Source organism: Loxodonta africana, chromosome 15 (assembly GCF_030014295.1).
Source record: "Loxodonta africana isolate mLoxAfr1 chromosome 15, mLoxAfr1.hap2, whole genome shotgun sequence".
Lineage (NCBI taxonomy): Eukaryota > Metazoa > Chordata > Mammalia > Proboscidea > Elephantidae > Loxodonta > Loxodonta africana.
In genome coordinates, this window is record NC_087356.1 from 18,092,927 (window position 1) to 18,233,746 (window position 140,820).

A 140,820-nucleotide genomic window follows, 5' to 3' on the forward strand; every position below is an offset into this window, starting at 1 on the left:
CAGCTACTTACATCTTGTGCAGAATGACGATGTCAAGACCATGGCAGAGCCTGAATAATCAAAGACAGGCTCTTAGTCTTTGTTCTTATGAATCAAGAGTCATCAAAAGCCGACTTGAAACAATATAGGCTTTCTGGGTAGCCTTTGACTAGTAAAATGAATACTATAAAGATTAAACATATTCATTCATTTATAGGTATTTTATTTAGTGTTATAAATGCTAAGCTCTGTAGTAATAATAATGATTGCAAGGGTAATAATAACCAACATTTATTGAGCGCTTACAACGTGCCAGAACTGTTCTGAGATCTTTGAATTACTCTGGCAACAGGGCTGATAACAGATAGGAGAAAGTCAAGGGTAAAAGCAGAAGGCCAGTTAGGAGGCTACTGCAGAAGTCCAGACGTGAGATGATGGTGGTGATAGCTGAGAAGGTAGAAAGCATGCTGCTAACTTACCGATGCCCAGACCAGAAAGGCCTCTCTCAGCCACCAAGTAGTCCACACCAGAGCAGCTGTTCAATTCACTACCACAGGGCTGGAAATGGAAGGAGAATTTTTGTTTATAAAGCTCCTACTCTATGACCAGTACCGTGTTGTACAATAATAGGGAGGGCAGTGGTAATTCACTGGCAGAATTCTCACCTTCCACGTGGGAGACTCGCGTTCAATTGCTGGCCGATACACCTCAAGCGCAGCCACCACTCATCTTTTAGCGGGGGCTCGCGTGTTGCTATGATTCTGAATAGTTTTCATGGGAGGTTCCATGTTAAGATGGACTAGGAAGAAAGGCCTGGTGACCTACTTTTGAAAATCAGCTAAACAAAAAGCCTATGAATTACAATGGTCCGATCCTATTGTGCATGGGGTTCCCATGAGATGGAGTTGACTTGATGGCAGTTAACAGCAATAATAATAGCCACGTATTTTTGAGTGCCTTAGGACCTCTTGGAAACCCTGGTGGTGTAGTGGTTAAGTGCTACGGCTGCTAACCAAAGGGTTGGCAGTTTGAATCTGCCAGGCGCTCCTTGGAAACTCTATGGGGCAGTTCTACTCTGTCCTGTAGGGTCTATGAGTTGGAATCGACTTGACGGCACTGGGTTTGGTTTTTTTTTTTTTTTTTTGGCATGACCTCTTACAAAGCTATACAACTAACAGAAGAAAATACAGAAAATCTTTGTGACTTTGGGATGGGAAAGGACAACTTAAATCAGACTCAAAAAGTATAAACTGTAAGATAACATTTTGACAGATTTGACTGTGCCCAAGTTGAAGGTTTTTGTTCAACGAAGGCCATCATAGACAAACTTCTGCAGGTAGAGGACAGACTGGAAGAAAATATTTAGAAGCTATTTCAAACCACATTGTGGTATATACATATCACAAACACCCAGAAATTTATTTAAAAAAAAAACGCAGGCATATGTTCAATAAAACAAATTATTAATCTTATATGTTGTTATTTGCATGTGAATTTTATGCCTTTGACCACTATCGACTAGATTTACCCTTGGAGCTATTTTCTTGAGAATGGAAGTGAACGTCTGGTTTGTCACATTCTCTCTCCCTCTGGCTGGCAGCTGGGTTTGGCCAGTGGGGAGCCCTTGGGGAGTGAGAAGAGAGAAGTCAACGTATTCATTCCCCTGGCTTTTTCTCAGGAGGTTGCCTCTGGCTGGCTGTGTCCTTTGAGTAAAAGTCACTGCTTCTCTCAAGGTAGTCTGCTCCAATGACTCTCCCTTTCCAGGTTCTAATAACCCGCCTGCCTCTTGGCCCTTAGAGCCTACAGGTGTTGATTGCTCCGTGGCTTCTAACCCCAAGTTCCTAGAACATACCTTGTGATTCCATCACACATTCCCCATCCACCCCTCATTTCCCTTGTAAATAGTTCCTTTGAAAATAAACCCTCCTCAAATTATCTTTATATGAGTGTTCCATCTGTTTCCTGTTGAGACCCTGACTGAACAAAAATCAATCAAAAGTCAGAGCGCATAGCAACACTTGAGGCTTAAAAAATCCGGAGGTCTATCCTTTTCTCAGACTAACTCACCTCGTGAAAGTCACTCGTAAAATCATTTCCCCACGACCACAACTACTACAGATAAAACTACCAGTTGTAAAGTTGATTTCAGCTCATGGGAACCTCCCTGTGTGCAGAGTACAACTGCTCCATAGGGTTTTCATGGCTGTGACCTTTCGGAAGCAGACCTCCAGGCCTTTCTTCCTGATGCCACCTGCTCCTTTTGGTTAGTAGCCTAGGACTTAACTCTTTGGGTCACCCAGAGACTCCTCTATAACCCCACCTGTTGCTGCTGACTTCAACTCAGAGCGACCCCATAGGACAGAGTAGAACTGCCCCCGTAGGGTTTCCTAGGCTGAAATCTTTATGGGAGTGTTGTGCAGGGGTGTAAAAAGGTATGGTAGGTAGGGCATGTGCCCCCGGTGCCTCTTGAAGAGGGACGCTAATGAGCAGTTTCTACTGGCCATCACCAGAGATCATTCAGCAATTTAAAACTAAAGGCCATAGGCGCTATCTTCTGTAGCTAGACTGCCATGTTCCCTTGAGGAGGGCCACTAACGAGCAGTTTCCATTGGCCATTGCCAGCTTCCATTGCCAGATATCATTCAGCAATTTAAAACTAATTGCCGTGGGCTCTATTTTCCACAGATAGACAGGAGCATCTTTCTCCCACGGAGTGGCTGGTGGGTTTGAAACACTGACCTTTGGGTTAAACCAGAGTTGTACTCAAGGTTCAGAAAAGCCAGAGTTGGTACTTCCAGCCTCCCCGACGCACCTCTGTCTTCTCTTTTCAGGGCTCTCTCGTCGCCAATTTCTCCACCTGGGAGGAACAGGGGTCTTCATGAATTTGCCTAATATATTTCCAGGAATATATGCATTTTAAAAGAGGATTCCCGGATAAAAAAAATGAACCTCGAATAGCGGAGACATCAGACCCTGTAACACCTCATCTATTCTAAGAGGAGACCCCGTTTCCCCCCACCTTTGTTCTAAAGCACGTCACCCAGAGCAGAGTTTTAAAGCCCCTGCTTTGGTGTTTGTGCAACTGTTCAGAACTTTCCCACGTATCAGTTATTTAAATTTCTTAGCACACATCAAGGGACAGCTTCGTTTTTCAGTCTCAAAAATACAAGAAATACCTAAAGGCAGTTGGTGGTTGTTTGATAGTGTGCCTGAAAGATCGTTAATGGTGCCCCGCTTTTCACCGCTTGCCTCTGATCAGCCCGGCCCCCTCAGCCTCATTTAAAACGAAAGAAATCAAGTAAACAAGCTTGAGCAATCAAGGGGCCTGAAAACCGCGGATGATCCACAGCAGGTAAAGCACACAAACACGCATGCAGATTGTTCAAATTTTATACCTGGCAAGTGAGGTCGACGATTCATGCTTTGATCTGACTTGATTATTTGATAAAGCTTCATTTCTGCGGCATTGATGTAGATTCTAGGCCCATCTTTCAGCCAAGTTTCTCGCCAGAAAGCCCCATTGATTATATGATTCCTTTGTATAGAAACTGGCAGGATTGCATGATTTTTTCTCAATGGTGAGTTAGTAAAATGGTATCCATTTAGTGCTTGTTGAGTTGAAAAAAAAAAAATATTACCTTGCTCGCTTTTCCCCTCTGCTCGAAATTGGTTTCAGTCTACAGATATCTATTGAGTGCTTACTATGTGCCAGTCAGTTGCCATTGAGTTGACTCTGACTCATGGCACCCTCATGGGTATCAGAATAGAATTATGCTCCATAGGGTTTTCAATGGCTGATTTTTCAGAAGTAGATTGCCAGGCCTTTCTTCTGAGGCACCCCCCTCTGAGGGGATTAGAACCTCCGACCTTTCAGTTAGCAGCCCAACACATTAGCCATTTATACTACCCAGGTACACCAAGTGAGGGGAAGGTTGGCAATAAACGTGTAAACCCACAAACACACAATATACTTTTCAGGAACTAAGGGCTAGGAAGGGTAATAGAGTAATACGATAAATGGTACCTGAGCCCTGATAGTGCAGTGGTTAAGAGCTTGATTGCTAACCAAAAGGCCTGCAGTTCGAATCCACCAGCTACTCCTTGGAAACCCTATGGGGCAATTCTACTCTGTCATCTAGGGTTGCTATGAGTCGGAATCGACTCGCTGGCAATAAGTTTGGGTTTTTGGGGGGTGTAGTGTGGCTGCTTAGAAAGGCTGGTGACATCTGATTTGAGACCAGAAGGCTGAGAAGGAGGCAGTAGTGTGACAGGCTGAGGAAGAGCTCTCTAAGCAGAGAAACGGTACATGCAAAGGGCCTGGGGTAGAAATGAATCTGGTGTGTTTGAGGGCAGAAAGAAAGGCAGTGCAGCTGGAACAGGGTAAGATGGAAGACTTAGAAGGAAATAAGACAAGGCTAAAGAGGAAGGCAAAGCCAGGTCAAAGAATGATGGGAAGCTATGGGAAGATCCAAAGCCAGGAAGCAGGGAAGTGATATGATTTAATTTATATTTCAAAAGATAATTATGTCTGCTTAGTGTTAATGGACTGTAGGAAGCCAAGCAGAGTTGAGGGGACCAGGGACGAGGCTGTGGCAGAAGTCCAGGGGATGCATTGGTAGCTTGGCCTAGGATTTCAGAGCAAGGCTGCTGCCCATACAGTGCCTTTATGAAAATTAGAACAATGCTCCCCTTCACTTTGGTGGCCCTGAATAGCAGGTGGATTTAAACGCAGGATATGAAGAAACGGGAGGAATCCAGAATGACTCAGGTTTGTGCCTGAATAATTGGGTGCATAGTGGTACAATCAGTAGTTCTGTTTTGCCTAGACTAGGTTCTGTCTGAGGACCATGAAGTTTTCACATGCAGTGGGTGTACCCAAGTCACAACGTGAAAACTCAATATCATTCACCACACTGACGCTGGCTTCTCTTCAGCTGGCACTGGAAACCTTACGCTGATGTAATGGAGATAACATTTGTGAGATATTAAGCCAACATATTTTCGTTCCCAGCCAACCCTCATTGTCCACGTGGCTCCCCCACCTATTGAGTCAATGGCATGCATTGAGTCACTGGGGGGAAAAAAAGAATAAAACTCAGCCTAGAATGGGTAAGTCATTGGCTAGAGTTTCAAAATAGAACTTGAAAAATTCATAGCAAGACAATAGTGTGAAAGCAAGTACTTTTGATTAGCAAAAGCTAGACTTGCTAAAAGAAAAAAATGTATTTATAAGCTAATGAGGCAGAGCTTGGAGGACTGCCCCTGAACAGATCATAGATAGAGTGGGGAAGAACACAGGATATGACGTCAGAGCTGTTTTCCCATGACTGAAAAAGGAGGTGAAGTTTAAGCAGCAGGCTGTAAGTGAGGAGATTCAGAGGGTCTGAGCACAGGATCATCCCAGATGAGTGGACGGGGAGTCCTAAAGCAGAAGATACGTTTGCCCTTCTTTCCATTTGGGACTGGGGCAACTACAGAGAAGGGAGCCTGCTGTGGAGTTAAAGAGAAACCTTGAGCTGGTCCTTCAGCTCCCCCTGGTGTGTACAAGGTGTGTGAGAGAACCAGTGGGGACCGAGGAAAGCTGACAGGATGAAGGCTGGCTGGAAGAGGACTGGGCTTGGGCCAAGAAATTCAGGGCTTGTGATCTTCGCCACTGAGGGCTATGGCAGGGACAGTGGCTGTATGTCTTGTGTGTATTGTTACAGAATGACGAAAATTCAGCTTGATGTACCTCTGCCTGTAATAAGAATGGGGAAGGAAGGGAGAGAGAAGACAGGAGAGGACAGGAAAGGGGAGAAGAGGAAAAGGACATGGAAAGATGAGAAGGAAGAACAGGAGAAGGACTGAGTCTGTCAACAGGTGTTGCCTCCAGGGAGGGGGATGGGGTAGTTGTTGGGGGACAAAGGAAGGAAGACATTTTTCATTGTACACCTTTTGAGTTTGTATCACATACATGTGTCAACTATTCAAAAAAACAAAATGGAAAAAAAGGTTTCCTGAAATAAAAGCAATGCAGATGTACCCAAATCTGACATTCAATGCTTGACAGTTAACATCAGATACTTTTCACCTCACCAGGAATCTTTGAGCCACTTCATCCTCCTCAGTGCACCTGGTGGCTATTCTTTTCACTTGGGCTAATGTCATTTTTATAAATAAGCTGTCTTCCCTGCCCAGGGAGCCCATGCCCCATCTGTGTTTTATACCCTAAACACAGCACGGCACATTCTGTCAATGTGCCATCCCTGCGACAGGGGAAAACAATCCTACTGACCCAGTCGGTTTTGCCTGTGGTCCTGGACTGAAGCACAGGAAGGACTGATGGGGAGTATTTGTGTCCACTGGGGTTATTGCCATCATGTGGCAATGGGGAAGCTGTGGAAAGAACTTGAGCACTGGAGTCAAACTCTCTAGGGTTTACCTCCACCAGCTACTAGCTTTGGATCCTTGGGTGAGTCTTGGGCTTCTTTCTCTACACTTTGAAATTAATACCAACCTCGCTGGGTTATTTCAAAGATTAAATAAGAACGTTGGTAAAAAGTACCTAGCCTAATGCTGAAACTGTTCTGATTACCCCCAACCCCAGTCCAAGAGAACAGAGACTAACTTTTATAAAATCGTGCACCCAAGCTCACCATACCTCTTCTGGGTTTTCCTCAGTTGCTACCCAAGGTGTAAGCCTCTCCACTCATCTATGGTATGCCTTCCTTTCATCTGCATGCTTCTCAATATGTTCACTCCCTTGACCCAACCTCCCTCTGCTCTGCACATTTATTAATTAGTATGTTTTCGCTCACAAGTAACTGGAATCTCAAGTCTAACTGGTTTAAACATTAAGGGAATTTATTGGCTCAAGTAACTGAAAACTCAGCAGTAGAGAGGTCATTGGGGTTGGTTGCTCTGGAAGATCAGTTACCAAGGACACTGTTTCTTTCTGTCTCTCCTCCCCTTGTCAGCTTCTTTCAGTGTCAGCTTCTTTCCAGGGCTGGCTCACCTAGTAGTTACAGATTTGGTACCAATGGCAATTGGGCCTACATACTTCCTCATTACGTCCAGAGAGACTGAGAAGGAGTGAGCCTTCAATCATCAAACAAAAATCCTGTCCTTCCATTCATCGGAAAAGACTGAGCCAATCATGGTGACTAGGGGGAATGCCATGTGCTGATTTGCTTAGCCCTGGATTGTTGCTCACCCTTGAGCCAATCGCTAGGGAGGCGGGACTTGTTGTTGTTGTTCTTATTAGGTGTCCTCAAGTCAGTATCCATGTATAGTGACCCCATGTACAACAGAAAGAAACAGTGCCTGGTCCTGCACCAACCTCACAATTGTCGCTGTGTTTGAGCCCATTGTTGCAGCCACTGTGTCACTCCATCTCATTAAGGGTCTTTCTCTCTTTCACTGACCCTCTACTTTAGAAAGCATGATGTCCTTCTCCAGGGACTTGTCCCTCCTGATAACATGTCTGTGGTGGTTAAGGTTGTGTGTTGTCTTAGTCATCTAGTGCAGCTATAACAGAAATACCACAAGTGGATGGTTTCAACAAAGAGAAATTTATTCTCTCACAGTCCATTAGGTTAGAAGTCCGAATTCAGGGTGCCAGCTCCAGGGGAAGGGTTTTTCTGTCAGCTCTGGAGGAAGGTCCTTGTCATCAGTCTACCCTTGGTCTAGAAGCATCTCAGTGCAGGAACTTCAGGTCCAAAGGACACGCTCTGCTCCCGGCACTGCCTTCTTGGTGGTATGAGGTCCCCAACTCTCCGCTTACTTTCCTTTCCTTTTACCTCTTAAGAGATAAAAGGTGGTGCAGACCACACCCCAGGAAAACTCCCTTTATATTGGATCAGGGATGTGACCTGGTAAGGGTGTTACAATCCCACCCTAATCCTCTTTAACATAAAATTACAATCACAAAATGGAGGACAGCCACAGAATACTGGGAATCATGATCTAACCAAGTTAATACACGCGACATAATTCAATCCATGACGTGTCAACTTTTCTGGGTGATATTTTTCAATGGTTTGGCAGTTATGTAATGATATAATTTGGAAGCTGTGTAATGTAGTTATCCTCCATTTTGTGATACAATGTAATCACCTCCATTATGTGATCTGATGTGATCAGCCAATCAGCTGTAAGGGGAGTTTCCTTAGGAGTGTGACCTGCATCCAATATATATGGATGTTCTGGCAAAGCTCACTGGCTTTTACTTGCTCTGGGTCCTGCATTTGGATAGTCTTCATCTAACCTCGGGTTCTTGGGACTTAAGCCAGTGGCTTGCCGTATTGCCTGCCGATGCTGGAATTTATCAGCCTCTGCAGCCTGTGAGCCAGCAGCCTGCCATCTTACCTGCTGATCTTGGATTTGTCTACCCCTGCAGCTACATGAGTCAGGAGAAGCCTCCAGCCTGATGCCTGACCCATGGACTTGGAATTTACCAGCCTTGACAACCGTGTGAGCCATTTCCTTGAGATAAATCTCTCTATATATATGCTTCGTTGGTTTTGCTGCTCTAGAGAACCCAGCCTAAGACAATGTCCAAAGTAAGTGAGACTAAGTCTCACCATCTTCAATTCTAAGGAGCATTCTGGCTATACTTCTTCCAGGACAGATTTATTCATTCTTCCAGCATTCCATGGTATATTCAGTATTCTTTGTCCATGCCATAATTCAAATATATCAATTCTTTTTCAGTTTTCCTTATTTATTATCCAGCTTTCGTGTGTATATGAGGCAACTGAAAATACCATGGCTTGGGTCAGGTGCACCCAGATCTTTTGTAGCAGATTTGCCCAATGCAATCCAGCATTTGATTTCTTGACTGCTGCTTCCATGGGCATTGATTGTGGATCCAAGTAAAATGAAATCCTTGACAGCTTCAGTCTTTTCTCCATTTATCATGATGTTGCTTACCGGTCCAGTAGTGAGGATTTTTGCTTTCTTTATGTTGAAGTGTCATCCATACTGAAGGCTGTTGTCTTTGATCTTCATCAGTAAGTGTTTCAAGTCCTCTTTGCTTTTAGTAAGCAAAGTTTTGCCATCTGCATATCACAGGTTGTTAATGAGTCTTCCTCCAATCCTGATGCTCCGTTCTTCTTCATATAGTCCAATTTCATGGATTATTTGCTCAGCATACAGATTGGATAAATATGGTGAAAGGATACAACCCTGATGTACACATTTCCTGACTTTAAACCACACAGTATCCCCTTGTTCTGTTCAAACAACTGCCTCTTGGTCTATGTACAGGCCCTGCATGAACACAATTAAGAGTTCTGGAATTCACGTTCTTCACAATGTTATCCATAATTTGTTATGATACACACAGTTGAATGCCTTTGCATAGTCAATAAAGCGCAGGTAAACATCTTTCTGGTATTCTCTGCTTTCAGCCAAGAGTCATCTGACCTCAGCAATGATAGCCCTCATTCTGTGTTCTCTTCTGAATCTGACTTGAATGTCTGGCAGTTCCCTGTCCATGTACTGCTGCAAATGCTTTGAATGATCTTCAGCAAAATTTTACTTGCATGTGATATTAATGATATCGCTAGATAATTTCCACATTCTGTTAGATCACCTTTCTTTGGAATGGGCGTGTATATGGATCTCTTCCGGTCGGTTGGCCAGGTAGTTGTCTTCCAAATTTCTTGGCTTCCAGCATTGCATCAGTTTGTTGAAACATCTCAACTAGTATCCCATCAATTTCTGGAGCCTTGTTTTCAGTCAACACATTCAGTGCAGCTTGGACTTTCTCCCTCAGTACCATTGGTTCTTGATCATATGCTAACTCCTGAAATGGTTGAATGTCGACCAATTCTTCTTGGTTCAGTTACTACCATGATTAATTTAGACCAGTTATTCTCAGGTAGGAGTAATACTGCCCCCTTAGGAGTACCTGGAAATGTTGCCATGACTGGGAGTGTCACTGGCATTTAGTGAGGGCTGAGATGTTAATGTCCTGCAGTGCACAGGACAGTCTTGTGCAATGAAGAATCGGCCTGCCCAAAATGCCAGTAGTGCCTCTGCAAAGAAGCAATAGCTTAGACCATCACGAACACCCCTGAAGGTGGGGGCTCAGTTTCCCCTGAAGTACATAGGCCACATGTGGGCGGGATGGTTACCTGAATGAAAATAACCAAACACTCAGCTCCTTCCTAATCTTTATTGGCTCCCTCCTGTATTAAATCCCTACTCAGATCTATTACTTTAACTACACTTTTGACAATATAATTTATTTCCTAACATCATTATCATTCTCTTGTACGTACCTAGTGAAATCCTGGTAGTGACAGTGACTTTCAGCACCTCCCAAGGTCTGGGCTTCTCTTATATCTTGAAAATAAAGTATCTTGAAAATAGGACCTCAATAATTTAGCTGGGCACGTGGCCATATATAATAAAGACTATATTTGTCAGCCTCCCTTGCAGATAGATGTGCCATTGGACTCAAATGTGGTCCAATGGGCTATAAGTAAAAGTGGCATATGCCCTTCTCCTGGTCCTCAGTCATCTTACTGGCTAGAATACAAACAAGATGGATGGAGATGGAGAAACTACATTAGACCATGACATGGAAGTCAAATTTTGAGGAAGGCAAAGCAAGGAGCTAGAAAGAATCTGAATTCCTGACACCACAGATTTCTATTCCAGCATTATTCATCTACCTACACTTTTAGTTAAGAGAGCAATCAACTTTCTAGTTGAAGCAACTATTATTTGAGCTTTTCTGTCACTTGCAGCCCAACATAACTAATATAACAAAACTAGATTAATATATCGATAGTGTGGGTTCTAAATGCTAATGGTCAAATCACCTGACTAAGCAGTGCCAACGTAAAGTATGTTCTCCAACTTCAACTGGACCCTCAGTGCTGCCTGGTGGTTTCTTCAATTCTCTCAGTAGCCATTCCAAATTCTTTATCCTCCTCAAACTTTACGCTTCTCCTTCTTCCACTTCCCTCCTAGCAGTTGATCTCACTGCTTATTTCAAAGAAAAAAAAAATACAAGAAACTATTAGATAAGAACTTCCCCTCAACTGCCCATCTCTCCAGTTACTCTGTCTACACCCATTCATTTTTCTTTTCCTCCAGTTACAATAAAAATGTGTCTCTTCTCCTGCTTAAGTCAAATTCCTTCCCTGTGCTCTAGATCCTATTCCCTCTATCCAACTCAAGGACTCCTCTCTATATATCATCTTCCTTCCCCACTCTACTAGCTCTTTCCTTTTGAATGTCCTTGAGTCGTTCTCATCTGTGAAACAAAGGAAAAAAACAAACTTTCTTTCAACCCTGCATCCCGTTCTAGCTCTCTGTTTCTCTCTCTTCTTCTCACCCTCCCTTCTCTCCTCTTCATAGCCAAAGTGCTTGATTTTTCTGGGTTTCCACTTCTTCATTCCTTGGGATCTTTCAGACCTTTGGAGTATGGTGTCTCAGACCTATGGAGTATGATACTGTCAAGGTCACTGACACTTTCCTTGTTGTTAAATCCAATGAACATTTCTCAGCCCTCAACTTACTCCAGATATGGAGACCCTAAGACCATATGAGGTGCCTGGCCAGAGTTAGGGACGATAAGATAGAGTCTAGGCCTAGAATCCATTTTGTCTGGAAAACCTGTGGAACCAGAAAACTGAGCTGGCTAATAATTATAAAGAGTAAGGGCAGTTTTGCCTATTATCCTGTATCTAAGGGAATGTTTTCTTTGTAACCAAGTCAAGAATGAATGTTGTGAGTTTGTTTCCAAGGAGCCTTTATGTAACCTCTGTGTTTCCAGAAATCAGTGTCTGGCAAGTGTCCTGTAACCACCACCCTCCCCGCCCCCCCTAGTCACTGGATAGTAACTAATGGACAAAGCACGTATCACCAAGTGGTAGCTAGTCAACAAAAATTCTTTAAACCAATCATTGTAAAAATCACGTTTTACTTTGTCCCACCCTTGACTGACCTCAATCACTATAAACCAATCAAAATATTGAAGCCCCCATTCTTTATTTCAGACCTACAAAAATATCTTTGTAATTGTTGTTCCTTGGACTTTGTGGTTGCATTTTCACAGGCTATGGAGATTCCTGGTTTAAACTGCCTTAAACCTTTAATACACATCTTTATTTTAACTCAATTTAGACCACGAGTTTCTTTTCATGCTGCAACACTCCTTAGTAATTTAACACTGTAGACCGTCTCTCCTTAAAGCATTCTCCTCCGTTAGCTACCATGCCATTGATCTCTTCTGGTTTTCTGCATCTTTCTTTCCCTGACATCTCTTTCTCAGTCTTTGGTATGGGTTTCTTTTCTTCCACTCTTTTCCTTAAATGTTAATCTCCCTCAGGAGTCTGTCAAGGTCACAGCTTCCTGGGAGAGCTCATTCACCTGAAAGGACTTCAGACTGATGATACCTAAATCTATATCTCTAAGGCACATCTCTCTGGGATTTCAGACTCACATATCCAACTGCCAACACAATGGCATCATGGATATTTTATAGTAATCTGAAACTATACTCTTCCTCCTCTCTTCCCCTATAAACCTGCCCTGTGTTACTCCAGTAAAGTGAATGAACTACCATCCACCTAGCTGGTCAAGACGGACCCACGTTGTTGCTGTGGCTCCCCTTTTATTCCATCAGCCATGAAGTCCTGCCAATTATACTCTTGAATATGGCTCAGATCTAGCCACCTCTTTCTACTCCCACTGCTATTATTCATATGGCATTCCCATTATTTTTCAGTGGGACTATTCTACAACTTTCCAGCTAGGCTCCCTGCCTCCAGTCTTATACACCCTAGCCCATTCTCCATAATATAGCCAGAATGATCTTTTACAAGTATAAATCTGATCTTGTCATTCCCCAATTTACTAACGCCGTTTAGATAAAGCTCAACACATAACCTGGCTTATAAAAGCCCTGTCTGATGTATCCTCTCTTTGGTGTCTTCCCTTGCCATTCCCCTCCTTTAATTCTCTGCTCAATTTGAGTACCTCAGATATGCTGTACTCTCTGTTGATGCTGAGCCTCTGCACAAGCTAGGCCCTCTGCTGGGAATTCTTTTCCTAATGTCCCCATCTGCCAGCCTGCTCCCATCCTTGGCTAACTCCCCTTTCCTTCAGGTCCCTGATTGATGTCACTTCCATCTAGACAGCCTTCTCTGACCTCCCAAGTCTGCGTCAGTGCCCCTCCTGTGTGCTCTCAAACTATTTTTACTTCTGTCATAGCACTTGCCATGCCATACCGTAATTGCTTGTTTATTTACTTGCTTCCTTCTACTAGATTTTAAGCATTGTGAGAGTAGGGACCAGGCTTATTCAACTCTTCTTTACATCTTCAGTGCCTGTCACTTAGTAGATGCTCAATATATTTTTATCAAATAAAATGAATCCAAAGTAGGTAGTTGGTATTCAATACATTCTTCTCTCTCAAGTGGATAAACACGTCTGACTAGTCAGACAATTAAGAGGCGTTCAGTGTAGCAAAACATTCTCACAGTGAGAGAAAGGAAAGAATCCCTCTCTCCAAGCCTCTTTATTTAATGTTTAAAAAAAAAAATCACTAAGTTTAACAGAATACTGTAAATTGTGATGCTCATGCCGAGAAAAAGATCAATTTAAAATCAGACAATTTAAGTTGTCAACAGGTCTCCTCTGAGGTTTCCACAGGTTGAGGAGGAGAAAGGCAGATCACACTGTCAGCAAAGATCCTCATTACTCTCCTAACTCCACTCAAGAGTGGAGGTCCTCTCTCTTATCCTGTGATATCAAGGTTGCTAGGAAATTAAAAGTAGCTCTTCAACACATAAGGATGAAGGGTCCAGTCCTAATCTACTCAAATATTCAATGAATATTTAACTGAAGGCTGACTATATGCAAGAAATTCTGTTTTTCACAATCTCCTCAGGTTTTCTGAAAGGTCAAATCTTTGTCTCCTGCAAGTATTTTACTCTGTTGCACAGAGCTCCCTCCAAGAGGGGCATAGGGGACCCTTGCCCTATTGTCAAAGGACCTTTAGCCTTTAAGAAGCAGAATCAAATCAGATAGTTCCAGTCACAGTCATATAGTTCCAAATGACATCACGAATTTAAGACCCCAAAATAATCTTGCTGTTTGCTGTTTCTCTTATCATATCGATCATGATGTGTTGCACTGCACACACTTGCCTACCGGTTCATTCCAGTCTATATTGATCACTGGTACACATTTGACAGACTGCCAACATAAGAATAGCTTTTCTCCATGAGAAGATCATTGGCCCAGAATAGGGATTAACGTTTAGATTTATTAATGAACCAACCACACTACCTCCAGATCCACTTGAAAGGGAACTGATCCCTTGGAATCCCACAAAAACATGGCATTATCTTATTGGCACCATAGACGTTTAGTTTGCTTAGGCACAGCACCAGAAAACCCAAGCAAATGCAGGCATTTCAGAAATGCTGTGTTAGCTGGAAATGAACCATGCAAACGAGCAAATGAAAGGACTTAAGAACCAATGTGTTCTTTCCAGGCAGAAGATGATGTTGTCACTGCATAAAGTTCCATTTTGTTTAATTATTCCTTAGCTCTCTAAATAAATAAAGACTTCTATCACCTTTCCACATAAAGAGAAACTTTAAAGAAACAAAGTCACATAATAGGTTTTCTGAAAATGTTCTCACTCAGCTGGGTGCGAGCTTCTTGTTTGTGTGGAAATCTTCTCCAGGAAATGCTGGGTTAGCAGGCAAATAAACAAGCAATTACAATGTGGTATAACAGAAGTACAGGTTTACTTATAGATCAGACCAAGAGCATTTGGGAACCCAAAGTGTCAGCTGCAATAAGCAACAATAATGACAAAAGTCAAATTAGTGGTCTCGAAGTAAAAATGTCGATTGCTATTTTGTCAATTCTTTCTTCCATATCTCTGCCATTTTACACACACTTTGTTGGTAAGCAGGCTTAATTCATCATAATGAAGGCAGGCATGGAAAGGTTAAGATTAACTTTCTATGTAAATTCCCATTACCACAAAACATTTTTGCAGATTGAGATGTTCAAACTGGTGTTGATGACCACTGCTCCACTGCTCCATGTCACAGGTCTACATATAATTAAATTTCAATACAATTAGAGACAGTCCTTGGAATTTGACACATTGAATCACTGCGCTGTCCCCAGACTATACCCTTTTAGAGTTTTTCAGCTGTGAATAATTTGGGTTGTCCTTTCCATTAGCCATTGAATGACAAAAAGGGCTTTGGCTGGAAGACAACTTTATAAGTAAGATGCTCTGCCTTTGTTGTATATCAAAGAGGCTACTGAACTCCCCAAGTGAAGAGGCTGTAGATTTATTAGTCTGGGACCATTCGCTGTTACCAAAGTTTAATTCCACACATAGGACCAGTACCAAAAGCCTAAGGAATTAAGATGAGGTAGAATTTTTTTTTTTTAGAATGAGTATAAATTCATTGATGCCAAAGGGTTGAATTATTTTGTTCCCATAAAATGGCAGGTAATAAGATTCATGACCACAGAGCCAAGGAGTTAAACATAAAAATATGTTATAAAATTACAGGAAATGCTGGCTTTAGTACAACTGAATCCTCTCAGAAGGGTAGACTGCTTATCTTGATCTTTTCTAACTCCCCTTATTCACTTAGTTTCTTGTTTATTTACAATGAATAAGTGCCCATTGTTACCTACCTTGACAAAGGAACATCTAAGGACTGGTATCTGAGGCCAGACTGGATTCAGGCTTGGACACATGCCTGGTCTGAAGAATTCCTTGTGTTTGTGAAACTCCACCCAGACAACATTTTCAATGGTGCTTTTGTATTTAAAGAGGAATTAAAACACTTTGGAAAATAAATATGGCCATATTTGAAGTCAGTAGCAGTAGCGAAGCCATAAAAGCACTTTCAACAAACTCTTGATTGTTAACTCTCAAACTTTAAAAATAGTATGCCATACTCCAAAGCAGTGAAATGTTTGTTTAATGCTTCTCTGCAAAAGGCGCTATCCCAAGAGTGGTATCATTGACTTTCATTTCATCACATGACAAGTACCATTTAACAGTTGTATTATGTTACCTTTTATTATGTTACCTTTGCAACAAGATCACCAAATTTGCATAATACAATTGATTCAAGGATCTTTGCTATGGTTTTCTTTGAGTGAAATCAATAAAAAATAGAATCAACATCTGTATTCATGCACCCATGCCATATGACCAATGTAGAAGTGATACTGATTAACAAACTACAATTTACACACTCAAGTGAACACTGTTTATTTCAAATTTAGTCTTGAGAAGTTGTTATTGTTAGCTGCCATAGTTGATTTCAATTCATGGCGACCCCACGCATGCAGAGTAGAACTGCTTCATAGGGTTTCCCAGGCTGTGACCCTTCAGAAGCAGATCACCAGGCCTGTCTTCTGAGGTACCTCTGGGTAGGTTCGAACCCACATTTTGGCTAATGGTTGAGTGCTTAACTGTCTATGCCACTCAGGTGGCCTGAGAAGCTATAGTTATTTTAAAATTAAGAGCAGCTGTCTGCAATGTGTGTGTGTGTGGCTGAAAGAGAGAGACATCTGAGAAACTACCTGACTCTAGATGATCTGATTCCTTTCTATAATTTTCATACTTGGAAACTTGGAGAACTACTATGGCTTCCCTGGTGGGGGCAACAATAACATCTATAGCACCTGACCTGGTGCAAATTACTTTGGAAGTAATTATTTTAGGAGTCCTGCTATGTTACCACGACCCACCGTAATACCCCACCAGCTGCCACCTGAGCCTATCCTAGCCTCTTTGGGAGCTCCTAGCTATTAAAGATCTCTGATAGCCTATGGAAACGTCCCATTCTCTTGTCCCTTGACATCTGGCCCAATTCAACTCCTGCCTCTCCACCTAGGGATCTGACCCCCATAATTCAAGATTTAAACAACTTTATGGGACTTCGGGTTCAGGTTGCCATTATTAGTCCACTATACTGTGGGTTAAGAAAGATTTGAAGTTGTTTAGCAATACAGTAAGTTAGGATTTTTATGAAACATTACAATATCCATTGCAATGAACTCATTCTTGAAAGGTCATTTGACTAAGCGGCCAGTCGACAATTGAAGAGTGTCTGAATGTGTTGCATTTCTGCAGAGGTGTGGCATGCAGAACAATTGTCCTAACTTTTGAATGAATCGAAAAGTAAAATAAGGGCCTTGCTGTTTAGCGAGCGCTCATGTTTGCTGAACGATTTATGTGGCATTATCAAAGGGCAGTCAGTGAGACTACCGGACAACTCTGGATTCTCAATCCCTACCCTTGTCTTTCATTTCCAAGCTAGGCAGCTGTTCATTCAAATGAATTCTGAAACAGATCATTCCCAACATTTGGGAACCACTGTTTGTATGACAATGAAAGTTGGTTTTGACTCTGTTGACATTTTCCATTCAACATAAAAACTTTTAAAATGCAATATACTTACTTCTGCTTCAACAAACAAAACATGGGAATGGCACCAAGTCTTGGTGACTCAGCTCATGACAATCAAGGGCACTAGGATAGACACAGGGGACCTAGGTTGTAGGAAACATTTTGCCTGACTAGGCCTTAGTTTTCTCATCTGTAACTTGATCTAGTTTACATTCATTCCTTTATTAATACTTTATATATATATTTTTATATATATAATATAGGAATATGACATAGTAACAACTTTTAGACTTTCAAGATGGGTAGCTCCTTAATTTCCCTTTCAGTCTTGGCTGCCTTTTCTGCCTTTCCTGGCCAAAAATAGGTTCTCAAAAACATGAATATCGGAATGACATACTTTTTTGGCTATAATTGATATTTCTTCTCTTTAACACCAGTGAAACCTTTTTGTTATCTTCTGGCATTGCCCATTGGTTTCTTGTTGCCCTGTCAACCTTAGTTACTGCCACTTTTTGCTAGTATCTCCACCTATTCCCTTTTTGTTTTTCGGCCAATGAAAACACATTTTCTATCAAATAAACAGATTCTGTACCTTCCATTCTTTTGGCTATTTTTGCTAATCCTATTATTCAGAGGCTGTTTCGGTAACTTAAAGCCTCAGAGTTCTGTTTTCTACAATCATCTAAGAAATAAGTTTTTTAGCATTGCTATGTGGTATGGAAACCATGGTGGCGTAGTGGTTAAGCACTACGGCTGCTAAGAAAAAGGTCAACAGTTCGAATCCACCAGGCGCTCCTTGGAAACTCTATGGGGCAGTTCTACTCTGTCCTATAGGATCGCTATGAGTTGGAATTGACTTGACGGCAATGGGTTTTTTGGGTTTTGATGTGCTAAGCACTGTCACACTTCTTTATCAACTTGGGAAAGAATTTTTCCAACGTATGTTCCGTCATTAAAATGGGGAAGCAGCACAACATGGTGGCTGCATAAGCAGGTATGGAGACAGACTTCCGAGGCTCCAGTTCTGATCCCTCCAGTTACAAGTCATGTAAACCTCGGGCCAGTTACTCAGCATTGCTGTGCCTGGTTTCCACTAGAAAATGGAGATAACAGTTCCTATCTCACAGGGTTGTTTTGCACCTTAATACCAGTAACATGCTTAACATGGTGCGTTTAGAAGAATGGGTGACACACAGCAAACACTCAAGTATTAACTCTGAGGAATTTATTTTATGCTGCGGCTTGCCTTTGAGACACAAGGCTGGGCTTACAATTTCATGTCAACCTAAAGAAGCCAGCATCCCCATCACATCATCTCCACAAGGTTGGGACATGATACTTTACAATGATTGCTAGGAACTATTTTTACCTTATTTATTCCATTTTTGCTGACAAGTATTGTCAAATACAGGCAAATCTCCTTCAGGGAAGCTGGGTATTAACATCTGGACTTAGAAAAGAGGTTCAAGAATTCTTTGTTTTCCATAAGCATTAGAATATTAAAAATTAAAAAAAAAAAAAAAAAACCAACAAAACGTTGCCAAAAAGGATTTGAAGCAACAAAAATTTAAGATTCAATAAAACTTTTTTTAATGGCAAGTGCCAAGCAAAAAGGAGGAAGAAAAGCTGTATTTGAACACGTTGGCTAAAGGAAGTCACCGCAGTTGGAAAGGGAACTTTATTTCCTCAAAGGGCAGCCAAAGCAAAGAGGGAAATATGAGAGGCGTCTCAACTCTCAATTTCAATTAAAGGAAGTTCACCATCAATTAGGAGGATTATTTTATTTCTAAGCTACAATGGGGTATATGGAGAACACTGATCATAATGGCTGAGAAATTTGACAGCTGCTTTTATTTTTAAAAAGCAGAGACATCTTACTTTGGCAACTATCTTGTCTCACAGGAGTCTCAATTGTAAGTACAAGACTTGAGTTTGAGATTCTACGGGCGACCTCCCACCTCATAACCTGTTCCTTCCGTAATCTTGCCCACATCAGTCAATGGCAATTTCATCTTTCCAGTTGCTGAGGCCAGCTGAGCTGAGTCATCCTTGACTCCTCTCCTTCTTCACACCCCATATTTGATCTGCCAGCAAACACTGTCAGCTTAGCCTTCAAAACATATCCAGAATCTGATCACTACCCACTGCCTCCAGGACTACTGCCATCAATAGCCTTCTAACTGGCCTCCCTGCTCCCACTTCAGTCTATTTGGATCCTGTTAAAATATAAGTCAGATCATGTCACTCCCCTGCTCAAACCCTCCAAATGGCTCCCCATCTCTCCTAGAATAAAGGCCAAGGTTCTCACTGGCCCTCCGCTGTCTAGTTTCATCCGCATTCTCCACGTTACCTCTTCGACCTTACTCACTACTCTTCCACTTTTCATACCACTTAGCCACGCCGGCCCGTCTGCTCTTCTACAAACATTCCATGCAGCCTTCTACTTCAGGGCCTTGGCAATTGCTGTTCCCTCTGCCTGCAATGCTCTCCTAAGCAGCCGCTCCCTTCAGGTCTTTACTGAATTATCACCTTCACCACGAGGCCTTCCCAGGCACTATTGCCACCCGCTCCCTGCACATAGCATTTTGTAACACCCTTTCCTACTCTGTTTGAACCTCAGCATCGTGCACTAACATGTTGTGCCTATTATTTTTCTTGCTCATTTCTCTCTTCCCCACTAGACCACATGCCCCTTGAGACAGGGATTTTCTTCCCGACTAAATACACCTAATGTTTAGAACGGGGCCTGGTGCATAGTGGGTATTCAAATACCTGTTTTAAGAATGAGCAGAAAAATTTGAGAGCGTGGCATTAAAACAAACTTGGATTGGTTTTTTGCTGTAAGAGTAGTTCTGAAGTGAGGCTAGGGGGTAGGTAGAATAATATAGTTCACATGTAGTATTTCAGTGCTGATTTGCTAGAGGGTTAATGCTGAGAGCATGAGAGCATAAAGAGAAAGGAATGCATTACAGGTCTTTCAACCAGTAATCTCTAAAATTGGAGCAGCACAAGATGAGCCAGGGATGAGGGACAAAAGTGTTAGAATTATATTCATCTTATGAAGAATACTGGGTGTGTTTCCACTGGTACCCTCACTCAGACCGTGTCAGGTGGCCATGCATCACCCATGGCTCTTGCAGTTATCCTGAGGGTGAGTGGAATGGGAACACTAAAATGTTAGATGTAAGAATTTATTTACATTGTTAGTATTTATTCCTATCCTGCTTTGTATTCCATTGGGTGGTGCAAAAACGATTAAGTGCTTGGCTGCTAACCAAAAGGTCAGCACTTCGAGTCCACCCAGAGGCACCTTGGAAGAAAAGCGTGGTGTTCTATTGCAAAAAATCAGCCATTGAAAACCTTATGGAGCACAGTTCTACCCTACACATGGGGTGGCCATGAGTCAGAATTGACTTGACAGCAATTGGTTTTACCCTGCCTATGTCTACAGCCTAGGAACCCTATGAAAAAGTTCTACTCTGTCCTATAGGGTCACTATGAGTGGAATCGACTCGATGGCACCTAACAACAATATGTACTAGAAGACTCTTTTATTATGAAGGAAGCAAGCAGTTACAGCTTCAAGATAACGTGGTCATGGACTCCTAGTTCTGGGTTATCTGCCCTGTCTTGCCTCATGACCCTAAAATTTTAGATGCAGGGAAATTTAATTCCTTTGTTCAAATTAAGGAACATTTAAACATTAAGATCTTTTTGATAAAAGAGTTAAGCCATAAAAATTATCTTCCTTGAGATCGGTGCTTTTAGGGGACCAAAATTCAACCTTTTCTCCTGCTGGGCCAGCATAGTGACATTCCCTTAATACAACCAAATAAGCAAGTGTCCCTTCTGTTAGGCATTGGCAAAAGGGCAAATGTAATATTCAAAAAGCTTGAACAGAAAAACACCTGATTAATATTTAAATTGCCTGAGTTTTCAAAACTTGAATTTGATAGAAAATGAACCAGATTTTCCCCAGCTTGTAGGAAGAAATTCAGGCACCTTGGGAAGTGCGCGAACCTTTTACGGCACTACTTAGTCTAGTACGTAACGTACGAAGAGCCAATTCTCTAGCAGGACTTAGCTTAGAAAAGGCCTCAGCTCCCTAGCCACGAACAAAGTCCGTATATGACTAAGTTAAGAGATGCTTTCCCAAGAGAACCAGAGACTTTAAAGTGTTACATTAAATGCAAGTTCTTCATTTATTTCAATTGAATATTTTTGGAGTGTGGGGTAGATTTGTTGACAAGTTTTCACTTCTGGTTTCCCACTCTGGGTTATGCAAAAATGAACTCACAGAGGCAAATTCAAATATCTATTTTGAAAACTATTTACTTAGTTTGAATAAATTAATTGCAAATAAAAATTAGCTACAATATAGAGCCTGAATAGAAATGATTAGAACAAATACAACACGGGGCTGGATTTCCTTGCGTGAGTCACAAGGCATGTGACAATCTAGAAAATTTCAAAATCAATTAGATTTCTTTGAAAAAGGGGTAACAGCAGTTACTGATACATAACAACTAGTAAACTTATCATACAAGTTTCCTGACATGCATTTCCTGAGTGAACCCAAATGATCATTTTCATAAACAAGGAAATTCTGACAGTTGAAGTAAAAGAAAATAGCTCATGGCTTCTAAGCAACAAGGTGTTTTTTTTTTTAAACCAAAAGAAAATTCTGAAGAGCATTGTAATAGGATCAATTAAAGCTATGCTACCGCATACAGAAATTGGCTACTGTCAGCGAAGTATTCTACAACATTTCGAACTAAAGGAAAACAAATTAAAGGATTAAAAAAACGATTCTGCCTAATCTAAAAGTATATTGATTTCTACAAGTGTCACAGAAGGGTTTGATGTAGTGCAACTGTCTATGGTTTTCTTGTGGTGCATTAAAAAAAAAAAAAAAAGGTGGGGATGGAGGGAAAAGAGCCTTTCTCTTGCTTCTGAAAGCAAAGAACTTACTGGAATTAGAGAATAAACAGACCATGCAAGTTATGTCCCTTCACTCTGCTGTTACTGGTGTTCATTTGCCAGCCAAACGTCCACCTGAGTCACACTATGGCAACTCTCCTTGGGATTCACACCCACAGTTAAGGCAGGTCTGCTGGGTTAAAAAAGGGGCGGGGGGGGCACTGTTATCACTCAACCATATGTATCGATAGATTTCCTAATGCCCAGATAAGGCCAAATACAGAATAATTAATTAGGCATCTCTTTTTCTAAAAGCAAATCAAATCACTCTTCTTTGATGTGTCAATTTATGCTTTTTCTCATGGGAGTGATTTTTTTTTTCTAGAAACAGTGAACAGATGAACCACAGTTTTATCTACAAAATAAGCTTGCCAAATGTTGCTGATACTAAAAAGAGATTAGTAATCATGGGAGAAAAATAGATCATCTAGATTACATTACATATTCAAAGGAGCATATAAAATGTCTCTTAGCATTAAGTTTTTGTTATAGTACTACACTCAAGAGAAACACTAAGAAAAAAAAAAACCTTTCCTGATTATCTTCAACGTGGTTAAAAACAAACACATCTTACACAGCGGTAATTAATACGAATTTGGTTTTACCAAGTATCTAATCTACCAAATTCCGTATTTAGATGGGGTGGTGGTAGGGAGAGGCTCTCTTGCCCTTCTTAACCTTGCAAATCCTTGAGCTCCGTTCGCTAAACCACCATTCACATCAAGGATGTGACACCATCGCCATCGCACTACTCCATCTAGAACGTTCTAAGGTATTTTCTATAATAAAGATAAATAGAAAAGAAGTTAATATACATTTTGCTGTATTTTACAATGTTTGCAACAAACTGTAAACTAACATAGTTTGAACCAGCAGTACCCTCAGTTATACAAAACAAGTTTCCAAGACTGAGGATGGGTGATTCAAAACCACTGAAACGAAAGGCATCGAATTAGGCTATGTCTTTTTCTCCTTAAAATATATTTTCAAAACTCAGAATTCAGAAGTCTGGTACTTCCAGAAATTCCCCTACTGAGTTCCCCAGATTTTTGCTCAGAAATTGCTATTATTTCTTATAAACGTTTAGAAAAAAATTCTTCATCTTAATGCAAATGATCAGAGCAGAGAAACTGTAACGTGGACAACAGGCTGGAAATCCCAAATCTCTTAGCTTATACATTTATAATGTAGTCCTGAGGACAACTGTCTGTTAGTCTAGAGGTCCTTGGAAAATAAGTCTGATGTAGCCTTGTTCACCAGCCAGCTGATGTGCACAGAAGGGACAGGCTGCATGAAAAGTATGAGTACCATGAGGAAGCGGGATCTGGGACCAATAGGCAGTTGTCTTTTCTGAACACACATGCCCACATGGGCTAAATGCATGGGTTGGAGGGCCGGCGTCCACATAAAATCCAGCTTCACAGCCAAGCCACAGAGGGACATAAGGACCAACGGACCTACACATAGGACATTCACGATCTTTTCCATCACGTTCTTCTTTGTTTCCCCAGTTATGATAGCCATGTACATGGCCACAGTTTAGATATACCCAGGGTTGTTTTTCATCTACGACATCTTTCCTCTTCATACTAGGAAATGCTAGTGTGTTGAACCCCACAGGGCACTGAGGTCGGGCTGCATTGATCTCCTGTCTTAAAGCTTCTAAATGCTTCACGGTGGGAGTGTGGGAAAGGCCTTCTGCAGTACGCCACAGCAACGTCGCGCCACAGAGGTCAATTAATGAGCCATCTTCTAACTGATTGGTTTCAATATCCACCTAGAGGAGAAAAAAAAGAAAAATTCACTATAGTGTTTCGGATTTTTACAGAAGAGTTTTGGTTTTAAGTGCTGCTTACTCAAGAGACTGGATTTCCTATGACCATTACCAAATATTTAAGAAACTGATGGCAGCCATGAAAAAGGTAAGTTTGAGAATCAAGATTATAATGAGTGGTAACTTATCTCTTCTCAGCCTTACAGTAGAGATAAATTTACAATTAGAACATCTGGCTAATCAGTAATTCTGGTATTTTCAGTTAGGTAAACATCACGGCCAAAGATATACAGACATGTGGGGAAAAAGAGTGCTGTTTAATTTAGGAAGGCTTAGATTTTAAATGTATTAATATAAATATGACAGAAAAATAAACCTTTAAGTGTCCTAATTGGAAAATTAAAATATAAACTATCCTCCAGAATAGCATTTGATAGTCAGATTTAGTACTCTGTCAACAATAGATTTGAGTTTTTTGGGATACGTAATGCACTCCGACTCACTGTATGTGTTGTAGCTAACTGAGAAGCTACGTCTCAGTACTTACCATTTTCCCTCTCTGCTGGGCTGATCTGGTTTCACGCAGGCTGAACACATTCCCACACACTGATATTTCTCTCCATATTCCTGGCTTGGAGTCTTCTGTGAAGCCACTGCGTGGATGCATAACAAGAACACCGTTGGTGGTCAAGCCATCCATCTGACCATCTGATGTCTTCCATTTGGCTGCCTTCTCCTAGAAGGAGTAACATTGGTAAAAAAAAAAAAAAAAAAAAAGCTTCCATTTATTTGTAAATTGTAATTAGAAGCTGGTATAAAATAATACAGCATTTAGGAAAAAAAGCTTTTTACCCCAAGGAAGATGTTTTTTGATGAGTCAAATCCTGCAGCATAAATCCGGGCTGTAAAAGGGGGGTTCCGTTCACATATGATTCTACAGGCAAATCTTGATATGGTGCTTTGCACTGACTGTGTATCAGAATTACTTTGACTTCCAGGAACTGTGTCAGTTACTACAAAATCGATGGGGCTTTCAGTTGACCGACCAATCTAAGGGAGAAAGAAATATCTATAAGCCTACTCAAAGGAACAAAGTGGAAAACCCATTCAAGAAAGGCATAATAAGGTAAGAACATAAGCCTTGAAATTTCTATAGCTCAAACTTATCAAACTTAACGTTGGGGGCATCTATACCTTTGAAAACGAACCTGTCAGACTGTCTCTGATATAGTAATCAACCCAGAGCACAGAATTAAATGGAACTTATGACTCAGAATACATGAAACCCTCAGGGAATGAATAGTTCAGGATAGCTGAGATTACTACATGACTGCAGATTTTAATTTTAACCCTTTTGGAAAGAACTATTTCTACCATGTATTACTCTATCCTCTTTAACAGAACATATGGACCATCCATGTACTTCTTTCTTCATGACTCTAGAACATTACACAATGAACAGCATGTAAATGAAACTGAAATGCAGTGATGTCTTCAGGTGCTATAAAGGTGTACAAGATGGCCGATCCTCAGATGAAGAGTTTACATAGCCAGGCTCTGAGTTTCATGTACACTTCACAGATTTTCTGTCAGGCTGCCACTATCACTTCCTGCTTTGGGGCATGCTTGTCCCTGGCAGCACACCCCTCCTCTTCCTAGCTACTCTTCTAATTCTGCTGTGGGTGGCGAAATACAGTAACAAACTTAAAAAAAGAGCATTCCAGAAGGTTCTTGGTAGAGCCTAAGGCATTCTCCAGGGAGCACAGAAAGAGTTTCAGGGCCTGGGCATTGTGGTATTTATTTTATACGCTCAGATGTCCTTTTTCATTTCCTTCCTGATTCTTGACCATATTTCAGAGCAACAAACCCAAATAAGAGCTCTACCTGGGTGAGGTGTCAGTGAGTTCAAAATATTTTCAGCGGTAGTAGCTAGTAAATAAATTCATTTTGAAAAATGCAAGGTGAAAAGAAAAAAGGAAAGCAGTGAGATAGAAGACCACAGAATTACAGCGTTTTAAAGTAAAAATTAAACAAATTTCAGTTCATTAATGTATTTACGATCAAGTAGTATCAGAAAACTGCAAAATGTGGGTATTGAGAAAAAATAATGACCTTCCTCAAAAATGATGACTCTCCAGAAGCCATAGTTGAGTCTCGAGAGTTCCTTTTATCAGCACACTTTTAGATAAAATCCTTCAGTGTTTTTATCCTTCCATCAAGCATAAACTATTTACTTTTAGATAGTTTCAGGTAGAAATTGGCTGGTTAACAAATGTACCTAGATTGGGTGTCCCTTTTATATATTTTTAGGATAATGGTATCAAAAGAAAAGTGTCTTAGACCTAAATAATCTAAAAATATTTCCTAAAATAAAAGGCTGGTTTAGAGTCAAAAAATGTAGGCCAAGGATTGGACTGAGGATTAATATTTAGAATCAAGGGGCAGAATTCCAAAGGGGGAGGTATTCGGGAAGAGAGGTTGTTCCAGCAGGTTGACATCTGATTTGGGCCTTAGAGGAGAAGATTTAAGCCATCAAAATGATACTGATAATGACAGGTGAGAAGAAATCATAAGTATCTATAAAGAGAGAAATATCTATAGATTATGATCAGACAGCAAGAAATGACTGTGTTAAGATATACTTTAGTAACTCTTCTTCTTTCTAATTGTTATTATTAGCTCTAATTATGTCCTAAGACATAAAATACAGATCTTATAATGTCATTCTTCCCCACCTCCATGAAAAATTTCAGTGGCTCCTTATAGCCTATACGAACTTCTTAGTTTCATATTTCTCATGTCATGATTTCCTATCTATCAATCTCACCTAATTTCCTATTATTTCTGATTACACAGAAAGTATATTCCAGCTATCAGTAGCTTATTCATCGATCTTCTTTGCCATCTCTTATCCCAGAATGACCTTCTACTCATTCGGCTGGCAAAATCCTACTCAACCTTCAAGGTCCAGATGAAAGGGCACTATGATAAGGTCTTTTCCCCATCCTTCTCCAACCCAATCTGGTATCTGTACTTCATTTAGACCACCAGGGTAGTGCCTAGACATGGAATCACTTATGAAGGCGCCCTTATTTACTTCATAGTGCTGAACATTCAAATACAACAAAGAGTGTTGGAATACTTGTTGGATTGAATAATGAATGTTCAGTTTAGAAGGCAGGCAATCCTAGTACGTTTATAAAACCAGCTCCTCGCGGACTACTTTCTATTATATGTCAGATTTTTTTTTTTTGATGTACAAATGTTTGCATTTTCCATAGGTATACTGCCTGTGAAAGGGCATAATCAGTTTATAACATTGGAAAAAACTTTCTACTATTTCATGAAATGGAGGACACAAAAAATGCTACAGTGTATTTAAGGACCTTCATAAAACGGTGAAGACACTGCTTCACACAATGCAGGATGCTTGGTTTAATCCCAATTTTATCCCCGACTAGCTCTGTAATCTTTAACTGTCAGGATTTCAGTAATTTCATCAACAAAAGGGATAGACTAAATAATATAAGGTACTTTCTGAAACTAACTGGTTGTCAGTGAAATAAAATGTGGAAAATCATCCTAAAGGTTTGTGGTAGGTTTTTTTTAAGATCCAAACCTCTACCTTCATTGAGGATGTTATTTGTTTATCTTTTTGATAAAAGCAACCCTGGCGTAAGCTGTGAACTACACGTAATTAGAAACTGCCTGTACTTTCTGTTGCACAGAGAGAAAGGTGCGAAGTAGTGACAAAAAAATAAAACCATCAAAATATATAGAGTACTTCTTGGTTCCTTTTTGGGGATAATAACAGCTAACATTTACTGAGTGTTTACTAGGCGGTAGGCACAGCTGGGCACTTTACATGTACTAACTCACTGAAATCACTTAAGAGTCATCCAATGGAGGTTCTATTACTTGCACTTTACGCAGAGGAGGGAACGGAGGGACAGCTTGGTAACTACTGTTTACCAGGAATTCTGTTTCCAGAGCCCATCTCTTAACTTCTATATATGGAGTTTAGAAATCAATATATATATTTAATAAAATACTTTATTAAAATATAATAATCTCTAATCCAATACAGAAGTCCCTGACCACAGATTTTCAACTTTGTTTTTTAAAGAAAAACAAAACAAAAATTCAGATGTTATGATACCTGAAACATATCAGTGTTGCTGTCATGAGTATATTCAACCACCACTGTCTGGGCCCGAGACAAGGTATAGGATATGCTATGCTGGTCCTTATTGCTTATTGCCTAAGAAAGAAAAGGTTAATAGCAAAAATTAGCATATACATCATTCAAATCAGAGAATCTTTTCATTTAAAAAAGGTAGGTGTATTTATGACATATTTATATATTTTTACCCTGAAATTTACAATGGGGATTAATAACTTTTGTATAACATCAGCAGTGACATTGTAGATATTCGGACTGAGTGCTGTATAGAAGAATACTTTGAAGCAGTTATAGGGTAAGAACATACCTTCATTTTATAAAAAAACACTATAAAATCTGGGTCTCCCTTATAAGTATTTAAAATTATAAAGTGATCAAATCAAACCCCATGTAGAAATGAAAACAATATTCAGTACTGCTCTGGTAGAGAGAAAACACAAAATCTTGAAAGATAAATCTTATTTTTAAAGTCATTCAGAGTTATGAACTTAACTAATTAGAGCTTACTGTTTTCTTAGCTATTTTGTGATTCTACAGATGACAAGTGTTTGCCATGTGCTGGGCTAGACACAAAAACATTCACAGAATGACTATTACAAAAGGAAATGGATATAATGCTTATGACTGTACTTCTGATGTATCCCAAACTAAAAACATTGCTAAAAAGAACTTTTCAGTTTTGTTTTCAGACGTCTTCTATGTATATAGATGAGCTGAAGATAATATCGTGGGGGAAAACCTAGTCATTGCACAAAGGATGTGGAAACAGGTTGCGTAAAAGGAAACCAGATACAAAGACACAAGAGAGTGTATTATACACAGCAAAGAGGCTAAACGAAAAATGTTTTTAAATTAGAATTGAGGCATTATAAAATTTTACTTGGTCTTAGTTTATAGCTAATCTTAGTTTATAGCTAATAAAGCCTTGAACAACAGCTTTAATAATTAAGACTGTGAAAATTTCAAATATATAAAGAGAATAAATGAGCACCCGAGTTATCAATCACTCAGTTTTATCACACTTTAACAATGTCATTTTTTGTTTCTAATTGTCGTTTTTTTTCAAGAAATTAAATTCTACAGATACAATCGAGGTTGTCCAGGTAGCTGTCCCTATTTTCCTTCCTCCACAGAGGTGTCCACTCTCTAGAATGCAGTACTGATCACTCCCATGTCTCCTGCTAATATTTTTAGTACTTATTTTTCTTTTTTTATGTATGCATAACAATCATAATTGTTTTGCAGGTTTTAAAACCTACAATTACTTTGTTAACTCAGTATTAAGTAACCAACTTTTCAAATAACTGCTCAGTATTTTTTTAATGTTAATTCTTAATGATCTTACATACAGATCTTTAAAAAACCAATTTGGAGTATTTGAGATTGTTCTGGTTTTTAATCTAGTAAACCTACTCTTAGATTGAAAACAAGAACTGTGCCAAGGTAAACTTAGGTTTCAATGGCTTAGAAGGCAGAATTTAACTAGTCGTCCCGGAGGACTGCCAGACTAAACCATCACTTTTCTTCATGACCTCACTAATAATTTTCTCCAAAATTGGAGGAGGAAACAATGGAAATAAGAGGAGTGTGACAGAGTAAAAATGGGAGGAAAAGCACAGAATGGGATATTACAGAGGCAGCGATTAGAAACATTCGCCCTAGAATAGGAGGTCTCCACCAGAGGCAGTATCAGCTGTCTACGGGGCATCTGGAAATACAGGCGCATTTTTGGGCTGTCACAATGACTTGAGGGCTCAAATGGCATTTAGTGGATGAGGACCCAGATTATCAGATGTCCTGCAATATGTGGGACAGTCTTACAAAATGAATTGTCATAGCCAAAATGCCAAGAGCACTCCTGCGGGGAAATGTTACAAGAAGCTGCTCAGGTTGGATCAACAAGCCGTTCATTTCCACCGACTGCTTAGCACACATCTGTGCAGAGGAGCAGCAGGAATCACCTAGAAGAACCGTCCTTTTTCTACACTTTCTGGCTCCCCACTAGTAATAGCGGAGACTTAGTCAAGACTTGAGGACTCTGTTTTAGACACCAAACTGGATAGAAAACAAAGCCAAAGATCCAATGAACTTCAGGGACTGGAGCTGTGACCTAAAACACAACCCTATATGCCAATTTTACTGTCTCTGGTTTATTTAATTTATAAAGACATACCTCAGATGGTATACTAATAATGTACACCATGGGACTGTTTAGCTAAGGATATAGGTACTTAGGTACTGCCAGAAGCCAAAGGGCTCTGTAATTTTTCTTATTTGCTCACCATAGTATCAATTCAGTCTGTGTTATAAAACTGGAAATAGAGGAAATCGCAGGAAACACAAAGACTCGAAACTCCTCCTACCTGCCTACCCTTCTAGGGAAAGCCCAAATGTTCTGAAATGGTGGCCCATCTCTTCTGAAGATTTTGATAGGAAAAGGAGGAGGGGCTAGAGGCATTAAGTTGGCCAGGGGATTGAGAAGTTACATTGTAGATAAAGTTGGGTAGTAGCTTTTGTAGCTTTTATTCAATTCAATAATTACTGAGGTCTACTTTACAAGATACCACACTAAAAGCCAGGAGGGTCGTAAAGCAAACAAAAAAATAAATAAAAACAAGCGCACCCACAAAATAGACCTTCAGTTTAAAAAAGTACCTGATCCAAGCATGCTTCTGAGAGCTGAATACAGATATTATGCACCGCGTTCTCTGGACAGCCCAGGCGAGGCCCTCCAGGACCACAGTGGCAACTCCCTCTGTCTCAGGACAGAGGGCTGAACAATTCGAAAGACCAGATAAAGCTCCTGCCCCACCGCCACTTTTTTTTTTTTTTTAAATAAGGAAAAGGGATATTTCCTTCTAATTTCCATCCACTGACTGTGGTCTGCCATATAGAGAAGAGCTTGACTCCCCTTCCATATGTCAGCCCTTCAATCATCATGTCTCAGAAATCTCTTCTCAAACCTAAATAAAAGTGAATTTCTGAAACAGAAATGTGAAGGGAATGCTAGAGAATATAAACAACATACACAAGCCTTTCAATTCTGCCAAGGTCATTTGTTCAGTTTTTGTTCTTTTTACCTTTGCAGCCTGAGGAGTACAAGCAATGTGCACCGTGCTGGGCTTCACCCCATTTGCCTTAGGTCTTTTAAACAAAGCAAACCTACTTTTCCTCCTTCCTCTGTCGCCATTTGGGAGAGACCCATTATACCTGATGGGAGAAGAAAAGTTTAGGTCATCTCTTGTAAGAACTACAAAATTATAAAACAATGTTTTACTTTGCCTGCCAGAATGAATCCCCAATTAATTATCTATTAGCGCATTATAATTATCTCAAATTCCTTTTAGCAACTGCTGATCCCAGACCAGATGCCTGGGTGTGAAACAAAATGAGATTCTTTCCGGCTATGTTCCACAGTCACACAGAAGTACCTTTTATTATACATAGCTTTGAGTTAACTATATTTTTTTCTTCCTTCTGTTACCGAAGATAATCAAGAGCTGATTAATGGGATAGCTGACTCTTTATGACTCATTCTATTTCTTAAAGTGAATGTTTGCATGTGCTAATATAACCTTTAAGAGTACAATGTGTATTGTTCAAAATAGAATCTGTTTTAATTGTGAACCAAAATCTGAACCTTTGAAATAAGGAGTTTTTAGACTTGTTTGTTAAGCCTCAGCTACCTGGATGTCCACATACACATTCATTCTGCTGGCAGGACCTGTACAGCTGAGCTGTCTGCTATGTGGTAGCTAAACACGTTTCTGTTGTTCAGACCTTATGACCATTCTCCATGATAACATGTGCATGCCCTAAAGATAAGCAAGTAAGCAAGGACTGAACAAATAAGGAAAAAGGAAAAAAAAATTTTGTTTCTGAGTGTCTATTATGCACCAGGCACTACTGGGTTCTAGTCATGTATCGTTTCACTTAATCCTCGTATAGAGACTCTGCAAGACTGGCATCACTGGCCTCATTTTTACAAGTTAGGAAACAGAGGAATGAAGTTATTTTCCACAAATCACACCTATGACGCTGGCAAAGCCAGAATCTGAACCCAGGTCTGTCTGTCGTGCTCCACCATCTGACTGTGGCACACACAGTGTGTTAACAATAAGCTCTCTCACTCCCTGGCCTCCCCATAATCCTCCCCCAACAAAATCTCTGGCTGACTGTCTCCCACAGAGTTGGTTAATCTGGGGGGAAATGAGGCAAGGAATAGGGACAGTTTTGAGGCTGAAAGAGAATGGGACTATAAAATGGTCTAAATTAGTGGCTGACAAGGAAGAATCCTGTCCTAAAGCTGAGGAAAGAATTTTTCCAATGACTGCCATATATAGACTTTACGCTGACCCTTTATAAAAAAATAAAGCACTGATTCCTGTTGGAGAAAACCTTGCTAATCTTGCTAACTCTTACTAAAAGGTCAGAGTAGAGCCCTTAGCTAATACATTAATTATGTTATTCTAGGATGTATGTTGCCAACAGCCCCACTGCGGCGGGTTTCTCACTACCATCCTCCAAGCTGTATGACTCATTCCTCTGTCTTCTGGATCTATGCTCTCTATTCCCACATTGTGTTCCTGTAGCTCAAAGCTCTTTTTATTAAATCTTGACTTTTTTGTAGTAAAATAAATATAATGAAATTTACCATTTTAACCATTTTTAACCAGACAATTCAGTGGCATTAATTACAGTCACGAGGTTGTACAATCATCACCACTATTTCCAAAATGTTTTCATTTCTCCAAACTTAAAGCTCTTTTCTGAGTAGAAACAGAAGGAAACGGACAACTTTGTCCAGCTTCACGTATCCTTCTGGAAGGTTGGAAAGAAGATTACTTGCAATTAAGACACCAAGTGCCAGATACAGAAACAATTACTATTGCTAAGGATCAACTAAGAAACTGCTATGTGAAGAGAGGCGGTTTAAAACCATATACAGAATGATCTTAAAACCATATACAGAAGATGATGTTGTCTAGTCGCCATTTTACAGAAGAGAAAGCTAAAGTCCGCAATGGTTAAGTGACTTGCCCTTGGTCACAGAGCTGACAGTGCGGGAATAGGCACTGGAATCTGGGACTCCTGACTTCTAGTCCAGCTTGACGACACCCTGTGATCTCCCTACTTTCTCTTATTCTTTCATCTCAAACAATTAACACATTTTCACTTAAACAAGAACTTGTACCAACCTGACTTTAAAACGTGTTGCAATGTCTAACACTGCTTCTTTAGGCAGAAGGGGAGAAATCGCAGGGGGAAAGTAAATTCTACAACTTCTAGTTTCTGAGATCATCAGTTAACAGAAACTAACATTGTGTCTCTGTTTTGACAGTTACAGCAGCTGAGATTGAATGAGTGGAAACAATGGAATCATTTATTCCTCAATCTCCAGACTGTGTCTCTGGGAGATATGTATGTGGATGAAATTACTTTTGAAGCAAACAAGTAGCAAGGTTCTGGGCTTCAGAGTGATCGTATCATTACCATGTATCTATAAAATCCCTTACCGTAAGCACAAATCAACAGCTTCCTCAGAGGTGCAACAGAACAAGTAAATACTAACTGCCATGAAATAACCTAAAGCAGGGGGAGGAATTTTTGGTAAAGTCTGCTGAGGCAAATTTTTCTGGAAGATGAGATAGGGAGGATGAATGGACTAGCTATGTGACATTAGACAAACAACCTTTTCATTTCATCTTTAGGAAACGGCCCTTTTTTCTAGGAGGTTAGAGTGAGGCAGAGTTTATGCAGCATTTAAGTACTTACGAGACATGGCATAAATATGAGAATTTTAAAGTTTCTTGATTTGGTAACACTACCTTGTAATCTTAGTCCTTTCTGGAAGTAGGTAGACTATAAATTCTAAAAAAATACTTTCAACCTAGACATCAAAGTTAATACATATTATTCGGTTTTATGTCTCATCAGATGGAGAACCCTTACCCTAAGACAATGAGTTCACCATATTTTACTGGCGCTTTGGATGGATGATTTTCTTGATCAGGAGAAAACATGAGCTTGGTTGTCTTTCTCAAATCTTTGTTCACTGCTCAGGAGGCTTGGGACACCTTCTGCATTATTCCCTAGAAGGGGAAAGTTTTCATTAATAATGTGAACAATGAATTGCAGTTCAAATAAAAATGTTACTTTACAGCAGTCCTCTTGAGTATAATATTATGCACAGTATACAAAGTATGTGACATTTTTCCCAATAATGGCTACGTATTTAACACAATTGTTTAAACAAACAATGTAAATTTGGGGACTTCCAGTTGTAGGAAGATAAAGTAGATGTACTTTTCCCTCGTCTTCCTTCTAAATACAACTAAAAACCTTGGTTATTAGATATAAAGCATAAAGCGCTGAAAAGGAAAGAGAAGGCAGACTGGCTAGGGACCCTGGGGTCAAGGAATGACACGACATGGTGGTGAGTTCCTGGCTTTTCTTTGCGCCTCATATATCCCAGACTTGGAGCTAAAGAAGCCAGCAACCTGGAAATGCCAACGGGAGCAGGAAAAAAAGAAGCCTCAACAAAAGCCTGCTCCCTCTAGCCAAAGGAACAGGAAGGGGACGGCCTAGCAAGATACAAAGCTTTTGACAATAACTGCCATATTCCAGCCAAACACCACAGAAAACATGGCGGCCCCACCTTCACCCGTACCAGCCAACGCCGAGGGGGAAGTCTAGACTTCTGCCTCACAAGGCTGTAACAAGGTGTCCCACACCCTGCCTGCGTGGTATGAGCAAAAACAAACTTTAGATAATACCCAGAGTCTCAAAGTATAATTGGAAAATTCCAGGTTTTAATAGAAAATTGCTTATCATATCAAGAATCTGAAAGATCCAAAACTGAATGAAAATGGACGAGCAATAGATGCCCAAACTGAAATGACAGAGATGTTAGCCTCATCTGACAAAGACTTTAAAAGCAGCCATGACGACAATGCTTCTGTGAACAATGATGAACTCCTTGATATAAAAACCAGGAAGTCTCAGGAAAGAAATTCTCAGCGAGAAATAGGAGACATAAAGAAGAACCAAATGGAAACTTCAGAACTAAAAAATACACTAACCAAAACAGCTCAGTAGACGGGTTCAGCAGTAGAATGGAAGGACCACATGGAAATCAGTAAACTGGAAGATAGAATAATTGAAATTACTCCATTTGAACAATAAAGAGAAAAGAGATTAGGGGACAAAAAGAACAGAACCTTAGGGACCTGTGAGACTGTAACAGAAGATCTAACATTTGTGTCACTGAAATTACAAAGGAGAGGCTGAAAAAATACTTGAAGAAATAATAGCTGAAAATGTCCCATATTTGGAAAGAGACATAAAATTACAGATTCAAGAAGCTGAACAAACCCCAAACAGAATAAATCCAAAGAAGTCCATGCCAAAACGTATCATAACTAAACTTCTGAAAACTAAAGACAGAGAAAATATCTTGAAAGCAGCCAGAAATAAACAATAACTTTACTTATGGGGGAAAACAATTACAATGACTGGATTTCTCACCAGAAACCAAAAAATATTTTTCAGGAATAAAGGGAAAAATCAGGACATTCTCAGATAAAGGAAAACCAAAAGCTTTTTTCTTAATAGCCCCAAACTAGAAATAACCCAGGTTTCATTCATCAGGTAAATGGTTACAGTACAGCACATCCACACTACTCAGACAAGGAGCACCAAAACCAAAAACCAAACCCAGTACCATCGAGTTGATTCCGACTCATAGTGACCCTATAGATAGAGCAGAACTGCCCCAGAGTTTCCAAGGAGCGCCTGGCGGATTCAAACTGCCAACCCTTTGGTTAGCACCCATAGCACTTAACCACTACGCCACCAGGGTTTCCAGCAAAGGAGTAGTGGAATACTAACCAGAAATAAAAGGAACAAACTACTGATTTACGCAACAGCCTGGATGAATCTTCAGATTATTATGCTGAGTAATAAAAAGCCAATCTCAAAAGGTTACATACTATAAGATTCCATTATCAAACATTCTTGAAATGACAAAATTAATAGAAATGGAGAACAAATTAGTAGTTGCCAGGGGTGTAAGAGGCGGTGGGAATGGAAAAACAGTGCATGTGGCTATAAAAGGGCAACGTGAGGGACCCTCGTGGTGACGCAAATGTTCTGTATCTTGGCTGTATCAATGTCAATATCCTGATTATATTTTACTATAGTTTTGCAAGATGTTTTCATTGGGGTAAACTGGGTAAAGGGTATACAGGGTCTCTGTGTTATTTCTTACAACTGCATGTAAATGTACAATGATCTCAAAACAGAAAGTTTAATTAGAAAAATGTAAATATGACTCAAGTGTGAAAAATAAAAGACAATCCAGCACTCCTGATAAGCCAGAAAATCACTGTAACAAATAACCCCCAAATATTATCCTATTTCATCAGCAGTCTAATGGGACCAGGCATTTTTTATATTTATTTCTCTTCCTGGTCTTCCCGGTAGACCTGTTTGTTACAAAAGCTTCACAATAAAATTCTTACTAGGTAACCCATAAAGATCTCCTGTTTTATACCTCTACCGATAGGTTTCATAGGAAACTCATGAATGAAAATGCCTACTTGGCTTTTTCTACAGCACAGTGAAATATACCCTGTATACCACCACTTTCAGAGGGAGGGCAACACAGAAAATTTGTTGCCCAATGAGTAACAAGAAAAGGAGGAGAAGGCTTAGCCATTTCTATCCCTTGGAATTGATGTACACATTTAGACCAGCAATTCAGGCAGACACACTTAACTTACTGCTGGTAAATTAAAAAATACTAATTTATTTATTTTTAAAAATAACATGCTTACAAACTATTTTAAGAAAGACATTTTCTCCATTTAAAAACACTATGAAAACCTCTCATCTCCCCAGACAAATTTCCTTTTGCTGACCAGATTTTAATTCATTGTTGTTGTTAGGTGCCAGTGAGTTGGTTTTGACTCATTGTGACCCTATATACAACAGAATGAAACACTGCCTAGTCCTACACCATTCTTACAGTTGTGGCCATGCTTGATCCCATTGGTGCAGCCACTTTGTCACTCTATCTCATTGGGGGTCTTCCGCTCTTTCGCTGACCCTCTACCTTACCAACCATGATATCCTTCCTCCAGGGATTGGTCCCTCCTGATAACATGTCCAAAGTCTTGCTATCCTCACTTCTAAGGAGCATTCAGATTGCACTTCTTCCAAGACAAATTTGTTCGTTCTTCTGGCAGTCCATGGTTCAATATTCCTCGCCAACACCATAATTCAAAAGGATCAATTCTTTGGTTTTTCATAATCCAGCTTTCGCATGTATGTGAGGCGACTGAAAATACCATGGTTTGGATCAGGCACAACTTAGTCCTCAAAATGACATCTTTGTTTTTTAATACGGAGATACATGACCACAGTTGTGAGACATGAGAATTGTGTGGAAATGTTTTATTTAAATCAACATAAACTATGCTGATAAAATTCTCTATAAGAAACTAATGCTATGCTAACTAAAACCTTCAAGGTAAAAAGATCTGGAGTTTTAAGTAAAATTAATTCAAATTAACCAAAGAACAATTTTGGTTCCATGTAACAAAACCTTCTAAAATGCTATGCTAACTAAAACCTTCAAGGTAAAAAGATTTGGAGTTTTAAGTAAAATTAATTCAAATTAACCAAAGAACAATTTTGGTTCCATGTAACAAAACCTTCTACTATACATTAAATTATACTTTAACATATGAACATATATTTCTATCCTCTCATTTCCCCGCTAAGTAGCATTTCTTTAAAAAAATTTAAGCAAAAGCTTACCTGGAGGCTTTACTGTGCTTTTCTTATTAGACAATTAAAGTTACTGCGGTCAAACATAAAAACATTGCTTTCATACACTTCTAGCCAGTAACAGCAAGGATTAAAATTTAATAATGTGAATTAATTAAATTTTAGTATCATTGCTTTGTTTTTATTTGTATTTCTATTTTGAGTTATTTTCTATTTATAGGAAGTGATGCTGATTTTCCATTTGTAGTAGTAAAAAATTTTCCTTTTAAAAATAAGTTTATTTAAAGAAGTCAATGTAAATAGTACTAGTAAATACAGATATTACATAGATACGGCAAAAATTTCAAAGTGATATGTGAATGCCCAGATTTGGCTGACACCAGCGTATCCCATGGCTAGCCTGTGTTCTAGCTCTACCTCTCTTTGAACAAAGTAATTTGTTTCCTCATCTCTAAAAATGAAGGGATTAAAGTAGAATGGAGAGAAATTTGAACCTGGAAACAATATAAGAGACCATCTGGTCCTAACATAAGAATTTATAAGTCTTGTGTATGCAGGGTTGGCATATATTCATCATTCTATATTTTCTAGAGCCCTCTGTCAAATTACCCAAGAAAAACAATACATTCCCAATCAGACATATTCTTATTTTATTTAGGTGCCTTAGAAGGTCTGATTTTGGGATATTCTATCAGTGACATCAAAGTTTGTCACAGGACCACATTAAACATGGCTTCTATCTCTATATCTAAATGATCTAAAACTATAAAAATAAACAGTTTTCTCAAATTTGAAATGGCATATATTCAATTGATAACTGGCATCCTTAAACCATGAATAAAATGTACTATGATAATTGTCTTTCATTACGATACTGACACATGTTGATAAGTGTTTGTTGTAAAGAAACTGTTGGAATCTTTATGTGAGTTCCAAAGAAAGATTCATGATCTTCATGATGGTTTAGCATCTTTTCATGCTTGCTCTCTTTATACGTATTTTTCATATATTTTAAAATCTGGGTAAGATATAGAATTCTTCAAAATGAATTCCTGAAGCCACGCGCTTGAGAACTTGAAATGGGTATGTGCATAAAGTATACTCTAATGCCTCAATTACTATTGGCCCCACCTGTTGGTCTTTAATTAAGTTAGCTGGTCTAACCCCATGTATTCACATTCAGCCCTATCCCAATGTGATCTAACACCAAGCACTTAAAATGGCACCAAGAAGTCTACCCACGACTGGGTAAAAATGTTAGAGAAAATCCTGCGAAGATAATAAGGCTGTTTTCTAAAATATCTGTTACTCTCTGCTTGATCCTTAAAAATTAAGCATGTTGCTCTCATTGGCAGGAACTAACCTTTCCAAGTTAAAAAAAATATATAATAAATATATATATTCTAGAATAGTGTTATTTTCTGTGTGGGTTGGAAAAACATGAAATGTTAGGCATAAAATACATAATTCTTAGGAACAGCCTTATTAATTTAACTGATTTAACATTCTAATCATTTGCTTTTTAAAGGCTCAAACCAAAACCAAACCCATTGCTGTCAAGTCGATTCTGACTCATAGAGACCCTATAGGACAGAGTAGAACTGCCCACAGGGTTTCAAGGAGCGCTTGCTTGGTGGATTCGAACTGACTTTTTGACTAGCAGCTGAACTCTTAACCACTACGCTATCAGGGTTTCCTTTTAAAGGAAGGCCAGCAAAGTACAATTATTTTCATACCAGTTCTTCCCAAGGGAAGACTTTATAAAATATATGTCAGTTTCACCTTAAGAAGGAAAACTGGGAAATCAATCTTTATTCAAATTGCTCCCTCAATAAAACACATTTTTTCCTTTTACTATTTACACTGCACATACAGCCCTTTGCTTACCACCTGCTGAAGACAAGTACAAAATTCTTGCCCTGAAAAATAAAAAGCAGCGAAACAAGTACTAAGCAAGGGACAGAACAAATCTTATGTAGATGTTTACACAATCTTTTGAACACTTATTTTGGTGGCTGGGTTGGTGGGCCTAAGAAGGGTGCTACGGAAAAAAAAAAAAAAGGAAAATGTTTTCAAACATAAAAATGTTATAATGCTTCTTTATGGTGGAAAAATATAATGCTGGATTGCATATATTATCTCTGATGAAACAGATTTCCATCTACAGTAGTGTTTCCCTGTGGTTGATTTTAAAAGGATGACTCAAACAGAAAGAACTGTTTCGATATATTTGTGGTGGAGCCATTTTATGAAGCCAATTCAGCTCATGACTGAAGAGAGGTTAATTTATAGCAGTTTCTTGATAAGAGTAAAAATTTACTCATTTTCTTCCTTCTTTCACAATCAGCAGGATTAATAAACAGCACTTTTACATAAAAGGAGCAAAAGGCCAGGAGAAACAACAGTGTCTTCGGCAGTAATATGAAGTATTTGTGTTCCCCTTTCCAAGACAGCGAGTATCGAATGGGAAAGGGCAGCCAAATGACGTGCTGACATTCTATCACCTACAGGGATAACTTATTTTCATCCTGACAGGAAAGCAATGAACATCCTTCCCAAGGACAGTCTTTGTTTCTCTGAACCAGGGCTTCTCAACCTCAACACTGTTGACATTTTGGCATTGTAGGGGGCTGCCTTGTGCGTTGTAGGAGATGTACACAGCATTGCTGGCCCTTACCCCCTAGGTGCCAATAGTACTCCCCAGCTGTGATCACAAAAAAATGTACCCTCCAACATGTACCCCGTGAATATCATTGTTCTAATCTTGAATTGGGGAATAATAGGATTTGTTTTTAGAAGAATTTCCCCTATTTTTGGCATAGTACTTGGCATATAGTAAAGCACTTAATAAATGTTATTAATATTGTTGTTGTTGGGTACCATCAAGTCGATTTTTGATTCACAACAACCCCATGTAACACAGCAGAACTGCCTCACAGGGTTTTCTAGGCTGTAATCTTTATGGAAGCAGATGGCCAGGTCTTTCTCTCCTGGAGTCTTAAGAAGTTAATCAGCCTGGTGCTAGTAGAGGCAATAATGGCCTTGAATATGGCTGCAGTTTCCGTATTTTACTAGAATTGGCAAGAGTGGCTGGGAGTGAGAATGGGAGAACTATCATTTTGCCTTTGTGACAATTATGTATCATTCATTGCATTTGAAATATTTTAATATTGTAACAACTTCTCTCAAGTGGTTGAAGGAAAAGGGCTGAAGCTGGGGTGGCCACAGTAGGCCAGGTAAGGCCAGAGTAGTCTCACATATGCAATCTGGCCTCTTTGGAGACCAAATAAGGAACTATCTTCTTGACGTAGGGAACTCTAACCTACAAGGGAAAAAAAAGGCTTTGGAAAGCACCGGGAAATCCTTTTAAGTCAAAAGTGGTGTCAATCTGAATCAGTCTTGGATTAAAGTCCATATTACATTAGGGTCACTATGAGTCGGGATCGATATCGATGGCACTGGGTACTGGGTATTACAGTTGCACAGAATGTTAATTAGCAAAATGCTTTTACATAAGATTGTTTTACTTGACTCCGGCAATAGCCTATAAATTAGGTACAAGCATCATTAGCTCCATTTTACAGATAAGGGAACTGAGAGGATCAGAAAGGTCCAATGACTAGTTCAAGGCCAAACAGATAACAGCCAGCAGAGCTAGGGCTGCAACCCATATATTAACTCAAGATACATTAACTCTTCCAATTTCTATCACAACTATGCCACGAACAACTATTTATCCCCCTTTTATAAATGAGGAACCTGCGACTCCAAGAGGTTAAGCAAGTAGTCCAGGTTTTTTGATACCATTAACCCATAACCCAGACAAGGCTGAGTGGGGTTCATTTATAACAAGAATAAGAGATTCTATTATGGGACAATTGAGGAGAGACTACAAGTACACCTGTACAAGATAAACCCTAAACCAGTTACACTTCGTGTGGAGCAGTGACAAACTCTGCAGCTATGACCAGTGCTTTCTGAGATTTATCTGGAACTCTGTCACTTCCTCAGTGCTCATTATATCTGGCAACCTTGTTTCCTGGTAATGACCAACAATAAAAACCAAGGTGGGGAGAAAGGAACAGAAGGGTAGAAAAACAGCTACCACACAAAGGCAATTTCCTGGTATCCTCAGGAAGAAAAATGTATTAGAACTTGAGTCCAGACGGTTTACAGACGGAAGGCTTCATGAAAAGTTACAGCCAAGAAAAAACTGCAGGGCAGGATTCCGGGGGAAGGAGATTGTTTAAATACAGCCTCTCTAGCCTGCCTCGAAATAATCACTTCATTTCTCATACCATTAGAAGAGACACAAGTAAAGACCCAAACATTTTTACTGTCCCTGTCCATACTTGGGCTATATTCCATCATTTTAGATGACAAAAGTTCCTAAAATAATCATATCCTTTCCAGAAACTAAAACTAGAAATTCCCCTAGGTTTAACGATAAATCCCAAATAAAATTCTGTAGAGCTAGCAAATTCGGTGGAATCAGACAGTTATTTGGAACAAAAAACAGGATAAAAGTATATTCATGGGAAATTTTATAATTTTTTCAAGTCAGCACCCAACATTGGCCGGCAATGCATGCTTATGCCACCGTTTTAATAACACCTAACACTTTTTTTTTTTTTTTTTAACACTTATTAGGTTCTTTCCATGTATTAACTGACTTAATCCCTGGAACTATTATGATCCTCATGTCATAGAAAAGAAAACTAAGGCACAGATAGACTAAGGAACTTGAGGTCACAACTCAAAACGTAGCAGTCTGGAACTGCTGAAACAAACCAGTTTAAAAGTACATTGGGGGAAAAAAAACTACACTGGAAAACTAAATTGAACAACAAACAAAACTAAATTCTTTTCCTACCATAAAGGGTTACAGAGAGAAAACGTACATAAATGATACTACTGTCCTAATATAGGGGCCCTGGTGGCGTAGTGGTTAAGCATTTGGCTGCTAATCAGAAAGTCAGTAGTTCGAATCCACCAGCTGCTCCTTGGAAACCCTATGAGGCTGTTCTTATTTGTCCTATAGGGTCGCTACGAGTCGGAATCAACTTGATGGTAATGGGTCATTGTCCTAATATGAGCAAACTTTAAGGACAGGCTTCTATCATATTAATCATTTTGATTTCCTCAGGAAATCAAGCATTTAAAGCTGATTTAAAAAGTCCCTTGGATAAAATTTAAACATGGAAAAATGAATAAAATGGATTTTCCCAGTCACTTTAAACGTATACCAAGCTAGAAAATAAAAAATGGAACATTAAATCCATGGTTGTCTTTTTATATTCCGGGAGTAATCCAGATTAATTTTATGGAGCTTATGAGCTCATCCAAAAAGTATTGTTTAAGGATTAGGAATATCTTTGGGCAATTAAATTACTTCCAGAAACAGGATAATCTGGGTCTTCTCTAGTCCTTATTTTTACTAAAACACCAAGTTACCTTCATTTTTTAAGAGGGCAACCACAGTAGTCTTAAAGCATCCCCCCCCACCCAAGATATTAATGAATTACAAAGGGAAAACAGTAACTTTATAGTGAGAGAAACTTGGAAGACAAACACCACCTTAACCAAGCGATCAAAGTTAATGTTATCCGTGATAAGACATTTGACATCATGCATCCCTGCCTCATGCACCCAGGATACATCACTTCTGTGATATGTTGCCAAAAAACGTGTAACCTCAATCTAATCACGAGAAAACATTAGACAAACCCAGACTGATAGGCAGTCTACAAAATAACTGATCAGGACTCATTAAAAGTGTCAAGGTCATGAAAGACAAGGAAAGGCTGAAGAATTGCCACCGAGGACCTTCATGAATTTTCAATCTACAAACCAGCACTGTAGCACATGATTTTCTCATCCTGTAAAATGGTGACAATACTTCCCATACCTCAGGATATGTCGTGAGGGCTGAATGAGAACAAAGCTGCAATGAGATTTTGATGCTGGGCCATCTGCCTGGTTCACTCAGTAACTGAATACATTTCTTTCTTTTACAAACCAACCTCACAGCACAGGACTCAAAATGTGTGCCTCTGCAAAATGACAAATTACTACAAGTCACAGACTTTTCGGTCTCTTAAGAGTATTCACACTGAGAATTAAATCAGCAACTTCTAAGAACCTACTAAAAAAATCAAGTATTTGTCAAATACCTAATATATGTCAGGCATACAAAGTAAGTTTTAATAAATAATTGGTTGCTTTACAGTGAGATTGTCCCATCACTTAAGATTTAATTATTTTCTCAGTGATTTGTCTTTATTTCTCAGTATCTTAGCCATTGGTTAAGTTCTCCACGGCTAACCAAAAAAAGGTTGCTGGTTCGAACCCACCCAGTGCCTCCCCTCGAGAGAGACCTGGCAATCTGCTTCCGTAAAGATTGTTGCCTAGAAAACCCTATGGGGTACTTCTACTCTGTCACATGTGCTCGCTATTTGAGTTGGAATCCACTCGACGGCATGTAACAACAACAATCTTTAAACGAATGTTTGGCAATCTGTCCTTTGTACATAACTTTGCTACTATATACAACAGCCTAGTTTTCTACTGCTCTTAATACAGAACAGACCCTGAAATATAATCAAAGGCCTTAAAAACCATTGCAATTAGTTTCAAGATTGAATCCTATAAAATGTTTGATTCTCAGTAGGGGGAAAAACAGTATATCTAAATCAAATAAAGACTTAGTACATGTATTCCCTGTTCTTTAACAGAGATTAACTTCAAGTCTTTTATTTTCAAAATTCCATTACAAGCTCCATGCAAAAGGATTGGAAAAGGAAAAATGTTGTAAAAGTTCAAACTACAAATGAATTTCCAATATTATTTCTAACAGTAAAGTCAGCTACTGACAGAGATATCATTATTAAAAGATGACAATTATTACTACTCTAACTAACAAGTTCGATCTTATGAGGGTTTTAATTTTCTCATTCGTTAATGAAAAGTTCTCAAAAGTAGCAGCTGATTTTTCTTTGACCAAATCATAATGCTTCCCCCATAAAATTTTTATAGCAGTAATCTAGAAACATTGTGTGTGGGAGGCTAAGAACATCTATTTTTTAGCAGAGTGAATATTTTAAATCACACAGTATGGTATTCTTATTTAACCCTTTTCATCTGGAAAAGGATAAATGCACATAACTGGGACATTTCTACAAATTTCCTATCTCTCTCTATTCTGAATATAGTTGTATTATCACACTACAAACATGCCAATTAGGTAAATTACTATGATCATCCCCCCCACCCCCGTCACTGACTTAACTTCCATTTTATCCATGTACAAGAGAATGAATACTTCCTTTCACAAATACATAAGAAAATTACCTAAAAGGGTTACACATTACTGGGTAGCATATCAGTATTCCAGAAAGCAGATTAAGCTTTTCATGGGAAAAGAAGGGGGGAAAAAAAAAATCTCAATTTTATCTTTTCTTTTGGTGAAAATAAAAATGCTTCAGAAATTAACATTGCTGGGAAATTTATGATGGTTCATTTTTCAGCAGTCTTCCCCCTCCAACATCAATCATCAGACCTAAAAATTATTAAATTTCTTCCCACCATATCAGAGGAAAAACAAACCAGCTACTTAGGTAAAAACTAATTAAATTCCTTATAAAGCGTGACTCTCAGTATATTTTTAAAAAATTCTTTATAATTTCTCCTTACCTTGTTGAAAATATTTAAATAGTAAATTATAGTTATCTCAAAGGCACATCTGTTTCTTCGATGGACCCTGAAAGAAGATTCATGGCTGAAGAGCTAGATTCTGAATAAGCTGTCAACAGTTAACCAAAGTATAATGACAGTACCATTATTCTGGCTACCAAAAGAATTCTCCAATTTGATAGTTCAAATGAAAACAATGGACAACATTAAGTCCTAAAACATGTAAAAAACTAATATTAAAAATGAAGAGCTTTCAGTTTTATGTTGATCAATAATCAATATGCAACAAACACCTGTAGTTATTTTTCTCATACTTTAAGACTAACAGGAAATAAGATTAATAGTGTTAATCCTCTCTAAAAACAAGCCCAGGACCTTCAGATTTATTCAACACCTTCCCTAAGACAAAAGGAAATTTAATTCATACACAAGATACTTTTAAAGCTGAATATGAAAAAAAGCAAACATTTTTAAATATAAATGATCTAATTATGCTTCAAATCACTCCCTTTACAATCTCACCGCTAACCCAACGCACTGACAATGTGATACTCAATATAAAGCCACAACGAACACCTACCTCTTTATTCCATCGCTATCACCACAAGCTAGACAAACAACCTTCTCACCAGAGGATAAAATCCAGGTAGTATTAAAGCAGTTCCCAGTTACACTTGGATTCACACTCTGAATAGCTGTCTGCTCCTTGTTCTTTCACTTAAGCACCTCATAATGTGTGTGGGTGGGCCTGTGTTACGCAAAATAGGTAAACACTACATAACTCTAGATTCTATTGGCTGAAGTCAGAACTCACTTCTCCCTCACCTCCTCCCTAAGGAAGTCTGTGGCCCAAAAGGGAAGAAGCGGAAGCAAGAGGAAGTACAGAACAATTTTTAACACAAGCTTAACTTCAAGTTACAGAATAGGCATTTCAAAAGAGAGTATTCTATTTCTTAAAAGCCTGCCTGAATTAACTGTATAAATGCTCCACAAACATTAGATACATCTAAGATACTGAACCACTTTTCATGAGTTTAACAGCCTATTTAACAGACCGAACTTCAGACTCAATCTGTTAAGAAGCATTCCATTTAAGAAAACAGAAGAATCAACACAACTCATATGTAAAGAAAGAGTGCCCTTTCAGCACTATTAAATAAACCAGGTTTTTTTGGGTTCGGTTATAAAATACTACATTACCCCAGGCATAAGACAGGTGAACGTTCAATCATATTTTCATTTAATCAAGCTTGTTTATTTCTAGCTTTATACTTCACGTGATTAGCTCAGTGCTTATGAACGTGGAGAAACAACAGCAGTACCCAGAGGTGAGCTGGGATTGGACAAGCTTCATCAAACAGCTGCTGAAGGCACCCTTCAGGACTTTCGCTGTTCTCACACTGGTAAGCTCCATTTGAGGAGTTACAGACTGCAATTCCAAACTACCCCATACCTTTTCTTAAGGGAAAAGAAATTTTTTTTTTCTTCTGGTGAAGGGCTGTGTGTGGAACTAGTCTATTTCTGTACACAGCCAAATGAACCTTAGTACTTGCTTTTAAGATGTTTCTCTCAAAGCATGCTAAAATTAAATCAAGAGTAAGTGCTGGTTCGTACCTGTGGCACTGTGAAAAGCTGCATATGCAAATCCTCCATGCCTCCCACCCATTAAACGGACCATTGAAATGAAGTCTGTTGTTGTATGCCATCCAGTCAATTACCACTGATAGCGACCCTATGTGACAGAGTAAACTGCCCCATAGAGTTTCTTAGGCTGCAGTCTTTACAGGAACAGATCACCAGGTCTTTTTTCCCATGGATCCTCAAACTACCAACCTTGTGGTTAGCAGCAGATCGCTTACCTATTGTCACTAGATGCCGATATTTTCTTATTCAAGTTCTTTAGCAGCCCTGAAGTGTTCAATCCTATGGTAAAAAGTAATAACCACTCTACCAGAGCCCTAAAATTGGCACTGATATTCGTGGTTCACAGCCACCTATGTAAATGGCCATCTAATTTGAGACCTAATTCCATTACACAATGGTTGAATGATATAACTTGCTAATCACACCTGACTGAAAAGTGCCCTTGCTAACTTTAAATGCAATCATTCTAAAGTCCACCTAAAAATACATTATATCTTGAAAAAAAAAAAGTCATATAGAAATACTTTTGGTGGTCCTAGTCTTTATGCCGCGCCCTGGTGGTGCAGTGGTTGAGAGCTATGGTGAGCTATGGCTGTTAACCAAAAGGTAGGCCAGTTTGAATCCACCATCCGGTCCTTGGAAACCCTATGGGGCAGTTCTACTCTGTCCTATGGGGTTGTTATGAGTCAGAATCGACTCAAACAGGCAATGGTTTGGTTGGCTGGCAGTCTTTATGCAGAGTTTCTGGAAGGTACAAATGGTGAAGTGCTCAGCTACTAGCCAAAAGGTTGCTGGTTCAAACCCACCCAGAGGTTCCTCAGAAGACAGGTCTGGCAGTCTGCTTCCTAAAGGTCACAGTCTTGAAAACCCTATGGAGCAGTTCTACTCTGTGCACATGGGGTTGCTATGAGTCAGAACTGACTCGACAGCAACCAATAACAATCAACAGTCTTTACACAAAGCCTTCCCACAATGTGTCCACAGGCCAACAGCTCTGGTTCACAATTGGGTTATGGTTTTTAAGAGAACATCACTGTTATGGTTCCTTGTCCTCTAATGCCTTGGCACAAAATGAACCGCTCTCTCTCTCTCATAGCTGCAAGTCTCCTTCTGTTGCTTCCCAGCATTCCATAACTGTGTCACATCCCCTGAAGCTGTTCTTCAGTACATTTGCATAATGTCTGTTTTGCTCATTCTGCTGGCAGCAGGCCTACTTAGGTTGCTGTGAAATAAATCTGCTCAGGTATCTGCTTTTGTCTAATGCAGATACACATCCAGCCCAGGAAACATACCTGTAAAGATGATCTGGGCAAATTCTAAGATTTTGCTACTTGGTGATCCTGCCTTATCATGTGATTCTAGGCTGATGAAACTGCTCAAGAAGCCGGACATGACAGGTCTAATACTCATACCAAACAGAATGTACGTAGTTGTGACTGACTCTATGCCGTAAACTTGATTCCATAACAAAACCTGAGGAAGGCCTGTCATTGTTTGGACCAACATACTGACTTTTAACTTTAGGAGTTGCTTCTTGCTCAACCCCTGGGTCAACCGAGATATCAATAACTCATATGACATCAGCATTAACTACCTTAAAACAGGGGCATTAAGAGTATAAAAATTCCTTACATATTTCAAGCTCTGTGTTTATAGTAAACAATCTCCTGAGGGAATATATTTTTCTTCAAGAGTTCTATAAGAAGACATTGAAGAAGAAACCTCCTTATTTTCTAAATGATTATGATGAGCTATTTTTACTATGGGACAAAGACTCAAAGAAGGATTAGAATTAAATTCTAAGCTTTTCTAATCTGAATTCTGACTAGTGATTTTTTTAAACAACAGTAACAATTTTTATTTCTTTTTGCTTCTCATGATATGCTATACTTACAACGATGTCTGATTAATAAGATCTTGGGCGCCAATCAAAACCACAAACACACACACAAAACTTCAGTGAGTTTTCCTGGCTGGTGGGAATCAAAGTTACCAAACTTTGGCAAATGGTCCCTGAATCTCAATGTCCTTTCCCCACTCTTCCATATCCGACTGTGCTTACAGGTATCTAAAACTTCCTTGTCTTCCCCTACAATTTGTGAACCTCTGATAATTGTAGCAGTTGAACTTAGGTACCAATGATAAAGAACATTTTTTAAGTTTAAAATTGTCTTAAAATCATTCCAGAAAAATAACAAAACAAAGTACACTTACCTTACAATTTCTAAGCCTTTTAAGATGTTTCTTTTCTCACACCGCTATTTTTCTTATTAGTAGTTGTAGTCTTGGTTTTGGTTTCAGCTTTCGGCACAGCTGCCTTCTGAGAGCCTGCTTCTTCTTTAATGACCTCTGAAGACTTCCAAGGATGCAAGCAAGGACTCATTCCTCACAGTCCCTTCACCTCTAGCCACACCTACAGCAGGTGTGTAAATTATTTCTTCCTTTAGTTCCACCTCATTGGTGGCATTTCGGTCATGTTCCTCTAACCCATACGGGGACACAGAGAACACTGGCTTGTCACAGTCAGTCTTTACTGAATATCTACATGTACCCGATTTTTTAACTTACCAAATCCATCTAACTCCAACCCTTTTGAGGAAAAGGTAAGTCAGGCCTAAGATTTTTCAACAAGACATCAATTCTTCCTTATTAAGGGCAGGAAGAAGAAAAAAATCATTGGTGCTACTGCGTCATATAATCACATTTTAGGGCTGAAAAGAATCTTTAACCTGTTCCACTTGGTCAATTTTCTTTTCAATTGACTCATTTTTCTGGAAATGCCCTGATTTTGCCACCATGTTCGAGAGACAGTTTTACTGGATATCTAATTCTTGCAGGCAATTTTTTCCTTCAAGACTTTACATACGTCATCCCATTGCCTTCTTGCCTGCATGGTTTCTGCTGAGTAGTCCGAGCTTAATCTTACTGACTCTCCTTTGTGGATGACTTTACGTTTATCCATAGCCACTCTTAAAATTCTCTCTTTGGTTTTGGCAAGTTTGATTATGTCTTGGTGACTTTCTTTTGGGATCTCCCCTGTGTGGGGTTCGAAGAGCTTCTCAGATAAATTATCTTCCCATCTTTGACAGTATCAGGGAAGCCTTCTGCCAACAAATCTTCTCAACAATCCTCCCTGTATTTTCTGTCCCCCTCCCCCCCGATTCTGGTACTCCAATCACTTGTAGGTTATTCCATCTGACAGAGTTCCACATAATTCTCAGGGTTTCTTTATTTTTTAAAAATTCTTTTATTTGATTTTTCCTCAAATTGGCGTCAAGTACTTTACCTTCAGTCTCACTAATTCTGACTTCCATTTCCTCAATTCTGTTCCTATGACTATTAATTCTGAAATGTTAATCTTTCGGATTTCTGTTTGCTCTCTATGGATTCTTGCAGCCTGTTAAATTTGTCATCATACTCTTGTATATCCTTCTTAAGTCCCTCTGTTGCATTGTCCGCGTGTTCCTTGGCTTGGTCTGCGTTTTGTCTGATCTCCTTCCTGATCTCTTGAAGAGCTCTGTGTATTAATCTTTTGAATTCTACCTCCAGTAATTTCGAGACCCTATCTTCCTCTGGGAGGTTCATTGATTCTTTGTTTTGGTTGCTTGCTGAAGCCATAATGGTCTGCCTCTTTATGTGATTTGATATTGACTATTGTCTCTAAGCCATCGATAAGTTATTATATTTATTTATTTTGTTTGGTTACTTGTACCCTAGCTTCTTGTTTTGTTTTGCTATGCCCGAATATGCTGGTCTTGTGAGCTAGTTTGATTATCAGCATCTTTGAAGCTCTCATATCCTGTCAGCAGGTGGTTAGAGCTGTCACTAGATATGTGAGCCCAGGAGTCTGTTTACTTTTCTTGCTTGAATTCAGCTCAGGTGTCCACATTGTTGGTCACCAAATATATGGTGCAGGCTCTCACCTACAGTTCCAGATTGGCAAGGCTATGTAGGGGTGATTGGAGTAGGCACCGGTATCTGGCTGCAATAGTCGGTTATGTGCTGAGCAAGGTAGGGGGCTGACAGCTGCCCGTGAGTCCCTGGGTGGAAGGTGTGTCCCTGTTCTCTGGAGTGCATAGGTGGGTGGGTTTTGCAGCCAAACTTTGGGCATCCAATGCTGTTGGCTGTAAGGACTGGGAGGCACTGCTTATTTTTGGACTCCTGTCAAGGGTGGCTAGGTGGACTGGGTGGAGCTGCCAGTCCTCAGGCCCCTGATGTGGGTAGGTGAGGGCCCTGCTTAATAGGCAGGGTGGTGTCAAATGTCATGAATCTGCCACTCCCCCTTAGCTGCTGCAGTTGAAAATCGGCTTTAGATATATACCCTGTTGTACTGTGCTAATGAGGGCCTTTGCTGTTGAAATGGGCCCACACAGGCCTAGGCAGGGGTGAAAGGCATTCAAAGACCTCTTATGCTTGTGCCTAGACAAAGGGCTGTGCCTGCTCTGAGTTCCTGGCTTAGGTGAGCTGGCAGATCATCTTTTCCTGTTTGTCAATTTGTTCCCTCTCCAAAGCTGGGAGAATGGTTCAGGGCGTAAGACGGGTCCCACTTTTGGCCCATGTGGCATGCCAATCGCTGAAGCTGGACTGGGGCCGGAGCAGAACAGGGGAGGTAGCAGGCAAATGGGAGAGAGGGACTTTCTCAGAGGGTGGAAGGGTTTTTTTAAAATCTTGTGTGGTAGGTTAGACACTTCCACTTAACTTTCGCAGATTCAGCGCTACTTTCCGCTGGTTCCGCAGGCTTGCGCAGCCTCACCGATGCTGCTTCTCCCAGTGTGGAAAATGCATCCCAAGCGCTACTGCTTGCCTCAGCCTGTACCCACTGGGCGATCCAGCCTGCAGGGTGCCAGCCAGTTCAGGCCTGGCAAATCCTCGCTACTTCTGAACTGTCTCACCCTCTCACTGCCACTCAGTCCGACTCCTCAACTTCATCTTTGATGTTCAGGGCTCCTGGATTGTCATATACAATTGACTCGTTTTTTTGGGTCTTTGTCATAAGAGGGACCACAGGAAACATCTGACTGCTCCGCCATCTTGGCCTGCCTCTTCAACTGCCTCATTTTTGTAGATGAGAAAAATGTTTACCCGGAGAGGGTAAGTGATTTGCTGAAGGGCAGAGGGCTAAGAAGGAGCTAGCTAACAGACCTTTTGTCTCCCATGTTAGAGTTCATTTCATTATGGTAGTTTTGGAGGTGGTTATCACAAGCACTGAAGAACAGTCAGCCAATAAGTAACTTATACCTCGTATTACATGATATGGCCAAGCGTTCATCTTTAGCTCTGTTCCTTCCTGTACATGATTATTATTTTATACCATAGAGAGAAACCTGAAAATGAGACAAAAGTCTGATGATAGGCATACCATGGAGATTTGTTTCTTTTTGGACACCAGATGGAGCATGCCTCTCTGAACTGACTGTTCACGCTCCCGCTTTGTGAGCTCTGCTCTCCTGGAAGTCTCCTTCAACAAACAAAGGAAATCTAGACCTTAAAAGTGTTGCCATAGATGACCTACAGAATGGGAAAAAATATTCACAAATCATATACCTGATAAGGGACTTATACCTACAATATATAAAGAACTCTCACAACTCAAAAGTAAAAAGATAAATAACCCAATTAAAAATGGGTAAAAGATCTGAACAGACATTTCTCGAAAGAGATATACAAATGGACAATAACACATGAAACGACGCTTAACATCAGTAGCCACTGCCAGAGCCAGTTGCCATCAAGACGACTGCAGGTCACTGTGACCCCACGTGTGTCAGAGTTGAGCTGTGCTCCATAGGGTTTTCCATGACTGATTTTTTGGAAGCTGATCACCAGGACCTTCTTCCAAGGTACCTCTAGGTGGTCTTGAACCCCAATCCTAACTCATACCAACCCCAAAGAACAGAGCAGAACTGCCCCCATAGGGTTTCCTAGACTGTAATCTTTACAGAAGCAGATCACCAGGTCTTTTCTCCCAAGGATCTGCTGGTGGGTTCAAACTACCAATCTTTCAGTTAGCAGCTGAATGCTTAACCATTGTGCCATCCCTTGTTAGCCATTAGGGAAATGCAAATCAACACTACAGTGAGATACCACTTCACATTCACTGGGATGGCTATAATCAAAAAGTCAGATAACAAGTGTTGACAACGGTGTGGAGAAATTGGAACCCTCATATACTGCTGGTGGGAAAGGAAAACAGTGCAGCTGCTTTGGAAAAGTCTGGCAGTTCCTCAAAACATTAAACAGTTACCATGTTGTTGTTGTTGGGTGCTTTCAAGTCAATTTTGGCTCAGCAACACCATGTGACAGAGTAGAACTGGCCCACAGGGTTCTCATTGTGGGAGCAGATAATGAACCATTCCACTCCTAGGTGTATACCCAAGAGAAATAAAAACATATGTCTATACAAAAACTTGTACACAAGTGTTCATAGCAGCATTATTCAAAATAGCCCAAAGGTGGACACAATCCAAATATCCATCAACTGATGAATGGATACACAAAATGTGGTGTATCCATTCAACAGATTATTATTTGGCAGTAAAAAGAAATGAAGTACTGACAGGCGCTACAACATGGATGAACCCTGAAAACCTGTGAAGTGAAAGAAGCCAATCACAAAGTACCACTGTCTTTCACCCTTCCATATTCATAAACTCGTTGCCTTCAAGTGCGTTACAGAGTAGAACTTTTCCATCGGGTTTTCTGTGATGTAACCTTTAGGGAAGCAGATTGCCAGGCCTTTCTTCCATGGCACCGCTATGTTCAAACTGCTAACCTCTAGGTTAGTAGTTGAGTGCACTGTTTGTGCCACCCAAGGACCTTTTCTAGATTACTATGTCCCACTGAATGCTTACTAATGATTTCTTCTAATGACAGCAGTTGTGGGCTTCCCCTGCAATTTAAATGTTTGAGTAGTTTTTAAACTGAGAGCTGTGGTCTCCCTACTTCTAATTTTGTGCACCTAGAGTCAACAATGGTTCACTTACTAACTCAACAAATATTACTGAGCATTCACTACAATGCCAGAAGCTATGGGAATATTCAAACTAATACAAAAGGTATGATCCTCTACACCATCACATACTTACTGTTTGATTATGAACAAAGGTATAAATCAATCACCCCAACTCAAATCAGTATAGGACAGGTGCCATATTAATGGGAAAGACCGTAAGGACTGTGAGACTTTTAAAAGTGTTACCACTTAGGTGGAAGAGGATCCAAGGAAAGCTTCACTAAAAGGGGGAGGGGTGGGGAGGGAATTCGAGTTAGGCATTGGAAGGCAGACTAGATTTTGCAAAGTGGAGAAAAGGCATTTCAGGTGGAAAAAACAACACAAGTCAAGATAAAAAAGGGAGGAGAAACACCACTGTGTGCTCAGGAAAGCAGAGGTCTGTATACGCCCTAGAGTGAATGGTTTGGGTAGGAGAACAACGTCAACAGTTAAGTTTGTGGAAATAAAGGACCATGTCTTTTTAAGCTCAGTGACTATCACTGAACACTAAATAAATATTTATTAACTGAATGAGATACATCTGGAATGATAAAGAAGCACCTTTTAATACAGTGGAGTCTTAGGAATCAGGGGGAGTCCCTGGGTGGTACAAACGGTTAACGCAACCAGGGAACAACTCAAAGGTTGGGGGTTTCAGCCCACCCAGGGGCGCATCAAAAGAAAGCCCTGGTGATCTACTTCCAGAAAAGAAAGCCACTGAAAACCCTGTGAAGCAGAGTCCTACTCTGGCACACAGAGGGCTGCCACGAGTCGGAATCCACGCGGTGGCGACCGGTGATGGTGGTGGAGAGTCCTGGCAGAGACACTGCACTTCACTCTGGAGTTAATCAGAAGCCTTTCAGCAAGGTTTCAGAAGGGAGAAGAAAGTCAGCACGCACTGAGTATCTACCACGTATCTGGTGCTAGAACTCTGCACACGTTAAACTCAAGAGATCTTCACAACGGTCCTATGACGGATGAGGAAATTAGGATAAATAACTTGTTCCAGGTCATTCAGACACTTAAAGACAAACTTCAGATCTGAATTCAAGTCTGTCCTACTCCAAAGCATATGCTCTTTCCAACATACTACACTGCAAAAAAAGAAGAAGAAGAAAATAAATAAATAAACAGTAAAACCAGGGCTGGAAGTCTGGCAAACATGTCTAGAACAAAAACATTGTATTATGGTGGTATATCTGGGGCAGTCTGACCTAAAATATAGGCTAGCCAGCACACGTAAAATTCACTTTGGGAATTCTTGGTAAGTCATCTCAGGACAGATTAAACTGATACATGAGAGGTCAAGCTGAAGATGGAGAGGGAAAGGCGTGCCATATGCACTGAGACAAAATGAATAATGCAACCAGAGACTGATACATGCAGTCTGGCCCCTCTTTCCAGTTACTGATTATCCTCACGTCTGGAAATTTTTTACTGTTTACTGTCCAGCACTTAACTGTTTACACCACTCAGGGACTCCTGTTAAAGGAATAAGAAATCATGTATAAAGCTGGAGGCTGCTCATTAAACTACTAAAACTAGCCTGGCCAAAGTTAATCACAAGGAATCCGTTTGATGTTGGATATGGTGCTCGTATCTTAGGTATTGAGAATTCGGACAAATTTAAGCACGAGTTGACCTATGGACGGTAAGGGTTGGGGTGGTGTGGAGTGGCACAAAATTAATCACTCACTGATTATGATTTTAAATATCTGTACAACAAAATATAAAATCTCCCTTAAAAAAAAGCATGGTTTAGTTCAGTGTAAACAAAAGATATGACAATTATTGATTCCTCTTTATCATCTTGACAATAATAATCATGAATGTTACTCTCTGAACAATGGAAGACTACCAGTGCCAGAAAAACATTCCCTTAAATCATGTTAATTTGCAAAATCCCAGACTGTTACATAACCCTTCTGCTGATATCTGTTAAGCAACAACAACGAAGTATTAAATTCCAAAAGCCACACTGATTCGAAAACTTTTCAAAGCAGCACAATTCTGCATGAAATTTGTTGGAAGACTATGTTTTAGTAACATCCTGCCATGTTTACTACAGAATGTTAGAAGGTGAGTCAGGTTTTTAACATTTACGAATACAGCTTGAACTGGTAGTAGATGTGTTCTGAAACTTTTATTTGTTGTGTTAAAAGTATACTCATTTAATGCTGTTTTAACTGTTTTTCCCCAAACATGCGACAACGGCATGTTTGTCAACCATAGTTCTTCTTCTTGCTGTCAAAGGATTACTGTATCCTAAACTGAAACTAATCTGGAAAATCTAGGTTGTTGCCTCAGTTAACATTTGAAAGTCAGAATTTAGCTTCTCTCTAACTACATTTATTACGTCTGCTACAGCTCTTAACTAAGAGGTTGGCAGTTCGAATCCGCCAGGTGCTCCTTGGAAACTCTAGGGGGCAGTTCTACTCTGTCCTATAGGGTCGCTATGAGTCGGAATCAACTCGACAGCAGTGGAGTGGGTGGGTGCCCACTAGACAGTAATAGATCCTTTTTGCAAACTGGTTCTCCATCTTACATACTTTTTTCCAATCAATCACTTCAGATAAAAACAGACTCCCCAAATTGATGTAATTTACGATCTAGATTCCAGACTCTAGAGACCTGAAGATAAGGACCTCTATCTGTTAAAACCAGTTTCATTTTAAGTAATTTCAGCTCAGACCATGACGTGGTAGATGATTCAACCAGTTTTCCTCACACTCAAAACCGAGAACATATTTGTATCAAAGCTAAGATGCAAAGATGAGTGTGTGTGTGTGTATTGCTGTAAAGCCCAGAAAAATTATCAGCCTTACTCTGAAATTTCTAAAATTCAAGACAGTTGTATAAACATTATGGAGCGCCCACAATGGGTCAGGTCCTGCGCTAGGAGTTACAAATTGAAAGATTAATGAGAAACATTCCTGTTATAAAAGAGCTAATAAAATTAAGAAAAACACTCTCCTAAATTTTTTCTTGAAATTTCCTATTTTAAATCGTATCATAATAAGTCTTACGAAGTTATACATGCTACATTTATATGCTTTTAAACTAAGATTTGCCAATGTTTTAAAAAGCAATATATACATTTTCTAAGTCCCTGGGTGGCACAGGCAGTTGACGCTTGACTACTAACCTAAAGGTTGGCAGCAAAAACCCACCCAGCAGCACTGGAGAAGACCTGGTAATAGCTTCCATGAAGATTACAGCTAAGAAACTAGATGGTGCCTGGCTACCACCAACGACTGCCCTGACAGGGAACACAAAAGACAGTCCCCAGCAGAGCAGGAGAAAAATGTAGAACAGAAGTCAAATTCAAGTAAAAAGACCAGACTTAATGATCTGACACAGTCTGAAGAAACCCTGGAACTATGGCTCCCAGAAACTCTGCTAACCCCGAACTAAAACCATTCATTCATGAAGCCCACTTTTCAGACAAAGATTAGATAGGCCAATAAAACAAGAATTAATACATGTGAGGAACAGGCTTCTTAGTTCAATCAAATATGAGACCAAATAGGCAGCTCCTGTCCAAAAGCAGGACGAGAAGGCAGGAAGGGACAGGAATTGGACGAATGCATAGAGAACCAGGGGTAGAAAGGGGAAGTGTCCTGTCACATTGTGGGGACTGTAACCAATGTCACAAAACAATATGTGTATAAACTTTTTAATGAGAAGAAAAAAAGATTACAGCCAAGAAAGCCCTATGGAGCAATTCTACTCTAACACGTGGGGTCACCTTGAGTCGGAACTGACTTGATGGCAATGGATTCTGGTATACATTTTAACTGCTGCCAAAATTTCTTTCTCTCCTCACCTTCCCCTCCCCACTGAATAAAATTCTTCTAGTCTTCCAGGACCTCATAATTTCTTAAAATTCTACATTTCTAACCAGAGTTACAGACTGAGCTGGACTAATGTGACATCTGGAGTAAGTCTTTTTAAAACAACTCTTATTTTTCTTCTATTGTTACCTTCATTGTGTCTGGATAGCTCAAATAGTTAAGCTCTCGGCTACTAGCCAAAAGGCTGGCAGTTCAAACCCACCCAGAGGTGCCTTGGAAGACAGGCCTGGCCATCTGCTTCCGAACGGTCAGAGCCTTGAAAACCCTATGGAGCAGTTCTACTCTGCACACATGGGGTTGCCATGAGTCGGAACTGACTTGATGGCATCCAACAAGCTGTTATCTTTAACGATTTACCCTAATTATGCCTCGTCTTCACTGCAGTTCTAGAGTATATGATATATAAACCAAAAAAAAAAAAAAAAAACCAAACCCAGTGCCGTTGAGTCAATTCTGACTCACAGCAACCCTATAGGACAGAGTAGAACTGCCCCACAGAGTTTCCAAGGAGCACCTGGCAGATTCGAACTGCCGACCCTCTGGTTAGCAGCTGTAGCACTTAACCACTATGCCACCAGGGTTTCCATATGATACTTGGAAACTCTATGGGGCAGTTCTACTCTGTGCTATAGGGTCGCTATGAGTTGGAATCTACTCAATGGCAGTGGAGTGGATATAGCATTTTAAATTTCTACACAACTTTGAATTTCATATACCTTACGATTCTTGGCAAGGATTCTCTATTAAAATTTTCACATATTAACACTTGTCAACTCACAGCAATCCTATAGGACACGGTAGGACTGCCCCATAGGGTTTCCACGGAGCAACTGGTGGATTCAAACTGCTGACCTTTTGGTCAGCAAATGCTTAAACCACCATGCCACCAGGGCTCCTTACATAAGTTAATGTGATTGTTTTTCATAACAGAAATATAAACAAGATTCTAGTTAACATATTGCTCTTCCTCTCTCAAGGCCTTGACACAAATATAAAATTACTGGTATTTGGGTCTATTAAACTTTTTTCTTTCTTACCTTCGAGCATTTGTTCTACCACCATCACTGTGTTTACTAAGCCAAGGATCTACAACGTCAAAGGGCAAAGCTTCCTATTCATTCTAGCTAAATCAGTTAGGTTATTCACACATTAAATGAACAGTTGCCAAAAGCCCTTTTTTATGGAATCAATAAAAAGCAATCTTATAATAAACATTTTGTTTTGAAAAAAAAAAAAAAAACCCAAGGTTCTCAAATTCACTGTATTACTTTGTGACTCCTCCTTCACTTGCCTCCAACATTGTGTAGGTGGAAGAAACAAACCAAGACATACAGAACAAAACGTGAAGTCAAGGGAAATTTTAGACAGCAATAAATTGTGAAAATCACTTAAACTTACTGTCAGAACAATCTTTTGTAGAAAAACACAAATGGAGGCATTTTTATATATCCCTGGCAATCAATTAAAAAATATTAGGCTCAGAATACTATAAATTCAGAGATGTTATTTGTTTAAACTTATTTGGACTGTTTTTCAAATAATAAGTCAATAAACTGAATTAGAACCATATTTGAATAGGCTTTGCCAGGTTTTCTTAATATCTTTTTTAAAAGACTTAAATTGTTAATGACATCAAATATATTGATGCACCTTTTACTATCAGATGTGATATGAAAGTTTTCTTCATTAACTATTCTGCTTATAAATTTTCCAAGAGAACTCATTTCAAGTCTGCAGAGCAGTGAATTACTTAATATGGCCTTTCTAGCCATAGTCTTTGTTACTCTCACCAAATGACTGGATGGGACCTTGCAAATGAGGTGCTTGTGGCCCACTAAGGTGATTAGATAGCTTACCGTTAATGTAAATAAGGTACGTGGCACTCTTGTGGGGGCCGAGCCATGCAAATAAAGTATGTGGAACCTTAACAAGGGGATTGGTCAGTGTTGCCATCCTGCTAGGCTTACAATTAGCCATCCCAGAAGCAGGAAGAGAGGATCTCACCACAGCCAACCAAGAAAAGCAGGAGTGGAGTGCATTCTTTGGATCCAGGATTCCTGTGCTGAGAAGCTCCTGGAACCAGGAGACTGAGATAGTTGTAACACTGAAGACAGTGAGAAATGGTGGCAGAGAAACAGGGGAAGCAGAGGCAGAAGACTGACAGGAGACAGTACGGTGGGCTTCTCAGCCCATGGAGCAAGAAAGCTGAGTGCCTTCAGGCCGAGGCTTACTGGTAGAGCGGGGTGCCTCTGGGTACTCAGCAGCTAAGCTAAAAGAGCTTTGTAACACTTGCAGGGCAGAGGCCAGAGAGAGACCTGCCTGAGGGCATGGCTGAGAAGAGGCTGCCTGATTGAAGAACTGGATCCTGAGCATTCCTGAACCCGAACTGTAACCTGTTACTTCCCTAATAAACCACATAACTATGAGTATGGTCTGTGAGTTGTGTGTGGCCACTGTACGGACTCATTAAACCCAGCAGACAAGTAGAGGGCGCTGTAAGAGGGACGGCTGGTGACAGAACTGGTAAAAAGGTTAGAGACAGGACGTATGACTGACCTCCACATCAAAGGAATAAGCCTCGAGCTGTTAATCTTGATTCTCCTTTCCCCTTGTGAAGTTATCGAGGTCAAACGCCCCCGCCATGCCATCCTTACAAGTTGCGCTGTATTTTATAAAAGCCTATTTTAAATGAGCTATCCTTTACTTGTAAAATCCTTAAAGACATTGTCATGGTCTGAACTGTGTCTGTCAACTCGGCTAGGTCACGATTCCCAGTATTGAATGACTAGCTACCATTCTGTCATCTGATGTGATTTCCCTATGTGTTGTAAATCCTATCACTATGATGTAACGAGATGGATTAGCGGCAGCTATACTGACGAGATCTACAAGATTAGATTGTGTCTTAAACCAATTTCTTTTGAGATATAAAAAATAGAAGTGAGCAGAAAGACATGGGAAACCTCATACCACCAAGAATGAAAAGCAGGAGCATGTGTCCTTTGGACCCGGGGTCCCTGTGCTGAGAAGCTCCTAGATCAAGGGAAGATTGGTAAGAAGGACCTTCCTCCAGAGCTGACAGTGAAAGCCTTCCCCTGGAGCTGACCCCTGAATTTGGACTTGTAGCCTATTAGACTGTGAGAAAATAATTTTAAAGCTATCCACTTGTGGCACTTCTGTTACAGCAGCACTAGATAAGTAAGACAGCCATATATAAAAACAAACAATATATACTGCCAATTCTAGATGATGTAGGATACACAGTCCTCAATTACTGGTATTGCTAATCCACATAGAGTAACAGGAATTTCTTTAATTAATGTTATTAGATTAAACTAGCATCTTTTACAGGCAATCTATGTACTATTAAGTTTTCATGCAAATCACTAATTACCTTCAAGAGACACAATTTTAATATAATGGAATATTTGCTAGAAATGACTCTTAACTCTATTACTTACACTATGAAGAATTATTATGGTGGCTGAAATGTAAAGCTCCTCATGAGATGTGTGTCAACTCAGCACTAACACTTTTAATTTTTAAGCTTTAAACCATGTGTATTTTAGATCCACCATAATTTAAATTCTTTCCAAACTTATAGTGACGTGGCTGTTTCTCTATCATATATACTACACATTTTTGACAAAAATGTAGTACGTACTCAGTAAACAGTAACTGTTGTTAATACTAACATTATTCACCTGTAAGAAATTCTGATAATCCTTCAAGGCCTATTTGAAATGCCTTTTCCAGTTGGGAAGTCTTTCCTTACCAACTGGGTGTAATCTTTTTTGAACTCCCATCATTTTTATGTAATTCTTTTATAGACCTTATATCTAGTTTTGTTTCACAGTTATATATAACCTTGTGCTACCTCCTACTACGCTGAAAACTCTTCCAAGGGTGAAACTGTCTTGCTCATTTTGCAGCACCTAGTACTCAAAGTATAAAGAAAAAGAGGATGTTAAATAAATTTTTAATTTTGTAGATAAAGCATTAACAAATACTTCTACGGTGTCAAGAAATTTAGAAGGAAAAAAAGCAAAATTTCTCAAAGGCTATAGAAGGTTAAAGCCTTCTGGTGATGGATATACTCATTTATACACACATTAACATAAGAAATAGGAGGAGCTATCTACATGACCGTATTAGAGGATGAAACGTAAGTATCATTTTCTATTTCATTTCATATTTTTGGTATCAAAAAGGAAGAGTAACCATACAATACATATCTTATTTACCTTTTCAGTAAGAACTCAGTTTTCATTTTCAGACTAAAATCAGTCAAAGAAATCAACATGTAAAGCCCCTGTTATAACCTTCAACATCCCCTACTCCTACTCCATCTCTCCCCAAGGCCCTGAATCTCTCGGAGAGGTCTTTTTAAGTTTCTTGGTCTAAAGGTCAATTTACTTAAGGCACTAAAGCAAAGTGTTCACCTAGAAAAACATGTTAATATAGCTTTGAAAACACTGTCCTACATCACAAGAACTAGCTATTAACAAATATCATTTATTGCAGCTGATGGAAAAATTAAAAGTACAGTGTTTGCTAAAGCAGCACCAAATTTTTAATTCTAAAACATCTTCAAAGTTCTTCAGAGGTGAAAAGTCCTAGCAATTCCCATTTATATACTGCTTTAAAATGGTAATTTGGAAGTGAATGTGTACAAACCCAAACTGGTATTAAATATAATACTAAATCAGAAAATAACTGGCTTTTCCCAGTTGAGTGCTAACCCTTAAAATGGTAAAGGTAGTACTAAGTGTCGAGGGCATCTATTTTCTGTTGCCTAGCAAACATCTACCCTTCCTCTGGTATAATGATATCCTCATTTCCTTTTTGGAGAAAACCAGTTCACATGTATTCGATGGAACTGATTAAATTCTCAAACTTGATACCTGGGCATCTGGTTCAGCTCCAGACAATCAGAGATTCACATTCCCCTGGCCACCATGGTAGTGGCATATGACCCAGTCAGACCAATGAGATGTGTGAGGCTTTCGCTGGGGCTTCTAGGAAAGAGACTGTCACTCTTCGCAGACGAACATGCCCCTATGAGGGTTGACATAGGAGGGGCTGAAGCTATCTTTTGCTCATGCAGTCCTCGCGGATAAAGCCAATGCGGAAGAAACATGCTAAGAAACACACTGAAAGTGAGTCCTGATGACAGTATTTTGAGCCTGGGGTTGACCCCATTCTTGAAGTCACACCAACCTTGGACCAGTTACACAAACCAATAAGTTTCCCTTTTTTGCTTAAGCCAGTTTGAGTTGAGTTTTCTGTCCCAATAGAAAGAGCCTTAACTGATAGACCAACTATTTTAAGTGTTTGTTTCCCTAAGAATAAATCCATTAGGTCACTGAATTCAGTCCCCAAAAATATGATAAAAACAGACTTTCCTCCTCATAGACGATTCTAGTTTTTCAAAGTTTACCCACCTCTCTAGTTTCCCCTTCCCCCAAGTTCAAAGGCTACATGACTTTATATGGTCTGACTTTATATTGTCTTAATACACAGGAAAATTTTGCCACAAAGGAATAAAACACCCACAATGGAAAAAAAGAAAGTAACAACAAGCAACTGGGGCGGGGGGGGGGGAAGGGGGTGTGGGAGGGTGGGGTGGTAAATCACTTAGAGAAGCTTTAAACAGTAACCAGATGTCCTTTTTTACTAGAAGCCTAAATGAGTATCAGAGACTAAAGCTTATGAAATTAAGCAGATTCAGCTACATACAGAATCTAATACAAAGACATCAAAAGATTAAAATCAAAGTTCCTATTCAAAAAGCAGATGATAAAATTAAAATTCACAGGAAAACTCCTTGGAAGCTGAAATATCTTGGACATTTAACAACAGACACATCACTACATAATTTCAAAAGAGGCAATGATTAATCATATTCATAAAATTACTGATTTTATTATGTGCATATGGCATGTTATTGAGCCATTCTGAGAATGTGTAGCAAAAGAAGATTTAACAGAGTAAGTAAATCACAACAACTAAAGTCACTGTGAGAGTAATAAAATTAGTACTTCTACTTTCCAGGGATTCTGGTGACTTAACTGCTAAAAGGAGGGGACAAAAAAACAATGTACATTAAACAAAATAAGATTAAGATGTAATCCTTGCGTTTCTCAGATCATACTGAAATGAGCTTCACCTGCATATTTTAGATCTGTACTGAATCCACAACACAGGAATATTTTAAGCACCAAGTGTGAGTACTGGAATCAAGTACAATACTCTTATAATCACACTGAGACCATTTATACACAGTCTGTATACAAGAGGTTGAGACTATTTTTACTTGAGATGAAATAAAAACACAATGGTTAAGGGAGTTCTGCAGTCAGACTAAAAAAAAAAAAAAAGACTAGGCATATATAATAGCTGGACCAACCTCATTGAGGTCCAGTTTCTTCACCTGCAAACCTAATAATAAACTTAATAAACCTAGTAATTCATATACATGCAGTGTTTATCATAAGTGCCAGGCATTTTCCAAAGAGCTTTACCCATTAATTCTTTAAGTTCTAATAGCATCCTTAGGAGATACGTAACATGATGTCTGTTTTACAGATGAGGAAACTCGGGCCCAGATCAGTTTGGTAACTTGTTTGGGGTCACACAGCTAATAAGCGGTAAAATGGCATCTGGGATTGGAACCTAGCAGTCTTACTTAAGAATCTGTATGTGTAACCATTCACTCTATTACCTCTCAATAACGTATCACCTACCTGATACAGCTGTTGATGAGAATTAAACAAAGCGTCTAGAAAGTAATAATCACCAATAAAGGTTTATTTATTTATTTTAATTATTAGATTTCTTTTCCCAGTCAATTTCCATTTACAGTTATAAAGACACTGATCAGGTTAAAAAAAACAATAACCAGTTGCAGAGCTAGAACTCAGGTTTCTTATCTCTCAATCTAGTATTTACTCTCCTTCTTTATGTGCCCTTCCAAAAGACACAACATTTTGAAATTCACTAATCTGCGATTTTTGTCACAGAACATTTAGGACTTTAAATAAAAGGATTTTCTCCAGCTGTTTTAGGGAAGGCAAAAGACAGGAGGGGCAATTTACTTGCCCAAGTGGGTCTCAGTTCCATTTTCATTTACTAAAAATCTTTTCTCGACACTATTGTCTCTTGGGATTGCATTCTTTGCTGAAATCTTCCCTCTCTTAGAAAAGATAAGTTAAAGTGGTTCAAGGATTATTTAGAAACGTTAAGGGTAACAAAATGAGACAGATCATGAAATGAGTTTAAATCAAGTTATCACTAAGCAGTTGAATTTTAAGCAACCACATGAATTTTCTTTAATCATTTGTTTTTAATATCTCATGAAACATAAACATCCTATCCTTGACTACAAAAAATTATTAAATTCATACAGTAGATTTTAACCCTGAAAACTCAGTGTTAAGAGACAGTGAAGACTCACAAAGAAGAGGGATTCTTTTATTTTATATATTTATATATTATATTTAAAATCTTGGAACTGGAAGAGACCTTATAAAGTTGAGACGAAAAGCAGATTTCATCTAGACTGCCAGCCACACAGCTGCTGATATTGCTGTATCAGAGAGGAGTCTGAAGCTGTTTTGGGGGCAGTTGTCAGCTCTATCTGCCAAGGGTTCCAAAGAGGCATGATGGCGTAAGTGCAACAGAGCTGCTGACCCTGTAATGATAAGGAAACTAAGGCCCAGAGAGGTCAAGTGAAACGTATCAGAGTACACACTGAATAAATGGACCAGAACACTGGGTCTCCAGATTTCTGTGGTTATTAATCTGTATGTCGTTGCCTCTACTCTCTAATAAATTTATTCAATTAAAAAAGAAAAAAAGGTAAAATACTTTTCATGTAATAAAAACACCAAACCCGTGGTTGTTTTGAGTCGCTTCCGACTCATAGCGACACTATGGGACAGAGGAAAAATGCCCCCTAGGGTTTCCAAGGCTGTAATCTCTACAGAAGCAGACTGGGTGTCTCACTGCTGCACCCTTCTCCCATGGAGTGGCTAGCGGGGTATTATGCTGACCTTTCGGTTGGCAGCCAAGCGCTTAACCACTGAGTCACCAGGTCTTTTTTTTTTTTTTTTCCATGTAATCGACAATAAAAATAAAACCTATTAATATATAACTGGGAATAAATACCTTAGAATTTACAAGTCCTGTAATAAAGGCACATGAGCAAGTGTATTCAAAGATTTAAATAAAGTCCCAAACCTCTAGGCTGTATCATTGTGATTGAGCAATGAATGATCTCTGATTCAGACTGTTTTCTGACAAATCTACTTCATGCTGAGTTTTTCCACATGACAACTCTTCTTTAGAAGTTTACCCGTGATGACTTGGTACCTAGATGCTACGAACGAAGGAGCTTTCAATTCAAGGGGTAGGAGGAAAATGTCAGGGGGCCTACTGAATCATTAACAGCCTACTCTTTTCACAGTTCTGAAACCTAGCAAATCCTCTCTGGAAGCCATTTTAAAGATAGCTTCAGGAGCAAACTCTGGCTAACACCTTAAAAGACTGGTCTTCGAGGGCTGAACTATATGCAAATAAATTCAGACACGCCATTTCTAAAAAGACACACAGCCAAGGAGCTTTAGCAAAACAATTTTCTTTTTACTGTGTGAGTCAGTTAGGAATTTAAAAAGAAAAAAAAGTGTCTGGCGTCAGTGAAGTCACGGGTCTGCTCTACAGTGAACAGTTTAAGAGCCCACCTTTAAATTCATCATAGCGCCTTTGGTGAACTGATAGACTAGCTTAGAAACTGACTCACCCTCTTAAATGAAAATGACAGTAAGGCAATAAGTAAATTTAAAAAGCTTTCAGATACATGAAAGTCTGCCTATTGTTGTTGTTGTTAGGTGCCATGGAGTTGGTTTCGACTCATAGCGACCCTGTGCACAACAGAACGAAACACTGCCGGTCCTGAGCCATCCTTACAATCGTTGTTATGCTTGAGCTCACTGTTGCAGCCACTGTGTCAATCCACCTCGTTGAGGGTCTTCCTCTTTTCCGCTGATCCTGCACTCTGCCAAGCATGATGTCCTCCTCCACAGACTGATCCCTCCTGACAACATGTCCAAATTATGTAAGACGCGGTCTTGCCATCCTTGCCTCCAAGGAGCATTCTGGCTGTACCTCTTCTAAGGCAGATTTGTTCATTCTTTTGGCAGTCCGTGGTATGTACATTCAATATTCTTCACCAACACCACAATTCAAAGGCGTCAACTCTTCTTTGGTCTTCCTTATTCACTGTACAGCTTTCACATGCGTATGATGGGATTGAAAATACCATGGCTTCAGTTAGGTGCACCTTAGTCTTCAAGGTGACATCTTTGCTCTTCAACACTTTAAAGAGGTCCCTTGCAGCAGATTTGCCCAATGCAATGCATCTTTTGATTTCTTGACTGCCGCTTCCACGGCTGTTGATTGTGGATCCAAGTAAAATGAAATCCTTGACAACTTCAATCTTTTCTCCGTTTATCATGATGTTGCTCATCGGTCCAGTCATGAGGATTTTTGTTTTCTTTATGTTGAGGTGTAATCCATACTGAAGGCTGTGGTCTCTGATCTTCATCAGTAAGTGCTTCAAAGTCCTCTTCACTTTCAGCAAGCAAGGTTGTGGCATCTGCATAATGCAGGTTGTTAATGAGTCTTCCTCCAATCCTGATGCCCCGTTCTTCTTCATATGGTCCAGCTTTTCGTATTATTTGCTCAGCATACAGATTGAATAGGTATGGTGAAAGAATACAACCGTGACGCACACCTTTCCTGACTTTAAACCAATCAGTATCCCCTTGTTCTGTCCAAACAACTGCCTCTTGATCTGTGTAAAGGTTCCTCATGAGCACAATTAAGTGTTCTGGAATTCCCATTCTTCGCAATGTTATCCATAATTTGTTATGATCCACACGGTCAAATGCCTTTGCATAGTCAATAAAACACAGGTAAACATCCTTCTGGTATTCTCTGCTTTCAGCCAGGATCCATCTGACATCAGCAATGATATCCCTGGTTCCACGTCCTCTTCTGAAACAAGCCTGAATTTCTGGCAGTTCCCTGTCGATATACCGCTGCAGCCGTTTTTGAATGGTCTTCAGCAGAATTTTGCTTGCGTGTGATATTGATGATATTGTTCTATAATTTCCACATTTGGTTGGATCACCTTTCTTGGGAATAGGCATAAATATGGATCTCTTCCAGTCAGTTGGCCAGGAAGCTGTGATTTCTAATTAGGACTGTGATTTCTAATTAGAAGCAACCACTACTTTATAAAACACACATCTTTAACATCTTTTCTCATGAAAAACTTCTAACTAGTTTTGTAATTTGGAGGTTTTGGTCCTTTGTTGGTAAACTGGAAGTATGGTTCAGTGGTAGAATTCTCACCTCGCATGCAGGAGACCCAGGCTCAATTCCCAGCTAACACACTTCATGTGCAGCCACCATCCCCGTCAGTGGAGGTTTGTATGTTTTATCATGCTGAACAGGTTTAGAGGAGCTTCCACACTAGACTAGGACAATGGCCTGGTAATGTACTTCCAAAAATCAGCCAATAAAAATCCCATGGATCACAATCGTCTGACACCCAACTTATCATGGGGATGGTGCAAGACTGGGCAGTGTTTTGTTCTGTTGTGGATGAGGTCACCATGAGTCAGTATCAACTTGAGAGTGGCTAACAATGACAATGAGAAACAATTTGGAGAAAAATCCATAATGTTAACTGTAGTCTAAAATAAAAGAAAATTAGCCTTTAGTGCTTCCAGTACATAAAAAAAAAAAAAAAAAAGAAAAATCATGCAGTTCATTAAATCTGGCGTAAACCCAGGGGAACATGAAGTACTGGGGATAGTAACCAGGAATACAGCACTAAGGTTTTGAAGAATCAACAAGGCATCTCAAATTGTCTTCACTTATTGTTAAAAACGAAAATAAACTTATTATCCTTCCCTCTTGACTGTAAAAAGAGACGCTCAACGGAAGCCCAGACACAGTTTTCCCCCAAGGTTTACCATTTATAATTACCTATTACTAAAGCGATATAGGCCCCAATTGCTTGACATTTTCAGACAAAACAACCAACACCAAGAGCCGAAAAAGCTTTTGAAATTTCACTAAGCTATTAATTCTAATATTAACTTTGCCAGTTCAGGTGTAAATTCTGGACGGAGGCAGGATTAACTCATAGCTTTCAAATTAATAAGTTTATTACAGGTTCCTAAATTCCCAATGCCTTCAAGTCCATTCCGACTCACAGCGATACTACAGGGCAGAGTAGAACTGCTCTATAGGGTTTCCAAGGCTGAAATCTTTATGGAAGCAGAATGCCACTTCTTTCTCTCACAGAGTGGCTGGTAGGTTTGAACATCCGACCTTTAGATTAGCAGCCAAGCACTTAACCACTGCACCACTAGGGCTCCTTTCCCTACATTATTCAGTTCGAAAAGTATTCCTGACATAAGAGATAATGAAATTGTGATCTCTTGGTGCCTAACTGACATAATACGTCATCTCCACCAGAAATCACCAAAAAAAAAAAAGGGGGGGACAAGGAAAGATTAAAAGGAGGCAACAGATAAAACACCAGTAGGAAAAGTAAGCGGAACACTTGCCATCTACATGTTACTTGTTTTAAGGCCCTTAATTTATTCCAAGTCCACTTTATAAGCATGGCAGAGAGAGGTAGAAAACACTGTGGAAGTACACTTGGGCACAACTAAAGCTGACAACGGACAATAAAGAGTTAGTGGCAGACATATGAAGAGATTCAAGTGAGAGTGACATGGAATTGTGAGTATCCTGTCATGCACAAGCATAAAACATTAACTGGAACCCGCTGCTGCAAAAATACAGAGCTTAAACAATAAACTGAACTTTCAAATAATAATTACTGTTTATTACTATTGATTCCAAAATTAAGTATAGGTTTTATCTTGGCCATAATGTATAAGTGAAGGTCCCTAGGTGGTGCAGAAGGTTTGTATTGAACTACTAACCTAAAGGTTGGCACTTTGAACCCACCCAGCAGTACCACAGAAGAAAAGGCCTGGTAGTCTGCTTCCCTAAAGATTACACCCAAGAAAACCCTATAGAACAGTTCTATTTTGTAACACTTGGGGTCCCGGTAAGTCTGAATCAACTTGATGGCAACTAACAATAAAAATGTTTAAGTCAACATGAAAAATAAGAAGTCCCTTTTGTAAAGCAACTTTTTTTTCTTTAACAGGAAGCTGTATTATTATGTTCTTTACTTAATTTATAAAATTTGAGTCTTAGCTATTAGGTCATAGACTCTTAAGTAGATCCAAGTCATAAGAATTATCCATGGTCATGTTTACTATTTGTGAGAGCCAATTTTTTCTTTTTTTTCTTCTCTAGCTCCCTTCCCTTTCTCCTCTTTCTCTTCCTCCTCCATCACAAGTTATTTATTCCGCAGAATGGAAATGAAAAACAGATTCACAGTCCTATCACCAAATCAAGAGATTGAAAGGTATTTCTAAAATGAGCTACACTTCAGCACAGGCACCATCATACAATTTCAAGGTCTTCTCTGAAAAATTACTGCCACTTTTATTTTATAGATGAATCAAAGATTGCTTGTTAAAGATTTTCAGAGTTAATGGAAAGCCCAGGAACCTAACTTGGGTTCTGTGTTCCATGCTAATGAGCTAGTGTTTAAAGCATATTAAATAATCCAGTCTAGCTGCTCTATCCAGATAGTATGCACAGTATATGGAAAATATATATATATACACACACACACTCCCCAAAGGTGCAAAAACTCCAAATGAATTAAAGAACTAGATTCTTAACAATTCATTGAAAAATGTTTAAAATAAATTTTGTTAAGGTATTCCGTATACAGTTATATACTTTCATTCTCAATGGTCACTTGACAAAATTTCCTATACAATAACTGTTCAAAAACTCTACTTCATCTATAAAAATACATAAGAAAACATTGTGCTCCTGGCCCCTCCCCCCATTATACATAAATGACTAGATAAAAACCGGTCTTCTTTATTCACTGTTATCAGCAGGGTAAAAGTCACTGAAATGTGTTTTTCAGGGTAAAAAAATTATTCCTATAAAGAATGGGCCAGTATAATAATTACTCAAAACCAGTATTCTCTACATGTATATTGTCCTCTGAGTAGAAGACAAAATAAAGATCCACATTTACGATTTTTTGTTTGTTTTTCAAACATTTAGATGGGATTCAATTTTTTCTATAATTTTAACAGTAAAGATTAAAAAAAAATCCCTTATGGGAAACGAGCATGTTCTTGAAGCAACTACTAAACTGAAAAACAAAGGATGAATACAAGAAGACTTGAGAGCTGGATTCAACCGTAAACACTCAATGTGTTAGTCTTCTGTTCCCCAAATGTATACCACAGCAACAATAAAGTTACACAATTTCATTACGTTACACATGCCAATCCTGAATGCAAAACATAATAAATGAAAATTATCTGCAATGATTGTTTTATTTAAAGTATTAAGAAATTTGTATGGTCTTACGCTTTTTTGTAATACATCAGATAGAAATTAAATATCCAAATGAGAACAATCCCTTGCATACCAGTCATTCTGAAAGGTTATAACCTTATCCCACATGATGTCGTAACTGCCCAGAACATTACCACAACTCTTCTTTAGTCTATGGCTGAATCTGATTTTCAGAAACAGTAACTGACTTCTCAGAGTAGGTCTGTTTTTTGGAAATAGCCTGAAGTTATTTCTTGTCTTCTTTTTGTCAAAATCCTGAGTCATATCTGATTTTAAGAGAGAGGTATCATGTGGTGAATACTCTCTCTTTTCTTTCAAAACAAGGAGCAAATATAAAGTAATAAGTTATTTTCATGCATGACTCTTAAACTGGCTTAGCAGGCAATTTAAAAAAAAAAAAAAACTAGTTTCAAAAATATATACAGTGAAACCTGTGAGAGCCATAACCTGAAACGACTGCTTTGTTTTTCTGGGTCTTGCAAGTTGCCCACCTTTGACAGGGCGCCATCTTACCACTTTTCTATTGCTAGTTTTAGTGGAAAATATTTGGGTTTTCCTTCTCTGGAAGGTTTCTGTCTTACACAGGTTCCAACTCTGGCATGTTTCACTGTATTTTGAGTAATGCTACTGCCGGAGTAAATGCATAGGTTCAAGGATGACTACGCTAAAGTAGAACACTTATTCTAGGTAAGTGTGTAAATAAATATTCTTGCTCTAAAGCAAGGATGGCCAGCCATGCCCTACACAATCTGATCTCCTCTACCCCTCCTGTACACTTCTAACTTTATTTCCTGTTTCTCTCTCCCACTCACTCTAATCCAGCTACGCTGGTCTTGTAGCTTCTTGCATTCTAGGCATGCTCCCATCGCTGGGCCATTGCGCTTGCTAATTCCTTCTGCGTGGAATGTTTTTGTCCAAGATTATAACATGTGCTCCCTTGTCTTCTTAAAAGTCTTTATTTGAATACCACCTTTTTTTCTGACTACCTTTTAAAACTGCATCCTCCCATCACCTCATACATTCCACATGGTCTCTCTTCCCTGTTTTACACACACACACACACACACATTTCTTGCTATTGTCATTGGGGGCCTTCACTTTGATTCCAACTCATAGTAAATCTTTACGAAACTAAACTGCCACATCTTTCTCCCACGGAGCAGCTGGTGGGTTCAAACTGCCGACCTTTCGGTTAGCAGCCGAGCGCTTAACCATTGCACCACCAGGGCTTCTTATCCCTACTCTAGCCCCCTTCAAAAAAAAGTGTAGTTCTATCTCTAACACAGATTTCAATGCACCTTCTATGTTGAAATTTAGCATGATAGATTACTGACTGTATTTCTTGTCAACTATATGTAAACATTTACTAGCTTAGATTAGCCAATTTAGGGGAAAGAACAAACTGTAGCCAAAAAAAGAAAAGACACTGCAGAAGATGGTGGGAAACTGGGGTACCACATATTTTTAGAATTAGCAACATCCCAAGAGGTTCATTATAAAATAAAAATCAGCAACAAATTCTTTCAAAAGGAAGTAAATTACGTGTACTGAATTAAACTTTTTTTTTTAACTACATGAATGTTTAACTGGGGGATGAGATAGACACTATGATTTTCCTCATTTATAGGCACCAACAGCATGTTCTAGTTTTCTGTAAATGACGTTTTGAGGTGTAAAAGTACCGCAGGGATGATAACACGGAATGCTATGCAGTACTCTTCTCCAAAACAGGGTTTAACCCGTTGCCTTCGAGTTTTATTGTGGCAAAAAAGAAACTAAACCAGCTTGTATGATATTCTGAAAAAATAATCAGGTCTTCTTAGAATCATTCACATTTTTCTTAAATCATCTGATGAAGGCCTTTTCTTATAAGCTTATTTCTGAAGGTAGCTATGCTAACTGAAGGCTCCAATCAGATCTTCATAGGTTTAGATCACTTACGTCTATTGAAAAAGAAAAAAAAAAAAACAAATTCTCTGTTATTTGCTCAAGAAATTTTGTGCTTTCTTTTTATTACCTGTAAATTCATTCAGAATCAACAACAAAAAAAAAGGAGTCAGAGGCTACAAAGCATAGTATTCACCACCCCTCTGTCAATTGATCACACTGTGGTGGCTTGTGTGTTGCTGTGACGTTGGAAGCTACGCCACTGGTATTGCAAATACCAGCAGGATCACCCATGGTGGACAAGTTTCAGTGGAGCTTCCAGACTAACACAGACACAGATGAAAGGCCTGGTGATCTACTTCCAAAAATTAGCCAATGAAAACCCTATGGATCACAACAGAATAGTGTCCAATAAAGTGCTGAAAGATGAGTCCCTAGGTTGGAAGTCGCTCAAAACACACTGTGGCCACAACGATGGACTCAAGCATACCAACAATCGCGAAGATGGCGCAGGGCTGGGCAACAGTTTCCTTCTGTTGTGCATGAGGTCACCGTGAGTCGGAGCCTACTCAACTACAACTAATAACAACAAGCGTAGTATGTTAGGCAATTACTTCAACCTTTCAGAGGAAAAAATAATCATAGAAGTGATCTCTTCAAGGTAACATGAAAAAAGCTAGTAGCCAAACTTGAAATCATATCCAGGTCTTTCAGAGACCAATATTTCTTGCCATGAGGTTCCCACACATGAAAAAAAAAAAAAAAAAAACAAAAACCCTTGCCATCGAGTCAATTCCCACTTGTGGGGAAATTCTTCTCTGCAGAGGTCAACCTTCAAGAAAAACAACAAACCCCACCACCACAAGTGTGAAAAAAATCTCCAACAACTCAAATCCCTTGAAAGAATGGCTCCTTATTTACTTTTCCTGTGTGATATATTTAGAGGGAATCTGGAAAAGATGGCTAGAGATCTATAAACAGAAAGTGCTAAGTGGAATTCACTGTTCACAGACTAGCTAAAATTTTGTCCCTTACATATACAAAGGCTGGCAGAAATTTTTAATATTGTACTCTTTAAAAACACCTTCATCAGGTTTCTGTCATGTTTTTGATTTTCTTTCTTCTTTCCTTCAACTCTTAAATATGTTTTATTCTCCTTCCTTTTTAAGGCTGTTTTTCTGTCATTTTTTAACTTTTGGAATAGCAGAGTTTTTCCAGAGAAAACTCCTACAATCACCTTAGTGCCATCATATATTTCTTATTTTAAAATTTTAATATATCATATACAATTAAACTGCATGAAGTAAAGTAATCCATATAAGCTTTTCTGACTCAATTAAAACTAAAGTAAACCTATATTGATATGCCAGGGTAAGAGGGATACATGTGAGTATGATAGATCGTTTTCAATCCAAGTCTTTTGGCTTAAAATATCAACTACAGAAACTTCTGTCTAAAAATACTAGGTTTTCACAAAGCAGAACTACTATAGTCCTTATCACCTGACTTACTGGACAACCACAGCAAAGCCTATTCCAGAAGTCTTAATAGCAAAGTGACATTATGACAACCTGAAAAGAAGGTGAATGATGTCAAGTAGAAACAAACTTATGCTTCCCCTTTAAATCTGCCTCAGCAGTACTAGACCCAGCTTCCCACCCTGTACTTTTCAGTCATTTCCTTTAAGGGGTCCCAAAGAAATGAGTAAACCAGCCATGCCAGACTTAGCCAGTCAACACTAAATCCAGCCTTTGGACTCAAGTGACTGAGCAAAGACACTGTGTTAGCAGCTTCCTTAAAATACAAATACTCCTGGTAAATCTGGTTTGTGAGTGCTACAAAAAAAGTTAAATATAACCGATAGTAAAATCACTTAACTGTTAACAAGAGCACAGATCATCTCTCTCTCTCACACACACAAACACACACACAATCTGCCACTAAGGCACAACCTACAGCTCACTTTTTTCAAGTCAATAAATACTATTACGTTACAACACTTCTACCTTGCTAATTAAAACCTACGCGAAGGTTTCCTCTTTAAAAGCTGTAAATTTATTAGATGAGACATTATAACCACTTCACTACATGCAACTTTCCATACACTTTAACTGTTCAATTTTGCAATTGTTCGTTTTAAACTCAAGATCTCTTTTAAGACACTAGAGAAAAGGGACAGGTTAAAGGCATGGGGACAAACATCAAAATAACACAGGTTTTATTTTCTGATGCCAACACCAGAATCTAAAATCTGGGGGCAACTATACAAAATTAAATTCAAGAAGAATTAAAGATAAATGGATAAAGCACCCCGGGTTACGACCATTCTGATCATCATTTACCGCAAGAAATAACGAGGAGAAAAGATGCTAGATTTTAATTTCTGGTACCTTTCAGTTTTGCTCAACTACCAAGACAAGCTTATCCACAGAGTTAAGTATTTTAGTCCAGAGAGATTGTTGGTGTGAATAAAAACCATGAGGAATTTCTATGCTGTATCTGTCCAATAAGAACAACGTTTTGAGAGATGTAAACCTGATCACATCTTCTCTGTAAGGTATAAACAAAACATATCACGAGCTTAAACAGAAAAACTGGAGAAATCGAATCTTCTTCACAATTCAAAAATTTAAACTCACATTAGCATGCAAACTGTATTAAATAAAAACCCAGCATTTCTCCTGCATTAGAAAAGTAATACATATTCCATGTAGAAAAAGACAATGCCAGTTCTGAAACAAAAGATCGGCTGCTATAAACCCAAGTAACATTTTGCAGAGCAAGAAAAAAGTAAAGTCTTTGAACCAGAACAAACAGAAGTCCTTTTCTAATGCTTACAGCTTCAGTCCTTGACACAACCAGGACATTACTGTAAGGCGTTCGATAATATTTATTGATATCCAATTTGATGACCAAACTACGGGAAGGTTGTTGGTGCTGTTAAAAGCAAGATACATTTCCCAGTGTGTAGTGATCAAAATCTGTTAAACGTACATTTAAAAATATGTCCCTCTTTCCATCACTGCTCTCCTGCCTCGTGACTCGCACATAGAAAAATTAAAGTAGATGGTGAGTTTATGATTTACGGTATTTTTCCAACTCGGAGCATTTTTTTCAATAAGTTTGAGGTTTTAAGATTGAAACCACTATGTAAGGAAAACTGTTGTCTGAACTACCTAACAATTACCCAGGCTTCTTTTAGGCTTCGGTTCACATGTAAATAAAATGAGCATCTTTAACTTCTCCACAGGGCACTGGAGAACGAGCTCTGACTCATAAACGCTTTCAGGTCCTCAGACACCAGCGCGGAAGAAGATCAAGGGTATCCATCAATTACAGAGCTCTCCCGAACCTCAGTTTACCCACCTACAGAAACGGGCTCATTAACTTGCTTCGCAGGGGCCCCGGAGGTGTAATTAATTAGTGTTTTTAAAATGCTGAGATGCCAAGATGAAAGGAGATGCGAGGGCCACGCAGGGATGATGACAATAATCATAACAATAAAAAGAATGACTAAGTTGGGAGTCTGCGTTATGTAAGGAAGGAGAAAGAAGTTACCAGATTCGCACCAACAAAAGAAAAACCCGTCGCCCCCTTTGTTTCCCTTTCATTTCTCTTTTCCTCCACGCCGGCCGCACAGCTCCCCTCCGGGACAGGAGCGTGGTCGGAGGGTCCCCGGCGCGCGAGGGGCGCGGGGACTCGGGCTTGGCCGCGCGCGCCGCTCCCGCCGGTGGGGGAGGGCGCGCCGGGCCCGCTCCTGACAAAGGCGCTTCCTCCTCGAGGGCGCGGGATGGAGGCGCCGCAAACTCCGCGCACGGCCGCCCCCGGCGCGGGGACGCGCGGGCGGGCGAGAGCCGGGCGGCCGCTCCGCGAAGCCGCCGAGGAAGTTGCGCGCCCGCCTTCCCCGCACCCCTCGCCCGCCCCGCTGCGAGCCCTCCCGCGGCACACCGTGGCCGCCGCCACGCTCACCGGACGACTGTTGGTGGCCAGAATGCCGGCACGGCCCCCGAGACCCAGAGAGCGCGGGAGAATTGTGTGTGCGGAGAGCGCCAGGAGACAGCCCGGCGTTCCGCCGCCGCCGCCGCCGCCGCCTTCCTCGCCAGCCGGCCGAGCCCAGCGAGGAGAAGTTGACCGCGGAGCCGAGCGCTGAGAAGCCGCGGGCGGAGGGAGAGGCGCGGGGCCCGCTTTGTGGCGCGCTCCCGGAGGGCTGGAGACAAATCCAGTCGCGCGGCAGGGCTGGTGCTGCTGGTGGAGGCGGCGGCGGCGGCGCCCCCCGACGGTCCCCTCCGCCTCGCACCGCCTCTGGGTCACTGACACACACTCGGAGGGAGGGGAGGGGACAAGTGGGTGGGCGGGGCGAGGGAGGGGGACAGGGCAGGGCCTCTGCGGTAGGCGGTCCCGCCGCGCCGAGAGGGCTCCTGGGAGTTGTAGTTCTCCGGTTGAAGAAAAAAGGGATACGCACGTTGCTTTTGGGGACCCTTCCCGGGCTCGCTTTGCACTGCGCATGCTCATGGGGAAGAGACTTGCCCACGCCCCACCGTTACCATGGTGACCGACACAGTAACGAAAGAGATTATATTCAGTGCTGCTGTTGGCTGAACAAGGCCGGGTCTTGTATTATTGTGCTGTTGGGGATCCCGCTCTTGGCTGCTCCTTCCTGCTTCGCTCCACCCTCAACTCCTAACCTCACCGCTCCCAAGTGTCCAATGAAATCTAACTTCCTCGTGGTATTTCGGTCTTCCCTGCTGCTAAATTTTCTTACAGAAATCCTAAAGCACAAATGTCCCTTTCCCTGGCTTCCCTCAACCAAATTCCCTCTATCTTAAATTTAACTTTCTTTACCTCAAACGTGTAGAAATGTAGTTGTATCCAATAAATTTAACAATTACGTTGTAAAACTGTTAGACACATCACCATTATCAGAATCCCGTATTAATTTCTTAACACAATTAGTCACATCTAACTTTAAGGTCAGCAAAGGTAAAGTTAAGGCTAAGATCGCTGTATTTTACTTGAGTAGTGTAAAATAATCCAAATTTGTTCATTTTAAGGCCTACAATTTTTAAGAAATACAATTTTCATAAAGTAGCTATAAATTCAAAAGATGAATGGAACATTGAAAATTGGCTTTATGGCAGACTTTTATTGGACAATAGAAGTCTGAACCAAGGTATGAGTATGTTGCTGGGCTGGTCAGCTAAGTGTGCCCATACTGGGCACCCAGGTATGAATAGGCAGTGGAGGAGGGTGGTGGTCTACCATGCCAGGAATGGCAAATTGAAGAGGAATGGTGTCACATTCATCATCAAAAGAACATTTCAAGATCTATCCTGAAGTACAACACTGTCAGTGATAGATGCACTCACTGGTGAAGATCAAAGACTATAGCCTTCAGTATGGATTACACCTCAACACAAAGAAAACAAAAATCCTCACAACTGGACCAACGAGCAACATGATAAACAGAGAAAATATTGATGTCGTCAAGGATTTTGTTTTACTTGGATTCACAATCAACGCCCATGGAAGCAGCAGTCAAGAAATCAGAAAACATATTGCATGGGACAAATTTGCTGCAAAAGACCTCTTTAAAGTGTTAAAAGGAAAGATGTCACTTTGAGGACTAAGGTGTGCCTGACTCAAGCTATGATATTTTCAATTGCCTCATATGCATGCAAAAGCTGAATAATGAATAAGAAAGACGGAAGAAGAATTGATGCCTTTGAATTATGGTGTTGGCAAAAATGCTGAATGTACCATGAACTGTCAGAAGAATGGACAAATATATCTTGGAAGAAGTACAGCCAGAATACTCCTTAGAAGTGAGGATAGAGAGACTTCATCTCATGTACTTTGGACATGTTATCAGGAGGGACCAGTTCCTGAAGAAGGACATCACGCTTGGTAAAGTAGAGGGTCCGTGAAAGAGAGGAAGACCCACAGGAGATGGATTGACACGATGGCTGCAATGATGAGTTCAAGCATAGCAACAATTATGAGGTTGATGCAGGACTGGGCAGTGTTTCCTTTTGTTGTACAAAGGGTCGCTATGAGTTGGAACTGACTCGATGACACTTAACAACAACAGTAAGTAACTCAGGAGCCCTGGTGGCACAGTGGTTAAAGCACTGGGCTGCTAAATGAAAGGTCAGTGTTTCAAACCCAAGAGTCACCCCACAGGAAAAAGATGGGATAATCTGCTTCTGTAAAGATTTACATCTGGTAACTGTGTGGGGCAGTTCTACTCTGTTCTATAGGGTCACTGTCAGTCTGAATCAACCTGATGGGAAGGAACTGCCAGACATTTGTCATTAAGGCACAAAATAGTCGGATAGTTGATTTTTTACTTGTTGTAAATGTAAAATGTTGGATAATGAGATAGTCGATAAATGAGGAGTAAGTGTATTTGTTTTGGTTGGTAAGTAATTGGAGTCCCTAGGTGGTGCAAACAGTTAACATGCTCAGCTGCTAACCAAAATGTTAGATGTTCAAGTCTACCCAGGAATACCTTAGAAGAAAGGCCTGGTAATCTACTTCTGAAAAATCAGTCATTGAAAGCCGTATGGAGCGTAGTTCTACTCTGACACATGTGAGGTCACCATGAGCCGGAATCAACTCAATGGCAACTGCACTGGACTAGAGTGAGTTATTGCCTGCGTTTGGGGATGGAGGGCGAGGAAAAGCTACCAGCTTTGATGCTTTTGTTTGCAAGCAGCAGAAAACCCAACTCTAAACTGACTTAACCAGTAAAAAATATTTATTGCCCCATCTTACTAGAAAGTCCAGTGAAAAGACAGGCTACAAGGTAAGTTGATTCAATAACTCAGTGATGTCATGAAGGACAAGTTTCTTCTGTGTCTCATGGTACAGCTGCTGCTCACTTATCTGCATGGTTAGGTTCCAAAGAGCAGGTTGTTGTGTGACAATTGGTGTGATGACCACATCAGATCACAAAATGAAGGATGACTACATCGTTGCATAACTGCCAAATTACATTATTACATAACTGCCAAATCACATCATTACGTAACTGCCAAACCACTCAGAAACATCGTCCTGCCAAGTCAATGCATAACTTTAACCATCATAGTCGGAGTTACTCTGACCTTGTACCTTGGCATTCATTACTGCCAGACATATGTCATTAATGTACAAAATAGTCAAATAGTTTACTTTTTACTTCTTGTAAATGCAAAATGTTGGATAATGAGATGGCCGATTATTGAGGAATAAGTGTATTTCTTTCCTTAGTAATAACTTTATGGTCATATGATGGCTGCTAACAACTCCTCTGGCTATGTCTCCTCATCTAGGTCCAGGAAGAAACTGTGAAACAAAGTCACTTCTACAAGTCATTTTGTAAAGACAACTCCTTTCCATAAGTCTCAAGAATTGAGCTACATGTCTATAAACTAAAAAAAGTGGTATTAGACTAATTATCTTAGGACTAAATATATGCCTTGCCCCTGGAGCCAAAGAAGTCAGATTCCCACAAAGCACATGGGCTATGATGAGGAGGCGATATCCGAATAAAAACTGAGGTGATTACCCAGACAAAGAAGTGGCTTGTATGATTATGACATGGTGATTCACTGAGTTATAGAATACAGGAGAAGGAACAGATTTTCAGTGGGAATTTAATGAGTTCACGTCATATAGGTTGAGTTTGAGATGACTCTGGAGCATCTAGGTGGAGAAATGGAGCAGGCAGTTGTATGTGTGTGTGTGTGTGGGTGGGTGTGTGTGTGTATGAAAACCAAAAAACCGAAACCTGTTGCTGTTGAGTTGATTCCAACTCATAGTGACACTGTAGAACAGAGTAGAACTTACCTATCGGGTTTCCACGGAGTGGCTGGTGGATTCGAACTGCTGACCTTTGGGTTAGCAGCCATAAGTCTTAACCACTGTGCCACCAGGGCGCTCTCTCTCTCTCTCTATATATATATGTATCTTACTCTACGGCTCTGGAGAGAGATCTGGACAGAGGATATTATTGAAAAACTAACACCATACACATGGTAGTTGAAATTATAGGAACGGATGAGGTCACTAGACAGTATGCACAGCAGAAAAGGAGGAGCCAATACTAGCACCCTGGGAAACACCAGCACTTAAGGAATAAGCAAGATCATGAAAATGCCTGGGAAATAGCTGATATTCCACTCTTTCACATCGGTGTGACCACACTCATTGTAAAACATAGTTAAAGACTTCCATATGAAGCCTTGTTGATAAATAGCTGCCCTAAAAAAAAAAAAATTTTTGTTTTTTTAGCCCCTCTGAATACCACCTTGTTTCCCTGGGTGTCCAAGCCTCTCCCTCATCACTTCCCCGTGGTGTAGTAACTAAGGTGGTAACTACTGGCTTCAGTGAGAATCTTTTCGGGTAGGGTCAGAAGGCAGACTCATATTTGTGCCGAAGTATAGCTTTTTAGTTATTTAAATATACATGACTAAAAAATATGTAGTGACTTCCACAACCAGACATGAGAGAGCAACAGAATCTGAAATCACCAACTCACCATAAACAATTAGAAAAATGGACAAAATTCAGGAAACAACCATTTTTAGACATTAGGCAACAGGCAATACAGGACTGTGATCCCTGATAAGAGAGGGAAGAATGAGGTGAATCCTAATATCACCCAGGCATTCTGTCAGGAGCAATTTCCAGACTATAGTGCAGGGAGGGGGAATTTGAACCCCTAAATCTTGCTGAGTTGAGGAGATAGAGATGAGAGTTCAGGGAAATCAAGGTGGTTAGAACATGCAGGTCAGATTTCCAGAGAGGAGTGAGCTAAGCAGAGAGATAGTTGTAGAAATCTGCACAGCTTGTACATGTGGAGAATCAATCACACACCATGAGGCTGGACAAAAATAACTTTGAGGAAAGAACAATTACAAGGGAGCCCACATGGGTCTGGGAATCGTTCGTGTTTCCTCCAGACGGAGTGATGAGACTTCACTGACTATATGGGGCATGCTTATAGGGCATATATAGAAGAGACTAAGATTTACATATGAGACAAAATTAGCCCTAGGATGAAGGCTACTCCTCTAGATCCACCATAAAGGAGCTTAAAAACAAGCCTTGAATGGATCAAACTAATCCAAAAGTAATTTGTTTTCCTACCAGGAAAATTATAAAACTTTTTAAAGGAATGAAACAAAATCAGCCATTTAACAAGACTAAATTTTGCACGTGTTTCACCTAACCAAAAATTACTAGATACACACACACGCACAAAACCCAAACCCATTCCCATCGAGTCAATTCCGACTCACAGTGACCCTACAGAACAGAGTAGAACTGCCCCATAGGGTTTCCAAGGAGTGCCTGGTGGATTTGAACTGCTGACCTTTTTGTTAGCAGCCAGGCTCTTAACCACTACATCACCAGAGCTACACAAGAAGCAGGAAAAAGCCATCCATAACCAGCAGAAAAGTCAGCCAACAGAAATAAAGCCAGAAATGACAGAGATGATGGAATTAGCTGTCAACAACATATGAACAGTTATTATAAATATGTTCCATATGCTGAAGGAGCATATACACCCATGACCGTAAGGAGAGAAGTTCACGTTTTAAAAGGTTACATTTCTAGAGATTAAAATTACAAACTCTGAAATGAAAATTTTACCAGGCAGAATTAACAGCCAATTAGACACTCAGAAGAAAAGATCTGTGAACTTGAAGACAAAGGAATAGCATCTAGCCAAAATAAAGAAGGGGGAGGGGGGGAAGAACGGAGCTTCCGTGACCTGTGGGATGATAATGAGAAGTTTAACATATGTGTAATTGGAGTTCTAGAAGAGAGAAGGATGAGAGCAGGTGATAGAAAAGTTATTTGAAGTAACATGCCTGAAAATATTTTTATATTTGGTGAAAATTATAAACCCACACTTTCAAGAAGCTCTCTGAATCTGAAGCTGGGTAAATACACACACACTCACACAAACCGCTGCAAAAGACATCATCATCAAATTGTTGAAAAGCAATGATAAGAAAAATAATATTAAAAGGAGCCGGGGGGGTGGGGGTGGGAGGCACATTATGCATAGAGGAACAAAGACAAAAATTCACTAGACTTCTCATCAGAAACTATGCAAGTCAAAAGAAATAAAAAGACATTTTTCAAGTCCTGAAAGAAGGGGAAAAAAAATCTGTCACATAGAATTGTATATCCAGAGGAAAAAAATTTCAAAAATGAAGGCTAAAGAAAACAAAAGCCGAGAAAAAGCTGCCAGCAGAACTGCACTACAAAATACGTTAAAGGAATTTCTTCAGCGTGAGAAAAACACCACCACATGGAAATTAGGATTTACCCTCAAGGATGAACAGTGGAAGAAATGCTTAATCTATGAGTAGGTATAAAAAAAATTCTCCCTCATTTTTAAATTACAAAAAGACAATTGGTTGTTTTAAGGAAAAATAATAACGTGTTATGGGGTTCATAAATATGTAGAAGTGAAATATTGGACAACAGTAGCTCAAAGGATAGAAGTATATTGTTAGAAAGATCTTCTATGTGAAGTGTTATTATTTGAACGTAAATTGTGATGTGAAAAATGCATATTTTACATCTTAGGACGGCCATTAAAAATAAGGAGAAATAGCTAATAAGTCAATAGTAGAGATAATGGAGATGAATGCTTTAATGGGGATACAGAACTGTAGAAGAAACCTGTGTCCCTGCACTTTTTACCTCCTGACTTCTTTTAAATGAAAGAGAAATAACCTTCTATTTTGTTTAACCAAATTTTCTTTAAAGGCATTGTTATTTCGTGGTCTGTTATGTACAGCTGAACCTAATTCAGGCCTTTTCCAGAATTTTGCTACATTGCCAGCAACTTCAACATAATTCTGGGATTCATACATTTGTCACTAAAATTCCAGGGATAGTTCATCTTTTCGATGAACACCATTTAACATTAGCTCAATTAGTTCTTTGTAAAGGAGAAAATACATGTAAAGTGCATAGCATAGTCCTCAGCATACAGTAAATATATATTACATTGAAACTGAGCCACAGTCATAGGGTAGATGGACCACAATTTAGACATATTTTGAGGTTTTCTCTCCAAAGTCTAATGGAGAAAATCAAGTTGGCATTCGTTTATATATCAAATCTGCAAACCCCTTTTTGAAATTGTGACTTTACTTCCACCATACAGTTCTGTACGTTGTTGTTGTTAGGTGCTTTCGAGTCAGTCCTGACTCACAGCGACCCTATGTACAAAACGAAACACCGCCCAGTCCTGTGCCATCCTCACAATCGTTGCTGTCCTTTTTACTGACCCTCCACTTTACCCAGCATGGTAAAGGTCCCTCCGGATAACATGTCCAAAATATGTGAGACGAAGTCTCTCCACCCTTGCTTCTAAGGAGCATTCTGGCAGTACTTCTTCCGAGACAGATTTGTTTGTTCTTCTGGCAGTCCATGGCATATTCAATATTCTTCATCAACACCATAATTCAAAGGCATCAGTTCTTCTTTGGTCTTCCTTTTTCATTGTCCAACTTTCACATGCATATGAGGCAAATGACAGAAAATACCATGGCCTGGGTCACGTGTACCTTAGTCCTCAAAGTGATATCAAATGACACATTTGCTTTGGGCAAATCTGCCACAAAATACCTCTCCAAAGTGTTGAAAAGCTAAGATATCACTTTGAGGACATCTCTGTGTAGTTCTTCAAAATCTGCAATCCTTTGAATTCAGGACAGTTCAGTAATGGAAAATGAGCGTGCCTCCAGTTACCATCAGCTCAGCCTACATATCTAGTTTAATACCTTCACTTCCTTGACCAAAGCAGCTATGCATTTGTTGCTTGTCTGCATTTTCAAAAGTGGCATATTCAGCTATTTAATGATCTCAGTAAGAAAGTGAATCCTGGGGGACTGATCAGTTAGGTTTTTTGGATCTCTTAAACTACTACCCAAAAGGTTGGCAATTTGATTCCACCCATGGGGGCCTCGGAAGAAAGCCTGAAGATCTACTTTGGAAAGATCACAGCCGTTAAAAACCCTGTGGAGCAAAGTTCTACTCTGAAACACATGGGGTTGCCATGGAGTTGGAATTCAGTCAATGGCAACTGGTTTCTGGTTTAAATTCTAAAACGTTTTTGATCTGGGGAAGTCAGTAAATTTCAATCCATCCCCTCTACCATCTGCCTATATAAAAATCAACTAAAACTCTGTTTCTACTTTCCCCTGAAACATGCATGAAAATTGTATTTTTAGGATATGAACATAAGGAAAAATCACAAGATGGATACCATTTCTCAAAACATGATGCAAGAAATAATTTGTTGGTAAATGATGCAGAGGAAATTGGACACACCAATCTTAAGACTGGAAGAAGCTGTTGCAAACTTCTCTCCTTTCACTGCAAATGTTTCATCTGTAGGAAATGAATACAGCTTTTTCATGTTTAATCCAAATTTCTCATATTTTCTACTGGCAAATGATTATATGCTATGAGTTCATGTGTGCTAAAAGTTGTTTTTTGCTAAAAATTCCAGGCAGACCTCCCTTTGGGATTAGGAAGGCAAATTTGGTCCCTAAATAGCATACTGACCCTTTTGCTGAGATTTTCAAGTTTGAGAGTAATAAAATGCACACGTGTGTGTGTGTGTTTGTGTGTGTGAATTCATTCTAATATTCAGATAATAAGTAGGCTATCTCTCAGAACTTTTACTTTCCAACGTTCTTCCACAAAATAAAACTATTCTCTCCTAATGTCCTCAAAGGCTCCAAATAGCTCATAGTCAACATGGAGCATGTTCCTAATTTAAACCTGTGAACGGCACACAATTTGAAGTCCTGGGCTTTCACTCAAAAGATTTGTAGGCCCCAAATGCCGACTCTGACATTTTAGATCTTTTTGGAAAATGTCAAAAACAAGCTAGTTAAGATATTAATGTTCTAACGGAGTACTCTTGAATTGCAAAGAATGCGGTCTATATATTTCAGTATTGGTGCAACAAATATGTACTCAAGCAGTTATTGTGAAACTTTAAAAAATACTGCTTAATGAGAGAAGTGGAAACCTTCTGAAGAGAAGACTGAGATTGTGTTTCCATCTCGAAAGCTGATTCATTTGCTCACGGACTAATATTTTTGTACCTCAAATTTCATTCTTTCATCGAATACTTATTGAGCATATACTATGTGTCCAGATATGGATACAAACATTAGTAAGTCGTTGCCCCAACTCTCAAAAAGCTGATAATCCAGTGAATAGATAAATAGATAAGTGCAATAAAGCTTCATACCTGTTTTTCTGGAAGTATGTTCAGGGATTAGTGGGAATGTTGAGAAGGAAATAATCCCACTTGGGAATTCTTCTTTTCATAAACTTTTACCAATACTTTTAAGAACGTGTCTGATTTTCTAAAACTGTACTTCGTTAGTGTTTAAGTCAGGGAGGAAGACACTGACTGCCATGTGTTACCATGGCTACACGGGTAATACAGAAACTCTCATTATACCGCTAGGAGAGATACCAGGGAATAAAGATAGAATGGGAAGAGTTAAGGGTACCAACTATATTTGAATTTGCTAGGTTATAGGACTACCCTATTTCAGCCTCCAGCTATGTCAGAGCCCCTAATAACCCAGTCCTTCCTTGTTTGTTTCCTTTAGTTCTCTGAGTTACTTCAGTAACTAAAAAGCAAGCTACTCCTTAAACTCCTCAGCTTTTTGTCTTTTTACAGACCTGAGTACAGGAATCCTGGACTTTGCCAACCCCTAACCCAGTGCTGTCGAGCCGATTCCAACTCATAGTGACCCTTTAGGACAGGGTAGAACTGCCCGATAGAGCTTCCAAGGAGTGCCTAGAGGATTCGAACTGCCAACCCTTTGGTTAGCAGCCGTAGCATTTAACCACTACAGCACCAGGGTTTCCCAACAGAATTTTCCTATTTGAGTTCTGCCTTTCTGAGGATTGACCTTTGAGAACTAGCTCTCGAACTGGTCCAGTCCAATCTAGTTGCAGTGGAGTTAACTCAACTCTGACTCATGGAGACCCCATGTATATAGAGTAAAACTGTGCTCCATTAGGTTTTCATTGCAGATTTTTTGGCAGTAGATCACCAGGCTTTTCTTCCAAGGCACCTCTGGGTAGACTTGAACTTCCATTTTGGAGCAGCCAAGCATGTTAACTGTACCACCCAGGGACTCCCTAGAACTGGTACTGCTTTAATATTTTCTCAAATAATTTCCCCATGCAGTTTCATATCCTGCCTTAATCATTCCATGTCTCCTCCTGCTTGTACCTGCCTTCATAGATACCTCTCAGAGATCAGTTCTTCACAACTCCACCCCACTGTGTCACTGTACAAAGCTCTGAGCCTCCCAACCTGAGTCATCACATGGCCCCTTCTAGTGTTAGTAATACAGCCTAGGCAAAAGGCCCCACCCTTGTAGCTTCTCAGGTAAAATCAGCATTTCACATTAGTATAGACACAGTCCAATTCATTTGGGAGCCCTGGTGAGCAGTGGTTAAAAGCTACCACGAGCTACAGCTTCTAACCAAAAAGGTCAGCAGTTCTAATCCACCAGCTACTCCTTGGAAATTCTGTGGGGCAGTTTTACTCTGTTCTATGGGGTTGCTGTGAGTCGGAATCAACTCAACAGCAATGGGTTTCTTTTTTTTTTTTTTTTTTTTAGTCAGCCTGGAGTTTTTCTATTTATAAGAGTTTTTTTTTTTTTAATGCATTATTTTAAATACTTTTTCTTAACAGGAATTTTCAAAATACATAAATGAAGATACATAGAATAGTCATAATGTGCCTGATGTACTCATCACTCAGCTTCAACAGTTTTCAACTCATGGCCAATCTTGTTTTATCTCTACCTCCATCCCACCCCTTGGATTATTTTAAAGGAAAGCCCAGAAACCATACATAGTCCTGTGCCGTGTAATATCGTTTAGGGCAATGTCTGACCGCGTGTAAGTCCATGGTCCCATAAGTTTATAATGGAGCTCAGAAATTCCGATCTGAGAACAGGGCATAACAAACATAACCATAGCGGACATAACAGCTTCCCAAATACAATACACGTATCTCACATCTCTTGTATACAAAGTGATTTCGCTGTCAAGTGTATAATGGTACAGTACATATATAACCTATAATACATATGCTTTGATAGACAAAATAAATGCCTGTGTTATTGGCTTATGTGTGTACTGTACTGTACTTATATCATTATTTTAATGTCAACTTTCTCTACTTACAAATAAAAAGTTTATCATATAACAGTGTATGCTTCAACCGGATAGCATCTAATTTTAAGTATTGGGTGCCCCTTGAGAGGTGTAGCATTATCTCTCTGTTTAATTTTCTTTTGAAAATGTTACTGTGAAGTACATCGTGGCTCCCAAATGCACCAAAGTCAGTGCTAGTAACAGGAGCAACAAGAGGCAAAGGAGTAGTATCAATTTGGAAGTGAAACAAAAGGTTATTACAGGTTATTAAACAACAGAGAGGTGCAAAATCACTGAGTGCTATCGATCTCAATTTAGACATGTTCACACAATGTCCAAATCGCATAACGTCCTATTTCACAGAATGTATCGTGGACATTAAGCGACATATGCCTGTAATTTCATCTGTATTTCCATAAGTGTCTCTAAAAGGGGGGAGTTTTAAATAATAACAATAAGTGTTGTTTTTGTTAGGTGCCACTGAGTTGGTTCCAACTCATAGCAACCCTATGTTCAACAGAATGAAGCACTGCATGGTCCTGTGCCATCCTCACAATTGTTGCTATGCTTGAACCCATTGTTGCAGCCACTGTGTCAGTCCATCTCATTGAGGGTCTTCCTCTTTTCTGCTGACCCTCTACTTTACCAAGCATGATGTCTTTCTCCAGGGACTGATCCCTCCTGATAACATGTCCAAAGTATGTGAGACATAGTCTTGCCATCCTTGCTTCTAAGGAGCATTCTGACTGTACTTCTTCCAAGACAGATTTGTTTGTCTTTTTGGCAGTCCATGATATATTCAATATTATTCACCAATGCCATAATTCCAAGGTGTCAATTCTTCTTCTGTCTTCCTTACTCATTGAGCAGCTTTTGAATGCGTGTAAGGCTATTTAAAACACCGTGGCTTGGGTCAGGTGCACCCTTAGTCTTCAAGGTGACATCTTTGCTTTTTAACACTTTAAAGAGGTCTTCTGCAGCAGATGTGTCCAATGCAATGCATCATTTGATTTCTTGACTGCTGTTTCCATGGGTGTTGATTGTGGATCCAAGTAAAATGAAATCCTTGACAACTTCAATCTTTTCTCCATTTATCATAATGTTGCTTATTGATCCAGTTGTGAGGATGTTCATTTTATATTGAGGTATAATCCATTTTGAAGACTGTAGTCTTTGATCTTTATCAGTAAGTGCTTCAAGTCCTCTTCACTTTACGTAAGCATAACACAGGTTGTTAATGAGTCTTTCTCCAATCCTGATGCTGTGTTCTTATTCATATAGTCCTGTTTCTTGGATTATTTGCTCAGCATACAGATTGAATAAGGATGGTGAAAGGATACAACCCTGATGCACACCTTCCTGACTATAAACCACGCAGTACCCCCTTGTTCTGTTCGAATGACTGCCTCTTGATCTATGTACAGGTTCCTTGTGAGCACAATTTAAGAAAAAAAAAAAAAAACGTAATTACAGTACAATTATTGTATCTAAAAGAAAAAACCCTAAATATTTCCCTAATATCCTCAAATATTCAGTTTCAATTAAGATCCAAATAAGCAATATACATGCTATTCGTTGATGTGTCTCTCTTAAGTCTCTCTCACTCCTTTTCAACTTTGTATTATGAAAAATTTCCAACATACACAAAGTAAACAGAAAAAAATATTTATTCATACCCAGCTTCGACAACTAATTTTCTGTAATTCTTGTGTGATCTATATCCCCACCCACTTCTCAATTCGCACTCAATTAGTATTTTTTTTTACAGTTTTTTAAAGGTAAAATATACATACATTTAAAATCTCCGGATGGCGTTGGTTTGAAGGAAACAGGTTTGGTTTTCTTGGGAGCAAGGATCGTGACACTCCATCTCGTGTACTTTGGTCGTATTATCAGGAGGGACCAGTTCCTGGAGAAGGATATCATGCTTGCTAAGGTAGAGGGTCAGTGAAAAAGAGGAAGACCCTCAATGAAATGGATTGACACGGTGGCTGCAACAATGGGCTTAAACACAACAGAGATTCTGAGGATGCCACAGGACTGGGCAGTGTTTCATTCTGTTGTACAAGGGGTAACTACAAATCAGAACTAACTCGATGTCCCCTAACAACAGCAACAAAGATTGGCGTAATCTCCTGTAAAGATTACAGCCAAGAAAACCCTATAGAGAAATTCTACTTTGTAACCTCTGGGGTCTCCATGAGTTAGAATGCACTCGATGGCAATGGGTTATATATACATCGAAATGTACAAATCTTAGCTGTACAATTTTGACAAAAGTATATAACAATGTCCACCACTCATCTGTCAGTTTGTCATACTGTTGTGGCTTACATGTTGCTATGATACTGGAAGCTATGCCAGCAGGGTCACCCATGGTGTACGGGTTTCAGTGGATTGTTCAGACTAAGATAGATTAGGAAGAAGGACCTGGAGGTCTACTTCTGAAAAAATTGGCCCATGAAAACCTTATGAATACCAGGGCAACATTGTCTGATATAGTGCTGGATGATGAGCCCCTCAGGTTGGAAGGCACTCAAAATATGACTGGGGAAGATCTGTCTCCTCAAAGTAGAGTTGACCATAGTGACATGGATGGAGTAAAGATTTCGGGGTCTTCATTGGTGATGTGGCATGACTCACAATGAGAAGAAATAGCTGTAAATAACCATTAGTAATTGAAACATGGAATATATAAAGTACAAATTAAAGAAAATTGGAAGTTGTCAAAAATGAAATAGATTGCTTGAAAATAGATATGATAGGCATTAGTAAGCTGAAATGGACTTCAGTGGGAAATGGATTTCAATGGGAAAATCATATGATCTACTATGCCAGGAATGACAACTTGAAGAGGAATGGTGTTGAATTCATGGTCAAAGAGAACATTTCAAGATCTATCCCAAAATACATCTCTGTCAACAACAGGATAATATCCATCCACCTACAAGGAAGACCAGTCATTACGACTGTCATTCAAACTTACGCACTGACCACTAAGAACAAAGATAAAGAAATTGAAGACTTTTGCCAACATATGCAGTCTGAAATTGAACAAACATGTAATCAAGATGCACTGATAATCACTGGTGATTGGAATGTGAAAGTTGTAATCCAAGAAGAAGGACCAGTATTTGGAAAATACGGCCTTGGTGATAGAAAGGATTCTGGAGATTGCATGATAGAATTTTGCAAGACCAACTACTTACTCATTGCAAATATCTTTTTTCAACAACATAAATGTCAATGATACATGTGAGCTTCACCAGATGGAATACATAGGAATCAGATTGACTACATCTGTGGAAACAGATCATGGAAAAGCTCAATATCATCAGTCAGAACAAGGTCAGGACTGACTGTGGAACAACAGACCATCAACTGCTCATGTACAAGTTCAAGTTGAAGGTGAAGAAAATTAAAACAAATCCATGAGAACCAAAGTACGACCTTGAGTATATCCCACCTTAATTTAGAGACCATCTCAAGAACAGATTTGACATGTTGAACACTAATGACCAAAGACCAGACAAGTTGTAAAATGACATCAGAGACATCATATGTAAAGAAAGCAAAAGGTCAGTAAAAAGATAGGAAAGAAAGAAAAGACTAAAATGAATATCAGAAAAGACTCTGAAACTTGCTCTTGAAAATAGAGTAGCTAAAGTGATGGAAGAAATAATGAAAGTAAAAGAGCTGAGCAGGAGATTGCAAAGGGAGGCTCTAGAAGACAAAGTAAAGTATTATATTGAAATGTGCAAAAACTTGGAGTTAGAAAACCAAAAGGGAAGAATGTGCTCAACATTTCTCAAGCTGAAAGAGCTGAAGAAAAAATTCAAGCCTCAAGTTGCAATACTGAAAGATTCTATGGCCAACAAATTGAACAACATGGGAAGCATCAAAAGAAGATGGAAGGAATACAGAGTCACTGTACCAAAAAGATCTGGTCGATGTTCAACCATTTCAGGATGTATCATATGATCAAGAATCGATGGTATTGAAGGAAAAATTCCAAGCTGAACTGAAGGAATTGGCAAAAAACAAGGCTTCAGGAATTGAGCAAATACTGATTGAGATGATTCAAAAAATGGATGCCACACTGGAAGCACTCACCTGTCTATGCCAAGAAATTTGGAAGACAGCTACCGGGCCAATGAACTGGAAGAGATCCATATTTGTGCCCATTCCAAAGAAAGGTGATTCTAGAGAATATAGGAATTATCAAACAATATCATTAATATCACACCCCTCAACCATAGCTATCTTCCATCATTTTTTTCCCTCCAGTTTCAAATTCCAACAGATCATTCAGCTGGAAGGTTAGATTGGACTAGAGATTGCAGACAAACAGGTGATATTTAAACACAAAGCAATGAAATGCATAACGTAAATATTCGACAGTTCTATTTGATCATAAAATGAGTTAGGTGTTAAGGTTTAGGAATAAAACCACTTGAATTTCTACTGATGACATGGTGAATTGTGGCCTTGGCTATTGATATGGTTGGCTAAACGTGAATAAAAGGCAAACATGCTGAAGATAATTCAAAAACACCTGCAGCAATACATTGACAGGAAACGGCCAGAAATTCAAGCCAGATTCGGAAGAGGACATGGAATGAAGGATAGCACTGCTGATCTCAGATTGGTCTTGGCTGAAAGCAGAGAATACCAGAAAGATGTTTATCTGTGCTTATTTGACTATGCAAAGGCACTTGATTGTGTGGATTGTAATGATCTATGGAGAACATTGCAAAGAATAAGAATTTCAGAACCTCAACCAGTGTTCTTGTAAAATGCTCTTGTAATTCCCATTCCTAAGGCACTCTGATAGGGAGAACTCATAATTCCTTGTCTTAAGCCATGGATCTCTAGCCTAAGCCTCCCTTTGTTTGGTGGACATCCTGTTTGTACTCACTGGTTTCTCTCTGGATGTAAGAACTTCAAAGACTGTCTAGTAAATTTTAAAAAGCCCTTGAGATGGAGGAAAAAACAGCGCTGCAAAAAGCTCACTAGAATTACATACATTGAAAGAAAGCAACTTGGTTAATAAGATCACCATTATTATGACCCACACCTAGATTTTAGTTTCCAACTGACCAGGTTTAACAATATTTAAGAAAATACGAGGAGTAATTCTTACTTCCAAGAAGAACAGAATCCAAGAAAGCCTTGTCACTCAGAAATAATTTTGCTGACTAAAAAGGATAAAAAGAAACTCAGCAAAAACCTTGTTTTGTACATAGAAAATAAGGCCTTTCATGACTGGAAGTTCAACTGTTTATACAGTTCCTAGATTTCGTTGTTTATTAGAACCATGTACCACTTATGAGATTATTTTGTTATTCTAAAGAAGTTGTTGCCATTCACTCCTCAACCACCCTATCTACCCACATCTTTTACTCTCCAGATCCAAATTCCAACAAATAATTCAACTGGAGGATTAGACTTGGTTAGGGTTTGCAGACAACTAGTGACAGAGCAAGTCGAATTACTCTGCAGACAGACTCCCATGTGAAGCTTTGAGAGGTAGGAGAGGGCTTGATTAGTGATAATGTGTAATGTTAAATTTAGAGTCAGATCTAAGATTTGGGAATCATCCTTACCTGGCAGTCATTGTTGCCTCTCACCTTCCCCTTGGAAAAATGTCTGTTATGTTGCAATCCCTGAGCAAATGCCAAATGCATTCTGGGATGTTCTGATCCAGCCAAGAAGCCCCCTTCTCCCAACCTCTGAAGTGCTCCGTGGGAAAGCTTTTGAATTTCAAGTCTCTAGTATGCCACACCTAAATCCTGGCCAGCGAATCCTAACAAGTGTGTGGTTCAAGTGGTTCCCTAGATTGCTTGGTATAAAATGGGAGTAGTAATAATAATAGTAGTATCATCAGAACTTGTCTTACTTGTGGGAGGATAGTGAGAATCATCATCAGCACCCCCACTTCCTATGAGGTGGAGGTCAGACATACCTCCATTCCCCAACCTTTTACCAATTCTGACACCAGCCATCCCTCCCATGAGCACTCTCTACTTCTTTGTTGGGTTGAATAATCCATTGCAATAGTCACACAGAACTCACAGACCATACTGAAGTGGCTTATTAAGGAACAGGGTGCAACTCAGGATCTGGGTCAACGGGCTACAACTCAGGAATCAGCATCAGGAAGCATGTAGGCAGAATCTCCCTTCTTCCATGCAGGACAGCTCTTTCAACTCCAGTTGGCCCCTAAGGATAGGCTCCTCTTGGCCCTGCCATCTGTCTCTGCCAGCTCTGCTGCTGGGTCCTTTCTGGGCCTCTCAGTCTTCAGTGTTACAGCCCTTGTCCATTTTTACAGCTTTTTTAGGAGATTCCTTGCCTCTTGTCTCTCTGCTTCTTCTTTCTGCTTTCTTTCTTCTGCATCTTCCTGCTGCTTCTCTTCTTGCTTCTTTCTTTCTGTCTTCTTCTCTCTCCCTCTCTCTTCTTTCTGCTTCTCTTATTGCTTCCTTCTGTTTCCAAAACCTCTGTGGGAGCTGGCTGCTTATATCTACAATTTCAAGGCATGACCCTCCCACCAAGGCCATGAACTGACCAATTCCCTCTTGGTAGGCCACAGATACTTCATTTGCATAGTAGACACCTGGGGCTACAACTCACCTCATTTGCATAATCTATTGACAAATCCGTGCAAGGTGCATACCAATCACAGGGCAGGCTACAGCCCAGGGCCAGGAGGAAAGTATCAAATCAAGTTGTGTACAATTTACCCACGAAATGTCAATCAATCTGGACCAAAGTAACAAACACTCCGGGGTAGAAACCTAGGGGAAAGGCAACTCCTCATGGCTTACAGGAAAAATCTCTGAAGCCATTTTTCCAAAGAATCAAAGTAAAAGGCCACATAAAGGAACTCATTTCACCACAGATGGATAACCAAAAATGTTTAGGAAACAGGAGAGAACGAGAACACAGGTGCTAACATGTGCCTCTTGAGAACTTTATGTGTGACTCTTGTTGCTAACAGGAAGAAGAAATTGCAATTAGAAATTCTACTGATGTTAGCATCAACGGTCACATTATGTTTTGATTGATAAAGTGTAAACAAGAACATGGTGAAAATCTTGTTCTATAGATATAGAGTAGTAAAATTGACACAAAAGTAAATCCTTTCATAACTTGAGGTTCAATTTCTGGATTTCATTGTGCAGTTAGGACCATTAGCATATTTATTATTTTTTTGTCGTAAAAATTTTGTTGCTATTCACCCCTCAACCACAGCTATCTTCTTTCATTTTTTTTCCTTCAGTTTCAAATTCCAACAGATTATTCAGTTGGAGGGCTAGACTGGACTAGGGATTGCAGACAAACAGATGATATATGAACACAAAGAAATGGAATACATAATGTAAATATTTGACAGTTCTATTCAATTATAAAATGAGTTAAGTGTTAAAGTTTAGGAATAAAACCACTTACATTTTTACTGACGACATGGTGAATTGTGGCCTTGGCTATTGATATGGTTGGCCAACCATGAATACAAGGCAAACATTTGTATGTGAGAACACAGACAAATTGTCTGGCTTAGAAGAAAACTTTAAGTCTATCTGTATAAACAAAACAGAAAAAATGGAGTCAAATCACATAGTTAACAAAGAAGAAAGAAAACAAAAAATACAGGCTATTTCACAGTTTTGTGTGATAAAAATCTCAATTATCTTGAGATCATTTATGCAGCAATCAAAATAGCAGCCCTGGTGGCACTGTAGTAAAGCCTCTGAGGCTAACTGGAAGGTCGTTGGTTCGAACCCCACCAGTGGCTCTGTGGGAGCAAGATGTGGCAATCTGCTTCCATAAAGATTACAGCCTTGGAAACCCTATGGGGCAGTTCTACTCTGTCCTATAGGGTCACTGTGAGTCAGAATTCACTGAACAGCAATGAGTATTAGCAACCGGGATGTAAAAACAAAACCTCTGAAATGTTTAAAAAAAAAAAGGTTTACAAAGCTCACGAACTTTATTAACAGAAGTGTTTTTATATTTTAAACTCATTTCAATGAAGTTTATTATTTCATTCCCCAGGCCACAGAAGATTAGACGCAATGAATTGAATTCTTTTTGTTTTTCCGTCATCATAGGGACTAACATTTATGGTGTGTTTACTCCATAAACAACTAATTTAATCCTATGATGTCAGTATTACAGTTCCCTACAGTTTACAGGTGAGAAAACTGAAGTGGAGAGAGACTGATTAATTTGCCCCAGATCACACAGTGCAAAGTGGTAGAGACAAGATTTTTCAAACACAGGTGTCTTACCGGAGACTACACTTTCATGTATTAACGGCAAACACCAGGAGCTGTCTAGAAGGGGCCAGGAGCTATAATAACAGCATGAGGTGGAAAAATTAAGAAGTGACGCTGACAGCAAAACACCAAGGAAAGGGGTTGAGGGCTGGGGAACCCCAGACCCTTAACTGTTATTATTTAACTTACCCTTTACAACCATTCTGCTAGTTAGTATCATCACTTTTCAGATAAAGAAAAAAAAAAAAGGAGGCTTTAAAGAGTTAAATAAATTTCCCCACATTTCACAATTAGTTAATAACGGAGCTGGGATTTGAATCCAGGCCTTTCTGACACCAAAGTTCAATTTCTTTTCCCTACATTTCACTACTTTAACGAAAACCCTCAACCGCAAAAACTTAAAAAGCTTTTCAGTCTGGGCAACTCTATACAGAAGGGAACAGCCCTGAACGCAGTACAACAGCCTTTGAGGGCTTTGTTGAATGTGTAAAATGCTTGAATGCAAAAATGGTACAATAACGAATGTATAAAATTGAGACCCTAATAGTCAAGAAACTGTTACATATGTTCGGTATTCTCTGTTTGAGAAAACAAGGAAATGTATAGCATATTTTTTAAAGTTTAAAAATAGATATGGTTAAACTAAAACTAATTTGTGGATTTGAAGGGGTAGGTTTCAAGTATCTGAAAAATTCTCCCAAGTGGAATACTTCTTTTCTAATAGTATTGGATAGTTTTCTATATTGGGAAATATTACAAATAAACCAAAAACAAACAAAAAACCAAACAAACAAACCCACTGCCTTCAAGTCAATTCCAACTCATAGCAACCCTATAGGACAGGGTAGAACTGCCCCACAGAGTTTCCAAGGAGTGCCTGGTGGATTCAAACTGCCGACCTTTCAGTTAGCAGCTGTAGCACCTAACCACTCTATCGCCAGTGTTTCCGTGTCAAATAGACACATTACTAATGGTTAACACTATTTTGTGTCTCAGAACCTAACAAAACTAGTCCCTACACTTAAACAACAACATGGATAATGTGTTAATATTGAATCATACAGTGTCTAAAAAGTATTTCTACAAGTTATAAGAAATTATAATTTATCAAGAATCCAAACTTCAGAAAGGTAAAATAATTGGATTTTCCCCCATACTATACTTTTGTGAGAAAGGACAGCAGATGTACTTCAAAGACCTCTCAGCTTAAAATTCAAGTATTCTGCACCAAGTAAGCAAAGAGCGATGGATATGGTGAGTCTTAAATGTAGTGTTTAACTCCATTTTCTACACTTTCCCATCTATAGTGCTGTATTGATGATTGGTCTCATAAGGACAATTATAATTCATAATGTGCCCTCTGAACTATAAAAAGATGAAAAAGATAAACAATGTTCAATGCCAGTTCAAGAGTAATACATTTGATTTCTATCTTTTAAAGAATTAGTCAACTATTGTTTTATCACATAGTTTTCAGATAAATATTAATTAGAAAATCCTATTCTTCAGCTTATTCATGGGAATATTTGAAAAAAATATTCCTGAAAAGTATTCTGAGAAATATAAGAAAATCATGTTTTGGTCTATTGCACGTTGTTTTTATTGACTTATATATTCTTTTAATGTTCCATATCCTGATTGGGAGTTTGACATGTTTTTAATGAAAAGTGTTAATGACTTGAAAATAGCTACTCAGGATTTTCCAGTTGGTTGACAATCATAGACAGACAACTTTCAAACAAACAAAAAATATCATTTATTGCTGAATAGTTTTAATATCCGACATATTACAAGGAAACTTTGTGTAGGAGGTAATTCACACTCAAAAATGGCACTTTATGTCAATGATAAAAATATAATTAAGCATAAGGATTAAACTCTTTTTCTGATTGTATAGAATTTAAAATATCAAAGAAATGAATGTAACTTAAAGTATAAGAGAAAGAAAAACATTATTTTCTACCTAGGCACTTGTATGGTGGATAGAAATATTCAGTTACAACTACTTTTTCCAGATTTTCCAAGGCAGTTCCAGTTTTAACATTCCCTTTGAAACCATGCTAAATAATTTACTTTGATTTTTGCTTTAAAATTTTTGTAGGTCTAACATTTGAAGAAAATCTTACTTTGATTCCAAAAGGCATTGACATTATCAGAGTTTCCAAAAGAAGGTATCAATACTTATTAAAACTTAAATGGTTTAATTAATAAAGAGTAGCTAATTTTGGGTAGGTCTTCTGATTGGCTACAGAAACTTTATAAAATATGGGCTGGGTTTATACCATCACAGAGAGATCTATTTATGAAGCATCATTATATCAGAAATACTCTGTAAGGTTTTTTTTTTTTTTCCCGTTTAAGGCTTCATATACCATATATATACTCATTAATCTGTAAACTAGAAAGAGTCCATAATCTATTACCAGGACAGCATTTCAACCATGTAAGAGAATTCATTTCTCCTTTTAAAAACATTTGCTAGAATTACATTTTCTAAGAAAGTATTTAAACATTGAATCAGTATGGCAGGTCTTGTCAAAGCAGCAGTTGACTACTTGGCCTAGAATAGTATTTTGCTCACCTAGATGAGGTTCAGATAGTAGAGCTCATTAAAAGAACATAATGTCCTGTTTTCTTCCCCATTAAAGGAAAAGAAGCGTTTTGGTAGGAACAGCATAAAAACAGGACACGCCCATTTCTTGCTTACTAAAGAAAGTGTTGAAAGGGGACCTTATCTCTACTTGCTTGACATCTTTGCAGAAAAGACCAATATTTTAATGTCCTTCCCTTTTTCTTCTTATCACTTTTAATTGGTTCATGGGTTCCAGATTGCAGGGAACATTGTCATCTTTTGTTCTTAATGTGGCGTATCTTCAGTATCCTAATGCCTGCACTTTTGGAGCAATATGTTGTTAGGTGCCATCAAGTCGGTTCCAACTCAAAGCGACCTTATGTACAACAGAACGAAACACTACCCGGTCCTGAGCGATCCTCATAATCATTGTTATGCTTGAGTCCATTGTTTCAGCCACTGTATCAGTCCATCTCTTTGAGGGTCTTCTCTTTTTCGCTGATCCTCTACTTTACCAAGCACGATGTCTTCTCCAGTGACTGGTTCCTCCTGATAACATGTCCAAAGTATGTAAGACAAAGTCTTATCATCCTCGCTTCTGGGGAGCATTCTGGCTGTACTTCTTCCAAGACAGGTTTGTTCATTCTTTTGGCAGGCCATGGTATATTCAATATTCTTTGCCAACACCATAATTCAAAGGCGTCAACTCTTCTTCAGCCTTCTTTATTCATTGTCTAGCTTTTGCATGAACATGCGGCAATTGAAAATACCATGACTTGAATCTCGCATATCTCAAAGTGACGTCTTTGCTTCTAACACTCGAAAGAGGTCTTTTGCAGCAGATTTGCTCAATGTGATACGTCTTTTGACTTCTCGACTGCTGCTTCCGTGGGCATTGATTGTGGATCTAAGTAAAATGAAACCCTTGACAACTTCAGTCTTTTCTCTGTTTATTATGATGTTGCTTATTGGTTCAGTTGTGAGGATTTTTGTTTTCTTTATGTTGAGGTGTAATCCATACTGAAGGCTGTGGTCTTTGTTCTTCATCACTAAGTTCTTCAAGTTCTCTTTGCTTTCTGCAAGCAAGGCTGTGTCATCTGTGTACTGAAGGTTGTTAATGAGTCTTCTACCAATCCTGATATCAAGTTCTTCATAGAGTACAGTTTCTTGGATTCTTTGCTCAGCATACAAATTGGATAAATATGGTGAAAGGATACAATCTTGAAACACACCTTTCCTGATTTTAAACCATGCACTATCCCCTTGTTCTGGTCGAATGACCGCCTCTTATTCTATATGCAGGTTCCTCATGAGCACAATGAAGTGTTCTGGAATCCCCATTCTTCGCCATGTTATCCATAGTTTGTTATGATTCACACAGCCAGATGTCTTTGCATAGTCAATAAAACACAGGTAAATATCTTTCTGGTATTCCCTGCTTTCAACCATGATCCATCTGACATCAGCAATGATATCCTTGGTTCCACATCCTCTTCGGAATCTGGCTTGAGTTTCTGGCAGTTCTCTGCTGATGTACTGCAGCAACTGCTTTTGAATTACCTTTAGCAAAATTTTACTTGCATGTGATATCAACTGGGTACGATATAGGTGGCTACAAAGACAGTTTATTCCTTTGTGATGTACTTGTTACAGATCAAATAAAGATTTTTAATTCATCTACTCTCTGGGATCAATGTATGCAGTTGCACAGAAATTTGTATATTAAAGTGTCATTTTTATCAACCCATATTATGACCCTTGAAGGATGTTCGTTAATGATGAGATCATACACATGTACCAGACAGGAGAGCCCTTACGACCGTGTGTATCCTCGTTAGATTGGATCTAATGGTTGCCCCTAGAAAGCCCCAAACTGAATTCATGCCAGGGTACTGGAAATGAGAGAGAACTTACCTATTTGTATTTGGTTTCCTGGGCCTGTGTTTTTATATAACTAAGAAGTGATGTGTATTCACATAATCATGGCCAACAGCCAAATCTTCCACAAGCGCTTGGAAGTGTATGTGTATGTTCATGAATAGATAGATCAAAGATTCCTATCTTTGTACTTCATAAACTTCTGTGTCTAGACAAAAACAAACACAGCACTATGTTTGAGCGTTATTTCTGATGTGTGGTAGTCATTTGCAGAGACCATTTAGGTAGACTAAAAATATATGAATTAGATACGGAGTTTGTGAAGAGAACTTTTTTTTCCCCACTCTGGAGAAAAGAGTTTGCACTTTTACTTAACTTTTTTTTTTTCTCTACAACTCAAGGGAACCCGTGACCTGAATATATTTTTCTTGTAAGTATTTTAAATAACATAAAAATAACGTTTAGTAACTTTAATTAAATAGAGGAGCATCTTACTTATCTAGTGCTGCTATAACAAGAATACCACAAGTGGGTGGCTTTAACAAACAGAAATTTAATTTTCTCACAGTTTAGGAGGCTAGAAGTCCGAATTCAGGGTGCCAGCTCTGGGGGAAGGCTTTCTTTTTCTATTAGCTCTGGGGGAAGGTCTTTGTCTCTTCATCTTGTTTCCCAGTTTCTTGGAGATCTCCATGTGGCTTGTCATCAATCTTCCCCCATCTCTGCTTCCTTCGCTTGCTTGTTTAATCTCTTTTATATCTCAAAAGAGATTAATTTAAGACATACTCAACACTAATCCTGCCTCATTAACATAACAAATACAGCCCATTCCCAAATGGGGTTACAACTACAGGCATAGAGGTTAGGATTTACAACACGTATTTTTGGGGGACACAATTCAGTCCATAACAAGAAGTATTTCAGAATGCAGTGCTTAGACAATATTTTCTCTTGAAATTTGACAGTGAGCTTCAAAATTCAGGAATGTTTAGTTTTTCTTAAATAAAAAATCTCGCCACATATAATTGGAAAGGAAAAACTATTTTCATTGTATCTATCTATTCATTGTATATGATGCACTACTTCGTGTGATTGACCAATTTAATCTGGAAGTGACTCGTGTAGGCCACTAATAGCTGCTTAAAGCAGCGAACAAGATGAAGAAATCACAATTAACTTGATGTTGATTTTTTAAACAGATAGCATTGGTGGTTTACTAAATTTTCCCAATTTAATTTCCTCATCTGGGTCAGAACAAGATGTTTTGCCGTCCTTTATGGTCCAAATTTACTCTTATATTACATCATTCCATCTCCCTATGTTGACCTCTTACTGCTAGAAGCCATAATGAGATTCAAAAGCAGCTCTCAAGCCCCCTATTTCACCGTCACTCTTACTCAGTTCATAGTACTACTTCCTCTTTGCTATACTTTTGATACTGGAAACTCTGGTGGTGTAGTGGTTAAGCGCTATGGCTGCTAACCAAGAGGTTGGCAGTTCAAATTCACCAGGCGCTCCTTAGAAACTCTATGGGGCAGTTCTACTCTGTCCTATAGGGTCGCTATGAGTTGGAATTGACTCGATGGCAGTGGGTTTGGTTTTTTTTTTATGCTTTTGGTATATCACTCCTAACTGACTCTCTCATCTTAAAAATGCCCCCTTGACCTGACATCCCGCTTTAGTTATTGCCCTGACATCCCGCTTTAGTTATTGCCCTGACATCCCGCTTTAGTTATTGCCCTATCCCTTCCTTCCTCTTCCTTTTCAAGTTTCTTGAGAGAGGGATACATTCGGTCTCTCCTTTTTCTGACCTCTCATTCACTGCTTTATTCTTTGTGTTCTGACTTTGTCCTCTCCATGTCATTATAACATTTCTTGCCAGAGTCATCACGAGTCCCGAATTATTCAGTACCCTGTAAAAATTGTCTGTCTTTGCCTTTCAGAGGAGCCATGACTTAGCAGTGGTTAAGAGCTACAGCTGCTAACCAAAAGCTCAGCACTCCTTGGAACCCCGATGTGGCTGTTCTACTCTGTCCAATGGGGTTGCTAAGAGTTGGAATGGACTTGATGGCAAAGGGTTTTTATGGGTGTCTCTCAGTGGCATTCAACTGTGCTTGGCACTTCTTTATACTCTCTCCTCTTGACTTCCAAGGCATCCCTCTCTCCTGATTTTCCTCCTACATTTCTAGCACTCCTCTGTAGGCTTCTCTCCCCATTAGATACTGTTTCTCTTCCATGTCTACATAAACTCTTGAGAACACGCTCCTTGGAGGATCTTGTCCATTCCCATGGCTTCTACTACCACCCATATGTTGACTCTAGCTCTTTATCTCCAGGCAAGATTTCTTTCTAGATAAGGTCAAACATCTGACTGTAGCTAGAGATCTTTGCATGAATATTTCACAGACAATGCACTGAAAACTGAATTTACCATATCTCCCTACAGATTTATGTCAGTGAATGAATGGGATCATCCTCTGAGTTACTCTTGACTCTTTACTTTTCCCTACACATAACACTCAATTGATTTAAGTTTTCTCAGATTTGCCCACTTAATATCCATGGACTCTTTCCCTGTCTTAGTTATCTAGCACTGCTATAACAGACATTCCACAAGTGAATGGCTTTAACAAACAGAAATTTATTCTCTCACAGTCTAAGATGCTAGAAATCCGAATTCAGAGTGCTGGCTTGAGGGGAGGGCTTTCTCTCTCAGTTAGCTCTTCAGCTTCTGCTTCCTGGTACCTTGGAGATCTCCATGTGTCTTGGCATCTATCTTACTCCATCTCTGCTAGCTCACTTGCTTGTTTAATCTCTTTTATATCTCAAAACAAATTTCCTCAAGACATACCTTACACTAATCCTGCTTCATTAATATAACAAATACAACCTATTCTCAAACAGGATTATAACCACAGGCATAAACCAAAACCAAACCCATTGCTGGGGAGTTGATTCCAACTCATGGCAACCACAGGCATAGAGGTTAGGAATCATGACACATATTTTTTGGGTGACACAGTTCAATCCGTAACAGTCTTCTATCCTTTCTCACTGCTCCTTGTTAATTCAAGTGTTATTCATATCTCTGGAATCACTGTCACAGCCCCTTCCCTAACTAGGTGGCTTCTCTTGCTTCAGTTTTATCCCCATCTAATATGCTCTCCACATGTTGCCAGAATGATCTTTCTACAAAGCAAATCTGATGTCATTTTCTGAATAAAGTTTTTGAATGCTTCCCCATTGCCTTCAGGATTAAGTCCAGTCTTCTTAGTATAGTGTACCATGTTCTGCAGCATCTGGCCTCCACTTACCTCTTCAGCCTGAGCACTTTCTGCTCTCCCTAATGTATTATCCATTCCTATAGGCGTGATGAACCTCTCTGAATGCACGCACCTCAGGTCTTTGTGTGTGCAATTCTCCTGGATAACTCCTATTTGTCCTCTAGGACTCAGCTCCAGGGCCACCTTCTCCAGGAAACCTTCCCTGAATCCATCTAGTGAGCACAGTAGGTGCTGCAATGCGCCACTTAGATTTCACCCACCTCTTTCAGCACTGAAGCACTGATTCCCCTAACTGCTGATCGTGTTGATAACTGATAGTTTTCAGCTAAATTCCCCTCTGAGAATTGCCCTTGGTTGAAGAGGGCCACTTGCTTAAAGTCACACCTTCCTTCCTGGAGGCAGCCCATATGCAATGACTAGTTGATAAAGAGGTAGGGACAACTCTGCAGGCCATTCCAGCTCCATAATTCCTCCGTAGAAAGGCTGAGAGGCCTTTGTTGTAACACAGCCCAACTTCTCCCTCTGCTTAATCAGCATCCTTCGCAGCCGTCACAGGTGTCAATCCTGAAAGCATGCCTCCTGCACACGAGTCTCCATCTCAGAGTCTGTTTTCCAGGGAATCCGAATAACATCACTGGGTTAGGACCCTCAACATCACTTCCTAGTTCCTCTCATAGCTCTCGTCCCATTGTAACATAATTGTGTGTTTCCTTGTGGATCTATGCCTAAATATAGTGAATAACTGAAGAATAGGGATTTTCAGTCTTTTTTCCCTCACTTCCATTTTCTGCTCATTTGTTAAGTCTTTCTGAATATGTGAATGTGAAAATGAGTGAGTGAATGAATGTGTAAACAGCATGAGAGATCACCATCTTCAAAAATGTCAGGGGCTTTCCTAAAGTCAGTTTGGTTCTTCTTGAATCTTATTTCCTTTTGGAGCAGACCTGGCAATTTGGGTTGTCTCTCCCAGAATGTATTTTAGGTTCACTGCTGCTGTGAGAAGCATGGATTTGGTGGCCTGAATTTGGAGATCTGGGTTGAATTCTTGTAGCATCATGTACTAGCTGTGTGACTTTAAGAAAAGCATGTAACCCCTCCAAGTCTGGGTTTCATAAACTGAAAAACAGAAACGTCTAGTTTTTTGTTTTTTTTTTTTTCTAGTCTATAGATACTGCTTGGTGGGAAATAAACGAGGTAATGTCTGTGTGAAGTGATGGCACTAGTTAAATACTCAATTTTCAGCTCCCTTTTTTTTTTTTTAAGATAGAAGGTACCTGTTATGGATTGAATTGTGTCCGCCCAAAATGTGTGCCAACTTGGCTAGGCCATGATTCTCAGTATTGTGTAATTGCCCACCATTTTTGTCGTCTGATGTGATTTTCCTTTGTGTTGTAAATCCTACCTCTATGATGTTAATGAGGCAGGATTACAGGCAGTCATGTTAATGAGGCAGGACTCAATCTACAAGATTAGGTTGTATCTTAAATCAATCTCTTTTAAGATGTAAAAGAGAGAAGTGAGTAGAGAGGCAGGGGGACCTCATACCACCAAGAAACAAGAGCCAGGATCCCTATGCTGTGAAACTCCTAGACCGGGGTAGGGGGTGGAGAGGGGAGATTGATAGCAAGGACCTTCCCCCAGAACCAACAGAGAAAGAAAGCATTCCCCTGGAGTTGGCACCCTGAATTCAGACTTGTAACCTCCTAGACTGTGAGAGAATAAATCTCTGTTAAAGCCATCCACTTGTAGTATTTCTGTTACAGCAGCGCTAGATAACTAAGACAGTACCTTTCTCCTAATAACTTGAAAAGAAATAAATTACAGTGGTATGGTCCTACTGAGATGATCTCATTAGATCCCATTATCTTCCCCCCCGCCACATGGCAAAAATCCATCATTCTCTGCTACTCTTCTTATTTTATAAGGGGAAAAAAGGGGGGCTGCTGAAAGCATTTTCTCAACAGTGCAAGTCCCTGCTTGTTGCAAGTTTTGTTATTTATTGTAAGACATCAAATTTGCTTATGGCAAAAGGTGTGGCTAGGTGTGTCTGAGACTGAATCAAAGGTGAGTAAATAACATGAATGTAAAACTACCTGATGGGTGTCAGTGAAGTGTAGGAGGGGCTAAAATGATTAACATAAGGCATCAAGGTTAAAGGGATGGTAGAAAGGTATCCCACATTTAGGTACCTGATTCATCCATATTTCCAGTTTTCGTTTGTTTGGAAGAAATCCAACAAATAAGAATAAAATGGAAATAAGGTAAAAAAAAAAAAAAAGTGCTTGGAAAATCCCATTTCTCAGCTACCTTGCAGTTGGGTTGACCATGTGATGAGCCCTGGCTAGTTGGCTGAGAGTAGAATACATCATGGGTAGGGGAGAGGTATTTAAGAGCCAGTGGTTGATTCTTAGCTAGAAGCAGCCTGGAATATTGAAAGAAATATGTTCTAGGTAGTGTCCCAGACATGGATCAGATTCTGCAAAAAGTGAAATAACCTTTCTTTGTGTCAGGATTTTTCATGTTACATGTACCTCAGCAAAATTTAGCTGACCCTGATTGATCTGTTAGGACTCAGGAGGACCCAGGAAAAACTCAATAAACAGACATCTCAGGAAAAACAGGAATCATAGTCAGCTGTCTCAGAAAATAGAACTGGAAGGTTGTTCAGGATCCTTGTTGGGAATCTCTACTCTCCTGCTCTACCATTAAAGTACCTGAGCTTCTCTCTTTGAATCTGCTCTTTTCTGTATCTGTCTACTTCTGCTCCTACTTCTAAATGCCACTTGTCTATCTCAGAATTTCACATTCCTCTTTCAAGAGATAGAACTCAGTTGGTCCAATGTGCATGCCCATCAGAAGTGGTCTTGAACCAGACTACTTCATAGGCTACTGGCAGCCTACAAATTGGCTTTTCTTGGATTAGGTGCTCTCCTCTGGTCCAATTCACTACAACAATGGCATTAAATCACCAGATACAAAACATGGCCACCCATGCTTAAGGAAAAGCTTGGGGCCTCTCTCGTCTGTCAGGAGCTATGAATTGGAGTCCTGTTAAACAGGGGCTATAGGGTTTGTTTGTTTGTTTTTTTATAGCTATGGTAGGCACCATGTTGATCTGCCCAGTAAACTGGGATACAGACCGTTTAGGTCAGTGAGAGAGAGGCTGTTACTGATTGGGGGCTTCCATTTCTGTGTCCACTAGGCCTGGAACTGGTTGCCCAAATGACTTGGTCTTGATCTGGAAATTGAACAATGATTTCTGGGTTGGGAATAAAGTTTTGTTCAGTTGACATCTTCCTAGATGAGACCAGAAAACTCGTCCCAACAATCCTGCGTCAAATGCAGATTTCTGGCCAATTAGATACTTGTTGATTATAAACTAGATACTCAACTTTGAGAACATCTTTGTTTGATAATATACACAAAAGGCAATTGCTGACCTACAGATTTTGGATTTGTCACTCTCTGCTACCACGTGAGTCAGGAGAATTCTCCAGCCTACCACTGGCCTAAGAACTTGGGACTTCTCAGCCATCACAATGGTGTGAGCCATTTCCTTGAAATAAAATCTCTCTATATTTATTTACAAATGTGCTTCACTGGTTTTGCTTCTCTAGGGAAACCAGCCTAAGACAGAATTTGCTGTTAGAAGAGTGAGGTGCTGCTCTACCAGATACCTAAAATGTGGAAGTGGTTTTGGAATGGGGTAATGGGTAGAGGCTGGAAGACCTTTAAGGTACCTAGTAGTAAAAACCTAGAGCCCTGGTGGTGTAGTGGATAAGTGTTTGGCTGCTAGCCTAGAGACTAGCAGTTTGAATCCAGTTCTACTCTGTCCTATAGGGTTGCTATGAGTCGAAATCAACTCGATGGCAATGTGTTTTTTTTAATAGTAAAAACCTAGGTTACCTTGAAGACACTGTTGGTAGAATTATGAACATCAAAGGAAATTTTGGTAAGGGTTCAGAAGGAAGTGAGAAGAGCTATAGAGAAAGTTTCTGTTGGCTTAGATAATACATATGGCGTGAGTCACGGAAAGTTGCTAGGAATGTGGATGTTAAATGTGCTTTTAGTGAGTCATTAAAAGGAAATGATGAGCATATGATTGGACAGTGGAGGATGATGCTTTCATGCAGTGGTAAAGAACTTGTTCAAATGTTTGGTGAAAGGTATAACTTGTAAGTGATGACCTTGGATATCTGGCTGATGAGATTTCTAAGCAAGAACTTAAGGTAGCTGCATGGTGTTTCCTTGCTGCCTATAGTAAAATGCAAGAGGAAAGAGATGGACTTAAAAATTAACTGTGCAAAATGAATACAGAACTTAAAAATTCATAAAATTCTGTTGTACAGCTGAGAACACGTGCCCTAGAATTTTAAACAAAGATGTGGCTACATAATCTTTTGTTAGAGACATTAAGCCTGTGACTGATGAATCTAACCAACTACCACATCAAAAAAACCATCACCTTAGGCTGAAGGGGACAAAGAAAAAATGAAAGGAAAGAATGCTATTTGCTTCTTGGAATTCTACAGGCAGGAAATGGGCCAAAGGAGCTACATCTGTTCTTCTTCAAGAAAAGAAAAGGACCATCCCTGGAAAAACTTGGAGTTCAGCAGGACTGCTGAAAGGAGCACAAAGAGCAGGGCTGCCTTAATTTCAAAGGATGGAACCATGACCTGCTGGATTTCAAAGGGTGGGGCCACAACCTCCTAGGTTTCAAAGAGTCAGATCTTCAGCAACTCAGTTCCAGGGTGTGGGGTCACAGTTCATGAGTGCCAGGGGGATGGGGTCACTGCACAAAGCTGAAGGGGCAGGGCTTCCATGCCCAATGAGCAGAAGAATGCACCCTGCCAGGGTTGAATAAATGGGGTCACCACTCAGATGGACTAGGGGAATAGGGACACCCAAAGCTGAGGGAACAGAGTTGCCATCTCAGTGGGCCTGGAAGGCTGAGCTGAAGCCCAGGGCTGAGGAGCCTCCACCCCGAATCCAGAGGGCATGGCCAACACCCAGATCCTGGAGGGCAATGCCATTATCCAGATGGTTCCAAAGAACAGGACAATATTTTCAAGCCTTGAAAGCTAATGTAAGGTGTTCTGCTGGGTTTTAGATTTGCTTGATGCCCATTATCCCTTCTTTCCCTCCAATTTCTCCCGTTTGTAATAGAAATATCTGCCTTGTGCCTGTTCCACCATTGTACTTTGGAAACAGATAACTTGTATTCTAGATTTCATAGGTTCACAGATGAAGAAGAATTTTGCCACAGGTTGGAATACTGCTAAAGTCTCACCCATATTTGATGTAGATGCTTCAGAAGATGAGATTTTGGACTTGAATTTGATTTAAGATTTTTGGGATGATGTGATGGGATGAATGTGTCTTGCATGTGGGAAGGGCATGAATTCTGAGGGGGCCAAAGGGTAGAATGGTGAGAAATGATTTGTGTCCCCCAAAATATGTGTTATAAATCCGAACCTCTGTATCTGCTGTTATAATTCCATTTGGGAATGGGTTTTCTGTGTTATATTAATAAGATAGGATTAGTGTAGGGTGTATTTTAAGTCAATCTCTTTTGAGATATTAAAGAGATTAAAGAAGTTGTCAAGAGAAGCAAAGATGGGTAAAGAGAGGTACCAAGTCACATGAAGATTGTCCAGGAGCAGAAGCTCAGAAGAGATAAGGACCTTCCCCCAGAGCTGATGGAGGGAGAGAAAGCCTTCCCTTAGAGCCAGACTTCTAGCCTCCTAAACTGGGAGAAAATAAATTTCTGCTTATTAAACCATCCACTCATGGTTTCTGTTATAGCAGCACTAGATAACTAGGACAGGGATTGATGATCGTTGTTTTAGTTGTCATGGGGTCGGCTCTGATTCATGGTGACCTTGTGTAAAACAGAATAAAACACTGTCCAGTCTTGCACCATCCTCACAATCACTGGTAAGTTTCAGCCCATTGTTGTAGCCAGTGTGCCAAACCATATCATGGGGGATTTTCCTCATTTTTGCTGACCCCCACTTTACCAAGCATGATGTCCTTTTTACTGATTGGTGTTTCCTAATGACATGGCCAAAGTAAGCAAAACAAAGTCTTGCCATCCTCACTTCTAAGGAGTATTCTGGCTGGCACTTCTTTCAAGACTGATTTGTTCTTCTGGCAGTTCACGGTATATCAATATTCTTTGTCAATGCCACAGCTGAAACACCTCAATTCTCCTTTGATCTTCCTTTTTCATTGTCCAGCTTTTGCATGCATCTGAGGTGACTGAAAATATGAGTTGATGGAAAAGACCATGGCTTGGGTCAGGTGCACCTTAGTCATCAAAGCGATCTCTCTCTGTGGATTAATAGAGGACTAGAACTCTCAGGTTCCTTCTAGTCCTCTGTTACTAGAAAGGCCCTAGCCATGTATGCCAAATCTCCTTCATACTACTATTGACTTGATAATAATGTGCTTGTTGTTCGTTCATTCATTCATTCATTCATCTACTCCATCATTATATTTTGAGACCCCACTTTTTGTCAGGCACTAGGGGTAAAAAGATGAATAAGACATTGTGGTCTTCATGGATTATAGAGTCTAATAGAAAAAGAAAGCCATGTAAGCAAATAAGTGAGTAGAATTAAACTATCTATTCTTAAAAATTTTACAGTCCTTTCCATGAGAGAAACAATAAAGGAAAACAAGGTAGATTTCCAAGATCTTTTATGATTTGTAAAATGTTGTAGAAGCACAAAAAAAACCCACTGCCGTCGAGTCGATTCCGACTCATAGCGACCCTATAGGACAAAGTAGAACTGCCCCGTAGAGTTTCCAAGGAGCCCCTGGTGGATTCGAACTGCCGACCTCTTGGTTAGCAGCCATAGCACTTAAGCACTACACCACCAGGGTTTCCTGTAGAAGCATGGGTGATCTAAAATAAACTATAGCAAAAAAAAAAAAAAAAAAAAAATGCCTTCTTAACTTTTTCCTCTTTTTAGAGTTAATTTTGACTTTAGTATCGGGGCACATTTTATTTTTCTTCTGCTCTCACATTCAGCATCTGTTACCTTCCCCTTCACACAAGCACAGAAAACATCAGGCAAGAAACAACAAATGTGTGTATCTAGAACCTGAAACAAAACTGGTAGGTATAATTTTAGCTCTACCTGCTTTTATAATGTTTTTTGCATATGGAATACTGTGCTATTGAACTTTTAAGTTTTTCTGGTGAAGCGGCTTGGCAGTTGGAAAAACATAGGTGTAGAAATCAGAAGAAATTTAAATTTTGATGCCACCACTTACTAGCTGAGTGGACAAGTCACTTAACCTCACTGAGCCTCAGTTTCCTCATTTATAAAAATGAGTGATAATAGTTCTTATGGTATTATTGTAATGAACGTATATGCCCACCCATAGCAGACCTTTAAGAACCATATGGTATTATTATTCAAACCCTAGAATACAAAAGAAATTTTTTTTCTCAGCCCTTGAAAACTCAAAATACACAAATGCTTTAATATAAATTAAGAGCAGAATTTGGCCTGATTGTATTAAACAGGCTAATAGTTATTAAAGCTGTCTTAATTTGGGACACCTATTGGGACAAGAGGAAGCCCTGATGGTACATGAGTTAAAACAATCAACTGCTAACCGAAAGGTTGTTGGTTCAAAACCAACAGTGGCTCCACAGGAGAAAGATGTGACAATCTGCTTCCGTAGAGATTTACAGCCTTGGAAACCCTATGGGGTCACAATGTGTTTGAATTGACTCGACGGCAGTGGGTATCGGGGCAAGGAAGAGTTCCTGGGTGGCGCAAATGATTAAGTGCTTGGCTACTAGCCAAAAGGTTGGTGCTTTGAACGCACCCAGAGGCATCTCAGAAGATAGGCCTGGTGATCTACTTCTGAAAGGTCGCAGCCATGAAAATCCCATGGAGCAGTTGTACCCTGTATACATACACATGGGGTCCCCATGAGTCAGAAGCTACTCAATAGTAACTAACACCAACAACAATAATGGGACAAGGTCAGTACCAGCTTTAAGGTTGGTGTCCCCTGGTTCCTTTATAGCCTGACTGTGGGATCATGGAGGTGAGAGAAGGGACAGGGCCTTAGGGAGAGAAGGGGTAGGTTGGGGCAAGATTATCACAACTCCGACACTGTCCTGTCATAAAACCTGTTCTTCTGGTACTCTTGCTAAAAGCATACCAAAGAATGTTTAAAATGCCAGCCAAGAGCAGTGCATGGGTGGCCATGCAGGGTGACAGCGGGGGTGAGATGATGCATCCTTAAAGCCTGGCACGAGGTCTCCTTGCCTCCATGTACATCAGAGCATTTGAAGAGCACTTTCTGTACCCATGGCACTGTCTTTTAGAGACTTAGCTGCTTCAAAGTAGAAAATAGAACTCAACAAGATTTTTAGCTAATTTCTATTCCTCCTTGGCAGCTGTAACATTATACATAGTTAATATCTAGGGTAAACCAAGTAGTCACATGGGAAAACGATATTTCACACATCTATTTTGGAATTATGTGCAAAATTTGCTGCATCCCTCATGTCGAAGATCACATAGTTAAATTGATAATTACCCCAGTTAAACATGATGATTTGTAATTAAATTACTAGTCATTGTTACATAAAAACCTTGGATTTCTTAATTCAGGAACAAAGTCCATAATAGAGATTGCTGCCTTAGAAATTGACATCTGTCACTGACTTGGGCAAGGTTGTAAAAACTAGATTAACAAAGGCTAAAAAAAGAGTGAATAATTGGAGTAATTGTTAGGCCCTCTGTTTAAAAAAATAAATCAACTTTTATGAAACTTTACAGTCAGTTTGTAATAAAAGAATAAAACAAAAACAAACAAAAAAGGCATTTGTCTCCTTAACAATGGTACACTAGAACTCTGCAGGCTTCTGGCATATTAAAAAAAGAAAAAGGAAAACCAGTTGCCATTGAGTTGAATACAAATCACGGCACGCTAGTGTATATCAGAGTGTAACTGTGCTCTGTAGGGTTTTTTTCCTGTCTTCTTCTGCCACAGGGTTTTTAGTAGCTAATTTTTCAGAAGCAGATCACCAGGCTTTTCTTCTGAGGCACCTCTGGGTGGACTTGAACCACCAACCTTCCAGTTAGCAGCTGAGGGCATTAACCATTTGCACCACCCTTAAAACTCCCAGGCATATCTTACAGATGCTTAAAATCTCCCTTTTTCGCTAAAAAGAAAGTATTGACAGAGCAGGTAGAGCTGGGATACCACTATCCTCCTTTATCTTTTATCCTATTTAATCCTCCCATCTAGATCTCATTATTTCCTCCCTGCTTCCTTCTTAACTATTTATTGCTTCTTATCTTGTTTGCACCCTCTTTATTTGTTCTCTTCAACCTTTGTCCCTTTTCTTTCTTCCCTTCTTTCTTTCTTCTTCTTCTCTCCCTTTGAGGCAATGCTACGTGGTGGCTATTAAGAGCCTCGGCTCTAGAAGTGGATTAAATTTCTAGTCCTGCTCCAGCATACACTGAGTGTCCTTAAGTCAACTCCTTCATCTCTCCGCGTGGCCACTACCCTTCGCCTGTGAGGGCCCAGTCAGGGAAGCAGAATCACTATCACGGGAGGTGCTGGAGAAGTGAAGGTCTAGAGGAGTTGGTGGATCAGAAGGATCACTGATCAGTCCATCTGAGAGGGCAGGCATGTCCAACTGCCGAGATGCGACTGGACCTAGGGAGCTGGCAGAGAAATCTACGGGGAGCTGTTGCCTTGGAGAGTCCGCACTCAAACATCTGGTGATAAACCTGAGGCTGAGTTTGGTCTGCAGGCCCCAAGGTCTGGAATAAAAAGCAGGACACAGAATGGAGGAGAGACGACAAGCTGGAACCTGCTGGCGTCTCTCTGCCTACCCATTACCATATCTAACCATGGTGAGCTTCAGAGAGTAATGGCTGCCGCTTCACTTCTGCCTCCCAAATCTCATGAAAATTCCTCTTTTGACCAAATCGAACCCAGGACCACACAGGGAAGAGGAATCTGGGAAACCTGGGTCTAGCTTAACCAGGTTGATGCGGTCGGTGCAAACCACCTATGTGCCATTTTCAAAATGCAGTTATTAAGGGTTCATAACTCAGGGGTACATTGTAACGTAAATGGGTTTAGTACCTGTGAAGGAAGTACTTATCATAGTGCCTCACACACAGGCAACTCCAAGTAAGTGTTAGCTGTCATTCCCCTTTGGTTTCAAATTCATTTCCTCTCCTGTTGCACCCTTCTACCTAAGCACTATTGCCAAATTTCTCAGTATCATTGATGTTCAGGATAGTTAGTAAATACTTGTAGAAGGTGTAACAATACAATAAACATCATTTATTAAGCGCTTACTGGGTGACATACGAGGAAACCCTGGTGGTGTAGTGGGTAAGTGCTACGGCTGCTTAACCAAAGGGTCGGCAGTTCGAATCTGCCAGGCGCTCCTTAGAAAGTCTATGGGGCACTTCTACTTTGTCCTATAGGGTCGCTATGAGTCGGAATCGGCTCGACGGCACTGGAGGTGACATACATTGTAATTTTATACACGATAATACATATGAGGCTTATCACAACCTTGTGAACTAGATACACATTAAAAGATGAAGGAATTGAAGTAGAGGGATTATTTACTTGCCCAAGATCATGCAGGATTTTTTAACACAGTGCCAGTTTACCCTGGAGTAATGTGAGCCCAACTGCATTCAAAGTGGGAATACCACCTGCAGGAAAATCATCTTTAGCAATATAGCACCTTCAAAACTTAGAATTCCTCTTTTGTTGTTATTGTTTCACACAAAATTTAGACCAATTATAAATCTGCTCTCTGCGGTTTGGGATAATACCAGTAGTCAGAAAGAACTTGTATGTGTTTGTGTTGGACAAAGTGTCCTTGATTAAGCCAGTAGAGAGTTGAGGCATTTGGGAGGGAGATGGAGGAAAGCTGTAGAAAGGTTAAAGCTAGTTCATAATTAGATATAATTTTACAACCTAGAACTTGAAAAACTTGTTCCAAAAGGACTCCCTGACGCCCTTTGAAGCATGGCCTTGTGACTTTTACTGGAACTAAATTTCCTTAAGTTATTCCAGCCAGTGGCTCGCTTGCCCCTGCCCCAAGCTCAAGCTTTCCCCTAAAGTAGAAGCTCCAAACAAACGTGCAGCTTCACAGCTTGTATGCGTAGTCTTTTAAAAACGTTCTGAAAAAATTTTAAATGCTTTCATTTGGGGCTTATCCCAGTTCCCACTTGTCTTTCTTCATTATCTCTCGCTCAGCCTTACTTCACTCATTGATGTTATCTGCTTCAACCTAGAAGGCAATTCAGCTTCCAACTCCTGCAAAGTAATGGTGTCAATGAAGGGAGATTTCAAAGGAGTTGGGTGGTCCTGGATTTTCGCGAGGAAGTCAGCAGAGAAGAAGGCATGAATCTTTCCATTTCTCCTATTCACTACTCATCTGTTTGACCTCTCCCCATCCCAGCCTTTTCCTCAATGTTCTTTGTGGATAAACTTGGTATGTGACATTCTGAAAACCCCATGGCGTACCTTCTAAGAGGGAAGACCTGAACTGCTTGAAAAGTCAAGTAGTAGAATGATACAATTTCACCTTTGTTGAATGTGACAAGCATTTTGTAAATGAAAAATCCTGAGACATAAAGGCTGACTACAGACTGAAAGAGTGAGGCAGAAATTTTAAGATTTGCTCATATGTAGGCGCTGGTACAATTTCTGCAAATACACTTGAATAAAAGGCTAATTGTGTACTTCTCAATTCGCAGGGCCTGGAGTTCTTAAGTGTGCTATTACGGAAATATTTGAGTTCTTACAGTTTGGAATACACGTGTTATAAAAAAAACTTAAAGGTGTTAGAATAGGATAAATGACAATGTTTTAGCTATGCTGACAAGCATGTTTGGCACTGAGATGGTTATCTGTCAAAAACGGTGCTGATATTCATTGCTTTTATTAACTGTCATGGAAACCTGGGAAATTGAAATAATGGTATGGTTAAATGTATTGGGTTCAAAAACTGGATTTGGTATTTTATGATACAGATTGCCAAAAGTTTGTGATGTATAATTTAAAATACATGAGTACAGTTAAGATAAACAGAATATTTCCTGGACAGAATCTTCCTTTTTGTAGAACTAGGGAGGTAAATGGAAGTCTGTGGAAACTGTGGTAAGCCCTCATCTGAAAGTATTTAAATTTTCGAAAAGTGTTTAAAAGACTGCACAAGCCCATTGAGCCCATTATAGAATCTAGCTTGCTAAAAAGAAGACACTGTGCTTTTTTAGCGTGGGAGATACAGCCTTCTGGGAATTTGTATTTGCAAATTTTCCTGAAGTATTCGTTTTCCTGATTTGGATACCTGAATCTGGTCATTTGCCTGATCCTTCATTCCTTCATGTTTCTCTTATCCTCTTTCTATCACTAGTGCCACTAAGAACATTCTTGCTTTTATGAGTATTTAAAAGAAATCATTACTTTTAACTAAGTAGAAATGTTATAATTTTCTTCTCCTAACTCTTGGCAATTTTCTAGTCTCTGCTCTCAAAAACAAAATATTTGTTTATAGTTTATAGACTAAGATGACTGTAACTAGAGTCTTAGTTTTTAAAAATGCTTAATTGTTGAAATAAAAGAATCTTACCAGACATATGAATATTATTCATCTGGAAGATTATCACAGCATAATACATAATTACAATTTCAGAATGTATGCAATCAAGCATTTAACATAATTAAGTAAATTAATACAAATACAAATTTTCCATACACTAATGGTGACTTCTAGAACATATTACATTGTTTTCATTTTTTATCATCAGCATTGTGCGTGGAGGTCTGGCCCATGTAATGCATGCACTTTTAGAAAAGTGTATTTTTCCAATTTGATGATTCTTTTGAGCACCCAGGAAAGTATATAGAACTATAAACCAGTTGCCATCGAGTTGATTCTGACTCATGGCAACCCTATAGGACAGAGTAGAATTGCCCCATAGGGTTTCCAAGGACCGGGTAGTAGATTTGAACTGCTGACATTTTTGCTTAGCAGCTGAGCTGTTAACCACTGTGCCACCAAGGTTCCATAGGTCTTTGGATTTCTATAACTCAAAGCAGCCAAATGATCTTCTCACATTTTGCAAGAAAAAGAAGTGAGATGTTTAGATTAAGCTCAATCACCGAGTGGGAATAGTTTTATAGGAAAGGGGTATAAATCACACAACAGTAAAAACAACAACAATAATAATGAATTTGATCGAGCTTGGAAAAATAATATTCTCTTTGGGCTAGGATTTTAGAATTTCTTGAGCTGTGCTGTCCAAGTGAACTTTCTACAATAATGGAAATGTTCTATAATTTGTACCTGTAGCCACTAGCCATGAGGCTACTAGTGATTATCGAGCACTTGAAACATGGCTAGTGCAAGTGAGGAACTGGATTTTTAATTTTATTTAATTTTAATTAATTTAAAGTTAATTTAAATAGCCACATGTGGCTAGTAATTTTTGTATTCAACAGTGTAGCTCTTTGGTCAATTTCTTTCATTCACTCACATACATTCATATATGTTTTTGTATTCCTTCATTAACTCAATAAATAAATATTTATTGAGTGCCTTCTTTGTTTCAGGCAATGAGAATAATGAGCAAAACTGACCCAGGCCTTACCCTCATGGAACTTGTATCAAACAAACAAATAAAAAACTATCGAACCAGTTGCTGCCGAGTTACTTCCAAGAGTTTTCATGGCTATGACCTTTTGGAAGCAGAACTCCAGGCCTTTCTTTTGAGGTGCCTCTGGGTGGGCTCGAATCTTCAACCTTTTGGATAGTAGTTGAGCAGCTTAACCATTAGTGCCCTTATGGACTCCTCGTGGAGCTTATAGTCTCACGGAATAGAGGGGCACTAATCAAATAATCACATAGCTGGTGGGAATTAGGAGAACGTAACGGTTGTAAGCTTATCCCCTGTGCCTGACTTCTGTGAGGAAAGTCTTCTGATTTCCCCAAGGAAGTGACGTCTGACCTTGGATTTGAAAGATGTTTGACCTCATAAAAGGAATGGATTTTGTTAGCTGACGCTACAGATATCGAGCAGGTTTGGTAGAAAGAAATTTAGGTAATTATCATACTGACTACCCAGGTAAACAAAATCACTGTTTCTCTTTAGAAAGAAGAAGAATATTAGGAGCCTTGTGGCTTAGAAGCATTAAAGCTGTCAAAACCAAAAGTAGAGCAATTGATCATAGTATATGTGGGGAGTTTCCAAGTCATTTTGACTCATCATGTATAAAGCAGAGGCCCACTTAAAAGCTGCTTTCTTTTTTTATTGAAAGAAGATGCAGAAAACACACCTACACCTGGATTTAATTAAGAGGTAAGAGGTCAGATAAATTACATTTCTTTAAAGTAATATTTTGAGGCATTCTTGAAAATAAATATGCCTACTGAATACTAGCTAAATTTCTGATATACACAAACTATGCCTCTCACAAGACATACCATAGGAAGTAGCGCCAATCTCTTCTATTTAAATACTTTCCAGTTCTCTAGGATGGTTATTTGGGAAATATCTGGTCTGAGGGTTCAGGAAACAAAACTGTCCAAAAGGAACATAGGCAGAGATTAGGATCTAGTCCGCATGTAGAACTCCAGTCTCCCTGGATTCTAGCTGTGAATCTAATTTAACCATGAAATGATACATGATAATTGGAAAATAATTATGTACTCTCAAATGAGAAGCTAGGAAAGTATGGCAGCACAAAATTAAAGTAGCATGTGACACTCTCTAATTTTACCTGCCGTAATTTTAATTTGGGGTTTGAAGTCAGGGTGGCACTGTCTGCACAAAACATCTTGATCCTGGTAAAATATCCGGGCAGGATGTCTAAGAGAGATATACTGTCCTCGTCCTCAAAATAGTGCAGGAAAGTGTCTCTAGCACTTTCCCCAGCACAGTATTTCATGAATCTGCCCAGGTAATTAGTTTTAAGAAATGCTGCCAGGTGGCTGAACTCTCCCCTTATCTATCTTTCCTGGTGACAGACAAGCCGAATTCAGTTGTTCTCAGATGTTATATTGTGTTTACTTAAAGGAAATCACTACACAACACACTTATGGAACGTTCTGGGGGAGTGTGCTACTGGGGCAGTGAGAACTCCAGGGTCAGTGCCCTGTTGAAAGCTTTTATCTCACCCACAAATATGGACACCATATCCTTTCCCAGCCTACATGTAAAAGGCCCACTTATACTGCTTTGTAATTCGAGTCCGCAGAGAGCCTGAAGCCTCCTGAGCTTCACTGATTATACTGGCTTCAATTTTCTCCAAAACCCACACTGACTATGTTTCCATCGAGGACACGTGCTTGGCACCTTCCCCACCAGGGCAATCCCTGGCCTGTTATGATCTGATGCTTAGCCTTTCCAACCTTTGTTGTTGTTGGGTGCGGTCAAGTCGATTCTGACTCACGGTGACTCCGTGTGCTTCTAACCTAAGGATTTACGTTAAAGAATCCTTGTTGACTAGAGGGGTGTGTGTGTGTGTGTGTGTGTGTGTGTGTGTGTGTATGTAGGGTGGGGAGGAGTAATGGTTGGGAAGGAGAATTCAGTTCATTCAGCCCCAACCCATCATATTACACATTTTGTAGCCTCTTTACATATCGTTTACTCCACAAGTAAATTGTCTTGTGGAATATTTTAACTTTTCGTAATACAAAATCTCATCCATATCCAAAGGCAAACAGAATAGTGTAATGAGGCTCTGTGCACGCCTATCCTTCAGTTTCCACATGATCCATTCATGGCTAGTCTTATTTCATCTAGACCCCCACTCACTTCCTCTTTTCTGCATTATTTTGAAGCAAACTCGTGAATACTTTGCACCTGGATAGAGCTGTTACTAGAAACGGTCACTTTTCCTCTAAAGCCTCCTCTGATCCTTCTCTTCCCTGTAGACAGTCATTGCTATCCTTGGGACTCCCCTAGCATTTATCTCTACCTTTCTTTTAGCACCTATTGCTTCTTGTCTGGAATTATAGACATTTTTGTACACTCAGTATGAACTTGAAAATGGCAATTCACATTTGGCATGAAATAGCACAAGAAATTTGAAAAAGATAATCTTCTACGTGGAAAGAAAATGGACTTATGAGTTGGGCAGACCTGGCTGCAAATCCCAGCCTGCCACCTGTTTGCTATCTAACCTTGAGCAAGGTACATAACCTCATTGACCTTACTTTCCTAATCTATAAAATGGGAAGAATTTTTCTTTGCTTCACAGAATTGTGAAGGATTGAGATAAACCAAAAAACCAAATCTGTTGCTATGGAGTTGATTCCAACTCAAAGACCTTACAGGACAGAGTAGAACTGCCCCATATGGTTTACGGAAGTAGACTGCCCCATCTTTCTCCCGTGGAGTGGCTGGTAGGTTCGAACTGCCAACATTTTGGCTAACAGACGAACACTTTAACCACTGTGCCACCACGGCCCCTTAAGTGAGACAGCATTTGTGAAATCTCTCAATACTACTTGTCATCTGCTGGGTACTTGTACCTGTTGATAATAATACCAAACCAAAAACCAGTTGCCATCAAGCCAGCTCTGCCCCATGTGACCCGTGTAGACTAGAGTAGAACTGTGTTTCATAGGGTTTTCAGTGGCTGTTTTTTCAGGAGTAGATCACCTGGCCTTTTTATCTGAGGTGCCTCTGACTGGACTCAAACCTCCAACTTTTCAGTTAGCAGCTGAGCACGTTAACCGTTTGCACCTTCCATGTATTAGAGTTTACTATATGCTGGCACTGGATTAAGCAGGATACAAGTATAGTTTTACTTAATCCATGCAGCGAGGGCAGTGTTAGTGTTTTCGTTTTACTGATGAGGAAACTGAGGTCTAGAAAAGTTAAATAATTTGCTTGACGTCACACAGTTAGTAAGAAGTGGGCCTGGGATTTGAGGATTTGAACCTAGGTCTTTCTTAATCTAAAGAGAAATTCTTTGTCACTGCCTAACTTTCTTTCATTAAAATTTCTTTGAGACTTTGCATACAAATGGACTTTTCTTAAAACTTTAGGGAAAACGTCTTTTCTTCCAATTACTTATTGCTATTAGCATTATATGTAACCAAAAAACCAAACCAAACCCATTGCCGTTGAGTCGATTCCGACTCATAGCAACCTAGAGCAGAATCTCAGAAATACACACACTTGAATAATTGGAAATATTAAAAGTGGGAAAGTAAGTCATGGAAGGATGTTTTGGAGACTATATTCACTTTTATTTAAAACACTTAAGAGAAGAGTGATTTGATAGAAAATTAATGTATCTACTTAAAGGGTTCAGAACGTACAAAGAGTTTTTTTACCACCAATTTTAGTGAGAAGAATTGATGCCTTTGAATTATGATGTTGGTGGAGAGTATTGAATATACTGTGAACTGCCAGAAGAACAAACAAATCTGTCTTGGAAGAAGTACAGCCAGAAAGCTCTGTGGAAGCAAGGATAGTGAGATTTTGTCTCGTGTTTTTAGTTGGACATGTTATCAGGAGGGCCCAGTCCCTGGAGAAGGACATCATGCTTGCTCACGTAGAGGGTCAGTGAAAGACAGGAAGACCCTCAAGGAGATGGGTTGACACAGTGGCTACAACAGTGGGCTCAAATATGGCAATGATTGTGAGGGTGGCCCAGGGTCTGGCAGTGTTTCGCTCTGTTGTATATAGAGTCACTATGAGTCAGAACCGACTCTACAGCACCTAACAGCACAACAAATTTAGTGATGTAGCAGGAAAATATACTTTGAAGCATAACTTCTATAAGGCACTGATAGAAAAAATTCCTGGAAGTCTTGAGTAAAAGAATATTAGTAAAGTGTTTACAACAGCCTGGCACATAATAAACATGAAAAAAAGCATTTGTTGGATAACAAGAAGGATCAAGCATAAAATGCCCAATATATTAAGGCATCCAGAGCCTGAGGCACCATCCAACACTTAAGTAAGCCTTAGGAAAACACTTAAACATACCTTTAAGGGAGTTGTTATGGTTTGAATTGTGTTCCTGTAAAGTGTGTGTTGTAAATCCTAACCTTTATGCCTGTGGGGAAACTCTGGTGCCATAGTAGTTAAGAGTTATGCCTGTTAACCAAAGGGTCAGCAGTTCAAATCCACCAGGCGTTCCTTGGAAACCCTATGGGGCGTTCTACTCTGTCCTGTGGGGTCGCTATGAGTCAGAATTGACAGCAACGGGTTTGGCTTAATGGGTATGCCTATGGTTATAACCCCATTTGGGAATGAGTTGTCTGTTATGTTAATGAGGCAGGATTAGCGTAGGGTGTGTCTTGAGTCAATGCCTTTTGAGATATAAAAGGGACTAAACCGGCAAGCAAGAAAAGCAGATATGAGGGAAGAGAGATATCAAGCCAATGAAGATTGCCTGGGAGCAGAAGCTCAGAAGAGAGGTTCCCCCAGAGCTGACAGAGAGAGAAAGCCTTCCCCTAGAGCTGGCACCCTGAATTCAGACTTCTAGCCTCCTAAACTGTGAGAAAATAAATTTCTGTTTGTTAAAGCAACCCACTTGTGGTATTTCTGTCATAGCAGCACTAGATAACTAAGATAAGGGTATATTTTGTCTTCTTCCTCTCCTTTTTCTTTATCAGAAGTCTTGGCATTTCCTATTAGTTATATTAGTTACCCCAATACAAAAGCCTAGAAAAACTCCCATGAAAATATTTAGGTGGGCTATTGAAGGTTTTTGTTACTACTCTCTTTAAATAAAAATATTTAAAAGGTTTTTTTCTCTCTAAAATGCAATCCAACCTGGAAACCTGTCTTTAAAGTTGAGTTGGAATGGTTGCTCCCTACTAACTTCCATGTCTGAGTGCAGAGTGACTTTAGTAAAATAAATCCAAGTAAGTGTCTGAAAGACAGGGTGAGATTTAGCTAAAAACGCCATCCTGCTGAGTATTTTGAAAGTAAATAGTTGGTCTTCAAGAATCTCCCCAAAGAAGCCATTGTGAAGTCTCAGGAAGGCAGGACACTCACCTTTGCATGCTCGAGGCCCAGCACATGGCAGGCGCCATAAATGCATGTTGACGGTGGAACAGAGGGAAATTGCTCACACCACAGGTGAATCACATCAGGTTGTTGTGCTTATGGCTACAGTCAAAGCTTTCTCTAAACAAGCTCCAAAATGTCTGGACGTTTAGATTAAACCTTCCTCAGATAAATTTTGAACAATAATCTCACTATGGTCCGAGTGGTATGTGGCAAAATACAAACCTGCCGCAGCATTGTTGCATCCGTGGGTCTGGGCGCTGGCAGAGATTAAGCAGACATCAAATGGTCTCTCCCGGACAAATGTCGAAGAGAACAATTGCTGCCTCCAGTTGCTCTGACAGCAGTATTTGGAGGGGGTGAGGAGGAGGGCAGTGTGTTTGCTATTCATGAACAGACTGTCTTCTTCTTTGTTCTGTGGGATCTGGAAGCTGACAATAATGAGTTAATATTACAGGTTCCTCAAGGCTGGACTTGAGGATCCAGTCCCTTGTATCTGCTGGGGAACCTGTACGCTGACCGTCTTAGACAAGGGAATAAGGAAGGACCATCTATCACCTTCCTTTGATAGAAACGTCACTTGGTGTCCTCGCAGTGCACTACCAGCCGGCCTTGGCTTAAGTGTGGGGTGGGCAGCTCCCCACCAAGAGGTCCTCAGGGGACAAAGTCTTGAGAGGAGGTGTAATGTGATAGACTAGCTATCAGATTGTACCAAGAGCTCAAATATATTCATCTTGTCCTTGTATCATCCTTAATGTAAGCATTTGAGGAATTAACTTGCTTCTGCCTAGTCAGGTTCCCCAAGTTTCCTTCTCCCCAAGTTTCGCCCTAGGCAGAAAGCACACTGTACCCTCGGGGCTGCTTCTTGCAGCAGGAGATAATGCTCTTGCATGCATCACTAAGCACAGTGTGAAATGAGTCCCCAGTGGGAGGGGGCATGACCAATGTGTGTCAGATGTTCCGGCTTGCTGTGTGACTTCAGCCAGGGGCACGGATGTGCCTGTCTGGCAAACGTGGAGAAAAGGGGCTTGAAGGCAACTGACTCCATAGTATAAAAGTCATGGGTGGGAGGGGGTGGGTGGGTAGGCAGAGTGGCGAATGAGTGGCAGTGGGATAAAAGAGTGGTTGGAGGCGGGGAAGTCCATTCCATGCCATGTATTAGAGTTCTTGCTAACTGACTTGGCTACTCACCAGCAGTGTGACCTTGGGCAAGTTACTTAATCTTTCTGGGCTTCGCTTTCCTCTTTTGTGAAATGAGGGTAATAAGAATACCTAGTCATCAAGTTCTTGTGAAATGCAAGTGAAGACACGTCAAATGTTTAGCTTTGCTCCTGGCAAATAGCAACCGCTCAATGAACATTAGCTATTATGATCTGTGGCTCAGACCTGTTGTTATGACGTGATTTAACTAGTTCGTCTACAGTTTGTACTAAAAGAAGGCTGTTGTTTTTTTTTAATTCTTGGGCTGAAATACATATATAACAAAACATTTCAACCATTTTTTACATGTAAAATTTAACGACATTAATTGTGTTCCCCACGTTGGGCAATCATCCCCACTGTTTCCAAGTTTTCATCACCCTTGACAGAAACTTCAGTATTCCTTCAACAATACCTCCCTGTTTTCCTCTCCCACCTGCCCTTGGCAACCACTGATAAACTTTGGTTTCTATACACTTGCCTATTCTAGATCCTTCATATAAATGAGATCATACAATGCTCTTTTGTGACTTATTTCACTTAGCATAATATCTTCAAGGTTCATTCACATGGTAGCATGTATCAGAACTTCATTGCTCTTTATGGCTGAATTATACGGCACTGTATAGGTATACGGCAGTTTACTTATCAATTCATGTTGGTGGATATTTACGTTGTTTCCATCTTTTGGTTTTGTGAATAGAGCTGCAATTAACTTTGTTATACAAATATCTGTGTGAGGGCCTGCTTTCAATTCTTTTGGGTATATACCTAGGAGTGGAATTGCTGGGTCATATGGTAGTTCAATGTTTAACTTTTTTGCAAAATTGCCAAATTGTTTTCCACAGTGACTGCACCATTTTATAATCCCACCAGCACTGGATGAGGGTTCCAATTTCTCCACATAAGAGACGGGTGTTTTGGAACACAGAAGCTTCACTGGGCATCACTTGAAAGTTTGAATAAAATCATGCATGTCTGTGTGGGGAAGGGTTGGCAATCTTTAAGGAATGTCCTTAAGAAAAGGAGGATTACACCTGCCACTAAGTGCTAATTATTTGACTAATCCAGTGTTACAAATGACAAAAACAAATTTCAAAAGATAGCTTTCCATATATCTGTACTCCCTTTATAGTATAATTGGACGGTTAGTGTCTCATTCTCTTACCTGCTCAAAAAAAGACAATTAAAGAACTTCCTCACAAAACATTCAGCTGCAAAATCCAAAGAGGCCAGTGTGTATCTCGAAGCAGTGCGTTTCTTCTGCGGGACTGCCTTCCCCTTAGATCTCGTGTCAGCCTGCATCTGGGGCTTGGGAGAGAAAGTGCCCATTGAGGCAGACCTCTATAAAACATCTATGACAGGACCTGGTTAAAAACCTGTGAGAAGAAAGGCACTACGAACTTCCAAATAACTACATATTCTTGAACATGGAGTTTAAGACCTGAAATTCAATACGTGATCAAGACCAGCATATGCTTTTGAGGAATACAGGGAAGAAGTTATTGTAAATGTGATCACCTGGCACAGTAAGAGAAGGCATACAGTAATGCAAAAAAAAAGTAAAAAAAAGGAAAGAATGTATTATTTAAACCCTGGGGGGAAAAAAAAAAACTCCAGTAACTTTGTAGGTTAACCTTAGCTACATCCTCAACAGGGCCATCAAGATAGCTTAACACAAGGTCATTTCAGAAGTGAAACCAGGAATAAGATGGAGATATAATTATTATATCTAAAACATCCCATAACCCGTTGCTGTGGAGTCGATTCCAACTCATAGTGACTCTATAGGACAGGGTAGAACTGCCCTATAGGGTTTCCAAGGACGGTCTGGTGGATTCAAACATTGACCTTTTGGCTAGCAGCCACAGATCTAAAACATAAGTCACAGCAAATACATTTTATAGAGGCTCGGCTACAGTCTTGGTCAAGAAAAAAAAAAAATCCTTTGTGTGTTTTCCCTGGAGTCTAGCTTCATACGTAACCTAGCAAAGCATGAATTCAGTGTTGAGGGAAAACCTAATGCCGGAGTTACTGGAAAGTCATTGTTATAAAACTTCTTCTATAATTAGTCTATGATTAATAGATCCCTGACGGAAATTGGCTCTGAGACACGCATCATAGGGAACTGAGTTTTAATCTAGGATTTTGCAAGCTCACACACCTGGCAGTGCCTAAGGAGCAGGAAGCGCTACTAGAAACCGAAGTGAGTTCTTGCCAAATTGTTCGCAAATTTCTACCAGCAGCGCCCACTGCCCTCAAGGTGATTCCAGCTCATGGTGACCCCACGAGCAGACCTGTACTGCACACGGTTTTCCGTAGTAGTGGGTGACCCTTCAGAAGTAGATCGCCAGGTCCTTCTTCTGAGTTACCTCTGGGTAGACAAAAACTGCCACTCTTTGGATTAGTGGCAAGTACTTAACCCCTTTCACCACCAAGGGACTCCCGTTCGAATTTAGTGTTCCTCTTATTAAAAAGATAATCTGCTTTCAAGATCAATAATTGTGAATATTTCATAAATAGAGCAACAACAACGAAAAACTAATCAAATGCCATAGTTCATAAGGAAGGAGAGAATTAAAAAAGTGAAAAACAAACAATAAACAACACTCAGTTGAACTTGATAATTTAAAAGTTTGGAGTCGGAATCTTGGAGTTCGGACTTTGCCCGCCAGTGGCAGTCTGTGATCCTAAACACCTATTGCTGTAGAGTCGATTCCGACTCGTAGTGACCCTATAAGATCGAGCAGAACTGCCCCATAGAGTTTCCAAGGAGTGCCTGGTGGATTCCAGCTGCCTACCTTAGCAGTCGTAGCACTTAACCACTATGCCACCACGGTATATATGTAACTTAATTTCCCTACAATGGACTTGAGTAAATAACTTAATCTTTCTAGATATAGATTAGGAATACTGTATGACCATTTCACCATGTCTACACAGCAAAAAATAAAGAAGCGATTGCAGATTATTTGGTTTAGGTGATCAGTGAAGACAGCAGAGCAAGCCAAGTCTGAAGATTTATTGTCCTTGATTTGTCTGGCTTGATTATTTGCATAACCTTAATTTTAACAAATTTACTGCAGACTGCCCTCCACTTTCTGGCTTTGTGCTCAGCAAATTTGACTGCAGAGTGGTTTTCTTCCCCCGTGAAAGTGAGCACTGTTTCTGTTACTACGGTCTAAAAGAAATATTTAAAAGATGCCTAAAGACTACAGAGTGGGAATTTTTCATTTACTTCACCTCCACTTTCTACTTCCATCACCCTATTGTTTGTTCCCCGCTTCCTCGGGCCCCTGTCTCTAGCCCATGGGTTCTCAAACTTGAGTGCGCATTAGACTCACCACAAGGGCTTGTTAAGACACCTATTGCTGGGCCCCACTTCCAGAGTTTCAGATTCAGCAGGTCTGAGTTGAGACCTGAGAATTTGCATTTCTAACAATTTCCCAGATGTTGCTGTGGCGGCTACAGATCCAGGGGTCACACTTGGAGAACACAATGGGGAATTGGCCATCTATCAGCTCCTGAGTCTTCCCCTCAGCAGCAGCTCCCTCCACAGCCTTGGTTCTGCCTTGGGGCTTCAAACCGGTTCATTAAACCCCAGATATACTGAATCAGAATCTACATTTTACAAGACTCCCAGGTAATTCTTATGTGTAACAAATTTTGAGAATCACTGCTCTACTAGCAGTCCTCAGAACTGGTCCCTAACCAGCAGCATTAGCATCACTTGAGAACTTGCTAGAAATGCAAATTCTTAGCAGGGGTTCAAACCAGACCAAACCAGTTGGAAGCTCAGGTTTTGGGCCACTGCTTCCATCACTGCAGGTCTCTGGCTGGATCTTCGCCTCTTGCTGGTCCCTCTGGGTGACCCCAACTGGAGGCTGATGTGAAGGATGCCTAACTTCCCCACACCTCCTCTAATGCAAGACTTGTGTGTGTTATAACAAACTTAATGAAAGGGAGGATGAAAAGGGAAATTGGCTCTGAGAAAAGCTTCATAATGTGAACGTGAATACAACTATGATTGTTCTAGTAAAGTGTTCCTCAATCTTTTTTTCATTGTTGTTGTTAGGTGTTGTCAAGTCAGTTCCGACTCATAAAGACCCTATACAAAACAGAATGAAACACTGCCTGGTCCTGCACCATCCTACAATTGTTGTTATGCTTGAGCCCATTGTTGCAGCCACTGTGTCAGTCCATATCTTGAGGGTCTTCCTCTTTTTTGGTGACCCTCTGCTCTACCAAGCAAGGTGTCCTTCTCCAGGGACTGATTCCTCCCGATAACATGTCCAAAGTATGTGAGACATAGTCTCACCATCCTTGCTGCTTCTAAGGAACATTCTGATTATACTTCTTCCAAGACAGATTTGTTCATTCTTTTTTCAGTCCACGGTATATTCAATATTCTTTGCCAACACCACAATTCAAAGGTGTCAATTCTTTCTTGGTCTTCCTTAGTCATTGTCCAGCTTTAGCATGCATATGAGGTGATTGAAAACATCATGGCTTGGGTCAGGTGCACCTTAGTCTTCAAGGTGACATTTTGCTTTTCAACACTTTAAAGAGGTCTTTTGCAGCAGATTTGCCCAATGCAATGCATCTTTTTTGATTTCTCGACTGCTGCTTCCATGGGTGTTGATGGTGGATCCAAGAAAAATGAAATCATTGGTCAACCTTTTCTCTGTTTATCATGATGTCGCTCACTGGTTCAGTCGTGAAGATTTTTGTTTTCATTTTGTAGAGGTGTAATCCATACTGAAGGCTGTGGTCTTTGATCTTCATCAGTAAGTGCTTGAAGTCTTCTTCACTTTCAGCAAGCAAGGTTGTGTCATCTGCATAACGCAGGCTTTTAATGAGTCTTCCTCCAAACCTGATGCCCCATTCTTCTTCATATAGTCCAGCTTCTCATATTATTTGTTCAGCATACAGATTAAATAGGTATGGTGAAAGAATACAACCTGACAACACCTTTCCCGACTTTAAACCATGCAGTATCCCCTTGTTCTGTTCGAATGACTGCCTCTTGATCCATGCACAGATTCCTCATGAGCACAATTAAGTGTTCTGGAATTCCCATTGTCTGCAGTGTTATCCATAATTTGTTATGATCCACACAGTTGAATGTCTTAGCATTGTCAATACAACCCATGTAAACGTCTTTTTGGTATTCTCTGCTTTCAGCCAGGATCCATCTGGCATCAGCAATGATATCCCTGGTTCCATGTCCTCTTCTGAATTCAGCTTGAATTTCTGGCAGTTCCTTGTCAATATACTGCTGCAGCTGCTTTTGAATGCTCTTCAGCAAAATTTTGCTTGCATATGATATTAATGCTATTGTTTGATAATTTCTGCATTCGGTTGGATCACCTTCCTTGAGAATAGGCATAAATATGGATCTCTTCCAGTCTGTTGGCCAGACAACTGTCTTCCAAATTTCTTGGCATAGATGAGTGAGCACTTTCAGCGCCGCATCTGTTTGTTGAAACATCTCAGTTGGTATTGCATCAATTCCCGGAACCTTGACTTTTGCCAATGCCTTCAGTGCAGCTTGGAATTCTTCCTTCAGTGCCATCAGTTCCTGATCATAAGTTACCTCCTGAGATGGCTGAACGTCTGCCAATTCTTTTTGGTATAGTGACTCTGTGTAGTCCTTCCATCTTCTTTCGATGATTCCTGCTTTGTTTGTTTTCCCATAGAATCCTCCACTACTGCGACTCGAGGCTTGAATTTTTTCTTCAATTTTTTCAGCTTGAGAAATGTTGAGCATGTTCTTCCCTTTTGGTTTTCTGTCCCCAGATCTTTGCACATGTCATCTTAATACTTCGTCTTCTCCAGCCACCCTTTGAAACTTTCTGTTCAGCTCTTTCACTTCATCATTTTTTCCTTTTGCTTTAGCTACTCAACATTCAAGAGTAAGTTTTAGAGTTTCTTCTGATATCCTGACATTCTGATAATTTTTTTCATTATCACCCCCTAAAGAGACTTTTTAGATGCTTTTTCCTAATTGCTTCTCCCTCTGATGAAATTTAAATACCAAAGATATTCTGTATATTTTTTTATTTACTGTGGCCCTTTGGAGCACCACAAACTATTGTAATATCTAAGATCTTTTTCATCCACCAGGAACCAATTTTTGCCCCCTTGGGGTGATATTGCCCCCATTGAAAATGCATATTCTAGCAGATTAAGGTGAAATCACTGAAACAATTTAAACCTTTCATGGGTCTCCTTTGTAGCACAGTTCAGTTCTAAACCTTGCTTCTGTGATTTAAAGCCTTCCTTTGTCTCCCTTCTTTGAGAGTGGTTCCTTCTTCAATCTTCCTAGTGCTTATGTCCTGCTCTTCCTGACCCATTCTCCTTTTTAGGAAAGTCTCTTTCCATTTTTTTACCCCCTTCAGATCTAGAAGGTGGGAGAAGGAAAGAGGAACAATCAAGCCACCTAAGAGATCTCTAACCCTCTGCTTTCTTTCTTAGTTCCTTACTAACTGGCTCAAGGGTGAAACTATCTGCCAAAGGGGGAAATTCTATTAAAACTCAGCACCAGGTGCTTCCTTTTGTCTGGCCATGCAATGTAATTTGCAACAGCATTTCCCAAGGTCTGACTTATTTGATCAAGAATAGCCCCATGATAGACTTCAGTAGGACAGCCTATAGCAGGCTTCAACCCTCTAAGAATGGTCCCCTCCAAGTCTTAAAATCTTGTGAGCAGCCATCTAAGATACTCCACTGGTCTCACACCATCTGGAGGAAGAGAGAATAAGAAAACCAAAGACACAAGGGAAAGATTAGTCCAAGGGACTAACAGACCACCAGTACTACAGCCTTCACTACACTGAGTCCAGCACAACTAGATGGTCTCCAGCTACCACCACCAACAACCCTGATAGGGATCACAATAGAAGATCCTGGACAGAGCTGGAGAAAAATGTAGAACAAAATTCTAATTTACACACACACACACACAAAACAGACTTACTGCTCTGACAGGCTGTAGAAACCTCAAGAGTATGGCCCCTGGACACACTTTTGGCTCACTAATGAAGTCACTCCTGAGGTTCACCCTCCAGCCAAAGATTAGACAGGGCCATAAAACAAAGTGAGACTAAATGGGCACACCAGCCCAGGGGCAAGGATGAGAAGGCAGGAGGGAAAAGGAAAGCTGGTAATAGAGAACTCAAGGCTGAGAAGGGGAGAGTGTTAACATGTTGTGGGGTTGGCAACCAATGTCACAAAACAATATGTATATCAATTGTTTAATGAGAAACTAGTTTGTTCTGTAAACCTTCATCTAAACTATAATTTAAAAAAAAAGAAAAAAGGTCCTCTCAAAGATTTCTTCACTGCGAGATGTTCAATTATTACTTATTCTCCCAGCAGCCTTTGGGTGGGTGATTAAAAGAACATCAATCCTTCACTCCCCCACTCCCAATATAACACACACACAGACACGCACACAACATATACGTGTACATGCACACACGAAGGAAAAGCAACAATTTGCAGAAATCGAATAGTCTAAATTCAAATTAAGGGCTCCATCCCTGTGCCAGCGAGGGAGATAGAATTTTACGTTTTTTATTCAGAACTCTTTCAGTTCCTTACTCCTGTTTCCAGATAATGTCCTAGTTCCTATGGTTAGAATTCCATTAGAACATCTTGCCAAACAAAACAGAGCCTTCTACCCCAACTGCTGCTTGGAAATGAAAGCTTTTTCTTTACTTGGAGCCACTATTTCCTTTCCTGAGCTCTAAAGTGGACGAGAGGAAGCTTAGGCCTTGTTATCCTCTTCTCCGGAGTAAACGCCTTGAGCAATGTTGTCAGGTGGTAGTGGTGGGGGGAGGGGGTTGGGATGGGAAAGAATTGTTCTTCTAGTTACATCTTTAAAAAAATGGAAATATGTTTTATTAGGATGGAATGTGTATTTTACTACCATTTCTAAATGAGAAGTGGGGAGAAATATCACTTAATTCACTGGATAAAATTTTGTAGCTAGCCCAGGTCATGGGGTTAGCAGCCAAGAATTAAAAAGGCAGATGGCAGATGCTTGGGCTAAAAACCACATCTCTGGCAGACTGGAGATGGTGGTTCCAGTATTATGGCCATAGCCTGTCATATTAGCGACTCTTACTTCTAAGGCTGGAAAAGACATTAGAGGTACCCTAAATGAACCTGCTCATTCCATACTGATGAGTAAGATGCAGAGAGGTGACTTGGCTTGTCCAGAGATGAAAAGGGAAAAAGCCAAGGCTCAAACTCAAGGTCCTCTGGTTCTGAACTAAGCAATTCTTTCCTCAACACCATGGTTGTTGATTCCCTTGATTCCTTCCTCTTCCTTTGTTGTAAGGTTGGAATTCTGGTTTCTTCACAGATGTTACTGAGATGTTCAAAGTCTCACAGTAGAAACATCTGAAAGGGCTGTCTGGGTTTAGGTTCCAATTTTTTTTAAGAGTTGAAGGAAGCAGAATGACCTTTTTGGCTTCTGAATGTGAGTGAGGATAAGTAATGAGAAATCACAGCAGAAGCCCAGGGTTTTTTAAAGAGGTTCCTTACATTTTACATAGTGGAAACTCCAAAATGTCTTCCTGTGGTTGCCACATGACCGTCACGGAAAACAAGAAAGGAAAAAAGGAAGCTAATGATGAGGACAGGACTAAGATTTCCCTTTCCTTTTTTGAGTTCCTCTTCTAGCATGTGAAGCTATAGAAGCAAGACTTACTGACATTAGCATCTTTGGTGAAAAGGAGGACAGAAGCCTAGGGGAAGTGAGAGGGAAATTAGCAGTCTGGAGGCATCTGACCTAGCAAATGCAACATGGGCGCCCCACAGGTGAATGAGTGAAAACACCATGTGAATGTGGCCTCATTCACATGGTGTTTTTGGGACCAGGTTTGGGACCAGGCTCATTGGTAGTTTGACCTAATTCAAATCAACAAGTAAATATTTAGCATTGATTATGTGTCAGGTAAGTTTTGAGGAAAATAGAAAGACGAACATGGCATGGATACTGTTTCCAAGGAATTTACCATCTAGAAGGAGACAGAAGGGCTGTATACAAATACTAAGTACCATCCATCCATCAGTTTGTCAACATGTGCTGGCTTGCATGTTGTTGTGATGTTGGAAGCTATGCCATCAGTATTTCGAATACCATCAGGGTCATCCGTAGTGAATAGGTTTCAGCAGAGCTTCTAGACTAAGACAGACTAGGAAGAAAGGCCTGGTGATCTGCTTCCAAAAATCAGTCAACGAAAACCCTACAGATCGCAACAGCTCATGGTTTCCTTCTGTATTATCAAAAAATAAAATTATATACTTAGCCTTTGGAACATGATAGATGGAAGGAAAAATTTCCTAAGATAAGGATGCCAGTAATTTTCTAATTAGTTGATACTTTGTTATCTGAGACAGTGGTTAAAAAATAAAACAAAACCATGAGACCTTGAATATTTTCTGACCATTCCATTCCCGTGTACGTGGGTCTAGAAATGATCCTAAGGCATGTCCTGGAGAGGTATCTTGAAATTTTGTATGGCAGAAATGACTAACAGACCACCAAAATATCATCCTCCTCCTCCATAGTGGAGTTGTTGCTGGGAGGTGACTGCCCAGGCAGAAGCTACGTTTTCCAGCATGCCCTAAGTTATGGGTTGAGTTATACCCCTAAAAAGATATGTGGAAGTCCAAACCCCTAGTACCTGTGAATATGACCTTATTTGAAAATAGAGTCTTTTTCAGATATAATTAGTTAAGCTAAGGTAAGGTCATACAGGAGTAGGGCGGGCCCTTACCCAATATGACTGATGTCCTCGTAAAAAGAGAAGAGACACAGACAGAGAGACACAGAAGGAAGAAGGCCATGTGAAGACAAAGGCCAAGATTGGAGTGAAGCAGCCACAAGCCAGAGAACACCTTAGGCTACCAGAAACTAGAAGAGACAAGAAGGATCTTCTAGAGCCTTTGGAGACAGCATGGCCCTGCCAACACCCTGAATATTGACTCTAGTTCCTCTAGAACTGTGAAAGAATGAATTTCTGTTGTGTCAAGCTACCCAGTTGGTGGTAATTTGTTATAGAAGTCCTAGGAAAGTAACAACACCTTCCCTTCCCCCCAACTCCTTGCATCCAGCTGGTCATCAGTAGAATGTAAACAGAAGGGAAATGGGTCTCTTCTAGGCCCAGGCTTTTAAGAAGTGAGTGAGGCTTCTCCATTCTCTATTTCCCAGTCTGTTGGCTGAATGCAGATGGTGGAACCACAAGATGGACATAGCATGGGTCTTTGGATGGCCATGAGTAGGAAAAAAAAAAAAAAGCTGCCCGTAAACCAGAAGGACTTCCATTGAATTGTCAGGTGAGCAAGAAACAAAATTTTGTTTTGTGGTTGATTGTATTATCATTCCCAAATATTTGCTGCCTAGGCGTAGTGGTTAAGTGCTACAGCTGCTAACCAAAAGGTCTGCAGTTCAAATCCACCAGGTGCTCCTTGGAAACTCTATGGGGCAGTTCTTCTCTGTCCTATAGGGTCGCTATGAGTCAGAATTGACTCAATGGCATACACTACTATTACGCTGTATGGCTACAGGGGCCCTCTCTGGTGAGCTTGCCAGGAGGAAAAGCATACTTCCTGCCCATTAATATCAGGCTTGGCCATTTGGCTTGCTTTGGCAAGTGAAATGTGAGTAGAATTGGCTGTTATGATTGAATTGTGTCCCCCCAAAATATATGTCAACTTGGCTAGGCCATGATTCCCAGTATAGTATAGTTGTCCTCTACTTTGTGTTTTGATGTAATTTTCATGTGTTGTAAATCCTAATCTTTGACTGTGGTTAGTGAAGCAAGGTTAGGTTATGTTAAAGAGGATTAGGGTGGGATGCAACACTCTTAACTCTGGTCACATTCTTGATCTGATGTAAGGGGAGTTTCCCGGGGGTGTGGCACCATTACCTTTTATCACACAAGAGAAAAGAAGATAGAATTAAATAGAGAGATAGAGACCTCATGCTACCAATAGAGAAGTTCCAGGAGCGGTGCGTATCCTTTTGGACCTGGGGTCCCTGTGCTGGGAAGCTCCTAGACCATGGCAAAATGGATGACAAGGACCTTCCCCCAGAGTCGACAGAGACAGAAAGCATTCCCCGGGAGATGGAGCCCTGAATTCAAACATGTAGCCTTTAGACTGTGAGAATAAATTTCTGTTTGTTAAAAGCCATCCACTTGTGGTATTTCTGTTATAGCAGCACTAGATAACTAAGGCAGTGACATAGACCATATTTTAGCAAAAGCGTTAAGAGCTATTCCATGACTCCACTGTTTTTCTTTTTGCTATCATGAGAGCAGTATGTTTTAGGTAGAAGCTGCTTCTTCAGCCCGGGGATACTCAGCCTGGATCCCAGATGAAGACAACTCATGCAACAGAGGAGCAACTGACACACAGCCAACGTATAACATGAGCAAGAAATGAACCTTCACTGTTGTAAGCCACTGAGATATGGGGACTGTTTGTCACTGAAGACTAGCCTAGCAAAGGCTGACCAGTACGTTGTGCTAAGCCATTGACATTTTGAGGGTTACGTATCTCAGTAGCTGGTGTTACTCAAACTAATACACTCTGAAATAAGAAGAATTAAGTGTGTGGACAATAGGATAGTAGGCAAAGGTGAACAGATATAAAACATTTGTTAAAGTACAGTTAAATGCAAAATACTCTAATGGAATTAAAAACTATTAAATATTAATTGACAAATCACAACCTGGTGAAATTGCAAACCAATAAATTTATTTGGACAACAAATCATTAAGCCAGTTGACCACCTTCTGGTTCCACTGAGCTATCTTACTCTTCTTGCCAATCAAGAGTCCCTGGAAGACTCTGAAGAGGTGAGTTGAAGTCTGAAGCAGTTGATGATCCTATAACTATTCCAACACTCCTGTAACTCCAGAACAACCTGCTTCTGCCTGCCTCCTCTGTCATGGAACATCAGGCGAGAAGGACACCAGAAGGGTACAGACAGGGCAGAAGCAAAGGGGCGGCTCAAGTTTTATTTTATTTTATTTATTTATTTATTTGCCTGAGGAACCAGCTATGGAAGAAAGGAGTAGGGTCATTTTGGAGATCCAGTTTCCTCAGGGATGGGTATGCTGGGTCAGTATCTGGGAATGGGGTGTGGGAAAGAAGGGAAAGGAAAGCCTGTGAGGGACCAACAGTGATAGAGCTCCCCAGAGGCCCAGAACAGCTTGGCACATTGAGTGGGTTGTTCATATCTCTGTCATGATTAACAGGTTAGGTTCTTGAGAAGAGGTAAGTAATTTAAAAAAATAAGAAAAAAAATTAAAATATGGTCCACTAGGTTAAAAAAAATACATACATACATATATACATGTATATGTGTGTGTGTGTGTGTGTGTGTGTGTGTGTATTATATGGTTTGAACCCACCAGCCACTAGCAGGAGAAAGAAGTAGCAGCCTGCTTCCGTAAAAATTACAGCCTTGGAAACCCTATGGGGTCACTATGAGTCAGAATCAACTCGATGGCCAGTTGTTGTTGTTTCAGGTTAAAAAAAAAATGCAGCCATGTCCCTTTTTTTGCCTTATCTCAGTATTGTGACTGGGGAATTTATTTCCACAAACAATAAGTTTGTGGAAAATAGTGAGGCCATAAAAATGATCATTCACAAAGAAGAGAATAAAAATAGGGGCATTGATTGATCAGCTGTAGAATTCTCACCTTCCATGTAGGAGGGCCAGGTTCAATTTTCAGCCAATATACCTTATGTACAGCTACCACCCTTCTGTCAGTGGAGGCTTGCATGTTGCTATGATGCTGAACAGGTTTCAGTGGAGCTTCCAGACTGACAGACCAGGAGGAAAGGCCTGGTGATCTACTTCTGAAAATCTGCCAATGAAAACCCAATGAATCACAACTGCCTGATCCACAACTCATCGTGGGTATGATGCAGGGCTGAACAGTGTTTGGTTCCATTGTGCCTGGGATTGGCATGAATTGGGGCCTGACTCAATGGAAGCTAACAACAACAACAGAATAAAAAAGTTCTTGGTGATGTTTAACCAAGTTACCGAAGGCATTAGGTTGTGACTATCAGCTCTGACATTCTCCAAGTTCCCTACCCCAGGAATGTGGATGAACATCGCGTCACACTCAGTGCTGTGTGCTACCTAGCTCTTTTTAAAATCTGGTTGGCCCTATCACATCAGACTCTGGCTGTGGTCTCACTTGGGTGATACCGGTCACGTTGTTGTTATTGTTAGGTGCTGTCAAGTCAGTTCTGACTCATAGGGACCCCATGTACAACAGAATGAAACACTACCGAGTCCTGCCTATCCCCACAATACTGGTCATGCTTTTCTCATATTCCGTTTGGCAGATAACTTTCATTTTTACCCTGGTAATAAACCAAAAAACAAAACAAAACAAAAACAAAAACCCTGTTGCCATCAAGTCAGTTCTGACTCAGTGACCCTACAGGATAGAGTAGAACAGCCCTGTAGTGTTTCCAAGGGGTGGCTGGTGGATTCGAACTGCTGACCTTTTGGTTAGCAGCCAAATGCTTAAGCACTGCGCCACCAGGGTCCCACCCTGGTGATAAAAAAACCAAACCAAACCAGTTACCGTCGAGTCAGTAGTGACTCATAACGACCATATAGGACAGAGTAGGACTGCCCTACAGGGTTTCCAAGGAGTGCCTGGTGGAATCGAACTGCTGACCTTTTGGTTAGCAGCCGTAGCTTTTAACCACTATGCCACCAGGGTTTCTACCCTGATGAGAGCCTGTTGCACTTTCTTAATTTGGCAGCCTGCAGAGTAGTGAATTACTATAATATGGCCCTTCTAGCATTGGTCTTGTAACTCCCACCAAATGATTGGGTGAGACTATGCAAAAAAAGAGTTTGTGGCACATCAAGAGGATTGGGCAGTCTGCTAATAATGCAAATAAGGTGCATGGAACTCTAATGAGGAGACTGGTCAGTTTTTGCCAACCTGCTAAGCTTAAAAGGAGCCAATCCCAGAGGTAGACTGGGACCTCATTACCATCGAGAAGAAGAGCCAGGAGCAGAGCATGTCTTTTGAACCCAGGATCCCTGCCCTGAGGACTTCCTAGACCCAAAAGAGGGAGCAGTAACTCTGTAGGTGGCAGCAGCGCTAGACGGCAGGAACCAGGAGACTAGTGTGAGGTGGTATGGTGGGCTCCCAGCCACAGAGCAAGAGCTGAAATCCTTTGGGCAGGAGGCTTATTGGTGGGGTGGGGTGCCTCTGGGCACTTACCGGTGGAGCTAAAAAGCTTTCTAACACTTGGCTGAGCAGGGCAGAGGCCAGGCCAAGGACCGAGGGAGGATGAGAGAGAGAGGCATGCCTGCCTGCGGGCGCGACTGAGAAAGCTGTCCTGATTGAAGAACTGTATCCTGAAGAGTTCCTGATCTTGAGTTGTAGCTTGTCACTTCCCTAATAAACCCCATAATTGTGAGCATAGTCTGTCAGCTCTGCGTGGGCATTGCAATGAATTACGAAACCCAGCAGAGAAGTAGAGAGTGCCGTGGGAGTAATGGCTGGTGTCAGAATTGGTAGAAAAGTAAGTGGGTGGTTGTATGTTTGACCTCCATCCCATAGGAATCAACCTTAGGCTGATGCTGATCTTGACTCTGGCTCCTTCTCCTGAAGTTAGAAGAGCTCAGATGCCATGCCGCTTTTTACGCAGCCTCTTGGCAATGTTAATGGGTATTTTCCAAGCAGGAAAAGTGGATGGCGACAAGGAACGTTAGCCTGGCCCGCCAACACTCCTGAACTGCATTGTCAGCTCCAGGCCCAAAATACTCAGTGAATGGGCAGTTTAAACTTTAGTATTCCAAAACTAGTCTTAATTTCGTTTTGTTTTATTAAAACATGTAAATTAAATGGCGAAAAGGAAGAGGCTGGCATACTGTGTGAGCTGAAACCCTGGCAGCAGTATCTGAAGTCCATATCTGGGAATGATTGAGGCAGGGAATCAGACTGGGCAATGCTGAATACTGCAGATTTCAGTGAATGGAACAGTTATAAAGATCATTAGGAAATAACTTTGGCTTCTTCTTTTCATCCGAAAGGTAGTTACTAAAGAGTAAGGTCCACCTGGCTAATACCAAAACTGAATTGAAATGTTTGAAAACACAACAAAAGATTAAAAAACAAACAAACAAAAACACCCACATCTTGGTGTTAACAAAGCACAGGTATTGTGATTCAAACGTTGTGTTTTGTTGAAAGTGTTTTTACATTTGTCTTGCTGTAATTTGTTGCCAGACCTCTCCATTTCCCTAGAAGAGCAAACTGGAGTTAGAGGTGAAGGTGGTGGCAGAACAGAAGGCCGTAGAAGTAAGGGAACTCCCAACAGAGACATAAGAGACTAAATATTGATTTTTGTTCTTTCAGTGAGGACTCTCCAGCTTCTGAGGATGTCATTACAGCCATGGCGACATTGGTGAATCTGGTCTGCTATTCAGCTGTGGTCTCGCTCAGCACTGAAAGAATACTTTGTTCATGACGTTCACCTGACAACCAGTTTTCTAAAGTAAGAGTGATGGGGAGAATATTCCTGTCTGTGTGTCATGTGAGATATTTGGCCTACGTAGGACTCCG

At 40.0% G+C, this 140,820-nt stretch overlaps 1 protein-coding gene across 3 annotated transcripts; it reads right to left on the minus strand.

Annotated features, from left to right (window-relative positions):
• Positions 1-22,273: 22,273 nt before the first annotated feature.
• On the minus strand, positions 22,274-77,970 carry PELI1 (pellino E3 ubiquitin protein ligase 1). 3 transcript variants are annotated; one of them, XM_023552692.2, is made up of 8 exons: positions 77,689-77,970; positions 52,805-52,953; positions 34,270-34,409; positions 31,398-31,527; positions 28,294-28,395; positions 24,987-25,184; positions 24,682-24,870; positions 22,274-24,137 (listed from the first exon to the last, which is right to left on the minus strand). In XM_023552692.2, the coding sequence occupies exons 3-8, from the start codon at positions 34,338-34,340 to the stop codon at positions 23,571-23,573; spliced, it is 1,257 nt and encodes a 418-aa protein (XP_023408460.1). In that variant the 5' UTR covers positions 34,341-34,409; positions 52,805-52,953; positions 77,689-77,970; the 3' UTR covers positions 22,274-23,570. The 3 variants fall into 3 exon arrangements, with proteins under 3 accessions (XP_023408460.1, XP_010591912.1, XP_003413683.1); XM_010593610.3 differs by lacking the exon at positions 52,805-52,953 and having other exon boundaries at positions 77,689-77,969; XM_003413635.4 differs by lacking the exons at positions 52,805-52,953; positions 77,689-77,970 and adding an exon at positions 45,802-45,868.
• Between the last annotated feature and the right edge of the window lie 62,850 nt (positions 77,971-140,820).

Coding starts and splice junctions, on each gene's coding strand:
- PELI1 (XM_023552692.2), bottom strand. CDS start 34,340: ATGTTTTCTCCTGATCAAGAAAATCATCCATCCAAAGCGCCAGTAAAA. Junction 24,871..24,986: donor CAAAAAACATCTTCCTTGGG/GTAAAAAGCTTT, acceptor TACTCCTTCTAG/GAGAAGGCAGCCAAATGGAA. Junction 24,138..24,681: donor CCCAGCAGAGAGGGAAAATG/GTAAGTACTGAG, acceptor TTTCTCCTCTAG/GTGGATATTGAAACCAATCA.